Genomic DNA, 144,179 nt, shown 5'->3' with positions numbered 1-144,179 from the left:
TATATTACCTCATCAGCTGATCTCGAAGCTAATGTCTTCGCTCTCCTCTCCTTGTCACTCGTAGGAGTTTTCTTGAAGACATACTTAAAAGGATCCATGTTATGGTCATACCGTGAAGGGGTCTATTGTAGATTAAATGTAAAATTAAAACACTTAAAAGCTATAATATAGAGAACAATGACGTACCGATGCTTGAGATGCTTCTCCAATGGACCGAGGATGGCTCACCATCGATGGAGAAACTGTCGCTACTACCTATACAAAAAATGATCAAAGATTAATTACAATTAATATAATGATAAGTATTGTAGGTTAAAAACAATTAATGTAATATATCAAACAAAAGTGTACCAGATCCTGAGATGCTTTTCCGGTGCACGGAGGAGGGCTCGCCATTGACGAAGCTGCTATGGATATTTCATGTATGAAAAAATTATAAGATTATAATATATCACAAGTTCACATGTATGCATGCATATAATCATGAAATCAAGAAAATAAAGTAGAGATACATACCTCTGCCCTCTCTTGATCCACAGGTGAATCAGGTGCATTCAACAAATCTACATAGCTCAATGGTCATTGTACATGTAAAATAGACAAAAAACACTAATCAATCTACAAACCCCAACTAATACTTGATTTCAACATTTTAAAATAATTGTACAACTAAAAATGTGTTCAATTACCTTCTTCCCACATTTTGGCATCTTCGAGGAATTCTTTTTCTTAGGATGAGGCCTAGACGCAGAGGGGGAACCCTAAAAAAAAAATTAACATGAGATATTAGTACAAATAATATATTAAACATAATTTAAAAAATCTAAAATGAAATACATAAAAAGGGTTGTACAAAATATGATACCGTATAGCCTTGTAGGCCAAAATTGATCACTGAGAGTGTGATGTGATCGATCTGGGACATTTGGTCCCCTATCAACACCTACAAACAAAAAATTGGACCTTATTTAAAGATAGTTAGTATATCTTGTAATATTTTTGAATTCAAAGTGCACTATTCTATCTTAACATGTTACAAAATTTATACCTCAGGCATCGAAGTTGCAACTGTAGTAACTGTGAGAGGAGTATGGGATACCATTGCTACATCTTAAAATGCATATTATTTGTCTCAATTTCAATCAATGTATAAATGAAAATTCATTTATGTAATTATGAATTTAAGGTGACTGATAAATAAAATGCTATGAATTCAAATCAACACACCTGTGTCCCTCGCTGATAGGAAAACACCATGTCCATCAACTCATTTGTCAGCACCAAATCTTCAGTCATGCGAGCCTGACATCTACTCCCATAAATCATGCACAAATGAGATGTGGATCCATCTATACCGACCACATCATCTATCCCTAAGAATATCCCTGAGCAACTAACACACATATGCTGAATGAGCTCTTTGTCGCCACCTGGAGAAACTAATGGCTCATCATCCAATACAATAGGGTGTGCTAACGATGCCCCATGCTGAATGATGGCACTAGTAATTGTTGTGGCCGCTTGAAGAGTCTGTAGCTCCATCAACTCTTTCAGCTCTACTAGGACAGCCTGATGCACCTTGGGTTTGGGTTCTAGGGGGCAACGAATCTCTGGGGCTACTCGCCTACGGGCTCTAGGTCTATCTTGGGAAGAGCCGCCACCTCTACCATGAAACTCTCTCATTCAAAATAGTTTGGTTGCATATTGAACACAAACTCACAATATACTTTTCTCAAAAAATACAATGGCACCTCATAATTATTACAAGGTGGATCATCAAAGACCATCCACTACCTTTGCCAAAAAGGATTCTTCATCTCCACATTGGTACACCAATGTATGGGAAACCTCTTTGCATTAAGAGGTAACGACTGACCAATTTTAGGATCAACAAAAAGGGCACATATTTGTTGTTTATTAATATTTTTATTTTTCGCTACCTCGTATGATAACCCGTCAGCATAGTATTGATGACACCTATCCCTAAAGTTTCCCCATTTTGTAATTTGTGTGGAAACAACTATGGCACCACTAGCTAATGTTTCTAGGCTAGTGGCGAGGGATTTGCGATGCTCAAGTTTGGATGCTTTCAATTTATCAATCAGTCTATTTATTTTAGACGTATTTTGCCCTAACTGATTAATTAATTGCTCCTATGTTTTAGGTGTGTGGTCAAAAGGAGGAATTGGGGGTGTATCTTGTTGGTTTTCAGGAGGTGCATTTTGTTGTTCTTGTTGTGGATGATCAGAATCAAGTTTTTGAAACAAAAAATGAAAAAACCTAACCAAAATTAACGAAATTAAATTCAAAACATAAAACAAATTGAACAAATGGGAAAGAAAGACAAAAATTAAGAAAAATAACCTTGATCCATAGTGTCTGGAGGAGAAATGAGGCACCCCGTTCGTGGTTTTGCGGAGGAAATGAGGAAAAAAATGTGGTTGTCACAGGAACATAAGACCTAGTTTTTTTTTTAGGTACCGTGTACGCGGTCTTTTAGGGCTTATAAGTGTGTATGTGCTCACTTTCCTTAAAGTAGCATGTACGCACTCACTTTCCTAAAAGAAGTGCGCACACGCTACCTTTTTTAGGCTTGGGAACAACAGACCTAAGCGTGTATGTGGTGATTTCAAATTTTATAACCGCGTATGCGCTACTTGTTATTTCATGTTTTTTTTGGGTGGTGTCCACTTTTCTAACCACCATCTTTGTGCACATACCCATGAGAAGTAGTTTGTTAAGGTGAAACAAGAATATAGGATTGAGGGAGCATATTTAGTGGTAGTTTGGGAACTTTTGACCTAGTCCTAGCACAATCCAAACATCTAGCAACCAAAGTAGCAACTCATCAAGTGGAAGGAGTTTCACCAAGTCAAGGCAATTGAAGATATATTAATAAATACTCTAGTTGAGCACTCAAAGTAGGTTGAATTAGCTCCTAACCATTCAATTCATGTTTTTAGTGAGCCCTAGATTCTCTCCCCTGTGGAGAATTATTGTAAGCTATAAAGCACAATTTAGGCTTAATTTTCAAGTTAGTACCTTTGAACTAAGAAACTATGATAATAGTATATCAAAGATTGATGCGGCCTTCAAATCTTCCATGATACCTACACCAACAAGGAGAAGAAAAGAAACTAGAAACAATTCTACTAAAAGATCTAGTCATTCTCATGAACATGACAACTTGTTATCTGAAGAACAGGAACAAGATGAGATTGAAGCTCTATTATCAAGAAGGCTGCCAAGAGGAAAAGGAAAGTATAAAGGTAAACTTCCCTTGAAGTATTTCTCTTGCAATAGAATAGGTCACATTGCATCCAAATGTCCTAACAATGATAGGAAGGATAATTTTAGAAGCTACAAAGACAAGAGCAAGAAGGAGTGTCATCTTGCAGAAGAAGGAGTTATTGATGAAGAATCTGAAGGATCTGATGGAGATGGACTTACATTACTAGTGGTAAAGGAAGATAACACAAAGGAAAGTGATATGGAACTGATCTCTAGTTCAAACTAGTGTGGAGAATAGGTAATTGACAGTGGTTGCACTCACCACATGACTAGTAATAGAAACAAATTCCTTAGCATGGAGGACTGTAATGGAGGATCGGTGAGATTCGGCAATGATGCTTCTTGTGCAGTAAATGGTAAGGGATCTATAACCCTAAATGATAAAACAAATTGTGAAGATGTTTATTGGGTAGAAGGGCTAAAATATAGTCTGTTAAGTATTGCACAACTTAACAATAAGGGTTACTAGTTAGAATTTGATGAAGGAATATGCAAAATAAGTGATAAATCTGGAGGTCTAATTGCTACTGGTAAACAAACTAGAGGAAATTTTCTCTGCCTAGACTCCATCATAGGAAGTTACCTAATGGAAAATGTAGAAGATAGTTGGTTGTGGCACAAAAGATTGTGTCATGTAAATTTTGATAGTATAGCAAAGGTTAGTAAAATGAAGTCTGTCAAAGGTATGCCTGACATTATGAAACTTGAGAATGCTATGTGTAAAGAATGTCAACAAGTTGACCGGATCTAGCTTCAACAAAAAATATTATTCATCTGAGAATGTGCTAGACTTAGTGCATACATATTTGTGTGGTCCTATGAGAACTAAGAGTTTCTATGGGGATCGGTACTTCATGTTGTTTGTAGATGATTTCTCAAGAATGATGTGGGTTGTGTTCTTGAAAGAAAAATCTGAAGCCTTTCACATGTTTAAGGTCTTCAAGGCTCAAGTAGAGAGAGGAACTGGTAAGAGTCTGAAATGTTTTAGATCAGAAAGAGGAGAAGAGTTCACCTCTCAAGATTTCATAAATTACTATGAAGAACAAGGGATTATGAGACAAATGTATGTACCCAGAACACCTCAGTAGAATGGGGTTGCTGAAAGAAGAAACATAACTCTGATTGACTGTGCAAGGACTCTGATGATCCAAAAGGATATTCCACATGTCTTTTGGAGAGAAGCAGTAAGTATCGTTGTGTATACCTTGAACATGATACAGGTGAGGAAGGGAACAAATAAGACTCCCTATGAATTATGGTGTGGATACTCACCCAATGTGAGCTATTTCAAGGTATTTGGAAGAAGGTGCTATATAAAGAGGGATGAGTATTCTACAAAGTTTGATCCCAAGAGTGATGAAGGAACCTTCTTAGGTTACTCCACAAAGAGTAAAGCATATCGATGTTTGAACAAAAGGATCGGTAAGATTGTGGAGAGTGCCAATATTAGAGTAGATGAATTCTCTGAGAAAAATGAATAGGATAGCAAGAGTGAACCAGATAATTTTCAAGGATTCGAGTACATTGTACCAGTCGAACCTACTGATGAGAATCCTTTTGTAGTGGCAAATGAGGAAGCATGTGAAGTAGAACTTGCACAACAAATATAAGAAGCTCCAAGAAACGAACTGGTACTAGCAAGGTATGTCAGAAACAATCACTCTGCTGACAATATCATTAGTGACAAAGATGCAGGAGTATTGACTAGAAGAAGAGCAAGAGAGAATAACTATCTTCTCTCCAAAATTGAGCCCAAAACAGAAAAGGAGGCTCTAAAAGATGAAGACTGGATCAAACCCATGGAGGAAGAACTAGAGCAGATTGAGAAAAATGAATCTTGGACTCTTGTGCCCAGACCGGAGAACAAAAATGTGATAGGCACCAAATGGGTGTTGAGAAACAAAATGGATGAAACCAATCAAGTAGTAAGAAACAAAGTGAGTTTAGTCTGCAAAGGGTATGCTCGGGAAAAAGGTTTGGATTATGGAGAAAGATTTGCACCGGTGGCGAGGTTGGAAGGGATCAGAATATTACTTGCTTATGCTGCTTACAAGAAGTTCAAAGTTTACCAAATGGACGTCAAATTGGCATTCTTGACTGGTATTTTAGAGGACGAAGTGTACATTGAGCAACCAGAAGGATTTGTATCAGAAGATGGAAGAGACATGGTATGCAAGATGAAGAAGGCTCTGTATGGGATAACACAAGCACCAAGAGCTTGGTTTGAGAGGCTACACTCATATCTGATAAGTATAAGGTTCATGAGAACTAGTGACAACAACAACTTGTATTTAAAAACCTGAGAAAAAGAAAAACATCTGATTGCAAAGATTTTTGTAGATGACATCATCTTTTGGGGAGATGATAAGATGAGCAAAGGTTTTGTAGATGAAATGAAGTGAGAATTTGAAATGTTCATGATCGGTGAAATAAAATTCTTCATTGGTCTGCAAGTATCTCAGCTAAAGAATAGTATATTCATTAGCCAGACCAAGTACATAAGGGAAATATTGAAGACTTTTGGAATGGAAGATTCCAAACCTATTGGAACTCCAATGGTTACATGTTGCAAGCTCTCCAAAAATGATGAGGCTAATGAAGTAAATGAGACACTTTACCGATCCATGATCGGTAAGTTGCAATATCCAGTACACAGTAGACGGGATATCCAGTTGGCTTGGTTGCTAGATTTGTTGCAAATCCAAAAGAGACTCATATGGTGGCATCTAAGAGAATATTTAGATACCTTAAGGGGACTGATAAGTATGGTCTTTGGTATCCACATAAGAGAGATTTCAAATTAAGTGTCTTCACTGATGCAGATTGGGCAGGGAACATTGATGACAGAAAGAGCACTAGTGGAGGTGCATTCTTTCTTGGAGATAGGATTGTGTCATGGACAAGCTAGAAACAAAATTGCATCTCTAAATCCACAAGTGAGGCAGAATATGTGGTTGCTGCAATCAACTATACATAGGTAGTATGGATTAAGAAGATATTAGAAGGTATCCAAGAAAAGGTGACTGAACCTATGGTGATACACTATGACAATACAAGTGCCATCAACATATCAAAAAATCCGGTAATGCACTCTAAAAGAAAGCATATTGCAATAAAATATTATTATCTTAAGAAACAGGTGTAGGACAAAGAAGTTAGACTAAAATATGTGTCCACCAAGGAATAGGTTGCAGACATATTCACCAAGCCGCTACCTAAGGATACTTTTGAGTATCTCAGAGGTAAGCTAGGGGTAATCCCCTGGCATACTCTAAGGTGAGTAAAGATCAGAACAACATCAATCTGGTATGATTTTCCTAAAAAATCAATGTATTTAGGTTGATGTTTAAGGACTACTCCTATTAGGGGGAGCAGTCAGTGCAATTTGTGAAATAGAGTGTCTAGACTACACCTTTGGCATTGTTGTCAAAGGGGGCGAATTTTGAATACAAATCATGGTAACATGATGAAAGATGAAGATAGATGTGAAAATGAAGTCAGAAGCAATATAAATGGAAGCCATCTGAAAGGGGGACTAAGATCATTAATCAAAGATCGATTGGTTTAGTAGAAGAAAAAGTGAGTGATTGCTAAAGAGGAGTCAAATGTGTTGCCATGAATGCCAAAGGGGGAGATTGTTGGCATTGTGATTGTCATTGATGTCAATCGATATAGGATGGTTACCAGTGTAAGAGATGTTTGTGCAATATTGTTATTGTTGCATACCTAATGAGATTTCATTAATATTCACCGGTAAGTGGGGAAATGTCTTTCAACACAAAGACCTTTGGAGTCACCGGCACGCAAGTTAGTGTTGACTTGTGTAAGGACTGCAGACTGGTAAGTGATATGTTGGCACTGCATTGTTTCCAACTGATAGGTGAGTTAGTGTAGAAGTGTCAACTAGCAACTGGTATGATGTAGGATGTTTGGATAAGAAATAATAGGACTCCCACTAGATAAAGAATCATTCACCATATGAAGTAGTTGACATGATGATGCGGTCACAAGAGTTGACTCAGATTGAAGTTTAGTAGTCTTATGCATGACTAGAGCTCTCTAGATAGACAAGTGATCACTCTGCTTAGTGATTAGTCACCAGTGGTAGAAGATAAAGATATACACTGGTGAACTGATGATACAGGTTGAAGAACTGGTGATACAAGTTCAAGGATACTTTCCACTGAGAATCTCAGATTGGTGACCGGTATGATGGATGCGATGAGCAAAGGTGAGTTAGTCAGAGAGAGATATCGCTAATCAATTTGCCGATGAAGTTTATAGAAGTTAATAGCCAGTTAAGGCAAGATTTATGGTGATTTCCCAAATCACATTAAAAGGACAGAACATGACTCTAAAGTTGCAGAAATTGTAAATTGAGGTGGAAGATAAGAATGAGTTGTCAATGAGATTGATGGAGAGTGCACAAGGAGAGTGCGAGAAGATTTGGAAAGATTTGAATTTCAAATCTACCATGTGTGAGGTGTAAACTAATTGAGGAATCAATGAGTATGTGTTGGCAAAATATGGTATAAATGTTTTTGGCGAAAACGAAAAAGATTGATCAAAAAATTTCCAAAGTGTAAATCTTGTGAGAGGTGATCCAAAGTGCAGAGTGAAGAGTGAGGAAGTGCTAAGTGATTTAGCAGAGTAGAGTGTGCGTGAAGTAGACCAAAAGAGTGCAGAGTCAAGGGTATGAGTAGAGGACCGATAGAGTGTAGAGTCAAGGGTATCAGTAGAGAACCAGTGTAGTGCAGAGAAGACACAATCGGTGCAGATAGAGTATGGGATTCATTGTGATCTGTTCAAGTTGTTAGTAGTTATTCCATTAGATCAACTTCTTGTTGCTTTCTAACCATTGTAACTCAATATCCCTTAACCAGGTGGACTTTAACAGGTCCCTTTGTAAAATCCTTTAATCGGGTGAGATCTTAATTGATGATCCTAAGTCCTTTAACAAGGATATATCTAACAGGGGAAAGGCACTAAAATGCCTTAAAGAAAATCCCTTAACCGAGTGGCAACTAATAGTGTCTTTTCAATCTCCTAACAGAGATGGCTCCTCATCGGGCGTATTCCAGAAGAGTGCAGATTTTGTGAGTTTCTACTCACACCATGATTTTCTTCCATTTGGGTTTACACGAGACAAATCTCGGTATTCTTGTGTGAATGGTCACATGTGTGCATGTAGTTTATTAATGTTGCTTGTTCTGATTAGTATTAAGTTTGAATAGAAAAATTGATTAAGGTTAAATCTGATATAACTAGTAAAGTGCTAATTCACCCCTCCCCTCTGAGCACCGGTTGGGACTAACAAAGGAGAGGTGATCCAACAAGATGAGAGGAGGGAAAAATTGCTAAGTGAATAGCATAGTGGTGAAGAGAGTGTACAGAGCTTGGATAGTGTGAAGAGCAGAAAAAGAATGCAGAGCACTAGAAGAGTGCAGAGCAAGTGATGCAAAACAGGCATAATAAAAAGAATTTTTTTAGTGTAATGCCTCCGAGGCATAATAAAAAGGAAGTTTTTAGGAAAGGATAGTAATCAAATAATAATTTTTAATAGATAGTAATTCAAAAAATTATTAAAATGATGGATTACATAGTGGATTTATGAAAAAACAAGTGCCAGATAGTGGCTAGTACTTGCCCTTTTAATAATAGAATAATAGATATAATAAGATAAATATATAAGAAATTAAAAATAAAAATAGTGATTGAATTATAGGTGAAACTTAAAAATATATGCATTATAGGTTTAGGGTTTAGAGTTTAGGGTTTAGGGTTTAGGGTTTAAGGTTTAGGGTTTAGGGTAGAGTGCAGAGCAAGTGTAACCGGTGGTCAAAATGAAGAGTTTCATTTGGATCTGATTAAGCTAAGAGTAGCTATTACAACATATCATTCTCTCTGTTGTTTTCTAATAACTACAATAGTAAAATCCCTTAATTGGGTGGACTTTAGCAGGTTCTTTTGTAAAATCCCTTAACTGAGTGACATCTTAAATGATGATCCTAAGTCCTTTAACAAGGCTACCTCTAACAAGATGAAGGTTCTAACAGGCCTTAAAGAAAAACCCTTACTCAGGTGGCACTTAATAGTGTCTTTGTAATCTCCTAACAGGGATGGCTCCTCATCGGGCATACTCCAGAAGAGTGCAGATTTTGTGAGTTTCTACTCACACCGTGGTTTTCTCCCATTTAGGTTTCTATGTTTTAAATCTTGGTAGTCTTGTGTGTTACATTTTTGTGTGCATTTTTCTTATCAATGCTGCTTTTACTGATAAGTGTTAAGTTTGAATAAGAAGTTTTGATTAAGGTTAAATCTGTAATAATTGGTATAGTGTTGATTCACCCCTCCCCTCTCAGCATCGGTTGGGGGTAACAATATGAAAGAGAAGTTTCATTTCGGAGGTTGCCTATCTTGAATTTTGTTGTAGGGTGGTGGATTGCGGATCCAACCTGCAATTGTAAAGGACTAGTGTGAATCAATGGCGCGAAGAGGAACTAGGAATGGTGGAGCGCTGGGGAATGCAAACCCTGCTGTGTTGGAGATGTTGTGAGAAATAGAAGCCCCATTAGAATCCATGCAGACAAATCAAAGAAGAGGTCGACATATTGAAGATGTAAGCAAAGATGAAGGAGAAGAAGCCCTGCTAGAACAAGTAAACCTACTGACAGTTGATCTAGATGAACAAAGGTTTTTAAGGGTTTTGAGTAGGGCAAAAACTAAACCTTACTTTACCCCACCAAAATATGATGGGAAGTTAGATTGAGATGAATTAATGGATTGGATCTCAAAGATGGAGAAGTATTTTGATTTTGAAAATACTACAAAAGAGAGGAAGGTGAAATATGTTTGTACCCAGTTGAAAGGTCATGCATCTCTTTGGTGGGAGAATTTACAAGTTGATAGACAAAGAAGAGGTAAAGAAAAGATTAATATGTGGGATCAAATGATTGCTAAGTTGAAATCAAAGTTTACCCTACCAAATTATCAAGTGGATTTGTTCTGGAAGCTGCAGAACCTGAGACATAAGGAATCTAGTGTGAAGGAATACACCGAAGCATTTTACAAGTTGAACATCAGATCCGGACATGTTGATGATGAAGTCAAAAAAATTGCAATATATTTGAATGGTTTGCAGATGTCTATACAAGATGAACTTAGTATGATCAAATTGGTGAGTGTTGAAGAGGCTTACTAGTATGCACTAAAGGCTGAAGAGAAATTGAAAAAAAGACATGAGAAGAGATAGAGAGGTAGAGGTGGAAGGTTTACCGGAGGAAGATTTCAAGGAGGAAGAAGATATATGAGAGGAAGAGGAACCAATACAGACCAGAACAAGGACAAGGAAGTAAGCAAAGAAGGTAATTCATACTGGAAAGATGATAGAAATTTCTACCGGAGGAGAGAACCAGATGGCTACCAGAATGAGAACTTTGGAAGACAAGACAAGAGGACATTTAGATGAACTTTCTTTAAGTGTGGAGAAGAAGGACACCATGCATTTGAATGTAAGAAGATAAAGGCTATTGGAAGAGAAATAGTGGTGGAAGAAACCCCCATGGGATCAAACAATAAACCAGAAGATGGAGAATTGTTGATGATGAGGAGAGATTTGTGTCATACCGGAGGAGATGAAGAACCCTTGTAGAGTTAGAATTTGTTCAAGACTAGATGTAAGGTATCTGGTAAGTGTTGTAAAGTTGTTATTGATAGTGGTAGTTTAGATAATCTTGTTTCAGAAGATATGGTGAATAAGTTGAAATTGAAGAGATTGAAACACCCTAAGCCTTATCAGATAGCATGGATTCAGGATGAACATAAGTTGTTAGTAAGTGAATGGTGTTTGGTAAAACTGAAAAATTGGGAATTATCATGATGAAGTTTTGTGTGGTATTATGCCTATGGATATTTGTCATCTTTTATTAGGAAGACCTTGGCAGTTTGATAGACAAGCAATACATGATGGGAGGAAGAATACATACACTATTGTTGCTAATGGGATGAAGCAAACCTTGTTAACTTCGGAGGAAACTTTGAAGAATGAAGTTTGTACAAATGCAAGAATCTATTTAGTAGATGGAAAGAAATTCATGGATGGACTGAGACATGAGAATGTTCATTTTTCCTTAATTCCTAAGAAGACTGAAAGACTGAAACTGGAAGGAGAACACCCAACAGAGGTAAGCGATTTGCTAACTAAGTATGAGGACATCATTTCAGATAATCTACTTGATGGATTGTCACCTGTTAGAAGTATTAGTCATTGCATGAACTTGGTTTTTGGAGCTAGTTTGCCTAACAAAGTTGCACACTGGTTGACACCGACAAAGAATGAAGAACTGAATAGACAAGTGCACGAGTTGTTGAAGAAAGGTTTGATTAGGGAGAATCTGAGCCCTTGTGTAGTACTAGCAGTATTAACACCTAAGAAGAATGGAGAATGGAGGATGTGTACTGATTCAAAAGAAATAAACAAGATCATAGTGAAATACCGATTTCCTTTGCCTAGGATGGATGACATAATGGACTATGTGAGTGGAGCAAAATAATTTACAAAGATAGATTTGAAGATTGGATATCATCATATCAGGATTAGAGAAGGTGATGAGTGGAAGACAAAATTTAAGACAACTGAAGGACTATATGAATGGTTGGTGATGCCTTTTGGATTAACTAATGCATTGAGTACTTTCATGAGGCTAATGAATGATGTATTGAAGAAATTCTTGGGTAAGTTTGTTATTGTGTATTTGGATGACATTCTATTTTTCAGTAGAACAAGAGGGGCATTTGTTGCAGTTAAGACAAGTTTTACATAGGTTGAGAGAAGAAAAGTTGTTGATCAATATCAAGAAGTGTACTTTCATGAAGGATGAGTTAGTCTATTTAGGATTTGTAATATCTGAGGATGGTTTGAAGATGGACCCTGAGAAAGTGAAAGCCATTGTTGAGTGACCTACAATAGAAAGCATTGCAGAGGTAAGATCAGTTCATGGATTAGCTAGTTTTTACCAGAAGTTTATTAGAAATTTTAGTTTAGTTTGTAATCCTATGACTGAGACCATGAGAGGAGATCGAAAGGAATTCAAGTGGACCATTGGAGCAAACAAAAGTTTTGAATTGTTGAAGAGAAAGTGACTAAGAAACATATGTTAACTTTACTGGATTTCAATAAGGTATTTCAAGTGGATTGTGATGCAAGTAGAACAACAATAGGAGCAGTTTTGAGTCAAGAAGGGAGAGCAGTAGCATATTTCAGTGAGAAATTGAAAGATGCTCATAAGAGATATTCAGTATATGATCAAGAATTTTATGCCATAGTTCAAGCCTTAAAGAAATGGAGACACTACTTGTTACCTAAGGAGTTTGTGTTGTATACACATCATTAAGCTTTGCAGTATTTGAATAGTCAGAGTAAGTTGAATCAGAGACATATGAGATGGGTAAAATTCTTGTAGAGTTACACCTTTGTGTTGAAGAATAGAAGTGGTAAATATAACAAATTTGCTGATGCATTGAGTAAGAGAAGGAATATGTTGATAGAAATGAGAGTGACGGTATTAGGTTTTGAAGATTTGAAGACCTTGTATGATGAAGATCCGAATTTTGCAGAACCTTAGAAAGCATGTACAGAATCGGTTATAGTTGATAAGAGAAAATGGCTGGATTATTTCATTTAGGATGGGATGTTATTCAAGGGAGTTCAGTGTTGGCATTTTTGATGATTATGCTGTGATTGTCATTGATGGACACACACTTGCATTGAGATCATTCTTATATGTATGAGTTAAAGTTCAACCAAAATTTGTTCCAACCGATATGATGCATTATAGTATTTAGACTATCAGTGTTTTGCAGAATGTGTTTACCGGTCTGAATCGGTATCTTGACCCCAAGCGGTTTGTGGATCTCAAGTGGTATGAGGGATCAAAGTGGCAAAGCACATATTTCCCAGTCTTCATCTTTGTCAAACCAACAACTGGTATTTTGCATGAATAGGTAATACTTTGTGATGAGTTACCAACTGAAATTTTCATGATGAGTTACCATCCACCGATTGTTTGATGGTGCCAAAACTCTGGTGGTGCTTTTTGTGTCATGTTACCAAGTATGTCTAGATTCATTGAACCTAGAAAATTGGATTGTAAACCTATTTGACTGACATGAAATCAGATTCCTTTATAAGGACATCATGTCTAGGGTTTTAAGTGGTTGCTAGGGTTTAAGGTGGTTGCATCGGCACTAGTTACTCCATCTAGTCCCAAAGTGACCAAGCGGTCACCTGCTAAGAAGAAACTGAAAGCGTCACCTGCCAAAGTCTTCAAGAGGAAGAGGAAGACTAAGAACAATTCACCAGACTTAGAAGAAACTATTTGAGGAAAAGCCTAAGAAGACTAGGCAAACAAGGAAAAAGACAAAGAATGAACCGACATCATCTGCACCGGTAAATATTGATATTTCTTCCTACAAACCTTTGACACATTGTCAAAGAACAATTAAAAATATTAGGAGAAATTTGTTAAATGATTTGGTAGATTATTTTGATGATTTTAATGATGAAGAAAAGGAAGAAGTAGAGCAAGAAATTATTAAGTATTTTTCTGCTAATGACTGGTCACTTTCAAAAATTAGATCTGAGACACCGGATTCTTTGTATAAGTCCATAGACAATAAATGGCGCATTGCCATAGAGAAGGAACAGGAAATAAGGGAGAAAGTTTTCACCCAATACTTTCCCGACCTATCCAATTCTGAGCTGCTTGAAGTCATCAATCAAAATAACAGACTCTTCTTCACTAGAAGAAGAAGACTTTGGTTACTAGAAGGAAGAATTGATGATGTTGAAAAGGACACTCATCTGCATATGACAACTATTGTAGACACACACAAAATGCGTCAAGCCAACAAAAAGGCTGAGCAAGAACCAACAATAACAAAACTGGATGAGGTATTTGATGATGAAGGAAACCCGGTCATTGAACCTATAGACACTATTGATGTCGATGCTCTGGAGGAAGAGGATGTTACTCAGGGCACACCATCAGAAGCAACAGGATAGGAGAAGCAGGCCAAACAGGTAGAAAAGCAAGCAAAGGACAAATAGAAGGAAGCAAAGAAGCAGGTGGAGGAGAAGAAAAAGGAAGAAGATGAGGAGAAACGGAAAGAGGAGGAAAAGAGGAAAGAGGATGAGAAGAAAAGAAAAGAAGAGGAAGAAGAGAAAAAGAAACAAGAAGATGCAAAGAAGAAGAAAGAAGAAGAGGATAAGGAAGAGGAGAAGAGAAAGGAAGCAAAGAAGAAGAAGGAAGAGGAAGAAAAGGAAAAGGAGAAGTGAAAGGAAGCAGAGAAGAAGAAGGAAGAGGAGGATAAGGAAGAGGAAAAGAGAAGAGAAGTGGAGAAGAAGAAAGCAGAGGAGGATAAGGAAGAAGAAAAGAGAAGAGAAGCGGAGAAGAAAAAAGCAGAGGAGGACAAGGAAGTAGAAGCGGCAAAGAGTATGCAAATGGAGACTCCAAAGACTACCGGTAGTCAAGCCAAACTAGCTGACCTCACCAATCCTATTTACCTCCGATCCACAAGTGAAATGGAGCTGCTACAGAGCATCAAGGTTGCTCAAGAACGCCTTGAAGTGATAAGGAGGAAAAAGGAGCAAGATGTGATCTAAGGTGCGGTGGACACTCTTACCAGTTTGATACCTGGTACAAACCTCCCCAATACTGATTCATCACTGGCACAATTGAAGCTCCTATGCATGGTAGTGGATGATCAGGTGCAGAGCCTAGAAGAGGTAGCAGAGGCGAATGCCAAGAAAGAGCATCAAAAAGCTCTGAATATTGCTCTGGTGAAGAAGCTAAATGAGCTCCAGTCCAATCTACAAAAAGCTCAAAAAGATATAAGGGATGCTCTGGATGAGTGGAATCTACTACTTAGTAATATTTTCCAACCCCATCTCTTCTATGATGATGTGCTTGTATAGAAGCAAAAGCTACAATCAGATTTGCAGTTATACATGAGAACCTTCAAGCTGCCATATGACTCTCATAGCTTATGGGAAAATCGTTCAATGGTTTCATATCCAGTCTGCAAGAATAGAGCTTGAGATTAGTACCCGGTCACAAGATTTGGAGGAACTACAACTGGTTCTACTCCCACGCCTGCAAATACTTCAAAAGTGCTATCTCAATCTCGATGCCTTAACGGTGACTCAAGAGATGAGCACAATAGATGCCATGGAACAACAGGTCTCCCAGATGCAGACAGAGAAAGAAGTAGCCACCTCCCTAATTGAGTCATGGTCTTTATCTATGAAACAATTTTTGCAGGACTTTAAATCAGTTTTTGACTAGTTTTATTCTTTATTGTCATAAACTTTTATGATTTTAATACCAAATGAAAATAGGGGTTGTTCAGCTGTACTTCGTCATTGTTGGCAAAGGGGGAGAAGTATTCTGGTATTTAAAATTTTGATGTATGCTCTGAATATCTTCATGTCTAGCTCTATATGAAAATAGTTATACATTGTATTGTTAGCTAAAGGGATAGTGTATATGCTTAGGGGGAGCAATTTTGCTTATGGCATGATTTTGTTGTAAAACACTTAGAAGTCAATTTTTTTTTTCCTAAGTGTTGCCATCAATGCCAAAAGGGGAGATTGTTGGCATTTTTGATGATTATGTTGTGATTGTCATTAGTGGACACACACTTGCATTGAGATCATTCTTATATGTATGAGTTAAAGTTCAACCCGAATTTGTTCCAACCGGTATGATGCATTATAGTCTTTAGACTATCGATGTTTTGCAGAATGTGTTTACCAGTCTGAAGCAGTATCTTGACCCCAAGCGGTTCGTGGATCTCAAGCGGTACGAGGGATCAAAGTGGCAAAGCACATATTTCCCAATCTTCATCTTTGTCAAACTGGCAATTGGTATTTTGTATGAATCGGTAATACTTTGTGATGAGTTACCAACCGACATTTTCGTGATGAGTTACCATCCACAGATTGTTTGACGGTGCCAACACTCTGGCGGTGCTTTTTGTGTTGTGTTACCAAGTATGTCTAGATTCATTGAACCTAGAAAATTGGATTGTAAACCTATTTGACCGACATGAAATCAGATTCCTTTATAAGGACATCATGTCTAGGGTTTCTGTTGTAACTAAGTGTGAGTTACTGAAGACTGAAGTAATGCTGAAATGCATTAGCTATGAGCCATAGTGGATCTAACCAAGAAATCTGTGATATTTGATAGATCAATCACTTGTTGATTACTCACATCTTTGACAAGTCTGAAGCCCTTAATCGGGTAGGCCCATAAAGCCTTTTGTAAATCCTCTAACAAGGTGGTTCACATCTGTGGATCCAAAATCCTCTAGCAAGGTAGTCTTTGATCCGACTTATCTCCTAACAAAGATTGAGATTCCTAACAGGATCTGTTCTGGTAAAGAACATTATATGACCTTAACCACTCTGACCTTAATCGGTTTGGTTCCTATTCTACAGATAGTTACTTGTGAGTTGCATCTCATCGTGGTTTTTCCCATTTGGGTTTCCACGTCAAATATCTTGTGTTATGGTGTTGTTGCTCATGTGGGTGAATGTCTTATTTGCATTTTGGTTTGCATGTGTGTTAACCGGTTTGTCTGCTAAATTGTTCTATCGGTTTATCACTAGACTGTTTAAGTGTGTAAATACAGTATTTTTCGGTATACTAATTCACCCCCCCCCCTCTTAGTATTCATCAATTGGTATCAGAGCCAATCTTTCTATAAGTCTAACCACTTGGAAAGAGATATGGGGGAATACACCGTGAGGGAACTTACTCACTGGCTCACTCAGTCTGAGCAAGTCTATGATGAACTCATGGTAAAATATAAGGCCTCTCAGGCAAAAAGGAGAGAACATGTTGAAAAACTGATGGAGCTATCTGAAAATAGTTCTTCTGATGAAGCGGATATGGAAGCCCTAATTCAAGAAGTAGGAAAGCTGAATGAATCAAAATCCAACCTGAGAAAGGAGTTGGAAGGACTGACTATTCAAATGTGTCAAGAGCTTGAGAACCAGAGGAAAACTGAAGGTCTGGTGAAGGACAAAGATCTTGAGATCTCCAAGTTGAAGCAAGAAATCAGTGCACTTACTGCTCACCTTCGTGAGAGCAGAATGGAAAAAGAAGAAGTACAAGGTGAACTGAACATAGCCATATCTGAGAATGCAAACTTGATGGAGACAAATGCTGCTATTTCCAAAGAACTCTCTAACTCAAAGGAAATACTTGCTAAGTTCAACAAGAGTATTGTTAAGCTAGAGAAAAAGCTTGAATCGGCCAAACCGGTGAAAAATACCAATGGACTTGGTTTCTCTGGTCATGAAGAAGATGAGACCTCAGGTGCAAATGTTGAAGCATCAAAGAAGCAACTGACATTTAAAGGTAAAGGTAAGCAAAACTTCAAACTTGTTTGCATTAATTGTCTTAAAGAAGGACATACTGCTGTAAAGCGGAAAATCGGTCGAACCCTAGTTGCTCTCCCCTCTTCCAACTCCAAGGAGAGAAAAGGGAGGTTGCTAGGGTTGATGGTTTTCACTTGGGAGACTTTACATTCAAAAGAGGGGTTGAAACCCACAAGATCCAATCCCACACAATGCAAGATTGGATGCTAAATGAGTTTCAAGGGTTAAGACAGCAAGGCTACCCTCTTTTGTAAAGAATGTTGATAGAAGGATTAAGCTAGGAATGCATAGAAAGTGAGAAAGATTCGCTTATAAACTGAGATAGGGATATAGGATGAAGCCGTGGACCTGGAATTAGTAGTAAAATGTCGATACGACGCTGTCCTGCAAATTTGAGCGAAAGTTGCCAGGACGATGGCGCCCGAGCGCCACGGTCCTCCGAAAAATCCGCAAAACGAAGGGGGATCTGTTTGTCTCTGCACAAGGATTCCAGATCTTCAATTTCAGCCATGTACCTGCAACCTACACACAGAAAAGCGAAGACGATTGGGGGGTTAGGGATTAGGGGTTTTCCTATAGGTCAAACCCCGGTTTTGGAATTAACCAAGAAATGAGCAATGCTGTAAATGTAAATGTCTGTAATGTAAAACAAGTACTAATACCTTGTTGTAAGGATGTTTGTATCCTTATGTGCGAAGGTATAGATGTTGTATGTTGTATGTTGTAGTAGTATGTAGTAAGTGATCTCCTCTTCAATGGTTGAATCCTTGTCTTGAATGCAACACTTAGCCTTGAATGGAGACTTAGAATGATCAATTGCTTGAAAGAATGCTTGAATGCTTGAATGCTTGAATGTTGTTTCCACCTTTTTCCCATTCATCTTCTCTACCCAAAATGAGAGAGAAAATGTAGTTTATATACTTGCCAATTAGGGTTAAAAGACTGATTTTTCCGACCTTAGGCCGACCAGGAAAGATAATTTCCAATTTGCAAACAAAAAGACCCGAAGTCCCATAGGAGACCGGGCCCAAAATAGGGCCAGGGACCAGGGCGCTGGGTGCCATGGTCCTGGGGGACTAGGGCGCTGGGTGCCCTGGTCCTGAAGGACCAGGGCGTTGGGCGCTCTGGTCCTACCTCCCGGGACAGTAGGGTGCAAAGGAGGTTCAGGCCAGGGTGCTTGAAAATGCAGTTTTTGGTGTCGTGGACAAGTTTCGGGGTATCCATTCAGGTTCCGTGTTGCGTCGCCATCGTGAAGACCGAAATGTAGTCGAAATTGCAAGTGTCGCAATTTTAGGACGCTACATTTATCCCCCACTTTAGCGGGAGTATGTATGCACATACTTCCGGTAAAGTACAAGGAAACAATATTGAAAAACTTTCACCACGTCAAGGAGGCAAGACACACCAAGCCCCCAGTGGACTAAGGATCTTATGACTTCGATTGACAAAGTAAAAGGGAAGATCACGAGGGAGAACCATGACTGTCAGTAGTAAGGTTCCCTCACTATGAGTCATGCAAGAGAAATACCGAAAATTTTCAAGGCAAAGCTAAGTTCGCCAAGAAATTTTCAAGTATCTTGAAGGGATAGACAGGGTGTATGCCCCCCTACGTTAAAGCGATCGCACACGCCTCAACGGGGGTGATTGTTTTAACGTAGTGATACACATAAGAAATGAGAAAGGAAAGGAGCATGTTATCGCAAAGATTTAGCCCCCAAGTGTGAGATAAACCCAAGGATACAAAACACAAAGCACGAGGTGACTTCGCTTTCCTCGGGGTCAGTATGCTGTATGATAAGTCATGTATATATATCATATGTATGTATGCATAATTGTTCTTCATTCCCCAATCAAGGAAGGTCACCTAGAAGAAGGGAACACATGTGTCTTTTGAGTCAACATGAGAGAGACCAAAAGAGATCTCAATGCTTTGCATCGTCCTCAAGTAGACAACACTAAGGACAACAAATAGAAGAATGAGAATAACACATAGAAGAAGTAACAAAAGAGAGGAGGAGAGAATCTGCTATGCTAATGTAACTAGTCTAGCACGTCATCTACCCCCCGATCTTGCTGATCAATGTTTCGGGAAGGCAGGGAACACGCTAGAGGAGGAACATCCAACACACCAGATGGAGCTATCACAAGATCCAAACAAGGGCTATGTTCATGTTCCGAGCCACGTTGTTCTTGTCTAGGAGCTAGGATAAGTGCTTTAGAAAATTCATTAGATAAATGGTTATCAATATCAACAAGTTCATATTCACTATCAGAAGCAAGAGGAGTAACATTTTTATCATGAATAACATTTTCATCTATAGCATCATCAAGATTTATAAAAATAGGATCTCTAACCCATACAGGATCAAGACCATCATGCATCTTATGTTTAGGAGATTTTGGAGAAAATGGAATAATGCTTGTTGAAGGTGTTTTTGGAGATTGTAAAGTTTGAGAAGCAGCTGCTTGAGCTCTAAGACGACGCTTTCGTCGGCGTTCACGTGCAGAATGATTTTGTCTAGTCTTAGTAGGAAGTGGAGAAGATTGAGGAGGAGGAATGTTCTCATCCTTATCACTTGGGTGTTTAGGTTGTGGTCTCTTAGGTTGGATAATAGGAGAAGAAGAAGGTCTCTTCTCTCTATAAAAGGAAGGAGGAGGAACTACTCCATATAAAGGAGGAATTTTTGGTTTAGGAAGGAGACCAAGTCCATCATGACGAGGAGGTATAGGTCTACTTTTAGAAGGTTTATTAGGCATAGATATAGTCACATCCATAGGGATGGGTTGGGAATCTTCTTGAGGAAGGACATTAGTTTTATCTTTCAAAGGAAGAACTTCCTTCTCAAGAACGATAGGAATATCAAGTTTGGGTGTTCTAGGTTCACTTAGAGATAGGATCATATCTGTTTTCCACTTTTGATAAGATTTGAAAAGATGATCACTTCGCGGAGGAAGGGATTGGAATTGTTTAGGCCAAAAATAATCAATAGGAACGCTAGAGGTTCTTTCAGCTGGTTTAAAGAGACTATGATTGACAGTAACAACTTCACCATTATGGGGAAATTTCAAACACTTATGAATAGGAGAAGCAATAGCTTTCATGGAAGATAGCCAAGGATAGCCAAGCTTCACACGAAATTGTTCGGAAGATGGAATAATAGCAAAGTTCACATCAAGGGATTTGTTATGAACTTCAATAGGTAATGTAATAGAACCAATTGCAGGAGAAGAAAATGCATCAAATAATTTCACAACCACATCTGTTTTGTCATAAATCACTTGATTCAATTGCAAAGTAAAAAGAAATTCTTCAGTAATAACATTAACCATGCACGAACGATCAATAAGCACTCCACGGCAAGGTGTATTCTTGACTTTTGCAACTATGTATAAAGGACCATTAGGTGCCCTAATGGTTTCACTAGAATCAAATGTGATGGAAGGTTCTTTAGGGTTTTCTTGCTGCTCTACAAAGTTAATCACATTTGGAGTCATAGACACAAGACCATCAGATGAGAGAGAGGAATCATTAGTCTTGATCGCATTAGAGGTATGAGAAGGTAATGGATCAGTAAAAATCTGAAGATTTTGGTTAGGAGGAGCTACAGATGTATTGCCTTTATCATTCACTCCAGAAACAGAAATAGTATTATTATCAATCAAATCTTGAATTTTACCCTTTAAAGAAAAACATTTTTCAGTATCATGCCCAAGCTGACGATGAAAGTGACAAAAAGATTTGTTATCAAAATAAGGTGAAGTAATCTTTGCAGGATCAATTTGCCTTATAGGAGGAAGAGTAAGCACATTTTGTTCCAATAACTTATTCATAATACTATGCAATGATTCATTCAAAGGAGTATACTTTCTTTCTTTCTTGAAAAATTTAGAAATAGGAGGCACACCTGATGCTGCATTCACATTGTTGTTGATGATGTTTTCATTGAATTTGATGGAATCTCTGTTCGGTTTAAACTTTCCAAATGGTTGTTGACTGCTATCACCCTTATCACTCGGAGCCATAGGATGTGATTGTTCCATTTGACTCACAGTCAGTTGATAATTGTGAAGAGTTGCACACAACTGTTGGAAAGAAGTAAACTCAGAAAATAGAAGTTTGTCTCGAATATATTTTTGTAAATTAGAAATAAAGATTCTTTGAATATCATTGTCAAGCACTGCAAAAGAAATTTGAGCATACAAATGCTTATATCTACCAATGAAATCAGTCACTTTTTCTTTAACACCTTGTTTACAATGCATTAAATCAATCAAAGTAACTTTAGGACTTATATTGTTTTGAAATTGTTGAATGAAAGCATTTGCAAGTTGTTCGAAAGAAGTAATAGAATAAGAAGGCAACGAGCAATACCATTGTAGGGCTTTGTCTCTTAATGTTCTAGTAAACAGTTTTGCAAGTAACCTTTGGTCATAAGCAAAATCGGTACAAATTGTTTGAAAAGTCTTAACATGTGTTAGAGGATCACCCTTACCATTATAAAGCTCCAAATGCAGAATTTCAACATGTTTAGGGGGAACAGCTCGAACAATGTCAAGAGAAAGTGGGCTCGCAACATCAAATGTGGGCACACTAAACTTAGATTGATTCATAGAGGCAATTTGTTGCTGTAAAGAAGAGACAGTTTGTGCAAGATTGTTAATGGTCGCTTCAGTCGAAGAATTCATATTAGATGTGTTAGATTGAGATGGAGGTGTTATGTTATTGAAAGAAGGTAGAGAGTAAGGTGGTGGGACTCTATGATAATTAGTCATAGGAGAGGATTGGACAGGAGGAACACTATAGGGAGGAATGGAATGGTTGAATGGATTGCCCCCTTGCGTCATGTTCATTTGTGAAGATGTAATAGGAACACTCATTGAAGGAATGAATGAAGAAGTCAGATTAAATGAAGGAAGAGGGTTAATTAAAGAGGAGGGATTTCCCCCATGACTGATGATCACAGGAGGAATGTCTTGTATAGAAGTAGTCATTATGTTTGATGTAAAGGTAGGTATGCTAGCAATAGGAGTTGTCAAAGGAATAGAATGATTGACTTGTGTAGGAGGTTGTGTATAACCTAAAGTTTCAGCACAACTCTTCATAGGCATTACATTCGAATCCACAATGTGTGCAATACCACGCAAAATATCAATTCCATTCTTATCACTTTGAAGCATATGTTTTAGACCCTCAATTAAAGGAAGAGATTGACTATCGGGGTATTCTTGAGACATCCATTGTCGAAAATCGTCAAATTGGTTATCCAATTTCGAAAGTGGTTCTTCAGAAACCTCATGGAGAGCTTCTTCATCATTAGGAGGATTAGAGGAATTACCCATGTCCTCGTTAAAAAGGCTATTCAAATTAGGTTCCATCTCCTCGGTAGTTAAACCTTGGAAAGACTTAATTCTACGACTTCGTCTAACGGGAATAGTGTAAGTAGGGCTTATTGTTGTAAAACTCATGCACTAGAGAGAGAGAAAATTTTGAATTTAAAGGTAGCAATTTTCAGTAAAATCAGCCAATCTTCTAGATTTAAGCTGTTAAATGCAATCACGACAGTCTCCCGAAATTTCGGAAAAAATGTCCGGGACCTTGGCGCTCGGAGTGCACACGGTCCTTGCAACTTTTTTCGAAATTTGCAGGGATGAAAGTTATGATGATTTTAAAGCTAATCTGAAAAAATTGAGTGATTTTACGATCTGTAGATAGGCCAAATTAAAGTTGCAATCTCAAAATTGAACCCTACCAAGATTGTCGAAAAATGCAAAAAAAATTTTTAAAAAAAGGGAAACTGAAATTTTGAATTTTATGATCTTAGAGGGAATGTTAAGAGCAATGCAAGTTTTGAAATTTAAAATTTGACTCAATTTCACACAAAATTCAATTTCGAAAGCGAAAATTAAAGTTGTTGTAATTAAGCACTTAATTTCAAAAGTCACAAATTGCAAGAATTTGAATAAAGCACTGAAATTTCGAATGAATACAAGCACACTTTTCAGATTTAGGACAGTAAGAACACAATTTTGACACAAAATTTCAATTTCAATGATTTTTGAATGTTTAGAAGCCTTAAACCAAGCAATCACAAGATCAACTTTGACTGTAATTTTGAAAGTGTTAGATTTGGTAAAATCAGCCAAAATTCTGGATTTTAGCAGGAAAATACAGTAAGATCTAGCTCCCGAAATTTCGGAAAAAATGTCGGGGACGATGGCGCTCGGAGTGCACACGGTCCTCGCAACTTTTTTCCAAATTTTTAGGGATGAAAGATATTGTGATTTTATTGCGGAATCCAAAGTCACAGCTGATTTGGAGATGTTTTGATCAGTAAAATTGTCGGACAAAGGTTGAATCAAGAGGGTTTTGAAAATTAGGGTTTTGACACTTAACCACTTAATTTTTAAAATTAAAGCACAAATATGAATTGATAATTTGTAATAGAAGGGTAGATCTGAAACAAGCATTAACATTTAGACATTTCACAAGCTTAATTGTCAAAAATAAAATTTTAGGGTTTTCATGCAATCAACCTCTAAAATTTGCAAAAGATCAAACATGGAAATGTAATCAAGGAAGCCAATTTTTCAGATCTAACCATGAATAATCAGAAAGGATGTTCACGTCGGGTTCACCAAAATGTAAAGCGGAAAATCGGTTGAACCCTAGTTGCTCTCCCCTCTTCCAACTCCAAGGAGAGAGAAGGGAGGTTGCTAGGGTTGATGGTTTTCACTTGGGAGACTTTACATTCAAAAGAGGGGTTGAAACCCACAAGATCCAATCCCACGCAATGCAAGATTGGATGCTAAATGAGTTTCAAGGGTTAAGATAGCAAGGCTACCCTCTTTTGTAAAGAATGTTGATAGAAGGATTAAGCTAGGAATGCATAGAAAGTGAGAAAGATTCGCTTATAAACTGAGATAGGGATATAGGATGAAGCTGCGGACCTGGAATTAGCAGTAAAATGTCAATACAGCGCTGTCCTGCAAATTTGAGCGAAAGTTGCCGGGACGATGGTGCCCGAGCGCCACGGTCCTCCGAAAAATCCGCGAAACGAAGGGGGATCTGTTCGTCTCTGCACAAGGATTCCAGATCTTCAATTTCAGCTGCGTACCTGCAACCTACACACAGAAAAGCGAAGAAGATTGGGGGGTTAGGGATTAGGGGTTTGCCTTTAGGTCAAACCCCGGTTTTGGAATTAACCAAGAAATGAGCAATGCTGTAAATGTAAATGTCTGTAATGTAAAACAAGTACTAATACCTTGTTGTAAGGATGTTTCTATCCTTATGTGCGAAGGTATAGATGTTGTATGTTGTATGTTGTAGTAGTATGTAGTAAGTGATCTCCTCTTCAATGGTTGAATCCTTGTCTTGAATGCAACACTTAGCCTTGAATGGAGACTTAGAATGATCAATTGCTTGAAAGAATGCTTGAATGCTTGAATGTTGTTTCCACCTTTTTCCCATTCATCTTCTCTACCCAAAATGAGAGAGAAAATGTAGTTTATATACTTGCCAATTAGGGTTAAAAGACTGATTTTTCCAACCTTAGGTCGACCAGGAAAGATAATTTCCAATTTGCAAACAAAAAGACCCGAAGTCCCATAGGAGACCGGGCCCAAAATAGGGCCAAGGACTAGGGCGCTGGGCGCCCTGGTCCTGAAGGACCAGGGCATTGGGCGCTCTGGTCCCACCTCCCGGGACAGCAGGGTGCAAAGGAGGTTCAGGCCAGGGTGCTTGAAAATGTAGTTTTTGGTGTCGTGGACAAGTTTCGGGGTCTCCATTCAGGTTCCGTGTTGCGTCGCCATCGTGAAGACCGAAATGCAGTCGAAATTGCAAGTGTCGCAATTTTAGGACGCTACAACTACCAATGTATGTAGGAGCAAAGCCTATAATAATTTTCCTTACTTTATAAACAATGTACCTAGATCCAATAAGTTCAATTGTTATGCATGCAACAAGTTTGGGCATAGAGCATCTGAATGCAGGTCTGTCATGAACAACACTGGAAGATATCCTTAGAGGACTCAAGGAGCTGGTCCAGAATCTTTTGTGAACCAAAACCCCAACTGGTTTAATACCTATAATCATCAGTCGCATAGCGGTGGCTATCAAGCAGCAACCAGATGGAGAGAAAACTATTGGATTTGCCATGGTCATGGTCACACTATTGCAACATGCAAAAGGAAGAATGGAAACATGAATAATGGACCTTGGAGAGCACCTGGAATGGTTTGCTATCACTACAACAAACTGGGTCATTCAGCAAGATTCTGCAAAAGTAGAAAGAGTATATCGGATGATATACTAGTCACTCCAGAAGGAAAGATTGATGTTGAAACTGTCAAAGCGGATATGAACAAAACCTTGAAGAAGAAACCAGCAATGTTGCAAGAAGAACCAGTTTCTGCACCTAGTGTGGAAATCACAGAACTGGCAAACTAAGCATCAGAAAAGCTTAGGGGGAGTAAACGGTGAAATGCTTAGAACCCCCGGTTTACACTGGTAAAAGACCTTAACCGGTATGTGATACCTGTCATTTGGCAGAAGACTGGAAATGGTAAAAGGCAAATTAGGGTTTATGCCCTAATGGTGGAGCATTAATTACGGTAGGTGCGGAATATGCTTATAAGGATTTTTCAAATCATTTCTCACTATAATTTTTTCAAGTGAAGAAGTTTTTTTTAAGAGCAGAGCGAAGAAAAAGTGATTGGTGTTGCGATTCAAAGAAATTTAGTAACCCTGAAGGAGATTCAGAAGCAAATTGCAAACAGTCAAGAGAAGAACTCAAAGCGATGATTCTGCAACCGACGAAGTGTGAAGCAAAGCAGAATCTGCAAGCCCTAAATTCTCGATTTTCGAAAGGTATTTCTCGAGTTTTCTGTTTCTATCATGGCTTCCGCATCTCATGCTAGCTCTAGTGTACCTGTCGATTCTGTTGACTTCATTCAATGCAAGTCCAAATACAATGCCCTATCACAAGTTCCTACTGGAGTAATAGTGGAAGAAGGCATTTCTAATTATATAGATTGTAAAATTGAAGACCTAGGGTCTCTCGCAATCCACTCACAGCTAGGCCTATTCTATGGGAAGGATAAAAAGATCAAATCGAAGTATAGCATACTGGAGAAAAAGAAGCTTCATAATGTGATTTACTTCCTAGAGGATTTCACAGATGACCACATTCGAATCATTCTGAGCAGAGTTCATGGTGACAAGATGTATCTTGAGAGAACTCATGATATCACACCACAAGCTATTCATGCCGACACCAGTTTCTGCAACGTCGGTGAAGTGCCAGCTTTGAGGAAGGTCATCAAGACCGAAATGACCAAGCTCACTGGTTCAGTGAGTGACTCACGTGGAATGACTGTCAATTTCATCAAAGACGACCTGGTGAAATATGTGTGTATGGTGATAGGATACTGGATGTTTCATGCTAGCAGAATTAACTCTGTATCTGCTGCAACGGTAAATGCCGCCTACAAGATGATCAAAGAAGATGCATCATTTGATTTATGACCTGTATGCATAGACAACTCCTATTGAACCTCAAGTTGATCAAACAGGATAATGCACTGAAGTTTAAATTTGGACAACTACTGGTAGGGTTATTCTTCTACTTCTAAGGCTACTTCCTAGGAGTAGGTGACATTCAGTGGTCTGCCGATCAACCGGTGACAAAAAAAATCAAGGAAAGTCTACAAGCAATTGGAACCGGCTATCCGAAAGTGCTGAACAAATACTTTGATGAGTTCAGGCGTAAGATGAGCCAAAGGATAAGGATATCTGGTGATATAGTCAAGAAGTATCAAGAGGACATATGCTTCACCATAGAAATTGATGTGTGCATAATGGAGGCGATCGAGCCTAGACAAGAAGAATTGGAGCCTATGGGTTATGAGGTAATGTATGATATGCTGGATGGGTATGCTTCTACCCTACTTGCCTCACCTCTTGATCCGAAGGCAAAGAGAACTAGCACCTATCTGGAAAGGATGACACTAGTAAAAGAACCCTCAGCAAAGAAAGGGAAGGCAGTGCCTTCAGCATTGGCACCGATTACTCCATCTAGTCCCAAAGTGACCAAGCGGTCACCTGCTAAGAAGAAACTGGAAGTTTCACCTGCCAAAGTCTTTGAGAGGAAGAGGAAGACTAAGAACAATTCACCGTACTCAGAAGAAACTATTTGAGGAAAAGCCTAAGAAGACTAGACAAACAAGGAAAAAGACAAAGAATGAACTGGCATCATCTGCACCGGTAAATATTGATATTTCTTCCTACAAACCTTTGACACATTGTCAAAGAACAATTAAAAATATTAGGAGAAAGTTGTTAAATGATTTGGTAGATTATTTTGATGATTTTAATGATGAAGAAAAGGAAGAAGTAGAGCAAGAAATTATTAAGTATTTGTGTGCTAATGACCGGTCGCTTTCAGAAATTAGATCTGAGACACCAGATTCTTTGTATAAGTCCTTAGGCAATAAATGACGCATTGCCATAAAGAAGGAACAGGAAATAAAGGAGAAAGTTTTCGCCCAATACTTTCCCGACCTGTCCAATTCTGAGCTGCTTGAAGTCATCAATCAAAATAAAGGACTCTTCTTCACTAGAAGAAGAAGACTCTGGTTACTGGAAGGAAGAATTGATGATGTTGAAAAGGACACTCATCTGCATATGAAAACTATTGTACACACGCACAAAATGCGTCAAGCCAACAAAAAGGCTGAGCAAGAACCGACAATAACAAAATCGGATGAGGTGTTTGATGATGAAGGAAACCTTGTCACTGAACCTATAGACACTATTGATATCGATGCTCTAGAGGAAGAGGATGTTGCTCAGGGCACACCATCAGAAGCAACAGGATATGAGAATCAGGCCAAACAGGTAGAAAAGCAAGCATAGGACAAACAAAAGGAAGCAAAGAAGTAGGCAGAGGAGAAGAAAAAGGAAGAAGATGAGGAGAAATGGAAAGAGGAGGAAAAGAGAAAAGAGGATGAGAAGAAAAGAAAAGAAGAGGAAGAAGAGAAAAAGAAACAAGAAGATGCAAAGAAGAAGAAAGAAGAAGAGGATAAGGAAGAGGAGAAGAGAAAGGAAGCAAAGAAGAAGAAGGAAGAGGAAGAAAAGGAAAAGGAGAAGTGAAAGGAAGTAGAGAAGAAGAAGGAAGAGGAGGATAAGGAAGAGGAAAAGAGAAGAGAAGTGGAGAAGAAGAAAGCAGAGGAGGATAAGGAAGAAGAAAAGAGAAGAGAAGCGGAGAAGAAAAAAGCAGAGGAGGACAAGGAAGTAGAAGCGGCAAAGAGTATGCAAATGGAGACTCCAAAGACTACCGGTAGTCAAGCCAAACTGGCTGACCTCACTAGTCCTATTGACCTCCAATCCACAAGTGAAATGGAGCTGCTACAGAGCATCAAGGTTTCTCAAGAACACCTTGAAGTGATAAGGAGGAAAAAGGAGCAAGATGTGATCCAAGTTGCATTGGACACTCTTACCAGTTTGATACCTAGTACAAACCTCCCCAATACTGATTCATCACTGGCAAAATTGAAGCCCCTATGCATGGTAGTGGATGATCAGGTGCAGAGGCTAGAAGAGGTAGCAGAGGTGAATGCCAAGAAAGAGCATCAAAAAGCTCTGAATATTGCTCTGGTGAAGAAGCTAAATGAGCTCTGGTCTGATCTACAAAAAGATCAAAAAGATATAAGGGATGCTCTGGATGAGGGGAATCTACTACTTAGTAAGATTTGCCAACCCCATCTCTTCTATGATGATGTTCTTGTATAGAAGCAAAAGCTACAATCAGATTTGTAGTTATACATGAGCACCTTCAAGCTACCATATGACTCTTTCACAACTTATGGGCAAATTGTTCAATGGTTTCATATCCAGTCTGCAAGAATAGAGCTTGAGATTAGTACCTGATCACGAGATTTGCAGGAACTACAACTGGTTCTACTCCCATGCCTGCAAATACTTCAAAAGTGCTATCTCAATCTCGATGCCTTAACGGTGACTCAAGAGATGAGCACAATAGACGCCATGGAACAACAGGTCTCCCAGATGCAAACAGAGAAAGAAGTAGCCACCTCCTTACTTGAGTCATGGTCTGTATCTATGAAACAATTTTTGTAGGACTTTAAATCAGTTTTTGACTAGTTTTATTCTTTATTGTCATAAACTCTTATGATTTTAATACCAAATGAAAACAGGGGTTGTTCAGCTGTACTTTGTCATTGTTGGCAAAGGGGGAGAAGTATTCTGGTGTTTAAATTTTTTATGTATGCTCTGAATATCTTCATGTCTATCTCTATATGAAAATAGTTATACATTGTATTGTTAGCTAAAGGGATAGTGTATATGCTTAGGGGGAGCAATTTTGCTTATGGCATGATTTTGTTGTAAAACACTTAGAAGTCAAATTTTTTTTTCCTAAGTGTTGCCATCAATGCCAAAAGGGGAGATTGTTAGCATTTTTGATGATTATGTTGTGATTGTCATTAATGGACACACACTTGCATTGAGATCATTCTTATATGTATGAGTTAAATCTCAACCCGAATTTGTTCCAACCGGTATGATGCATTATAGTCTTTAGACTATCAATGTTTTGCAGAATGTGTTTACCAGTCTGAAGTGGTATCTTGACCCCAAGCAGTTCATGGATCTCAAGCGGTACGAGGGATCAAAGTGGCAAAGCACATATTTCCCAGTCTTAATCTTTGTCAAACCGACAATCGGTATTTTGTATGAACTGGTAATACTTTGTGATGAGTTACCAACCGACATTTTTGTGATGAGTTACCATCCACCGATTGTTTGACGGTGCCGACACTCTGGCGGTGCTTTTTGTGTTGTGTTACCAAGTATGTCTAGATTCATTGAACCTAGAAAATTGGATTGTAAACCTATTTGACTGACATGAAATTAGATTTCTTTATAAGGACATCATGTCTAGGGTTTTAAGTGGTTGCTAGGGTTTAAGGTGGTTGATGATTTTTTGTAAGTACGATCTTAACTGAGAAGATCAAGTTTTTGTGAGCTGTAACTAAGTGTGAGTTACTAAAGACTGAAGTAATGCTGAAATCCATTAGCTTTGAGCCATAGTGGATCTAACCAAGCAATCTATGCTATTTGATAGATCAATCACTTGTTGATTACTCACATCTTTGACAAGACTGAAGCGCTTAACCGGGTAGGTCCATAAAGCCTTTTGTAAATCCTCTAACAAGGTGGTTCACATATGTGGATCCAAAATCCTCTAGCAAGGTAGTCTTTGATCCGACTTATCTCCTAACAGGATATGTTCTAGTAAAGAACATTGTATGACCTTGACTGGTTTGACCTTAACCGGTCTGGTTCCTATTCTGCAGATAGTTACTTGTGAGTTGCATCTCACCATGGTTTTTCCCATTTGGGTTTCCATGTCAAATATCTTGTGTTATGGTGTTGTTGCTCATGTGGGTGAATGTCTTATTTGCATTTTGGTTTGGATGTGTGTTAACTGGTTTGTCTGCTAAACTGTTCTACCAGTTTATCACTAGATTGTTTAAGTGTTTAAATACAGTGTTTTTTGGTATACTAATTCACCCCCCCCCTTAGTATTCATCATTCAGTTGCGCATACCTAAGAGTTCCATGAGAGAGAACCTAATAAAAGAGAAACATAGTGGAGGTTTAGCTGGACATTTTGGTATTGACAAAATAGTTGCATTGGTGAGTGAGCAGTACTTTTGGCCGCAGATTCATAAGGATGTTAATAGATATGTGCAGAGTTGTAGAGTTGGTCAAGTTGCAAAAGGTAGTAGTTAGAACGTGGGATTGTATAAACCTTTGATAGTACCTGTAAGATCTTGGGAGGATATAAGCAAGGATTTTGTACTTGGATTGCCTAAGACACCGAGAGGGAATGATTCTATATTTGTGGTAGTGGATAGATTTTCAAAGATGTCTCATTTAATACCTTGTAAGAAGACATTAGATGCATTACATGTAGCAGACCTATTTCTCAAGGAAGTGGTGAGATTGCATGGATTACCTAAGAGCATAGTTTCAAACAAAGACACTAAGTTTGTTGGCTATTTTTGGAGAACACTTTGGAAGAAGATGAAAATAGATTTGAAGTTCAGTTCTAGTTTTCATCCATAGACCGATGGATAGACATATGTTTTTAACCAGAGTTTGGGAAACTTGTTGAGATGTTTAGTGGGAGAAAAAACTAGAAGTTGGGATTTGATCCTTGACAACCAGAGTTTTCCTATAACAATTCAGTGAATAGAAGTACCAGAAAAACACCTTTTGAGATTGTTACCGGAGTGCATCCTAGAAGAATAACAAAATTGAGAGACATTAGCAGTGAAGACTAGAAGAGTTCGGAAGCAGAAGATTTTGTAGATCACATGGCAGCATTGCATATTTAGGTTAAATAACATTTGGAAGACATGAACAACAAATATAAGGAGAAGCCAAATGAGAAGAGGAGACATAAGGAATTTGAATTTGGCGATAAAGTGATGATATATTTGAGAAAAGAGATATTCTTGGTTGGAAATTATAATAAGTTGCAGATGAAGAAGTTTGGACCTTGTAAGATTTTGAGAAAGTTCAGTTCTGGAAATGCATATGAAGTGGTGTTACCAGACAGTCTAAGTATTTCACCTATATTCAAAATTGTAGATCTTCATGAATACCATGAACTAGAATTCGATGAGGACAATGTTGCAGACCTTGAGAAACAATTGCCCTAGAAGGAACCTGATGAGATTGAAGAGATTTTGGATAGTAGGATGGGGTGTAGTACCCAAAACAGTATGTACAAAGAATACCTTGTGAAGTGGAAGAGAAGATGAGTTGAAGATTCATCTTGGATTTCTCAAGTAGAGGTAGACCGCCTTGGTTTCCCTCTAACCCCAACAAAGTGAGAGGCTCAATTTTCATTAACCTCAGATGTCTAATGTAGGAGCATCCCCAGTTCATAACAATCTTGAATCAACGAAAAACATTTTCCTTTCTGTTTTGTTTGCAGTTTCACTTTTATTTCTATGTGTGTCAGTTTTGGATTATCAGATCCCTGTGGAGTTGGATTCTAATTGAAGACTTGATCAATTTTCTTTCTTTCAAACCACATCTTATTTGAATCACTTTCTAGCAAGAAATTGCTACCGATTTTCATTACATTTTCTTGTTACCGATTGCCTGAGACCTATTCTGGTGATCTACCAGAACCCATTCTGAAGCTTATAGAGCCTTGAGCATTGATCTTGATGTTTATTGGCATGTGGCCGACCTTATAAGTTTCATCCTTTGGATTTTTTGGAGGGATCCCTTGGCAGAGGCCGAGCTGGTTCATTTTGCACATTAGGTCTTGTTCTTTGGGTTTTTGATCCCTTTTGGGTCGTCTGGATCCTTTGGATATATATATATATATATATATATATATATATATATATATATATATATATATATATATATATATCTGTGTGTGTGTGTAATCATGCTCTAGAGTAGAATCAATTAGAATCAATTAGAGTATCAGATAGATAGACTGTGCCTAGAAGATAGATCTTTCGATTCAAGGTCCCAGTTGTGACCTATTCTATCAGGCCTGTGTGTCGGTATGTTGTAACCCAGTTGTTACCGGTTGGATGTAATCGATGTTCATGCAATAAAAAAATTTGTTCTGTATTGCCTCCATCATATCTGTGCATTTCCATTGTGTTTACTCTTGCTAACCGGTCCAGGTTGATCTCTTTGAGGTCCCTCCTCACTGTTGACTGTTTCATAGAGGTGAGACCGTCTACACCAACAACCCCGTGAAACAATCAAGGCCTTGCTGCCACTACACCTTCACCCAAAGCTATCTTGAACATTTCCCAACACATTATACAAATGGATTTTTTCAACAAGAATAAAATTTCACCACTCAATTTGGGGCAACCCCTACATGAGTTATCGAAGAACCCCAAAACGTTTTGTACAAAATTTTTGTATGGAGAATCGTTAATAGTAGAAGAACACAAAAATATTTAAAGATATTTGTAATCATAAGGAATTCATGCACCATGATTTTTTCTGTAGATCGTTCCCTTACTCATTAGGAGAGTTTTCATACAATTGGTACCTTGACCTACCCTATATTTCATTTTCCACTTGGTTGGAACTAGAAAACAAGTTCTTAGGCTAGTTTAAGGTCTACATCAATCCAACTGTTTGTATCACCAATTTGTTACAAGCAAGGAGTCCAATGAGAGAGTAACAACCTTCCACCATTCATTCTATATGATTCACAAACAATTGGTTACACCATGTATCAGGCAAGAGGTCGTTACTATACAAGTATATTTTTGAGTTTTGAACCCACTTACAACCCTTTTCATTAAAAGGCTTCTAGAAGATCAAATATACACTTTGCAAAAGGTTTATGGTCATCTAGTGATTATCATACAAAAAAATGGATCCTTAAGGTGGAGGAACTTATGGGGCTATACCATCTTTAGGTCCTCCAAGGGTGAATAATTAGATATTAGTCATAAATAATTGAATGAAAAATCATGCTCCACTTTTGAACCCCATACCTACCGCTCAAATGGAACCACTTCCAATGATAACATTCCCAAGCCATGCTGCCCCCAAAGTAGCATTCTTCCAACAACAAGTCAATGATGACAAGGAAATAGGGTCACATTTGGCTTTTGAATTGGAATATGTTAAAAAGATACTCTATTAAGTGACTAATTAATTGACCAAATTGAGGTTAAGTCATGATTTTAATTAACAATAAAATGCATACAATGCAACACCTAACTACAACTATAACTCGCAATGCTACATCAAAGGTAAGCAAAGATTTGGGAATAAAAATTTTGGGCAACAAAGACCCTACAAACAATGGATTACTAGATTGAATAATAGAAGCCTTCCAAATTAGGCTGAAAATGTAAATGTGTGTGAATTTTATGACATAAATATTGGAGCTAATAGATGCAGGTTACATAGAATATTTGACCATTTGGAGGTTAATTGTGATAAAATGCAAAATCCTACATAGATCATGTGGGCCAACTAGGTATCTTCATCTCAACCTATGAACACTATGATGTTAGATCCTTACATATTCATGGGAGAAACTGGTGCAAATATGGGAAGTGAGGTTGATGGATTTGTGTTTACATTTTAGAAAGACAATGAACCTAAATATTTTAAGGTACAAGATTTATAAAATAAAAAATAAAAGCAACTACAATATGAGGAGCAAGGAAGAACAAATGACCAATGACATACCACCTGGAAATAGCCTGACCCCACTAGACCCACATGCAAGAAGCACTGCTACACTACCAAGAGAACCTTTCGATACTCCCTTTGAAAAATTACTCCCTCTGGAAAACATGGTTCAAGTGGTAATTGCTAAAGAATATAGTGCAATAGAAGAGTTGAACATTCACACAATAATCACATTATGGGTTCAACACATCACACCCACATAAAGAGAATATAGCTCTCACCCTCCAAAGGGTGTAGGGGCACCTCTCGAGGTATCATATTTAAAATTATACATCAAAACTCCCTTATATCTCTCAATCCCCATCTCAAGCATAAGCATATAGAAAATGGGATTCTACATAATAGTATGGTGGTGCTCATACCAAATAATGTAGCGTCATAAATTGTCCACCCTTGATGAGTGTGCCCAATTCCACACACTCCTAACACCTATTTTAGTATTTCCCTTTCCTATATGCATTATAGGACCTTTATTGTAATTAATTAATATTAAATTAAATATTATGTGTCTTCTTCCACTTTATTACATCATCACACTCTTATTTGGAACCTTAATTCTAGGTGTTCCCTTTATCATTTTATCCCAAAATTTTCTTAATATTTCCCTAATTTCAACTCTCAAAGCATCTTTCACATAATATTAGGTTGAGCTATTGAGCTTGATTTAGCATTGGAATCACGATAGCTCACATCCCTAGAAATTTGGAAAAAAGTAGTCAGGACCGAGGCGCCCACCAAACTGGTCCTGTGATTTTTCCCCAAATTTCAGGAGGACGATTGAGTGGTCTTATCCTATTCAAATTTATTTCTATGCGAAAACATATTGATTCTAGGTTAGCCTAAAGGCGATTCCAATTATGAAATCCCTATATAAGGCATCCTTCTCAACTCATTTTGAATCTAAGACTGCAAGCATTCGACTTAAAGCATTCAAGCATTGAAGTGTTCATCATCAAGCATTTCTAGAGATTCTCAAGGCTGCATTTCCTTCATTCAACCATTATGGAGAAAGTTACAACATTCATATGCAAGCATGTGTGTGTGATTAGGGTTTTGTCATGTTCATGCCACTTCATACAGATGTGATTACATTCAAGAAGCAAAGCATCATCATCAATCATTGCAGATCTGAGGTATATGTTTCCATTATTTATTTTAATATTTGCAACATTTCATTCAAGGTTAATTCCTAAACCAAGGTTTGACTTAGGAAGACTCCTATTCCCAACCTATTTACCTTCTCTAGTTTGCACAGGAATAGGTACGGAGCTGCGATATTCATAATTGGCTTTATTTATAGTGATGAATCGATCCCCCATTGGAGTGTGAAAAGTGTAGAGGACTAGAGAGACCACCATACCAGTATTGACAAATCAAGAGCTCCTTCTAGGAACATATCTAAATCCTCTTACAATTCTCAGATCTAGGTTCATGGCTTGATCCGACGACTGTAGCTTACTATTCATACATTTCTACATCAATTTCAACATATTTACCCTAATTTCAGCTTCTTTATCAAATCAATTCAACTCAAAGGAAAGAAGAGGCATAATAAACCCCCCTTGGAATTAGATGAGCATCCAGATGTATTAGGTTTAGATGTATCTAATTCCTATCTTTCTCTAATGTAATGGTCCTAAAGCAAAAATAGTGGTTTTACTACATCAAATGGTGGAAACCCTAATTTTCTCCATTACATTTTGGTGAACCCGACTTCCTACACCCTTATTTCTTATTTATGTTCTCAGATTTGAGTGTTTATGCATTTGAAATTAAAATTTACATTTACAAGTTTAATTTGTTATTGAATTTTAAAAAATTATAGGTTAAATTCACAAAACCCCTAATTTTTAATTCTAAAAATGCACTTGTGTGTTGTCTATTCAGGATTTCTTATTTCAGATTTAATTATTCATTTAATTTGAAATTCATATTTTCCCTCCTATATCTCATTTTCAATTTGAATTACATACATTTAGTGGTTGAATTTACAAAAACCTTAATTTGTAATTTGTAATTTATCTTGTGGGTTACATAATTTTTCAAATTAATTTTTTGATCTAATCTTTATGATATGCTATGCTATGATCTAGATGCATTTATTCACAAATAGAATTGCTTAATTTATTGGTTAATCAATTATTTTCACAAAAATTTTCTTTTCTTAATCATAATTTTCAAATTCAAATGTCAAATTTCTTTTTACAAGAGGTTCTCAAGTTCAAAGGATTTAAGATATATGAAAATCCCCTTTATGAGCCTTTCAATGATTCCTCTCCCAAAGTTTCTCTCCCTAAAGAGGACATATTGATGTAAGAATATTTTTAATACTTCTTTCAATGATCTCCATATTTGGGATGAACTATTGGAGGATGGTGTGGATTATTCTCTTAATATGTTCCTCCCTGATGAGGGTACCTTGATGAAAGAGGATGATATTATGGTAAAAGAATTCGATATGAGTGAGAGTTCCTTTGATAACACTTCACCTTCTATTCATTTCATTAACCTTCCCCCTAGAGATGAAGCAACAATAAGACATGATTGCCCCTTTCGTAAAGTTTGTCACGAAGATACTTTAGAACAAAAGGATAATGTTGTTTGCCACCATGTTTTCAATGCTCTCTCTCCTAATGATGAATAAAATAACTAAGATACAATCAATGTTATTCATGTTGTTAAGGATGGAGTAAATTATCAACCTAATTATCATGCAGTTCCTTACATATATAACAATAAAATGTTTGCTTTGGAAGTTGACAAGAATATACAAATTGAAGCACAGTATAATTTTTTAGTTCCTACAATCCCCTCTCAAATTTAGACAAATAAGCCATCTCTTACTAAAGAAGTTCTTAGAGAATACCTCTTGAAGGATGATTGGGGGTCATTAGATTTAACCTTTTTGTAGAAAATCTAAGATGACTGAATTTGATACTCAAAATTTTTATCCTAACACATGTCGAAATATTGATTGGGCCTCTTTAAACTTCAACCCAATTCCACCTAATAGTAAACCCTCTCCTAATCCTACACATGGATACAATGTACACGTTTTATGATGTGTGCAACAAAGTCATGAGAAAGAAAACTTTTCTAATGAAAATCTAGGTTTTCAACCTCTTCCTTTGTCAACATCCCCTCCTCCATTGTCTAGTGGATTTACATCTTCTCATTCCCATATGGCATTCCAACAAGCTAATGTCTTGTCCAATCTTCTTTATACAAACTTGAATTCACTTCTCTGCTATAAAATTCAGCTTGGTACCTTCAGAACAGGGTGCTCAGCACCCATATCGTAGGACAACACCCTGGTCCTCCTTAGGACCAAGGCACATAGTGCCCTGGTCCTCCTCAAGACCAAGGTGCCTAGTGCTCTGGTCCTCACGAGTAAGGCGCTAGATGCCCTGGTCCTCCCAGTTCAAATCCAAATATTCAAACTCTTTAGACTATTTCAAAATCTATATTTCTAGTTTGCAGCTATGAAGCCCATAAAAATAGCATAAAAGTAACAAGTGACGATGAATGATATATTTTTCATGATCATTTTAAATAACATTCAAGTTCCTATTATGTTGCTCCTTAGTATGTGACATTGTTAGCTTACCTATTGGGGGCTCATTATCATTCACAGTGGTACAATTTTAGGTGCAATCATACTTAGTGAGTAACATAATAGTTTATTTATTCGTCTCTATGCTTGGGGGGAAATAATACTATCCTATCTTATCTGTTTCTTCTCTCATGTGTCACTATTCCCTTTGGGGGTGGAATTTTTCATATTTTCATATCCTTTATTGCATAGAGTGGTATGACTTCTATGGTTAGTCTTTCTCTTTAGCAGAATGTGTGATCTTTCATTCTAATTTTATCTCATTCTCTTTAGAGATTACCTCTTCTTTAGAGTTGGATTCTACATATATACATATCTTTTCTTGCTTTGAATATTCCTTCATGTGAGTATATTATGAATTTCCTTATGTTAATCTCTCCTTAGAGGTTGTGTGATTCTTCTCATTGTCCCTACACTTGGGGGGCAATGATCTCTCTCTCTCTCATCCTTTCTAAGGATCCACTTTTCCTTTGTTGAGTGGTGTTTGTTTATGATTTGATGTCATTCCTTGTGTGAAGTTGTTATTTTCTCAATGATTCTCTCTTATGCAAGAGGTGTGTATCCTTGACTATGACCTCTTTTTCATTTGGCAATGTATATCTATTATAAACTTACCCCTCATATTGGGTCAACAATGTGTCATCCTTCATCAAGAATCCCTTTCACCTAGCAACATGAGGAAGGTATGCATTATTGTTCTCCTTCCTTTCTTTTGGTAGAAGATACTATGTTTGTTCAAGAACTCCTTTTGGAGTTAGATGTCTTTTGAGAAAATATCTCTTCTCCACGAAGGATCTTGTTTACACTTGTTGTAGGATAACTCTTTTTCAACTATCTTATCCTTGCTTGTAAGAGTATTTCCTCTTTAGCTTGGATTTATGAGCATTGTTGCCTAAAGGATTTCTCCTTGTTGTTGAAGGCAAGCATCCTTGTTCTTAGCTTCCTCAAGGTATCAACTTAGGGCTATGTTGACATCTTAAGGGCAGGGCACCCATATTGCCCTCTTTTGTACCATATTGTACCATATCTTTGCATGTCTTAAACGGGGTGTTCAAACTCATAACTAGAGAAAATAAAATCTTATACAAGATGTTTCATTCCTAAAACTAGATACAACATTTGATCTATGTCTTAGATAGGGTGCACATTCCCCAAACCAAAGAAAACAAACTCTTACACAGGATGTCCTCGAAACTAGGCATATATCTATCTTAAATGGGGTTACACATTGTCGAAACCAGAGAAAACAAACTCGTATATGAGATGTTATCGAAACTAGACATTCACCCCTTGGCATTTACATTTGCATTATATGTATTAAACAAGTTGATGCATCATCAAAATAAGAAGAAACCAACTCTTATACGAGGTGCTATATACTTGAAACTAGACATCACTTGCACACACATACCACACACACACGAGGATTAGTGGAGCTAGAAAAACACAACTAGACTGTTCCTACTCTCCTCCCCAACATGGATCACCTAGAAAAACACATCTAGAATGTGTATCCATGTCCTCTCTCATTCTTCTTCTCATGGATCACCTAGAAAAACACATCTAGAGTGTGAATCCATGCTTTATCCTCTTTCTTCTCATGAGCTCATAACTTTGATGTTTGTAGTCCATGGATGATGCATGCTTTTCTCTTTTATGTAATCAATTGTATTCTTGAGATGATATTTTTCAAGAATGATATTAGTGGTTGAGAAATTTTGATTATCGAGGTCTCTTTGACTAGTTGACTTGAGGTCTTGTTTTTAGTATTAACCCCTTGTGATTATGTGTCCTTGCATATGATTGTTTGAGGTAAGATCCTAAGATTGGGGGCTTGGTTCCTCAAAATTAGTGAATTATTATCTCCTTGTGATTGTGGTCATATTTTCTCCTCTCTCTCATCTTTCTACTTTACTAAGAGTATGACTACAACCTCATTCTCCACTAAAGTGGGGGATAAATGTAGCAATGCAAATTGTTCACCCTTTATTATTGTGCCCAATTTCACACTCTCCTATTACCTATTTTAGTATTTCCCTTTACTCTATGCATTATAGGACCTTTATTGTAATTAATTAATATTTAATTCAATATTATGGGTTTTATTCCACTTTATTACATCATCACACTCATATTTGGGCCCTTAATTCTAGGTGTGCCCTTTATCATTTTATCATGATTTTTCCTTAATCTTGGCCTAATCTCAACTCTCAAAGCATATTTCACATATCTACGCATATCGGGTTGAGCCATCGAGTTGTATTTAGCATTAGAATCAAGATAGCTCACATCCCTAGAAATTTGGAAAAAAGTGGTCTAGACCATGCCACCCATCACACCAGTCTCATGCTTTTTACCTTGAATTTAGGGAGGATGATTAGGTAGTCTTAACCTATTCAAATTTAACTCCATGCCAAAAATATATTGATTCTAGGTCAACCTAAAGGTGATTTCAATTATGAAATTCCTATATATGTTATCCTTCTCAATTTATTATGAATCTAAGACTTTAAGCATTTGACCTAAAGAATTCAAGAATTGAAGTGTTCATCACCAAGAATTTATAGATATATTCAAGGATACATTTCCTTGATTCAACCATTGTGGAGAAAGTTAGAACATTCATATGCAAGCATGTGTATGTGATTAGGGTTTTGTCATGTTCATGCCATTTCATATAACATATATGATTATATTCAAAAAGTAAAGCATCATCATCAATCATTGTAGATCTAAGGTATGTCTTTTCATTATTTATTTCAGTATTTGCAACATTTCATTCAAGGTTAATTCCTAAACTAGGAAATGACTTAGTTAAACCCATATTACTAGCCTATTTTCCTTCTCTAGGGTGCACAGGAATAGGTACGAAGCCGCGATCTTCAGAATGACCTTTATTTATAATAACAAATCAATCCCCCATTAGGGTGCAAAAATTATGGAGGACTAGAGTGACCACCACACTGGTCCCAACAAATTAGGAGCTACTTCAAGGAACAGATCCAAATCCTCTTACAATTCTCAGATCCAGGTTCGTGGCTGGATCCGACGACTGTAGCTTACTGTTCATGCACTTTTATAGCAATTTTAACACATTTACCCTAATTTAAGAATCTTTAACAAATCAATTCAACTCAAGAGAAAGAAGAGGCATATTTAAACCCCCCTTGGAATCAGATTAGAATCTAGATCTATTAGGTTTAGATCTATCTAATTCTTATCTTTCCCTCATGTAATGGTCCTAAAGCAAAATTAGCACGATTTTACTACATCCAATAGTGGAAACCCTAATTTTCTCTATTACACATAATAATACCATGGGTACTCATAACCCTTCAAGTAACATTCTCATAATAGAATGATGGTAATGGGTACTCATACCCCTTCAAGTAACATTCACATAATAGAATAGTGGTACTCATACTGCATAGAATTACCATGGGTACTCATACCCTCATTTTGAGAGTGCCACACCTTGCCCCTAGAAAACCTAAGGAGATCGTATTTTTTCCCCCATGGAAAGATAGGTTTTTTCCTCAATAGAAAACAGAAAAATTCAATCAAAGTGAAAAAATTTAAGAAGCAACTCATTATCAAGACATGTAAAAAACTCCCCAACTTCCCATAAACACTCATACAAACACACTAATAATCAAATACAAACAATAGATTGAAGATTGGATATAAGCAATAAATTGAAGGTCAAATACAAACAATAAATGGAAGAACTTAACTCATCTTAATTAATAGGTATTCTACAACTCACACCGGTCCATCTCCATCCTTACCTTCTCTCCCTTTCTTCCTTCTCTAACCTACCCTTCCTAAAATCTTGAAAAGAAAAATTACCAATAAAATTCTCACTACACTATCCATACCTTATTTTATAACTAGGGGGTTTGAGTGTTGTTACCTTGTCATTCGTCCCTCATAACAAGAGTGAGTCGCCTTGCAAAAATTTTAGTTGAGTCCTTTTCTCCCTCTTTTTCTGAAATCTTGTTAAAATTTCGTTGGTTCAATTCCTAATCCTCTTGTAAATCATTTCTAAATCCTTAGCATTATGCTTCAATGGTCTGTTTGAACCTCATGAACCCCTCGAACCATCCTGAAAAGAGTTCATAGTGTTCATTTAGGTACCGCAGGTTCTAAGTTGTGTCTAAGGCATTTTCAGGCTAACGTTCACATCAATTGTTTTGCAGCATCTCTCTTTCAATGTCGTGGATGATGTTTCATATACTCTTTCTCCAGACTGTGAATCATTTGAACCTAGTTCAAACAATCCAGTGATGTTCAAAATGTTCGATGAAGTTCAAAGGACCAGTGGCAATCAACAAAGTTAATCTTTTCTAAAGGAAGATCTCCTTGGTGTAGCATATGCTTTGAACTACCTGAACCCTCATGAAGTCAGTTCAAATGGTTCATGAATGTTCAAATCAGGTGGGTCCCATAGAAAAGACTAAATGACATGATGGTGCATTTATTGCTAAGTGTGATGAAGATCTGGCCATATCTCGGGTGACGTCAACCAACCAATTTTTGAAGGCAAGTAATCATTTTTGGGAATTGGCAGTTACACTGACGAGCACTATCGTGCATTCAATACACAAGCGTGATGTCAAATCCCAATGCTCGACTCATTTGAGTTGACGGGCAAAATTAATGCACTAAATGAGCTTTTGGCACTTCATTTGTTATAAGGTATGAAGTGATTTATTTTTGAAACCTATTCTTCATTGTTGCGAGGTGTCTGGTCGAAGGTTTGTTTGCTGGTAGTCGTTTGATTGGTTTCAACCGTGAAGGTGATTTTTGATTCCTATCTTCTTCAGTTATTTTTAGTTGTTTTTCTCTCTCGTAATAAAATTGCTTGGAGAGATAAGGGTTGTTGGTTATAAATTATGAAGTCCACTCTGCATCTTTTCAGAAATATTTTTAGTCTTGCTTGCATAGAACCCATTGTCACTGACACAGACCTAAAAGGGGAGAATTTGGAAGCCTTGAAGGAAAGGACATTTAAAGGTATTGATGGTTCTTTTGGTCTAGAAATTCTAAGTAGTGGCCTGATAGAGGCAACAACTTTCCCACCTGCTATTCCTTGCCCAAAATTAGTTAGGGAGTGCATTGTGCGATATGACCCTATTTCTAAAACTATCAAGAGGGACAATGGTGAAACCCTCCTCACGATTAATAGGGAAGTCATTTCTTCTGTTTTCAAATTGCCAGATTAGAAGTTCTCAAATCTTTCCCCTGCTCAATCAATCACCGAGTTCAATGCAGACAAGAGTGGACACAACAATATAGCGGAGCATTGGTTGATAGTTACTTAGAAAGGTGGCTCTAGGCTACCTAAATACCCCAACAAAAATCACATGCTTCCCCATATTCATGATGTTATGTTGTTGTTACACCGAGTTAGAGGTTCAGCTGAAGCCTATGGCCTTGATGACTGGATCTACTGTTATGTGCAACTAGTGTTGGAGGGAAATCAATTCCTTGACCTGGCAGAGCTTATTGCTGACTCTATGAGAGAACAACTGAGCATGGCAAAGAAGTTCAAGCAAAATTTCTTCATGTCTTCTTATTTGATATATTGTTTGGCATGTACCAAAGAGATAATGGGAATTCCTAGGCAACCTATTGAAGGGGATGTTTCTGTATATGACTTTTACCCCATGTTGTAAAGAGATAATGAATTACAAGATTTTAGGAGAGTGCATAACGCTTTCCTGGGGGACCTGTGCTATGAATTGAAGAACATGAAATAAAAAAGAATGTCTGAAGACGCCCAGGCCTTGGTGAAAACATATGGTAGCTTCTTTGTTCAATTTCCTCATTTCTATTATATAAGGGTAGGTGGTTTCGAAGAAGAACCTTTCAGACTTCCTCATTTTTGTTCAGATTGCTTTGTCCTTGCTGAGATTTGTAGACAGTTGTCTGCTGTAATTAAGAAAGCTCAACCCAAAGATAAATAGGAAGATCATTTCCCTATTCAATTGGGCGCTTTATCTTGTAGCTCAATGTCAAATGCGTTGAGCATAGGGGCTGACTTGAAGAATTTTAATTTCAAACTATATCAAGGAATAAATGGCTTTGATAATTAAGGTTTTTCATAGGGCCTTGGTTTGATGGTGCACCTTCCTATCCCACACTTGGAAGACTTTTGGGAAGATTGTTGTGATGAGCTTGAAGTGTTCAGGAGAGAAAATATGAGAATGGTTCTGGAACAGATAATTTCATTGCAGGTGAAACTTGATATAAGTGGGATCAAATAAGATAATCTAGAGCTATTTGAACTCGGGTATTTAGATCAAATCGAACCTAAAACATCCTCTATTAATTGGGATGTGGAAGAAGAAGATGATATACAACTCCGAACAAAAAGAGTCTTGGAGAGAACTGCAAATTGGGTTAATAAGAAAAGAGCAATGAAATCAGGCATCAAGATTGGTCCTGCAAGAGATAATGTGGTTTCTCTACATTCTCCAAAAAGATTTTCTAACCCCACTTCTATGCCTGTTCATGCAGGTAAAAATAAGAAGTCATCTCACACCAAGCACGAGCCTAATCCTGCTTTGAAATGTCCTGCTCCTCAATTTACAAGGTCACAGAGTGTTGCATAGAAGAAAATGGACCTGGTTAGAGACATAGAGGTGAAAGACAAGACCCTCAACCCTCAGATTTTTGAGGTCAAGGACCTTGATAGTGATATTGTCAACACCACGGATTCCCATGCAATCATTGTACCCATGACACCGCCACCTAAAGTAACTGGAAGAACAGCTAGTTCAAGCACAACTCCCAAATGGTTAAGTACTTCAGTAAGTAAGAAATGGAGCTCGGTCCTAGTGTCTATCCCAATTCAAGACATGGTGGTCAAATACATGGAAAAAGGTCCTAAATAGAAGAAGTTCAAAACAACCACCAAGTTGGACGCTGATGAAAAGACCGGGAGATGGGTTGCTGAAATTGCTTCCTATAAACCCAAGGATGAAAGTAAAGAAATAAATGCAGAAGATTTTGAAGTCACCAAAGTAGACCTGGGAAACATGAGTAGGGACTCTGATAACCACCTTTTCAATGTGACAGCTAAGAAAATTCTCACCAGGTCAGAGAAAGACGAACAAGAGAAAAAAGAACTGAAACAACACATCAAAGTTTTAGCCCAATTAATTGATAGCCTAGGCTGTTTTGGAGCATTCCTTATATCGCAAGCTTCATAAAACTTCGATCCCACTTCACCAGAGAACAAGAAACTAATGAATCAAGTTCAATGAGCCAAGAGCATCGCAGGGGCCGTAGAAAAATGGATTGAAGGGGTGATCAAGGATGATGAAAAATATATTATAGATTCCATGAAGCTATGCGATGAAATTCAAAACCTCATTGCGGAGATCCAAAATCAGGTTGTGCAATGGGAAAGGGAGGAGCATAAGTGGGAAAATTTATTACTCATGTTCGCCAAGATAGAAAAATATGGAGCCACTGAGTTTTTAACAGAAAACTCAATAAAATTGGTAACTGATGAGTGCCAGCTCTTTGTGTTGAAGAAAACCATAGCGTGGCGGGTAATTACATTCAAGGCTGTAATCTCTGATGCCAAAGCCTCCGTTTACAAGCTCCAGGAACTTCAATATAGCTTGGTCAATGATAATAAAGTGGTTAACCCATATCATGATTGGCAACTAGGAATTTATGGGCTGAATACACAGGATGCGGTAAAGGCATTTAAATTGCACATGGAGAAAATTAGCGCCAAAGGAAACTTTACTTCTAAAGATATAACACAGATTGCCCAAATTAAATCCATGACGTTCATTGGTAATGATCAGTTACCTAAACATGCCGAGAAAATGGTAAAACACAGGTGGGAAAAGGAAGCTACAAAGATGAAAACTAATGCCATGAAGAATCCGAGTCAGTCTATGATTCAGGAGCTTACAACCGCCCATGCTGCCCGGAAAAGTGGAAGAGGAGATGACGCTAGAGATGAAGCATAATTTGATGCTTATGTTTTGTTTTTATTTTTAAATGCTTTTCAAAAACCTTGCAATTACTTTAGGACATCTGTCCCCTAAATACTCTGCTAGTTTTATAACTGTTTCAGAGGAGGTCGGGTTTTCAGGGAGACCTCCTTTGTTCTTCAAAAAGAATACTATAAGTTAGATGAAAAAGATCTAGAAGGGGTTGTTGGAACAGTAGATTGAGAGATTAGAAAATTTTGTTTGTCTAAAGGAAGTGATCAGTTTTTCCAGAATCTAAAATTGGAAGGAACTTATGTGTGTATCTTTATGTCTTTGTTGCATGGAATATACATATAAAGATCATATGCATTTTGAGGTTTTAAATCTTCGAGTTTGAATCCATGGAGTAATGTTTCTTTGCAAATATTAATCCAGTCAAATTGTCTGTGATTATCTTTCTGATGGTGAATGCTATTATTAATCTGGAGCTTCTTTCTGTGTTGTTTAGAAAGATATTTGGTTGAAAAGAGACTTTGTTTCTCTTGTTTATTTTTATGAAGTGTTGAGATCAATGTTATTGAACTTTGCTTTGATTACTTTTGATTTTCGTGGCGAAGCATCTTGAAGAAAGTTTTTTCTGAAATATTTGCATATTACCGACCTCTCATCTAAGAATGAAGTAGGCAGCCTTAAGTGCTTTCAGGTCAAAAGCATATCAGTTTTATTTAGTTAGATTATTATCTGAATAACTAATGGAGGGAGCTGTACCTATCTAAAATTCAGAGGGAAGTGATGTATGTCACACTTACCCAACTGTTTAGTTGAACTTTTGTTTTTCAAAGAGGGTAACAGAGCTTTGAATTAATTCAATTAAAAGAAAGACAAATCTGTTCACTAACAAGTGTGAAAAAGGATGAGATGAGGCCAAGTTGTCACGCCTCATTCCATCCATCCACTCCATAAAATGATGCCACTTCTCTACATCCTAAACCATCCACCTACAGACAATGAATATGTAGAAGTAATAAATAATGTAATAAATGTGAATAATGTAATAAATAAGAGGTAAACAATGAATATGTAGAAGTAAGTGCAAGTGGAAATAATAGAAACAAATAAATGTGATCAAGGCATGAACCAAATTGAACACAATAGTGTACTACTTGTCTATGTATGATTACATTAAAGAAATTCTATCAAATAAGCCTAAAACTAAATGGATAGCACCATGGGTTGCTAATTTCACCATTACATATTTATTTCATTACAATATTCACCAAACTTCCCTTTCTTGATTATAATTAAAATTAAAAACTAGAAAGCTTTTCTACCCAACTAAGACATACTAATCCTTACAAAGCTCTTGTTTCGATCGATACCTATGAGATCAAAATGTTTGGTTACATCAACTAAAAAGAAAAGTTAAAGCGTAATGAAAGCTTTTCTACCCAACTAAGATATACTAATCCTTACAAAGCTCTTGTTTCAATCAATACCAATGAGATCAAAATGTTTGATTACATTAACTAAAACGAAAAGTTAAAGCACCATAATTATCAAATATTATAATATAAAAAAAGTTAGGCAATATATGCTTCTCCATCACTTTTACTTAAAAAGGTCAATTATTTATATAACTTTAATTTTTAATCCCTTGTAAAAACAATTAAAAAATACTTTTCTTTCAATAATTTTTAAAAGTAGTTAAAAGCATGGATAACTTTGGTTTTAAAAAGATACCTCAAAACTCAATTACAAGTTATTTATTCTCTCAACGATGAAAAAAGTTTAAAGCATGCCGGTTAAATAAAGTGATAGCTTCTGTTTCACGCGTGCTCTGTTTTTCGTTTCTTCTATTTTAAGCATTAGCAACGCTCAAATTCCCCTGCGTTTCCGTCTGCAATATTTTCCCTCCCATGCCACAATACTGCAGAGGAAACAAAGATGGCTTATGTTCCACCGCACAGAAGAGTACAGGCGTCGTCTAGTTCTGAAACAATTCCACGCTCTACGGAGAGACTATACGATCACCCACGGGAGGACGATGATGAAGGATCTACTGTTTTCATTTGGTTTGCTGTTGATGCAAATGCCAATCTGCCGCCTAATTTGAAGTTTGAATTCAAACCCTTTGGAGAGACATCGTTTTTACATCTGCGAGACACGAAGGTTTACACCATTTCCGTACAGTCCCATCCTGTAGACGGTAATAACCTTCAAACCTTTAAATTATTGCATTTTACTTGTATTCAGAGTATTACCTTTAGAATTGGGGATTCTCTTTGTTTCTTTTCAACTATTTTTCAGCTTTAAAGTTCATGCTGAAACAGAGTCCTCTTTGTTGAGTCTAACAGTATCCGAATCTCCACATTTATAAGGTATTTTCGCAGTGTGTCAAACCCTAGGGATTATATAATTTTTGAGTCAATTTAATTAGTTTATATTTAGTAAGTAGTGGATGAACTTATTTTTGTTGTAAATATGGATGGTCTATTTAAGATTCTTTTATTAGTTGATGTTTATATAGGTGAAGCAATGAGATTTCTATGAAAATCATTCATCTTAATACTATTCTAAATTAAGCATGCTTAGTGATAGAGGCTCACCCAAGATCAAGTTTACTCAGCTCGCTACTCAACTTTCAAAACTTTCAACAACTCTTTAGCTTATTCATTGAGGAGTAGGAGGTATTTCTAATATATCACATTTTGATATTTTATCAAAATTCAACTATGTAATTGTTGAGTTGAATGAATAGACTCATACTTTATGAGTAATGGTTCACATAACTGTATCTCTCATTGACATGAACAGCTCACTTAACTTAGTAGTCATGTATCTAGTTGATGTTCTTGAGAGGATACCATTCCAAATTATTCAAACAGAAAGAAATGTGGTGGTAGATTTTTTCACCAACATGAGCATTGATTAGCTCCATGGGCTAAAGGTGGTTGAGGATCTATCAAGGTGATCGAAATTGCCAAGCTTAATTGGAAGTGACTTACACGATGCTTGTCATTAATTATATGCATAGAAATGATGAATTGCACGTCATTATAATGTTTTGGCATACCCATTCATTCATTACCACTCAAGTGTTCACTACACTACTTTTATTTCGAGTTGACCTTTCATTTCTTAGTTCTTTGACGCATACTACATATGTGTGCAACATGACATAGAGCCTTACTTACAGCTCCTTGTGTTTGCTAGAAAAATAGCCTTTTGCAAAGATATTACTATTTTGAGGCTTAGAAAGATTTTTTTTAAGAAGACAAGATTATAAATTTTGGGGTGTGATTTTGTGGATTGCCTCAGCCAACATTGAGATTTCATCCATGTTTGTTGAAAATGTGCTTCTACTATGGGTGATAAGGAGCTCTACAAGTCTCGGGCAGCTAATACAAGGTTGACATGGATGAGGAGGTTGATAGACGCTGTGTTTGGTATCTCTTCCTATCTTGGGGTTTGAATTCTATGATCTTGATTCTATCAAAGTGGTCTAAATCATTGAAAGGAGTTTGGAGGTGCTTGTTTGTGAGGTCAGTACCATTTTTAATTTTTTCCATAATATCGTGAGTCCTTCCTTCATATCAGGTGTGAATGTGGTAGAGCTCTTGAGGTCTAAGAAGTCCTCTTTGAAGTAGGAGACATTCAGTGTAGCGAAGAATGAGAAGACTATAAAGTTAATTTCTAAATGCATTGCACCTCTTGGAAATAAGAGAGATTCAATGTAGCAAAGGATGAGAAAGTTATAAAGTTCGTTGTTAAATGAATTGCTTTGGTTAAAATGTAAGATAGGTATTAAGGTTCTAACTTTGGTGATCTTATCTAGTGCCCTTAGTTTTGGTGTTGGTTTGTTTTCTGTTGTTTCTATGTTCACTTTATACCATTTTTCAGGGTTCTAGGTTGTTGGGCACTCTCTTTGTCTTTCTTCTTTGTATAATTCTATTTTGATATATGTTTTGGCAAAAGTTAGCTCCTTTGTTCTAAAAGGATCACCATTATGTGGTTAATCTGAGAGGACCCTACCCTCGCTTGATCAATCAAAAAATACTATTAGGTATAAAATCTACGTTTGTTGGAATCGATAGGAGCATTAAAAGTAGAGAGAAAGGAATAAAAAACAACCCTTAAACATTCTAACACTCTATTTGGAAAATTTGCTCGTTAACATAGTATCATCAAAACATTGAGCACGAGCAAATTCTTTGACCATGTTAACAATTATGATTCCAAATATGAGTACAAGCGTCGTCTAGTTCTGAAACCTCTCCACGCTCTGTGAAGAGACTATACTATTACCCAGAGACGGACGTTGATGAAGGATCTAACTTTCTCATTTGTTTGTTGTTGATACAAATGCAATCCGCCGGCTAATTTGAAGCTTGAATTCAAGCCCTTTGTAGGCACATCAATTCCACATCTGCCAGACAAGAAGGTTTACACCATTTCTGTAGACTCCCATCCTGTTGACGGTAATAACCTTGAGACCTTTAAATATTTGCATTTTACTTGTATTCAGAGTATTACGTTTAGAATTGGGGATTCTCTTTGTTTCTTCTCAACGATTTTTCAACTTTAAAGTTCATGCTGAAACAGAGTCCTCCTTTGTTGAGTCTAACAATATCCGAATCTCCACTTTACAAAGTATTTTTACTGTGTTAAATTAGATACTTTATAGTGATTATATAATTTTTGAGTCAATTTAATTGATCTATATTTTATGAGTAGTGGTTTTTACAAATCTATCTCTCATGATTATAGATAGTATATTTAAGACTCATGTATTTAGTTGATGTTCACATCGGTAAAGTAATGAGATTTCTATGAAAATCATAAGTGAGTTGCTCTAGGTGGTTGGCTTGATTGCATGTGCAATCTCTTCCATGTAATATTTGTATACCTTGTTCAAGTATATAGATATTGTGGGTATCAACCCCACCGTGGTTTTTCCCTTTGCAGGGTTTTCCACTTATAAATATTGGTGTTATAGCGTTGTTTCTTTATGTGTTATTTGGTTTATGCACTTTAATTTTATTTACTGTTAACCGGTTCATAAGCAATAAGTTAGAATTAAACTTACCAGTATAACATTGATTCACCCCTCCCTCTCAGTGTTCTTGGATTTCAACAATTGGTATCAGAGCTTAGTTCCTCGGAAGAAGTTTAACCACTTGAGGAAGATCCAAAATTTGGAATCACTGGAAACCGGTCTTCAGCAACAACTTCAACTTGCTCTTGAGGATGTTGATAATGAACTAATGCGAGATTGAGAACACATCATCTCATTACAAGGAAAGCTTTCAGCTGTTCAAGCTAAGAGGAAGGAACTCTGTGATCAATTGCAAAATCAAAATAGTGATGAGGAAGATGCTATGAAGGATCGATGTTAGAAACTCACTTAGGAGAACACTATCTTGAAGAATGAGATGCAAGCCCCAACCATGAGAATATGCAAAGAGATTGAAGACAGGAATAAGAATGAAGAAAACCTAGCTCAAGCATTGAAGGATAGATTTGATGAATGCAACAGACTGATACATGAGAATGACATGCTGAAACTTGAGTTGATCCAATCCTGAAACAATGAACAAGAACTTGAGAGACAAGTCATAATTATGAGAGATGATTTAGTCACTGCAAATGAGTACAAGGACAAATTCAAGAACTCTTCCAAACTTGATGAACTACTGAAGAGTCAGAGAGATGCTAATGATAAGAGAGATCTTGGTTATGAAGAAGGAGAAAGCTCCGATACTGCACAACAAGATCAATCATCCGGTCAGAAGCAGAATCATGCCAACAATCGAAACTAGAAATCATCGGTAAGACAACCTAATGCTTACAAATTCAATGGTACATGCTTTGTTTGCAATAAATATGGTCATATAGTGAGTCAGTGCAGTAATAGGAATAATCAGAACAATGCATCATTCACTAGTCTTGGAAATGTAAGATGTCATGCATGTAGTAGATTTGGACATATGGCTAACCAATGCAGATCAAAGGGAAATCAAGGAAATCAAGGGTTTAACAAAACAATTCAGAAGAACAATATTGTCTGCTATACATGCAACAAAATTGGGTATATTGCTAAATATTACTGTAGGAACCCATCGACAACTAATGAAAATGCAAATGAGAAGGGAAATGTAAAGGTAGAAGATATCAAAATATAGCATGAGAAAAGATGGGTTAGGAGATCAGACACACAATCGACAAAACAACCGGTAGAGCCATTAGGTCCTACACTGGAAGCAGGAACAATCGGTAACTAAGGCACTCTGCCTTATGGGTAGGCAAATCATTCAAGATCATGCAAACACCCCAGATTAGATCTGTAGTCAGAGAACTCTGATTGCAGATGGATATTCAGGTGATTTTAAGCGTTTATTATAACTTATATACAAATAATGTGATTTGGTTAGTTTTCCTGCCAACATTTATGACAATGGAAAATTAGGGTTAATGGCGATAAAAAGAGAAAATATTAAGTCATTTCTTCAACAACGATCGAGTATTATGAAGAGTGATTTCTAGAGCATTTTAAGAGTTCTAAGGTGAATTTGTGCAAGCATCTACACTCGAAAGCTATTTCATCATCAAGCAAGAACTTGAGGTATTTTTCGTTTGCAGAAACCCTAGCTATAGTATCCACATTTAATACTCCTTTGATAATCATGGCTTCTTCATCGAATATCGATACTCCTTTGGTGGTGGAAATAAAAAACCACCCTGCCTTGAATTCAAGAAACACCATTTCAAGTCTCTTTTGGATGATCTGTTGGGAGCGTTCTCGAGTGTCTGCCATGGTGTCCTTCATACCGAAGACATTAGGGAATATATTCATTGTGACATCGAGGAGCTCGAAGGTTACGAATTGTCCTGCATTTTCACAAAAAATCTGATTATCGACAACTAGTTGAAGGCGAAATTTGCCCATTTGCAGAAGAAGAGTTTTACCCAATTTATGGATTTTCTGTCTTTTGATGAAGCGAAATGGGTTCGATATATACTTAGCCGCATTCATGGTGAATTCATTTGGTTGGACCGGCCCTACAAGATCACCGATGAACTCATCAAGAACATCACTTGCCTACATAAGGTTGGAGGTCTACCCGGTCCTAGGTTTGAACTCTCCAACACCGAACTCTGCAAAATCACCGATGCCACCTTCGATGGTCATTCGATGAGGGTTGATGACATAAAGGATATTGATGTCAAATTTGCAGCAATGGTCATCGGATACAAAGTTTACCAGTCAAAGCAATCAAACTTTGTCTTCGGTAATAACATTCTTATTGCACATAAATGGTGAAGGAGGACGCACACTATGACCTGTACAGTGTGGTGCTGAAGGAGCTAATGACAAACCTTAAGAAAATAAAACAGGACAAGAAAGATGCTTTCCTGTATGATTCTTTTGTTATTTGTTTGGCATTCTACTTTTTGAATACTGTTCTCGGTTATGACAAAATTCAGTGGGCTTTTGATAGACCGGTAACCACTCAGACAGCCCAAATTTTGGATAGCCAAGGAGATAAAGAACAAAAGGCAAACTTATGGGCATTTTAAAAACCTTTCAGGAAGAAATGAAAAGTAGGGATATAATTCTCGAATCAATTGTAGAGAAATATAAAGATACTATTTGTTTTATGGTAAATAAAGATGAGTGTATGATGGAGGCAATCCAACCTAGAATAGTCTGGATTATGCCGATGGGATATTAGGTGGACGAGGCCACATTGGATGCATATGCACAACATCTACTACAAGTTCATGTTGATGAAAAAGAAGAAAAAATTGGCACAACCCAGGAGAAAGGATTAAAAGTTCACTAGGAACAAGTTCTCCGGTAATAAGGAGGAAAATGACCAAGGTTGCAACATAAACTTTAATAAGTGAAATGATAGGGCAAAAATTGAGAAAAAGGTTAAAATCCTTGAAGCCTGAAGAAAAGAAGAAATGAAGTAGAAGAGAAAGGAAAAAAGAGAAGCAAAGAAGGCAACTTAGACCACTCTAAATGTGGTCCCGGTGACAACAGAGACATCCAAATAACCGGAAGCACCATCCGGTGAGCTTGCCAGTCCTAAGCCGAAGGAATCGGTAAAGAGAAAATAGAAGGCAGCTAGGCAGTATATGACTATTTCTTTAGAGGAGACCGGATCAAAAGAAGAAATGAAGGAAGCTCCAAGGAAAAAAGGTGTTTTTGCAAGGGTTGTAAGGGAGAAGAAGGAAGAGCAACAAAAAGAACCGACTAAGGAGCCTCCCCGAAAGAAACCCAAAATAACCATTGTACATAAACACAAGCCTAAGTCTGATGAGCAACAGAAAGAACTGGCTAAGGAGCCTCCCCAGAAGAAACCCAAAATAACCATTGTACATAAATGCAAGCCTAAGTCTGATGAGTAGCCTAAACCGGAAGCAAAGAGGAGAACCAGTAAGAAGAAACTAGATGCTTAAGACATTATTGATCGAATTATTAATGACGATAATTTGGATAATATTTCTACATTCTTTGATGATTTTGATGATAAGGATAAGAAGTAGATAGAGGAAGCTATTTTTTAATACCTTGATTGTTTTAGTGAAGCATTGATTGAGTTAGAGGAAATTTTGCCTAAGGAATTGTATGATAGATTAGAGGCTAGAAAATTATATGCTCAAAATCTGGACCAACAAATAAAAGAGACAAAATTAGTCAATCTCTGTCCATCAATAACCCCACTAGAGATAGCGGATTTAATTAATAAAACAGGTTCATCAGAATTCAATCCAAAACACCAGATAAATAACTCAATGTTAGAAAGATTTGAGGAAATCCAGAAAGAGACAATTGATGTTTGGGTCAGGATTCTTTTGAATCTTGGATATGAATTGAGTCCCAGTTTTGTACATTCTTAGAATATTCAATTACCAGGGAATAAGGAACTAGCAAAAACAGATGAGCAAAATGTAAATACTGATCAACCAATTAGCACTCTACCGACTACTATTGTATCGACTAGTGAGTCCATTGAAATTGAGGTTGCTCTGGCAGATAATGTGCATGACACAGAGGTTAATATTGATAAAGAGAAGGATTTTGATAATAAAGTTGCCGAGGAAGCACGATAACAGAATAAGGCACCAAGTGGCGAAGCCACTGGTGCACAAGAAATAAAGGATACAACAAATAAATCTCTGGCAGACAAAGGGAAAGACACTGTGACAAACTTTTCTTTCGGCAAGTGACACATCATCCATAGCCAAAGGAGATATGCCACAATTTTCTATCAGTTTTGACAAGCCTTATCATAAGATGTCTTCGACAGAGAAAATTTTGGCAGCTGCAACACTCTAGGCACAAGTTGTTCAGGAATTGGCCCAGAAGGAATTAAAAGACAAGGAATTAATTAAGCACACTTTTGAAGTTTTGAACTGGTTAGTATTTGATTTCCAGGCACAGGAGAGCGCAAGCTCATCCGGTAAATTACAGGAGATCATTGATTTCATTCCTAAGCATTATGATTCTTTGGTAAAACTTTCAATAACTGATGCAAAGAATAAATTTGTTGAGGCCCAGAAACAAACATTTTTGCAAATGATTGCATTTGAGAAGGGTAAACTCCAAATCTGCTTACAATCCATTGATGTAGCATTGGCGAAAGGAGAAAAAGTTTACAAGACTTGTCTAGATTTTTCAAAGCTCACAACCTTCATAGACAAGCAAATTTCAAACTGTAAAAATAATTTGATTCAAATTTCCAATTCTTATAACCCGACAGCAAACCTAACCAATTCTTTGGAAGGTCCAATTTTGGTGGTCATGGATCAAATTTTAAAATTAGAGAAAGAAAGGGACATCATAATAAAGAGAGCAATTAAGCTCCGGAATTTTGTAGGTCCCCAACTTGACAACTTATTATTTCATAAGACAGAGTGTATAACAAACATGCAGAAGGAGGATCCCATCGAATTTGAGGCAATTGAATACTACGCAGTCACTTGAATGGATTCACCTCCATTCTTGACTCTCTTAAGCAAGGTTGGGACACATACTTTTCAATTTTGAAAACTATGTATGCTGATATTTTGAAACTTGTATAGAACCAGTATTTGTACATATCTATATAGAATTCTTTGTGGGCACCTCGCTTTGTCATTGATGTCAAAGGGGGAGGAATACAGTGAAAAATGTATATATAGCTCGGGGGGGAGTATATCAGATGTTTATAGCAGCAAGAGTTTACATGTCAAGGGAAGCAGACTCAGAGAATGGTATCATTTTTCACACGAGTGTTGCCATCAATACCAAATGGGGGGATTGTTGGTGATTGACACTCATCCTGTAAGGTAAATTGCATTTAGGGTTGTCATTGATGGCAACTCATCTCTAGGTGTCAATATTTTCCATCGAGATTCATTGTTTCATCATTTTGTTTCGATTGGTTCAACCGCTATACACTACACACAATCGGTTATACACTTTGCTGAATAACCACCTAGTTTTGGTACTAGTAATGTGCTTTTGGAACCGGGTTAAGTATAGGACCCAACTAAGATATCTTGTGACCTCGATAATTTCTTTCAAGGAATTTTTGTTAGCATGTGTAGGCCAACATGGTTATCAGGATTATGAATGATATACCTTGTGATCTGACAACCGACAAGTTTACAATCTTCATTGATGCCGACATATTCAACAAGTTAAAAGGGTATTTAAGGAGATCTTTTAGCGATGGATTTAATGCGAATGTCAATGCAAATTTGGTTGCGAATGTATCATAAATTGATTATATACATTTTGGTCAATGAGAGTAAGCATTAGTGCGTAGTCTCAACTGATAGTAGAACAAGGCAAAACAAAATATCCGTAAAACTAGTTCACAGAGAGGGTTAACAGAGCATAAACCGAAACTTATCCAGCATGGTTAGATGCAATCAATAAGTTTATTTTTATTTGTAATAACTATGTAATGCTGTGTAAGTTAGTGAGACTTCAATTTGAGCAGTGAGCTCTAGGCTGTTGGCCGGATTGCATGTGTGAGCTCTAGGCTATTGGCCGGATTGCATGTGCAATCCCCTCCATGTAATAGTTGTATACCTTGATCAAATATATATATATATATATATATATATATATATATATATATATATATATATATATATATATATATATATATATATATATATTGTGGGTATCAACCCCACCATGGTTTTTCCCTGTGCAAGGTTTTCCGTGTATAAATATTGGTGTTATGGTGTTGCTTCTTTATGTGTTATTTTGTTTATGCACTTTAATTTTATTTACTGTTAATCGGTTCATAAGCAATACATTCAGAATTAGACTTAGCAGTAGTACACTGATTCACCCCCTTCTCAGTGTTCTTGGATTCCAACACTTACACCATGTAATAGAGCCCTTATGATGTGCGTGAATTTGTAGCCATGTGACTAATGGAGAAGCATCAATGACATCTAAAGTGGAGGGCCTCATAGTGAAGAGGTTGAATCCAAGGCCTATCCCCAACCATCAAAACTAAATTCCTATGAAGAGGCTCAAAGATATCAATATCCACTAGAATGTGAGAAAAAGTAGAGTATCTTATGTAGGAACTAGAATCATCAACTCTTAAGAATTGATCGATAGAGTCGGCTACGGCCTCATAACATGAAACCTCCCAAAACTATAGAGGGAGGTTGAAAAGTCTATAACCCACATTGGATCCACATTTACTGGCTCAATAAGAGGGTTAAACAATGTTTCAGACCATGGCTTGATATGGAGATGGTGCTCCCCTCAAGTCCACATCTTTCCCAACAAAAAAATTCTATTCTCAAAAGAGGCAAAGGAGGTAATGAAAGACCTTTAGCACATGATTAAAACTCACTCTTACCCACCACGAGGTTTCCATGAATCCAACACCCATTTGTGAAGATAAAATGCAAAAGGCCAAATATTGAAGAATTTGCACTCTACATCCTTATGTTTGTAGAAGTCCTCATTTTCCCCAACATCTTGGCCACAAACCATTACCAAGGATGATTTGGCACAAAGAAGAAGACAATATTTCTTCCATAAAGGGTGAGAATCACTAGGAATAGAAGCCTAAGTAAAGCTATGTCTACCAATAGCAAAAGTAGACACCAAAGGGGAGGCACTAGTAGCAAAATCTTGACACCACTAGCAATGCGAGGAGCAACTGACATATCAACAATGATAGTAGATAAACCCATCACATGCACTAGCAAAAGTGGAAATGGAAACAATAGGTGAATGCATGCAAGACAATGCACTAGTGATAAGAAGCAAACTTGTGATGGAAAAAATAATAGTAGCAGATGAAACAAATCCAAATGACTCACCAACAATAGATATGGAGGAACCATGAATCCTAACTACCGGAAGCACACCCACGACATACAAAACAACAATAGAGTGTTGCAAATGTGAAGTTGATTGATGTTTCAGTATGGTTGTTATTGATGTCAACACATTGATTTTGTTTTAGTGTTTGTTTTTGCTTTGGATTCTCCAATTTGTTGTAGATATATTCATGATGTGTTGGGATGTTGTTGGAGATTGTCTTGAGATTCCACTTTCATGTTTTGGTGGTCTGAAAGTTGTGCTCCAAAAGTCCATGCAGTGGTGATAATGGTTGTCTGGCAGAGTTTCTAGAGCTTTGCATTGCTTCACATCTTTAGTTCTCATGTTGCGTTTCTAGATTTATGCTTCTAATGCATGTATCTTTGTTACTATGATTTGGCACATGTTGATATGCTCCGGAATTGTGTGTTTGGCTATGTTCTTTCCTGGCTCGGTTAACCCCGGGCGTTCTATCTTTTGGTCCGACGATTGCAACGTTTGGATGATAGGTTGTTGCTTTGCGGTGTGGTCCAGTTTTCATTCCTTTCCACTGAGGGAATGCTTAGTGAAGACCTATTTTGAATTGTGTTTTATTATCTCCTTGGCCAACTCGGAAAATCTATTTTGGAGATCGACATATATAAAGAATGATTGTAATGTATCATAACAACGATTTGTAGAAGGAAGTTGATTGTAAAAGGAAGATCTATCTTTGTTGATGCGAAGTGGTTGATCAGTGTGGATGAAAGAGTCAACCTATCTAAGATGCAAACTGCTAAGGGCACATATGAGAATTTGAGAATGGAAGAAGGCAATGGAGTTGCAAGCTATTTTCAGAAGGTTGACAATGTTGCAAATGAGATTAAGATCTTGGTGGTGCCTTGGATGAGAAAGATGTGATACAAAAGATCATTTGGACTTTACTAGAGAGTTACAATGACAAGATTTCAGCTATTGAGGAAATCTATGATCCATAAAAAAATTCTAGAGAACAGTTATTTGGTACCTTGACTGCATTTAAGATGAGGAAGTTTGGTAGAGACAAAGCAAAATTAGAAACAACCTTTAAAGCATCAAAGTTGATGAAGATTCAGATGAAGATGAGAGCTTGAATGAAATAGAAGCAAACTTTGTGTGAAAGCTGAATAGAGGAATCGACAAATATAAAGGTATGTTACCTCTTAAATGTTTCAAATGTGGAACGATTAGTCATTATGCATCTAGATGTTCAGAAAGAGAATCAAAACACAAATTTAAGGAAAACAAAGAAAAATTCAATAGAAAGCCTACTATGTTAGAGATGATGTTGGTATTTCCGATGATGAGTTAGATAATGAGGATGGTGATTGTTTATTTATGGTAGAGAAAGATGGACCTAATAATTCTAAGATTGTTGAAACTTTTGCTTCAACATTGCATGTTAGGAAAGATAGAAATGAACATGGTTGATTGATAGTGGATGTTCATATCATATGACTAGTGACAAACGTAAGTTTGTAAAGCTTGAAAAATATGATGGTGGTTCTATTAGATGTGGAGATGATCATATTGCTCAGATTGTTTGAATTGGTTTTATTACTTTTGATGGAAAGCATAACACTAACAATGTTTACTATGTGAAATGATTACATCATAATCTCTTGAGTGTTGGATAGATGTGCGAAAATGGCTACAATGTTATCTTTTAGGATGGTGGCTATGAGATCCGAAAGATATTTGAAATTGTTGTTGTTGTGGGAAAAAAGACAGGTGGAAACATGTATCAATTGGAAGCTGCTACAAGACATTGTTTATTATCACAGATGACTGAGAGTTGGTTATGGCACCAGAGGATGTGTCATATCAATTTTGACAATTTGGTATAGATTAGATATGATAAAAACTTAGAGAGATTTACCAAGATTGACTAAACCAAATAATAGTATTTGCAAAGAGTGTCAACTGGGAAAGCAGACAAAAGGAACATTTAGAGGAAAGGAACAATTGTCTATTGGATTGCTGGATATAATACACATAGAGCTATGTGATCCAACTTTAACAAAGAGTTTGCAAGGTGAGATGTATTTGATGCTCTTAATTGATGATCATTCTAGAATGATGAGTTGCATTTCTAAGAGAGAAGTCAGAATCATTAGAGAAATTCAAGATATTTAAAGCTAGGGTTGAGAATGAAGCAGATAGAATAATTAAATGCTTGAGATCTGATAGAGGAGAAATTATTTCTGATGAGTTTGATACTTTTTGTGAGAAATATGGAAAGTTACAATACATTTACTAGGTCCTAGAACACCTCAACAAGATGGCGTAGTTGAAATGATGAACATGACTATTCAAGAGGCAACAAGAATCATGATTAAAGAAGCAAATGTACCAAAAGTTTACTGAAGAGAAGCAATACACACTGTTGTGTATACCTTTAATAGAGTTCTATTTAGAAAGAAGTTTGGGAAGACATCATGAGTTATGGTATGGAAGGATCCCATCTGTGAAGTATTTCAAAGTGTTTGGAAGTACATGCTATATCTAGAGAGATGAAGAAAATCTTGGAAATTTTGATAGCAGAGCAGATGAAGGTATATTTCCTGGTTTTTCTACATAGAGCAAGGGTTACATATGCAGATTGAATAAAATCGATAAAAGTGCAAATGTGAAGGTTGATGAGAACATTTCAAAAGAAACAAGTTAATCAAGGTATGAATTTGATGAAGAAGAGAAGAATAGAGATGAAGTCAAGCAGAAAGAAACTCAGGTTTCTCCAATAACTATATTCAAAACCCCAAGGTATGTGTAGAAAAATCATTTTGAGAATCAAATTATAGGAGACAAAAATAAACGAGTTATTTCAAGAAGAAAACTACTGAGGAGCAAGTTCTTCTGGGTTTACTTTCTAAGTTCAAACCTAAGACAATTGAAGAAGCCTGCAAAGATTAGAATTGGATGAAAGCAATGAAGGGAGAGCTGGATCAAATTGAGAAAAATCAGACTCGAGAATTGGTATCTAGACTGATAGACAAGAATTTTATTGGAACAAAGGGGGTGTTCTAGAATAAGTTGGATGAAGATGGCCAGGTTGTAATAAAAAAAGCAAGATTGGTATGTAAAGATTACACACAGGCTGAAGGCATTGATTTTGAAGTAACTTATGCTCTTGTTGTGAGAATGGAGGCTATTAGCATGTTTTTGGATTTTGTAGCATATAAGGATTTCAAAGCCTATCAAATCGATGTGAAGTGAACATTTCTGAATGGAGAGTTGAAAGAAGAAGTCTACATCGAGCAACTGGAAGGATTCAAGTTATTAGATGATCCGAATGTTGTTTGTAGATTGAAGAAGACTCTGTATGGATTGAAGTAAGCCCCTATAGCTTGGTATGGAAGATTAAATAAGTATCTACTGAATAAAGGTTTTCCAAAAGGGTCAGCTGATAACAAGTTTTACTTCAAAATTGAATCAAGTAAGATCTTAATTGTTGTTGTATATGTGGATGATATAATTTTTGGAGGCAATGATGATGTGCAAGAAATTTGCTAGTGAAATGTAGAAAGAATTTGAAATGTCGATGATTGGTGAGTTAAATTTCTTTCTTGGATTGCAAGTGAACCAAAACAGTAAAGGCATTTTCATTTCTCAGTCAAAGTATGCTAGAGAGTTATTGAAGAAGTTTGGATTGAAGAATTCCAAACCGGTATGTACTTCTATGACTACCAGATGGAAGCTGTCTAACAATGATAAATCTTCTTAGACTTATGCAAGAAAGTACAAATCAATGATTGGAGGATTATTATATCTGATTGGTACAAGACAGGATATCATGTATGATGTCTATCTTGCAGCCAAATTTCAGCAAGAACTGAAAGAGACACGTGTTGCAGCAAAGAGGATATTGAGATATTTGAAAGGAACATAAGATTTTGGACCATGGTATTCTCGAGGATCAAAATTTACTCTGAAAGCTTATACTAATACAGATTAGGTATGAAGTGTTGATGACAAGAAGAGTACAAGTGGTGGTGCATTTTTCCTTGGCTCTTGACTAGTTGCATGGTTAAGTAAGAAGCATGATTTTGTATTTTTATCAATCGTAGAAGTTGAGTACATTGTAGTTGCTTCATGCTGTACTCAAGTGCTTTGGATGAAACAAACATTGAAGGATATTGGCGTGTTATTTAATGAACATGTCTCAATCATGTGTGATATACAAGTGCAATCAATATTTCTAAGAACTCGGTTTTGCATTCCACAACAAAGCATATTTCTATTCAGTATCACTTCTTAAGAGAGAAAGTTTTGGACAGTAAAGTAAAACTTGAATATGTACTTACAAAAGAGCAAGTTGTAGATGCCTTTACAAAGGCATTGCACAAAGATGCTTTTGAGTATTTTCGGTAGATGTTGGGGGTCATATCCCTTCCTAGTTTGAAGAAAGTGCATTTAGTAGTGCATTAGTCCACGATATTTTATGGACATTTCAGTTTGGGATAATGTTTGGGGCTTCCTTTTGAGGGGGAGAAGTGTGAATTTTGAGTTGAGTTGTTGATCACCTTTGTCTTTGATGCCAAAGGGGGAGAAGTTTGAGTTTTAGGAGTTTGGAAAGATATAGTTTCTTTTTCTAAGGGGGAGAGTGTTGGGAAGTCTTGTTGTGTGAGTTGTTGGAGAAATTGTTTGTTGTTGATGAATGTTGCCATCAGTGGCAAAGGGGGAGATTGTTGCAAATGTGAAGTTGATTGATGTTTCAATATGGTTGTCATTGATGTCAACCTACTAATTCTGGTTTAGTGTTTGGTTTTGCTCTCGATTCTCTGATTATTTGTATATATATTTATGATGTGTTGGTATGTTGTTGGGGATTGTCTTGAGATTCCACTTTCATGTTTGATGGTCCAAAAGATGTGCTCTGAAAGTCTATGTAGTGATGATAATGATTGTGTTGGTGTAAATAATTATTCATCACGGATATGTCAACATACTAATTTTGTTTTAGTGTTTGGTTTTGCTCTCGGTTCTATGATTATTTGTTATATATATTCATGATGTGTTGGGGATTGTCTTGAGATTCCACTTTCATGTTTGGTGGTCCAAAAGATGTGCTCCGAAAGTCTATGTAGTGATGATAATGATTGTGTTGGTGTAAATAATTATTCATCATGGATATTATTACACCTTACTTAAGTTTACTTAGGAAATGCATTTCATAGTAGTTTGGATATGAGACACTTGGGTGTTTGTGCCACATTGGGATAGTGTGTGTAGGAGAATTTCCAGATTTTGTGGACTTATCTTGTTGTTACATTCCACATTCAATGGGTGATCCACCTCATGTGGAATATTATATTGTTTCTCCTACCTACCCACACCTATTTCCTACCTACCCTTGTTTCTTATTGAGCCACGTGTCATGTTTGTGTGCTCACATATCCATATAGCCTTGCCTATATAAGCAGGCTCATATTCATTGTATGTAACGATTGATGATCCAGTTGATCAATATTTTCATATTGATAGAATACAGTTTATTCCTATCATCTATTTTGTCTCTCTTGTACTTTTCATTGAGCTTTTGATCTTGGCAAAATCTCATAGATTGTCTAGCATAGTTTGCAGAGCTCCATATTGCTCCACATCTTTAGATCTCATGTTGCGTTTATGGATTTATGCTTTTCATGCATGTATCTTTGTTATTCTAATTCGGCACGTGTTGATGTGCTCCGAAATTGTGTTTTTGGTCATGTTCTTTCCTAGTTCGGTCAATCCCGGATGCTCCATCTTTTGGTTCGGTGATTGGGGCGTTTGGATAACATGTTGTTGCTTTGTGGTATGGTCCACTTTTCATTCCTTTCCACCACGGGAATGCTTAGTGACGACCTATTTATAATTGTGATTTATTATCTCCTTGGTTGACTTGGAAAATCTATTTTGGAAATCGGCTATATAAAGAATGATTGTAATGTAATATCATAAGAAGGATCTGTAGAAGGAAGTTGATTGTAAAAGGAAGATCTATCTTTGTTGATGCGAAGTGGTTGACAATTTGATTGTATGCTAATGTTGTTTGGTTTCGGTGGTAGTGAGCCTAATGTTTATTTTAGCATTGCAACTGTGTGGCAGTTGTGCCTTAGTGGTTGATTCTTTCTTTCTTTTTCTTGGCAGTGAGCCCTCCTTTTTCTGGTGGTTTTAGCCAGGCAAGGAACCCACCTATAGTGAGCAATTCTGGTAGTGAGCCATCTTGTAAAAATTACCTTAATTGGTGTGACTCTAACAGGTGTTTTCATATTGAGAACTAACATTCTCCATGGCTTTTCCCTCCTTGGGTTTTCCATGTTATATATGGTGTTTCATGTGCGTGTTCTTTAATGTTGTTATTTGTTCATGGTTGTGTAATTTGAGTTTTAAGTTACCGGATCTGTTTTTGTGGGGAAAGCAATATATTTTAATATACAACTGATTCACCCCCCCTCCGAGTTGTTCAGAATATTCAACATAGAGTATGCGACAAAGACAGATAGTGTACTACCAAAAAATGTAGAGGAACCATGGATCCTTGCAACAACTAATAGATGAGTGGGAGAGCCCATTTCAAAAGTTATTTTGTTGTTGTAGCCTCAGTATTTTTCTTGCTTTTCATGTTGTTGTTGAACTCTAACAACTTAATCTCTACAAAAAAATATTTTAAGGCTACTTTAATGACATTAAATTCTAAAATATTTATAGCTTAATGGTTTCTTTCCTTTTTGGTATTTACATTTAAAACCCGATGAAACAAATCTTTTAGGGCTACTTATGGCAATCAATTATAAAAGTTTTGCAACCTTTATTTTTTTTTTGTCAATTTCCAAATTTATTATAAAAATTATCAACTATATGAAAGGGAAACAAATCTTTAAGGGCTATTTCAATGGTAATTGAATACAAAACTGTTACTTTTAGGATTTTTTCCCTTTCACAATGTTATAAAATTTAATAGCTTCAAGCCTAAATCCTTAGCAATTAAGGGTTGGTTGAATGATCATTGCATCTAATTGTTAAAGTATTGATATTTTTTTATGTTCATTTTGTTTTGAAAAATTTATTAGTTGTCTCATTATGAAAGAAGTATTTTAGGGCTACCTTAATGACAATTATCATTAAAATTGTTTTCTTTTTTTTTTTTTTTTCTATTTTAGATCATTTGTGTGTAACTAGGAACATCACCTACCCTAGACTAGTTCTACAATGAAAAATCTTTAGTCTATGTCCTTCAATTTATTTGTTGTATTTTTGTGGTGTGGTTCCCTGAGCTGAGGTCACTCTTTATACATCTTTTACTACTACACTGCATCCCTTTAGACACCTATGTTCTTTTTCTTAATTTTTAGTAGCTATATCAATACGAAGAAAGTATTTTTGGGCTACTTCAATGATAATCGATTTTAAAATTATTATAGCCATTATGCATCTCACGTGAATTTAATTCTATTTTTTTAATTAACTTAAATAGCCATGACCGACAAAATTACTTAAGGTTTTTTTCTTGACTTTTAGTTTGTTGAAAATATATCTATTTATTAGTTTCTACTAAGGTAGGATACTATTGCATTCATTCAGTTCTATTTTTGTATTAATTGAACCAATCATTATTTAGAATTAAAATTTTAGAACAAAAATTCAATAGTCAATACTTAATTTTTTTTTAAATGACTATAAAAATATCATTTTTCTATCTTCTTATCTTGAAAACAATAAGCAAAAAATTCAATTGTTTTTAAGAAATTATATTTTAACAGATTAAATGACATGTTAGCAATAATAAATGTTAGATGGCCGAACTAATCGATTTATTTGGAATTTGGCAGCGCAAGAATTAAAACAAGAATAATAAATTTAAGACTGTATTTATTACCGTTGACTGTGTAAAAAACAGCTAAAAATCTCTAACTCCGAGGACAACACTAGGTAATATTTCCAATCTAAAAAGTTAGCACAATACATTACCTATATATGTTTATAAAAGAAATTAAAAATTGTAGCATTTATGAAAATATAGATTTTGAATAAATGATTTAGTTTATTGTTTATTATAATAAAACATTATATTAAATGCATTTTTTTTGGTTTTGTTTACTCTTTTGTTTAAAATAAGTTCATGTAATATTTATATATTATATCATTAAATAAAAACATAAACTAATTTATTAATTTTATATAATACTATATAATAAAATTATATAATACAAATGTCATTTTTAAATATTTTGAAGTGTAATATAATAATATTGATTTTTTAATTAAAATTTGAAAAAAAAATATTTTAAACTTTTCAAGCTTAGATTTTTATAAATAACATATATAAATAATAAATAAATTGTATAAAGATTTTATTATATATTTATATATATTTTTATATTCTTTTTTATTTTTTAAGATTTTATAGATTAAAAAATTAAAATACATAATTAAATTTTAGGCTTCGTTATTAATCTATTGGCATTTTTAATAAATTTCATTTTTTAATTAAAAATTAAAAAAAAAAAATGATTTTGAACTTCTTAAAATATAGATTTTTAAATTTCTTTTAATTATATATTGTTTTCATTTTCAAGATTTTAATAATTATTAGATTATAATATATAATGAAAGTTTAGGCTCTTTTACGTAATTATGTATTAACATTTTTGTTATTGTCATTTTTAATTAAAAATCAAAACTTTTAAAATTTTCATTTATTTATTTCAATAATTATTGCTACAACCCCCATTCCCCTACTCACAGTCCTTGTTTCTACACATTTGTATTTTCCCCTTTATCTTCCTCCCTAACTATATTTCTTTATCTCTATTTCTATATTTTTATCTATCCCTCTATCTCTACCTCTCCATCTAAATCTATCACTCTTGCTCTTCCCTCCATTTTCATCTCTACTTTTATCTATTCTAAACTAAGTACACTATTGGTAGGAACTTGACACATTGCGTCTCTTGTTATAACATTAAGTTCCAATATTAGTAATAAAAGTAAGTTCTATATTTAAGAGCTATTATGCAAGTTTTCAATAGGTCTATTTCACTAACAAATTTCATTTTACTTTAATATTTTTATTCTTTGGAATTAGATTGTAATTACTTTAAACATTTATAATCATGACATTTGATATATGTTCCAAAGCATTCTATTAACATTATTGAATATGTATATATATTTTCTTTAAATGCTAGTGCCTAAAAGGATGTTTCATACTTAAACATTGAAATAAATAATTTAGGTTCCAAAATTCAAGATATTGCTTCATTTGTTTTATAAATTTTACATGTTCTTTTTTCTTCTCAAGCAATATGGATGGCAATTTTAATTTTGCTCTAATAATTTTAATTTTTTTTGAGTTAGATGCAACAAATGATATGAGATCCTTGATGAATAATGAGAGCCCTCCATGGAGGTATACATCAAATAAAATAAAGGATGATTTAAGAAAATGTTTCCACAAGCTTGAGAAGTATGTCAAGATGTCAAAGCCTAACTATGCCAAGCCTTCTTTTACAGCTCGATTTGGAAAAATCATATTTCACGGGTACACCCCTTTTCCTCTTCAATAGATTTTTTGTTAATGTTTAGCATTCTTTACATAAATATCCTTAAATTTTAAAATTGTGATTTCGTTTGTTTTGTATATATATTTTGGGCAAGATTTTAGTTTATAAAGGAAGGGCAAGATCCTTTCTTATTTTAGCTTATAAAGGATTTCCATCTTTTACTTTGTATATGGTATTTTCATTTCTAATTAGACATAACAACTTAAAAAGAAAAGGAAAAATAATATTGAAAAACCTATCTATAAATGCAAAATGCTTTTCATGCCCACTATTAAGCAAAACAGGTTAATCTAGGACACCAAAATACATCTAGTTACAAAAATAATGATTTAGGATAGACAAATTATTAAGAACAAAACACATGAAAAAATAAACCAAATGAACCACCTAAATGTAGCTCATGAATCAAGATTATAAATAATCAATGGAAGCCTATATTGTAGATTATGAGTGAATATCCATGCAACCAAATATGATAACCAAATGTTGTATCAAAGAATGTGGCATCATGATGTCGAAAAAATAGATGGTAACCTCATCTTCTATTATTTTGGATGGGAAAATGCATAATTTAATAACATGCTTAAAAGGCGAATACCCAAGATTGAAAATTCTTGGTTGTATATTCCTAGGAGTAAACATGTTAGTGATAGATGTTGTTTGCACTGAAAATTGAGGAATATATTGTGATAGACCAAATAAGCAACCATGAGCTCTAATCTATTATGAATTCTCAAATGCAAACCAAATGTTCAACTCATGCAAGTGCCTTCATTGATCTTCTCCTTATGTAGTGAATGGTGACTCTTAAAATTGTAGCACAATTATGACATCATTATCGCACAAGAATGCATACCTATGGAATTTTGATGAATGGTCGAGATTGAAAGTTTAGCAGAAAGATCAATGTTTGAGGATTGTTGAGACAAGTTGATTGGGATATGAGTACTCACATGACTAGAATTGATTGATTAGTCAATTGGGTTGATTAATTTGTTAGAAGAGGTGATTATGCTATCAACTAAATTGATTGGGAGTGAGGTGGATTGATTGACTCAATCAAAAAATGTGATGGGTGCTGAAATGGGAGTGAGTGGTAGGTAGCCAAAGGGAGCAATTAGCCATTTCAAATATGTGTTGTAGGAGAATAAATAAAATAACTATTTAATTTATTTTAGAGGCAAATGATTTTAAAAAATGAACAATCAAATAAATTAAATAATTTATTTAATTGTAGACGACATGATTAATAAATTAAATAATTTACAATAAATATTTAATTATTTTAGAGCGAATGATTTTAAAAAATGAACAATGAGATAAATTAAATAATTTATTTAATTGTAGATGACATGATTAATAAATTAAATAATTTACAATAATTATTTAATTATGCAAAGGGGGATGGAAATTCCTAGGAGACGACATGGAAATTAATGTCTAAAATACGTTTGCATTTGCAGTCACAAAACTTTAACGTATACACTATGTACACATTAGTTTCTTATAAAAAACAACTGTACACATCTATTGCAAAACTATTGATTATATATCTGCACCAAAAAACTTTAATAAGTTGGCTCAACCGGAGAGGGAATGAGATCGATATACCCACACACAACTGCAAAATAGCTTCATACGATGTTGGGTACAATCTTGAATCAAAACACCTTGTAGAATACGCCTCCTTCATATCTAGATAGGAAAGGAATTAGAGAGGGGATGAGACCGATACCCACACACAACTGCAAAATAGCTTCATATGATGTCAGCTACAATCTTGAATCAAAACACATTGTAGAATACGCCTCCATATCTGGATAGAATCGGATCCAAAAACTAAGATGGCTTGCTAGATCTAAAAATTGTGCGAGATAAATACCAAAACAAGTGTACAAAGTCTGCACATTTAACAGAGCGAAAAATCCGGACCAAAAACATAAGTCGGAGCAAACAACTAGACCAAACCATAACTATGTATGTTGGATTGGACTACATCAATGCCATCAATGACAACAGGCCAACAAGGGATTCAAATATTTGAAAGGGACTTCAGATTATGGATTATGACATAAGAAGGATGATGATTTCATTTTGAAAGCATATACAAATGTTGATTGTGTCGGATGTGTTAATAACAAGAGAAGTATAAGTAGTGGTGTATTTTTATTGGGGAACAAATTGGTCTCTTGGTTGAGCTAGAAATGAGATCTAGTATCATTATTTACTACAAAAAGCAAATAACATTGCAACAACATTTAGCCATACTTAGGTTATGTAGGATGAAGCAAAATCTTAGTGACATTAAGGTGAAGTATGATGAGGATATTCTATTATGTGTGATAATACAAGTGCTATTAATATCTCAAAGAATTTGGTAATGCATTTAGGACTAAATACATTGCAATCCAGTATCATTTCTTAAGAGAGAAGATTGTAGAGAAGGAAGTTAGATTGAAGTATGTATCTTCTAAAGAATAGATTGCATATATCTTTACTAAGGCATTGGCAAAGGATACCTTTGAGTATCTTCAATAGAAGTTGGAGGTTATTGCCCTCCTTCAAACTAGATGCATTCAAATGCTACATTTGTTTAGGGGTAGTTGTAAAGTCCATCTTTTTCTCATGGATTGATGTGGTGGCTACTCTTAGGGGCAGCAATGAGTGTTGTGGTTATCAGAGCTTATTAAAAAGGGGGAGAGAGTTTAGTAGTGTGACCTTTATCCTTGATGTCAAAGAGTGAGAGAGATACAAATTGGAAGAGAGATTAGATGTGCTTTTTTTGTTGTTGGTGATACATGTGTTACAATTAATGGCCGAGGGGGAGAATGTTGGGAACTTGAGTTGTTGTGGTGTCATTGATGTCACTATGTGTTGTATGCATGTTGTAGTAGGTCAAGAAGTGAATGTTGTGATATTGAGCAAGTTTTAGATATTTCCAAAAGGATGGTATAGTGGAAGTTTCAATATGCAGGAAACAATATTTATACATGGAAAGAGTTTTTAATGTCTTCATAGAAGAATGTTTTATATTCCTCTTGTATTTGAAGATTAGGGAGTGCAGTTTGGATATAGTGTTTATGATTTGTGTATGTTGCACTATCATTTTTGGAAGTCCTTTGTTGGTTAAATGGTAGACTTAGTTGTTGATGTTTCTAAAAACAAAGTGTCTATTAGAGTTGGTTCGAAGTATGCTTGGCCCAGTTAACTAATATGGGGTTTGCCATGTTGTGCCTTGGAGGGCATGTTAATTTGGTTTGTTTAGTATTCCAGGTTAGTTTTCTAGTTATGGTTTGATTTGCAAGTTAAGTTATGATGTTTTGAGTTCTATGCTATTAGTTGGCTTGGTTTTTGATTGATTGAGGTGGTGTATACTATTTGGATTATGCCCTTTTGGTCTGGATATGATTTGGTGGTTGAGTTTGAATGTTGATATGGGTCTCACCATGGCGTGCATAGATCCACATTGTGTTTCATGTATTGGAGAATATTTGTGGGTCGATTCGTTAGCATGCTACATTGTCCATCTACACGTTTCATTTGATGCCGACTTTGGAGGATGTGTGAGGGTGACATGCGATTCATTGGAATCATTTGGGAGGTATGTGTTGTGATGTGTTTGTGTTCCCTCTATCTCTTGGAGTGGATCACAATGGATGGTATAGGTAAAGGTGGCCAAATTTATGTAATATTGTTTATTTTGTTTGTGGTTGAACCTCAAGCGGGGTTTAAATGAATGATCTTGTATATAGATGAGTGTATATGTATGAATTGAGAATGGGATGTATATGCATTGATGTGAAGAGGATATGAATGATGCACATGAAGATGTGGTATAGAAGTAGCGTGGAAGATAGTTTGTGAAGAGTTTGAGATAGTGTATGAGGTTAGATGTGTTTGCCATGATATTAGGATTGACATAGTGGTTCAAAGACAATTTTTTGACCGGAAAATCTTTTTAATTTCAATTCATTGATCCTCTGCATCTTTTGGAAGGTGTATTCCTTTTGGCATTTTGCATTCATTTGTATTTGTTCTTGGCACATTGAGTCTCAATATTGCAAGTCCTTTGTATCTTGCCCTAAGGTTGTGCGCCTTAGTCTTGGAAGTCCTTTTAGGGGTACCTTTTGAGGTCCTTGGCCTTGGGCCTAAATATTGTAATCAATTATTCATATTATGAATGTGTTTCTTACCATAATTTTGTTGGCCATTTGGAGGAATTGATTATGTGTTGTATTGATGTTTTGTCATTGATGTCAACACTAGCCGTTTTGGTTGTTTACCAGTATCCTTTTGGTTCCAGTAGGTTGTTTGGTATCTGGTTGGATTGGATCATCATGATCCAATATGCTCCGGTATGTTTGGGTTGTGGAATTGGCTTATTCATGCTCATGTTTAGTCAGTTGGTTTTGATTTGGTGATCAGATGTTATCCTGTATGTTGGCAAGCTTGGTTTGTTGTTCCGACGAGGGTTTCACCGGCAGAGCTTTGTTGAAGATCTTTGATGTTATGCATAAGTGGAGTTGGTGCGGTTTCTAGTGGAGATTTAGGATGTTGATGGTGATCATGTTCGAGACTTAGTTGGTTGGGATCATTGCTTTAGTGTGTGCGGACCTATATTGGGCCCCACTAGCGTCTAGGTTATGGACCAACTTAATGTAACATGTGGATTGGACCTCTCGATGTGTTTTCAGGATGTCTTATGGGTTGGATATTATTTGTTTGGTCTCTAGTTGACATGTTTTGTAATTATGTAATTATTTTATTGTCCGGTGGCAGACCTGATTGTTTATGGTCAAGGCTTTGTATATATATGATGTAAGAACTCATTGTAGATCATATTGTATGGGATATAGATATGTAATGAGCGAATAATGTAATAATCATTCAAGTAGAGGATTTGGTCGATCATTGGTGATCAAGTTGGGTTATGTAAGAGGATTTAGTCCTCCGGTATTGAGCTTAATCGGAACTGTACTCAGGCATAGGAGATGCTATCTTTGTAGTTCATTCATTTCTCCGGTTTGTAGTTTGGATTTCTATGTAGTCAGTGAGACTCCTTTTGTGATGAGCAGTGTGCTCTAGGCTGTTAGCCTTACTGCAAGTGCATGCCCCTCAATTGTAATTCACATACTTATTGCAGAAGTATTATCTGACTGTGGGTAGGCTTCCCACCTTGGTTTTTCGCTTTACTTGGATTTTTACATATAAATCTTGATGTCATGTGGATGGTATTTATTCTCTGATTATTGTTTATGCTTAATTGGTTTATCTGCTATTTCGGTATTTGGTTTATGCATTCTGGTAATGATCTTTTGGGTTCTGGAATTAAAGTTTAATTGCTTAAGGGTCCGATAATCTGGTGACAATTGATTCAACCCCCCCTGTTAGTTGCCATCGAGTTATTTGAACTATCTAACAATTGGTATCACAGCTCTGGTCCTCTTTGCAGAAGCTTAACGACGAGTGAGGAAGATGCTATGACGACTAAAAATTCAAATGCATCTAGTTCATATGCTGCTATCTTTCAGAGAGATATTCATAGGCTTGATGGAACAAATTATAGAGTATGGAAGATTCAGACAGAGACTCATCTGAGATGTCTTGGTAAAGAAATTTGGGAAATCACAGAGAATGGTGTAACTCCACATAATCCGGCATCTAGAAATCCTCCTCTGGAAGCCTTGGATAAGGAGCTTGAGAATGATTGTAGAGAAAGAGAAGCCCTCTTGTGTGCACTTTCTGATCAACAAATAATGAGATTAACTGACAAATCATCTGCAAAGGCTATATGAGATAAGTTGGAGACTCTTAATGAAGGTGACTGGTGCAGGAGCACCAAGTTGAGTCAAAACTTCATTTTTGGGTATTTTATGCTTTTATGTTTGTAAAGTCTTGTGTTAGGTTGTTTTGAGTCATTTGGAGTGGTTTTGATCTGATTTTGGGCTTAAGAGATCAAATCTTGCATTTCAGGCCTTGAGTTGACAATTTTTGGCAAAAATGTGGAAAATTGCCAAAAAGGTCTCCTAATGTCTTCAAGAGCATTGAAACATGTTTGTTTAGTGTTTTTAAGCTTATCTAAGGTGTTTAGACAGGTTGATGAGGTTAGATGGTCAAAAATGCCTTTTTGAGCAAGAAAAAGTTGTCATTTTGGCTTAAGAAAGTTGTCAAAATTGTCACTTTCTTGCAAAATGAGTTTTTGAAGCATCATGTCCATACAAGGGATTGGGAACCAACTGGAGAAACTATATAAGGCCTCCATTTGCCTTGGTAGGGGTTGGTTTTTGTATTTACAAGTGAAAACTCAATAGAAAACAAGTTTTTTTGGCTTTTATGACTGTTTTTCTCTCCTTTTGAAGGGCAGTCCTTACTGTAGCTATACAATTCGTACTGTACCTTCTTGGAAGTTGAGATGTTGATGTATTAATGCTTCTCATGTGACCGTTTCATTGGTTTCTCATTTGCAAAGTGTTCATTCAAAAATATTTGTAAACTGTGTATCTGTTGCCCTGCCAAGGGTTTGAGTTGTAAAATGTGTCAACTTGGTTGATCCAGGTCTGGGATCCCTCCAATGGATTCTTCCAAGTTGATCCATGTATATGTAATGTATATTCCTTCCTTTTTGTGCCAGAAGAATGGTTTGAAGATGCCATTGAGTGAATACTAGGCAAGTGTTTGTCATTTGGCTAGTAGTTTGAATAACACTCAAAGTTTGCACTCAAAAACAGTTTGGGTGAGAAAATGGATGTGACAAGGTCTGGACATGTGTCCAAGGATTTGAAGCATCATCTTGATGTACTAGAATAGCTTACATCTTGTAATCATTCTCTTATTGTAGACAAAACAATGAGTTCACTGTTTTTTGTGAAATTTGTTGTCATTTTGCAAAATGGAATGCTACAAAGCATAATCCATGCCTTGGAATAGTAAGGGAAATGTAATAGGATTTATTTTAATGCTTCTCAGACCTCTTTGAGGTATTCTCTCTATGCAAATACTCCCTTGTGCAGGTTTTAAAGTGAAGACAACAGTTGACTATCAAAAGACAGTGAAAGGACAGTGATAGTGACAGTTTGTTGTTTTGCCACTTGCTTGCCAAGTGTTTGACATATTTCTTGCAGGGAGAAGGTAGGGGAAGATTCTTAAATATGTGGCAGAGGTTCCAAACTTTGGTGGAGGCTTGAAGAGGGGAGTTGGAGTGTCCTTCACACATTACTTGCCCCAAACCCTATAAAACCCTCAATTTATGCCATGAAAGATGGACAAACTTAAAACCACTCTAACAGTGAGCTAAACCTCAAAAATCCTTGAGCATTCAACCCTAAAACGTCATCCCAAACTTTCTTTGTGGTTAAAATGACCATCGTTGACCAGTGGGAGCAAAAAGGGGCCAATTAGGCCTCCACGGGCTAGTAGCCCTACTGCATAACACACAAAATTGGTAGTTTTTGCAAAATTGCATAAACCCAGTTGGAAAATGAGTCTTGGGTTTAGAAAACAGTATGGGAACATTCCAAGAAGTCTTCCAAGTGCTCCTTAGGTCTCCTAAACCATGTGTAGCCTCCTTTGGGGGTGGGTGAGTCTTGCTAGTGAACTTGAGTAGGTAGAGGGTTAGACCTCAAACCAGATGTTGAGCACCAAAGATGAGCAGTATCTTGCTGCCCTTGCATTTCCTTGTGAAAGACTCCTAGCTCATTCTAAAAACCTAAGGAAGGAAGCCCCAAGAACCAAGCACAATCAATTGAAGATGGGAGGAACAAGCAATTTGAGTAGTTTTGGAGCATGAAAGTAAGCCATGACCATAAAGGGAGTTTGCTAGGCAAGTAGACCATGGAATCCTTGGCATTACAATAACAAGATAGGTTGAGCAACATACACATCAGATCCTACAATGTTTTGGCTAATACATTGACCCTTTTGAGCAAGTTAGCCTTGTGAGCACTTCCCTACCAAGCTCCCTATCAGTGACGCTATTGTGAAGATTGCTAAACTTGATGGTTACCGGGTGAGGTACGAAAACTTGAAGATGGAAGAAGATGAAAGGATTACTGCATTCATGAAAAGGGTAAATGAGAGTGTTATGGGTATTCAATGTTGTGGTGGAACTCTGAGTGAAGATGAAATTGTTTCTCAATTTTTGAGAGCTTTACCACTGACTTACAAGATGAAGGCTACTGCAATTAATGAGTTGAGAACAATGGCTAATACTTTTGTCAATAGAGATACCTTGGCTGGGAAATTATCTGCTTTTGAGCTTGAAGAATTTGGACCTTCCAGAGCTATAAAGTCTCAACCTGCTTTTCATGCGTCTACATCATCAACTAACAAGCAAGATTGGAAAGCTTTATATGCAAAGGAATTAGATGATATGAAGAGAGAAGATGAAGAATTTGAGCAACTGGAAGCTCTATTTGCTAGAAGAGTACCTAAAGGACTGGTACGAAGTAAGTTTGAAGGAAAAGAACCTTTTAAATGTTTTGCGTGTAATAAGATAGGTCATTTTGCATCTAGATGTCCTCAAAGGAACTCAAGATTTGAAGATAGAGCTAGAAGATCTTTTAAGCCTAACCCTGGATATCCAAACAAGTATAAATATAGGAAAAACAATATAAATCATGCTACATAGCGGATGAGGAAGGTGTGACTGATTCTGATGATGAACCGACACAAGAATTTGCTAGTGGTTCCGACAATGGAAAGGAATGGGTGCTCCTGACTATCAAGGAAGATGTTCGGGCACTGGAAGAGAATGTACTTGAAGAGAAGGCACTTGCTGCTAAAATTGAAGATAAAGATGAATGGGTAATTGACAGTGGATGTTCACATCATATGACTAGAGATAAAAGGAAGTTTCTATCTTTGCAAGAATTTGATGGCGGTTTAGTTAGATTTTGAGGTGGCAAAGCATGTATGATCAAAGGAAAATGAACTATATCATTGGATGGTAAGCACACTACTGATAATGTTTATTATGTTGAAGGTTTAAGGAATAATCTTTTGAGTGTAGGACAATTGGTGGATAAGGGATTTCAATTACATTTCAAGGATGGAAAATGCAAAATCATTAATAGATCTGGTTTGGAGATTGCAACTAGTACACAAACAAAAGGTAATATATTTCATTTGAATTCCTATGAGAAGACATGTTTGATTGCACAAATTGATGAGAGTTGGCTATGATATAAAAGACTATGTCATGTGAATTTTGATTGCATTGTAAAGATCAGTTCAACTAAGGCAGTTGGAGATATACCTAAGATTGTGAAGCCCTATAATCCGGTATGTAAAGAATGTCAAATGGGAAAACGGGTCAGAACTTCTTTTAAGAGTATACAAGATAAATCTAATGATGTTCTTGATCTTATTTATACTGATTTGTGTGGCCCTGCTAGAGCTAAAAGTTTTCAAGGTGATAGATATTTCATGCTAATCATTGATGATTATTCTAGAATGATGTGGGTTACTTTTCCAAGGGAGAAATCTGAGGCTTTTGAAAAGTTTAAAATCTTTAAGGCTAAAGTTGAGATAGAGACATGATTGAAGATTAAATATCTAAGGTCAGATCATGGTGGAGAATTCACATCCGATGAGTTTAGTAACTTTTGTGAGAAGCATGATATAAGGAGACAATTTTCTGCTCCCCAGACACCTCAGCAGAATGGAGTTGTGGAAAGGAAGAACATAACTATCTTGGATGCTGCTACAACAATGATGATGGAAGCTAGTCTACTTCATATCTACTGGAGAGAAGCAGTGAGCACAACGGTTTATACATTCAACATAGTACATATCAAAGGAGAAACCGGTAAGACATTATGAATTATGGTTTGGCAATACACCTACAGTTAAGTATTTCAGAATCTTTGGTAGTAAATGTTATATCAAGAGAGATGATATCATTGACAAATTTGATCCTAGATGTGATGAAAGAATTTTCCTTGGTTATTATAATGAAAGCAAATCATATAGATGTTATAACAAGAGATTGCAGAGAATTGTAGAAAGCGCTAATGTCAAGGTGGATGAGTTGAATAGAAGTCAAACGAGAGTTTATGAGCAAGAATTGACAGTAGAAATGATCATAACTAAATCGGTAACACCTTTACCAGAATAGAATGTTAAGCTTGTTACTCCGACAGTATCAGAAAATCCAACAGTAACTGAAGAACCGGGCAAAGGGACAAAGAGTCAGAAGACTTCTAGGTATGTGAGATTGAATCATTCAAAATATCAGATCATTGGGGATAAGAACAATGGAGTGATGAAAAGAAGGAGATTGGTATCTAATGAGGTATGTTTAATTTCTCAAGTTGAACCGGTATCAGTAATTGAAGCATGTAAAGATGAATGTTGGATGAAAGCCATGGAAGAAGAATTAGATCATATTGAGAAGAATAACACGTGGAATTTAGTTCCTCGACCTAAAAATAAGAATGCTATTGGAACTAAATGGGTTTTTAGGAGTAAATTGAATGAAGATGGACAAGTTGTAAGGAATAAAGCTAGATTGGTTTGTAAAGGATATTCTCAGAAGGAAGGAGTTGATTATGGTGAAACTTTTGCACCTGTAGCTAGGATTGAAGCTGTAAGATTATTTCTTGCCTATGCTACACATAAAAACTATAAGGTTTATTAGATGGATCTTAAGTGTGCATTTTTGAATGGGGATCTTGATGAGGAAGTTTATATTGAGCAACCTGATGATTTTTCACTTTTAGATGATAAAAACATGGTTTGCAGGTTAAGGAAAGCTTTATATGGATTGAAACAGGCACCTAGAGCTTGGTATGCAAGGTTTGATAAATATCTTTTGAAGTTTGGATTCACTAATGATAATGTTGACAGTAATCTATATTATAAAGTCACTGATGATATATTGATTATTGAAGTTTTTGTTGATCACTTCATTTTTGGAGGTGAAGATAAGTCGTGCATGGAATTTTTTAAAAATATGGAGAAATAATTTGAAATGTCTATGATTGGGGAAATGAAATTTTTCTTAGGTTTGCAGATTACACAGACTAATAAAGGTATTTTCATCTATCAAACTAAGTATTCTAGGGAATTGTTGAAGAAATTTGGTATGGTAGATTCTAAACTGGTAATTAGTCCTATGGTTACAAGTGATAAATTGACAAGGAAAGATGTTTCTGCACTGGTAAATCCTACAAGATACAAATCTATGATTGGAGGTCTGCTATATTTGACTCAAACTAGGCCTGACATAATGAATGTTGTTTGTATTGCATCTAGATTTTCAGAGTTATCCTAGAGAAAATTATGAGAGTGTGGTGAATTTTTTTTAGATACTTGCAAGGTACATCTGAATATGGTTTATGGTACCCTAAGGATGATGACTTTACTTTATGTGCATATACAAATGCATATTGGGTTGGTGATGTTGATGATCGGAAAAGTACTTTCGGTGGAGCTTTCTTTCTTGGAAAGAAGTTGGTTTCATGGATCAACAAGAAACAATCATGTACTTCTTTGTCTACTACTGAAGCTAAGTATGTTGCTGCTGCTACTAACTGTACACATGTTCTATGGATGAAGCAACTGTTGAAGGATATTAAAGTGCATTACATTGGACCTTTAGTTATTCATTGTGATAACTCTCCTGCTATTGACATATCAAAGAATCTGGTATTTCACTCTAAGACAAAGCACACATCTATCAAGTATAACTTTTTGAAGGAGAAGGTAGAAGAAAATGAAGTTAGACTGGTTTATGTGAACACTAAAGAAAAAATTGCAGATATTTTCACTAAAAATTTGCCTAATGAATCATTTGAGTACTTGAGAGATAGATTTGGGGTTTCTGCCCCTCCGATAGAGAAATGATTGATGTTATTTGGCATCATTCCGGTATGGATTATCATAGATATTATTCATTCCGACATTGATGTGGGGATGCTACTAATAAGAGGAGTAGTTAGCTTTGTGTTTTAGTGGTTTATGTTTTTGCTTTGATATTTATGTCATATTTATGGCATTGATGTCAAAGGGGGAGAGATATATGTGAAAAACAAAGCTTTACAGAAATATCATTCACAGGGGGAGTTTGGTCTTTGTTTCAGAACTTCATTGCTATATCTTTGTGTGGGAGATTGTTGGTTGTCTTCCATTGGGGGAGACTTGTTTGGCATTTCTTGGCACTTGGATGTTTTTCACATCTAGTGTTGCCATCAATGCCAAAGGGGGAGATTGTTGGCCATTAGGAGGAATTGATTATGTGTTGCATTGATAATTTGTCATTGATGTCAACACTAGTGGTTTTGGTTGTTTACCGGTATCCTTCTGGTCCCAGTAGGTTGTTTGGTTTGTGGTTGGATTGGATCATCATGATCCGGTATGCTTCGATATGTTTGGGTTGTGGAATTGGCTTATTCATACTCATGTTCAGTCAGTTGGTTTTGATTTGGTGATCAGATGCTATATTGTATGTTGGCAAGCTTGGTTTGTTGTTCAAGCGAGGGTTTCACTGACAAAGCTTTGTTGAAGATCTTTGATGTTATGCATAAGTGGTGTTGGTGCGGTTTCTAGTGGAGATTCTGGATGCTGATGGTGATCATGTTCGAGACTTAGTTGATTGGGATCATTGCTTTAGCGTGTGTGGACGTATATTGGGTCCCGATATTGTCTAGGTTATGGACCAACTTAATGTAATGTGTGGATTAGATCTCTCGATGTGTTTTAAGGATGTCTTATAGGAGATATTATTTGTTTGGTCTCTGGCCGACATGTTTTGTAATTATGTAATTGTTTTATTGTTTGGTGGCCGACATGATTGTTTATGGTCGAGGGTTTGTAATATGATGTAAGATCTCATTGTAGATCATATGGTATGGGATATGGATATGTAATTAGTGAATAATGTAATAATCATTCAGGCAGAGGATTTGGTCGATCATTGGTGATCGAGTTGGGTTTATGTAAGAGGATTTTGTCCTCCGATATTGAGCTTAACTGGAATTGTACTCAGGCATATGAGATGATGTCTTTGTAGTTTATTCATTTCTCCAGATTGTAGTCTAGATTTCTATGTAGTTAGTGAGACTCCTTTTGTGATGAGCAGTGCACTGTAGGCTGTTGGCCTTCCTACTAGTGCAGGCCCCTCAATTGTAATTCACATACTTAGTATTAGCTGACTATGGGTAGGCTTCCCACCGTGGTTTTTGCCTTTATCAGGTTTTCCACATATAAATCTTGGTGTCATGTGGATGGTATTTATTCCCTGATTATTGTCTATGCTTAATTGGTTTATCTTCTATTTCGGTATTTGGTTTATGCATTCCGGTAATGATCTTTTGGGTTTGGGTATTAAAGTTTTAATTGCTTAAGGTTCCGATAATCTGGTGACAACTGATCCACCCCTGCCCCCCCCCCCCCTCTCAGTTATCTTCCAGTTATTTGAATTGTCTAACAAATTTTTCCTTGTTCATGGTTTTCCACATAAATCTTGTGATTTGTGCTTTCATTTTTCATAACTGCACTAATGATTTAATTATGGTTTTAAGTTAAATAGATAAGAAGTAAAGTATTTTGAGGTCCGGATTGATTCAACCCCCCTCTCAGTTTTTGGTGTGTTCAACATAATTTAGTCTCAATTTTTTTCTAAATAGAAAATTAAATTATACATATTATCATCGTTATTAACACTTGGTTTCCCTATTTCTCTAATGTTGGCACTCATTCACTATCATTGAACACCTAACAATAAATAGCATGGAGTTGTACACCCCTACTTAGTTGGTCTTTCCATGTTAGTAATCTCATGTAAACTCAAATGAATTTTAATGACATCATATTATAAAATAATTCAAGTAGATCTAACTTAGATTAAATAAGTAGATAGTACTTAGATATTTAATATAAACTAAAAAATCTAAAAAAAAATGATTATTATAATGCTATTTAACAATATTAGTTCTAACTTAAAGTAAATAGGGTGTCAAGCTTTAAATGTTTAATATAAGTCCAAAAGAGAAAAAACCTTTGTTAAACCAAAATACATAATTCATGTTTCTTACATGCATTTTTGGGATCTCGAATATATTTAAGAATCGAGAATAAAATCCATACTTTATCACTAAGATCTTCATCAAATATTGTATTACCATTTTTTGTGAAGAAATTTTATATAAACATCATGATAAACTTATTAGCCCATCATAATAACTTCAATCCAATCACGTCATACAATTATAAGACACTTAAAAAATTTCTAGTTACTAGACTTAATGAAATTAGGATGATGAGATATTGCATTTAACTTTTCAGATATTCATCCTTGAAGTTTTTTAAAACATGTGTGGGTGTAATTATTGCATTTTTTGAGTGCCATCCCCCATGATCAAATCATGTTTGTACTCATCCGACAATAGGTCCACTTGTTCAATGTTAAAGTTGAAGCATCTGTTGTTCTAAAACTAGGTTGAGCTTTAAGGTTGTTTCTGTGGTCATCTCTAGGTTTTTCTACTGCTTTTCTTTGGTCATTTTTTTGTGGCATTTGGTCTATTTATTCTTGTAACTATAATTATTCTTTACAATTACTCATTTGTATGATCTTACTCTACTTTTTCTAAGTTCATTCATCTTCCACCCGAAGCTCTAATAGTTCCACTATTGTTTTTGCATATTTGTTTAACCATCATGATTTATTTTTTCCATTAATCTAATTGTTAAACTATAACACTTTAATTATTTGCATCAACAAAATAATTGCATGATCAATTATGAAATTCAATTTCTTAATTCAGATATGCAAATTTTATGGCTTAGCAACCCATTTCATGTTCATTTTTGGAACCATTCTTCGTTACCACATATGACTCCCCAATGGGTTTACCAAAAAGTAAACCATTTTTTTTGTATTTGAATATCTAAATTAATCACATACAAACTGGATAGGATTATCACTACTTTATGAAGATATAATGAGTTTTGAACATAGGTTTCTCCATTCCCATGCAATTTAAAAAAAAGAGAATGTGATCTTGCAACAACAATAATTTCCTTTGATAAGACGAGACTTGAATTTTTGGTGCAGTCACCGGTAAGGAGGGACCTCAAAGAGATCACTCCTGACCGATCAACAAGAGTAAACACAACAAAATCACAAAGATATGATGGTACCACTTGATGTAGTCATCGGTAAGGAGGGACCTCAAAGAGATCAGTGCGGATCGGTCAGCAAGAGTAAACACAATGGAAACATAAAGATATGATGGAGGCAATGCAGAACAGATTGAATTATATCATGAAAACTGCTTACAAATCAACCGATAACAACCAGGTTATAGAAACCAGCTCACAAGCCTGCAAAACATGCTCAAAGTACAAAACATGTAACAATCGGGACCTCAAAACTATAGATCCGACTTATATGTTCTTTCTCTAACCTAAGATACATTCAAATTCTCAATTACAAGTATTTGTACGATCCTTGGGGATCCGCTCGGCCCAAAAATGGATCAAAACCCAAAGACCAAGACCTAACGTGTAAAACCAACAAGGTCGGCCTTCGCCAAAGAAATCCTTCCGGAAAATCCAAACGATGAAGCACGAGAACAATGGGTAAGGTCGGCCACATGCCAAGGAATATTAGAATCAACGCTTAGGACTTCGCAAGCTACGGAAGGGATCTGATAGATCAAATAGGTTCAAGAAATTGGTAACAGAACAAGCAATCGGTAACATAAAACTGTCACAAAAACTGGTGGCGATAACTTGCTGGAAAATAATGCAAATGCTCCATGGTTTGGGAATAAGGAAGATGATCTAGTCTTCAAACAAAATCCAAATCCTCAGGTTCCGGTGAGCAAAATCCGAGAACAACAGAAAGAAATGTTGAAACTGCAAAACAGAAAAGAAAAAAACAAAAATAAATATTTTCGTTGATGCAAGATTGCGAAGAATCGGGGATGCTCCTACATCAATTTCTTCCTACTTTAATCGTAGTTGGAGTATTAGATTTCATATTGGCCCAAGTATGTGTACGATCATAGTGTATTTTATATTTGGAGGAATTTTTTTGTAAAAGATGCATTTTCGATGAAAAATAACACCTAATGTTTATTTATTGTTTCTATTTTTCTTTACATGCAATTTTTAAAGAAATGCGGTCTTATAACTTTGAGTACCTTGTGGCACATGGCATGCTTAATTATATTTTAGTTGATCCTCTATTTCGCACATAACATGAAAATCAAAATCAAAAAATTAGTTATGATGTTGATATTGAAGATAATAGATAAGGCAAATATTGATTGATTTTATGGGCTTAAGGAATAAACACAACTTTCTTCATGAGAGGTTGGAAGATTTACATCATCTCAAGTTAGATTCTCACTCAAAGATGATAGTTTGTATGAGAAGTACAAATTTCAATTTGAGTTTTTTTGGCAAAACTTTTGTATAGTGTAAGTAATCTTTGAAATAGGGTTAGATTAGTGTATTTATAATGGTTTAGTTCCTTTTGTACACTAGAGGAGGGATTTAGTTCTTATAAAATTGGAGGGATATTGACACTTTTGAAGGAAAGTGTACTCTTAGAGGAGAGTTGGTCTCTCATATAGAGGTAGTAGAGGAGGAATGTTGACACACAGAGACGATGTTATTCTCTCATTGTGCATGCAGGACGGTCTCTCATTTGTATTAAGGATTTGTAGGTTTAACAGTCAAGACATGTACTAACGAGTTCAATTTAGTGTGTCATAGGTGAGTGAAGAGATAAGTGTTTCATGAAGCCTCCAAATGTGCTTCTATGAACTCAGATAATTGTAGCTATGAACTTAAAGATTTCCTATGAGATTCCTTATGTTCTGATTCAAAAACTGGGATGGCAAAGGAAGGAAACCCCTTTAGTTTATTAGCTGTGTTAAGGTATGCAAATATATTAATGTTCCTCTTTCTTTTGATAAGAGTAGGTGGAAAGATCCATGGAAGTCATTTGGTAATAGGCCCAGTGAGGGTTTGTCGAAAAAGATGATGGATATCTTAATCAATAATCAGAACCCTGTTTTAAGTCTAGAAGGAGATAGCAATAATTTAGAGCTTCTAGAGATTAAGGGTATGGGTTTTGTGATTAATGTAAAGCATTGGATTATGGAGGGTAAAGGTCATAAGCTTTGGGGGAGTAAAGATGTCCCCTTTGTGTCTTGTATTCAAGGTAGAGTGACAAACTTCATAAATAATTTGAGATCTCTTTGGATAGAGAATGCAAAAAGAAGGATTCTAAAGCTAGACATGAAGCCCTTTAGTCTAATGAATGTTGAGGAAGTCTTAGATAGCCCTATCAAAAATTTGATAGAGCAGAATTCCCATATACACAAGGTAGTTGTTCCCCTTTCTAAAGATTCTGAAATGGGTTTGGTAGGAGATGAGTCCTCTACTCCAACAAGAGGTAAAAGAGGGAGACCATTGGGTATTTAAAAATGCAAAAGGTGAAGTAATGTATTGTATCAAATTCATAATCAACATTAGTTTAGAGTCTTAAAATAGACATAAGAAGATTTCCAAGGCTACTAGGAAAGAAACATCTGAAAGGATCTCAATTTGTGCCAGTTAGGAAGCTTGAAATGTTGTCCTCTCCTACCATTGTTGTTAGGAAGGAGATCATACATTCTTCAAGAAAGGATTTTAAGCAAATGGAAACTGTAATGCCCCGCCAGGAAACCCTGAAGGGATAAGCCAATATTACAAGAATAGAGTGCAATTTTTTTTTTTTAAAGTTACAACACATAAGATGCAACAAGATATCAACGATTCAGATTACATAGCGGAAGACTTCAACTAACACCTAAAGAGTTTCCCAACGAGATTACTTAAATTTCACAATTCACTTAACTCACACGATTAATCCAATAAGCTAATTATCTTAATCACGAGATAATTCATAATCAGGATAATTTCTTTCAAAAGATGGAAATATAAATCACAAGCAGAGATTCATCCATTAAGATCCATTCATAATCTTCATTCAAGCCTTTCATTTAAAATTACAAACCATACATCTGACATTCTAATACACTAGGATTATCATAACATAAGAGATCTTTCCAAGCATATTTAAATTCCTTATTAACAACTGAGTACAATTCATTACTCTAAGTTACATACATTCATATTCCAACTCATAGCATTTCAAAAGACGATTTCATACTAGCATCTACGATAATCTCATCTAAACCACTTACGCATTCGATCAACATGGCATTCTAGAAAGAACTGAATATAAGCATTTATAGTTAATTCCCATTTATCCACTTAACCATTTTAACATAAGCTAAACATACATGATAAAGCTGAATAAAGGAAACATAAGAGGATACATCACATAACACCATAATGATCTCGGAGTTCACCCCTAAAGGGCTACATCTCCGGGTCTGCTCAACTGCAAGACCCCCTCTGATAAATAATAAAGTTAAGAATACAAGAGGTTACACTATACAATCTAGCCATCAAGGCGATCCAAAAACAATATACAACGACTGCACCGGTCAATAAATACATGAACGATCCCTGAAAGAACAGGATCCAGCTGAACATAATCAAAGCTAAAACATAAGTCCAGAAGAGCATCCACAAAACTGAGCCATCACCACCCAAGGTCTAACATGAAACCGATACTCACAAGGGCAGAGACAAAAGGACGACTCACAAAGGTACTCTAACAGGACAAAACGACAACACACTAGCGAACGTAGGGACAAGTGTCATCATACAACCTGGTATGGTTACCATGGCAAGTCTTCATAGGTCCTGGCCCCTTACACTGGGTCACCCTGGCAACCTAATCCGAGCTTCCGGCCCATCCAAGCCTCATGTGGACCCACACATCCTCTCGTGAAGACAAGGAAGATGGTTTGCCATTTCAGGCCTTCTCACAGCATGTCGAGTCTATGATAGCACTCGTCCCATGTGTGAGGCGCATTTATCTTATTTAGAGATTACATTCTAATCTACTTAGGTTATCACTTATTAGGCTCACTTTCGACGGGTTACCCAGCAGCCACTTTGGGCGCGGCCCCCAATCGAAAGCCACTTTCCCATACGACACTAGACTATACTCAATGAACTCAAACCAAGGAATACACATGGTCAGACGAACGGAGTTCAAGAAGGAGATACAATCATCAGGTCAAACACGACTCAAGGGTAATCACTTACTGATGGTACTCTAACTAGAGACCTGACAACTAAGGTTAACCACGAATCATTATTCGACTCACTCAAAGAGGATAAGATCAAAACGACACTACCACAATACAACAGTCAACTCGGAATCGAGGACTGAAAGAGGTACCCCAAGTCAATCCATACGACAGGGTCCTACTAAACAAAGCAAAACATGCCATTTCATAATTAAAGGCGAATACATAAATTAAACTCGCAATGCAATAATCAGAAAAGACAATATTTCCTCAAATTGATTCAATCATTACAAGTCGATCAAGTTTTCTACAAGATCTAAATCAGCTTACAGTTATCTACCTCAACTAGGGATAAGTTGTTCTTGGTTTTCTAACTCCTAAGGTTCAAGCATCGAACAGGCAAAATAAGCCATAATGAGTTTTAACCAATTCATATTAATAAAATTCAGACAACCATTAATCGACTAAAATAAGATGTTTAATCTCCAATCCAAAACGTAATAAACATACTGGTTCAAAACCATCCTCTACAGATTCATAATTTTCAATCCCAGATGTACCATACGGGTCACAGAAATATAAATATAAAGGAAATTCAGTTGTAGATACTCATTTCCAAACGCACATGATATAAACTTATTAATCCAAGATTGGACCAAAGTATAGCCAATTAATATTCGATGATGAAATTATCAATATTAGAACTTAATTAGACAAGGTGCACAAATCATGAAATGAAATTGAATGATTAATTCACCTATAAATTCTATTATATAATTAATCAATATCAAGTTATCCTTTATCATGATATGCCCTTTAATCACAATTAAGCAACTAATTAAACTTAACATTAAACACAACTATCATTAAAATGATATAAAAATCCTATGCATTTTTTTAAAAAATACTAAAAAAATACATTAAAAAAAAAACGATGTTAATAACTACGTTTTAAACCAAAAAAACGCGTTTGAAAACGCGGCTAGGGCGGGCCGTGCCCTAACCCTAGCCGCAGGGCAAAGTGTGGGCGGCGCCACTGCGGTGCCCGCAGGTCCGCGGCACCCTGCGGCCACCACGGCCCTGCGGCCACCGCAGTGTGCCGCGGCCCGGGACTAAAGCACCAGCGAGGGGTTTAAAAAAACCAGGGGAACGAGCGAGGGATGGGGGAGGAGGAGCGGGTGGAGCTCCGCTCCCCGCCCTCCAACCCCAACCCACGGGTTTGACAAAAAAACACACGCCCAGCCGATTCGAACCAAAAACGCACAGGGTATAAAATATAATATTTTTCAAGACTTCACGCACAGGGTATAAAATATAATATTTTTCAAGACTTCACGCACAGGGGATAAAATGGGTATTTTACACAACGCTATATAATTAAAACACAGCGCTAAAAACATATAAAACATAGTTCGAAATCTCCCCCATTCTTTTTTTTGAAACAACAACAAAATTTGCTTATAAATTTCGGTTTAATATAAAATCCGATTTCAACGAAATTAGATTGGCATCAAGATTCTTGATGGAATTCATCCATTCCAAAACAAAAGGGGGTTTCAAACACCCAAAAGGAAATAAGGAACAACACCACCATCAAAAACATTTCTAGCCAAAGGAATCTGAAACCAAATAACATGAAGACATCCAACTCCCATTTCCATTTTAACCAATAACTAAAATTGGGAATTGAATCCTACCTGATCTCGCGTTCCTGGCAAGATCTGCTGAGGAGTCCCCATCTCCAGCTGTCCAAAACCATCTTTCTCCATCCAAAATCCCCAAATTCCTTCCAAAATTTCTCTCCAACCAAAATTTTTCCAAATTGTCCATCCTCTCCAATTTTCCCCAAATTTGGGTTATATGGAAGAGTTGACCCAAAAATTCCATTTTTGGAATAAAAACTCTTATTTACAAATAATTCTCAAAATTTAATTCTTTTCTAGCTAGCAACAAATTAACTTGCTTTATCAATTCAAAATTCGATTTCTCATCTAATCAAATTTAACCTTTCGAAATTCAGAATCCAACAGAATGCAATTACGTCTATTGCGATTAAATACCAAACTTTCTTTTTCAACAACATATATAAAATGCATGAAATATTCAAAATCAGACAGTTAATCGAACTTACTCCCAATTAAAAACGAGCAATCCAAACTCAACGAAGATCGCATAACGAAAACCAGATTACTTTATCCCATTAATCCTTAATGCACAAACGCATAAATAATCTAAATAATTATTAAGGACTAATTCATCAATTTAACCAACACACCAAGCACGCAAATCGAGAAGGTCAACCAAACAGACGACTCGCAAACCCAAATCGACAAGGGATTACCGACGACGACTGGCGATGCTCATTGGAGCACGACTAAGGTCAACTAGGGTCTTACGACCACCTAATCCGACTCTAGGGATTAAAAAGGTACACTCAAACCTGCACATTCAGGTGAAGACGAACCTCGTACTCATGCGACGTTGTACCTGAAATCTCCTGCAACCAAAGAACATACATGCATACATATATAATAACTTAATGAGAGCATTAGTCCGATACTAATATCACGGAATAGAAACACTGAATAATTTGCATACAACTAGTGTGAAACCACATCAACAGCGATGCGTTAAAATCAACATCTGACTATCACATAATATTACGATAAGCTGATCAAGATTAAACCAAGGTTAGAGATTGATTAGGGCAGGGATACTACAGAAACAAAGGATTATAAGGATTACAAAGTTCTCCCTATTCTTCAGAATTTTCCTTCTTCAATTCATAAGGGGATAGAGGTTTTAGAGGAAGAAACTCCAACTTCTTTGGAGTTGGCAGTAGTTTATGACTTTCTAGGCATCTTAGATCCTCAACCTATAGAAAGTATAGACTCTCAAAATGAAAAACAAATCCTTTTACAAAAAATTCTAAATCTTGAAGATCATGAGGAGGAGGATATTGGGATAACAAGCGCAGAAACATAGTTATTGGAGAAAATTGTCTGCTTTATAGAAAAGGAAAACTTGAGCCTACAAGAAAATGACCCTAATAAGGCTAAACCAGATTGTAGACAAATTCTAGGAAGTAGGAGAGGTAGGAAATCCTTGTCGGATCTCAAGAAACTAGATGGTGAAGCAAAGGACCAAATGAAATTTTCTACCGTGTGGAGCTCAGGGATGGGGAACATTCTTCTCATGGATTAATGAAGATGCTATCATGGAATGTTAGGGGTTTGAAGGCCCCTAACAAATAGTGTTTGGTCAAATGCTATATAAGGTCTTCTAAAGTAGAAATACTTATGCTTCAAGAGCCTAAACTGAGTGGAGAACAAATGATATCCTTCAAAAAAAGTTAGGCCTATGGGAGGTTGAATCAATAGAAATGGTGGGTTCTTTAGGGGGTTTGGCAATCTTTTGGAATCCTAGAAGAGTATCTTTTGTGAAAATAGAAAGTAGTAGACATTGGCTTGGAGGCTCTTGAAGAAACAATAGTAGAGATTTCAATATTACTATCCTCAACGTCTATGGGCCAACTTATAATAACCAGAAAGTGGAATTGTGGAGGGATTTGGAAAATTTCCTTCAAAATGTCGCAACTGACAACATTGTTTTAGGAGGAGATTTCAATGTTATTCTTCACCTATTAGAGAAGAGTGGAGGCATTCAATAGGAGTATGTTGCAAATAGATTTCAGGAATTGGGTAGCTAAGAACAACTTAATTGAAATAGAAATTGAGAATGGTATCTTCACTTGGAATAATAGGAGGTTAGGCTTCAATTATATAGTAGAAAAATTAGATAGGTTATTCTTCTAAGGAGATCTCTCCATGTTCCCTTTTGAGTTTAAAGCCCATATTAAGCCTTCCTTGGGATCAGATCATTTTCCAATTCATCTTGATATCTTGGGGGACAAGAAACCATTGAATTGTCCATTTAAGTTAAGGAAAATGTGGATAAAGGATTAGAGATTTTTAAAGATTGAAAGTTTGGTGCAAAGAGCACCTAGGCTACCATCAAGCCTCTTTGAGGCAAATTTTGAATCTTTTGTGTTTTGAAGTGTGAAAGTTACAATAAGGTCTTGAAAGGCCATATAAGATGTAATATGACCATATATGTTGTAATAAGGTCATTGAGACCAATGGTTTGTATGTTTGTTTGTTTGATGATGTCTAAGGGTCTTTGTGGGTCTATTTGGACCTATTTGTGTCATTGTTGAGTCATAGAAGTCATAGGTTGGTTCTAGAATTAAAGCTAGCCAAAGTTGTCAATATTGTCAAAAATTGCTTAATGCAACTTTTTGTGTTTAAAGGGTGATTAGGTGTTGGTTAGTAAGGAAAGATCAAATGTTGGTTATAACTGTTGGGAAGGCATGAAGACCATTAAATAAGCCTTTCGACGACCCGAGTAAAGGGTGATGTGTATGGGGAAGAAGGCAATCAATAAAAATTTTCATTGTTTATTGCACTTTTCCTGAGAACTCTCACGTAACAATCTGTTAAAACTCATTATTCAGCATTGAAATGCATTGATCCACCCCTGAAGTTGATTGTGCATTGAAGGAGGGTGAATCTAGTTTAATTTTATTTTTTGGCATTTAATTTCATTAAGAATTTAAAAAGATATCTTACTTTTTATAAAAACTGTCTAAAACCCTACCTAGGGTTGACAGTGAACAATTAAAATGTAAAACTCTTTTTTTTTCACTATCAGAGCCCCAAAATGGGTGGAATCATGTATTTTAGTGTGCTCTATCATTTTATATTGGTTGCAGGTCTTCATGATGCATTTTGCACGTGCTATTGATGTCAAGGTGCTGATTTGACAATGCACGGTCTAAAAAAACGGAGTTTTCATGAAGATTTGAATGATATAAAGGCAACAAAGGTGTTTGGAGGGTTTGCAAGTGAGGAGAGGGATGTGTGAAGGACCCTTGGCATGATCCAAGTGTGTTATGAACAAGAAAGGCAATTAATCCATGGGAGTTTATGGCTGTCCTAAACCTTTGAGTTGGTTGTCACAGTTTGACAGTGTGTTGAAAATCACTGTATTTACATATTTGGAAGTGGATTTGGTGTTGGTTAGAGTGTCAAGGGTGTGGTAGGGTGGATCCCCTTCCTCATAATTTGTATTTGAAGGGTGGTAAGAAAGGAACAGTCCATTCAAACATGATTGTCCCTGTCTACAACATGATTGTCCCAAGGTGTGTTTAACTGCCCTAATAAGTAGTGTGTTGATTGTGAATGAAGGGTAACCATGTTGGGTTGGTATAGAATCAATGTTAGGAGTTTTGTGAAGTCCTTGAAGGGATCTCTAAGAATATATGTATGGTGAGAGTAGCCATTGAACGTTGGAATGGAGTTTGGAGTCCTAATTGGGTATGGTGTTGGGTGACTGACTAGTAGGGAAACTTATGGTGGTTGAATATTGGACAGGTTGGATTTGGGTTCAAACATGTTGGTGAGGGTTAATTGAACATGTTCCAATGAATGGATGAGGACTAAGAAGCATGAGTAAGGTTTTGATATATTGTACCTTGTGAGTACTAATTACCTTGTGAGGAGTCTTGTGAGGTTTTTAGAGGGTTATCACCTTGTTGTATAGGTGAGTTGGGAGACGGATTTCCCCTATTGGTTGAGTTCCTTGGATGCTCTGCATCAAAGTTGGTGGAAGGGATATCAATTTGAGGGTTCTAATCTATTTTATTTTGTGTCCAAATTGAAATCCATAAAACAAAACTTATTAAAATGGAATAGAGAGCAATTCTTTTACATTTTTTCAGTCAAATCAAATGTTGAGGAGGCATTGGATACCTTGAATGAAGAAGTCATTAGGCAGGGTATGGATAATAATAGATTTACTAAAGAGAAGGAGCTTCTTAAAGAGTATGAAGAGGTTTTGCTTAAGGAAGAGAATTTTTGGAGACAAAAGTCTAGAGAAGTGTGGCTATCTAAAGGAGATAAAAATTTGAAATATTTTCATAATAGCACTAAGTAGAGAAGAGCTATTAATAAGATTCTTGAAATTAAATATGATTTGGTAAATATAATAGAAGAACTGAAGGAAATAATAAGAGAGATGGTGTCTTTTTTCTCTGAAATCTTTAACAATTGGGAAGGGTCTGATCTTGAATCCCAAAATGTATTATTGAATAACATCCCAAGGCTGATTTTGGGGGAGCATAATAAGATGATAATAGAAAAAAATTCAACTTTGGAAGTTGAAACAACTCTTAATTAGTTGCATCCAGATAAATCTCCAGGTTCAGGTGGATTTCCAACAATCTTCTTCCAAAAATGTTGAAATATTTTAGGAGACGATATGATCGAGGCTTTAGAAGTTGTGAGGAAGTCTGGAAGGTTTTTAAGGGAAAACACTAATACCTTCATTGCATTAATTCCCAAGAAAGAGAAGGCATTGAGGTTGGATGAATTTAGACCCATATCATTATGTCCAAAGTTCTAGCGCGTAGGTTGAAGGAAGTTATCCCATTTATTATATTAGAATAGCAGATCGGGTTTGTTCCAGGAAGATCTATTTATCATGAAGTCATTATGGCTCAAGAATCAATTCACTCAATTCAAATCCACAAAAAACCAAGCATGTTGATAAAATTAGACACTAGGAAAGCTTATGATAAAGTGGATTGGAGGTTTTTATGCAAATGTTTAGAAGCTTTTAGGTTCTCTAAGGAATGGATAAACCTAATCTATTACAACATCTCTAGTCCTAGATTCACAATATTAGCAACAAGTTTTTTTGAAACATCCAGAGGTAGGGATTTGAATAGATCTCAACATGATGACCTTCTCAGAGGAATTAATATTACTAACGTTGTAGAAGTAGTCTCCCATCAACAATTTGCAGACAATACTATGCTCTTTGGACAAGCCGATAGAAGGGAGGCAATTAGATTCAGAAAGATTCTCAACATCTATTCTAAAGCATTAGGTCAATAGGTAAATCAACTCAAATTAGAAGTTTTCTTCTTTAATGTTAAGCCTAGAACAAAGCAAGAGATATTAATTCCCTTGGGCTTAAGGTAGGGAAACTTCCTTGCTCATACTTAGGTCTACCCTTAGAGAAGGGATTGAGGACTACCAAAGTTTGAGATACAATTGGTAAAAAATTGGACAAAAAAATGGAATCTTGGAAATCTAAATGGTTATCATGGGAAGGTAGAATTACTATGCTAAAGGTAGTCTTGTCATCTCTTCCAATTTATTTAATATCTTGTTTATCCCTCTCAATTGGATCCAACACAAAGTTATTAAAGAAAATGAGATCCTTTTATTGGCAGGTTATGACTGAGAAGAAGAAAATAACATTGGTTGCTTGGGATAAGATATGTAGATCTAAAAAACCTTGGGGTGTTGGCTTGAAAAACCAATTGTGGCAAAATAAGGCCCTAGGAGCTAAGCTTGTCTATAAATTATACAAGCATTCAAATCTAAAAAGGTTTGAATTCTTAAAGGAAAATATTTAGAAGACATAAGCTTGAAAGATATAATTAGGTCTCAAAATCTCCCAAAATAGTCAAGGGTGTGGAACTTCTTATTAAAATGTAGAGATATAATCTCATATCAGATTTCTTGGGATATGGGAAATGGTCTAAGGGCTCTTTTCTGGTCAGACTCTTGGGGAGGTTATCCTGCTTTGGAGAAAATGATGAATGCCAACAATATTAAGGAAACATGTGAAAGAATTTGGGGAACTCACATTAGAGATTACATTGAATTTCCTAAGGGGGTCCTTCTTTGGGATGGAAATGGAAAAAGTTTGAGGATTTCCGTGTTAGGAGAGAAGACTTATTGCAATTAAAGGAGATTTTACAAAAAAGATCTATAAGCTAAATCAGATTCATTGATCTGGACAGGAGCTAATTCAGGGAACTACAATTCTAAAGTCAATTATAGATCAACAATAGAGAAAATAAATCTTAAAAAAATTGAGATTCTGACTCAACTTTGTTTGGATAAAAGGTGTCTTCCTAAAGATGGCTTTTTTGTTTGGGCAGCCCTTTAGGGTAGAGTTTTAAGAGCTAAGTGGTTTTGGAAGTTAGGCTTCCTGGGCCCTTCTATTTGTGTTTTATGTGAGAACAGTGAAGAGTCTATTGATCATAATCTATTGAGATGCCCCTTTGCTAATATATGCTGACAGTGAATATGTGCAAGATTGAGTTGGATATTAGCTCTTCCAAATGATATAATGAGAATGTTTAAAAACAGGCCTAGATTATTCCCATCAAGTTTATTTGGCATAATATGGATAACCTTTCCTTCTATTATAATATGGGAATTATGGAAGGAAAGAAACAAAAGGACCTTTCAAGGGAAAATAATATCTTGGGAGGCCTTATCAAATAAGATTGAAGTAACTATTGTGGAGGTAGTGAATAATAGACTATCAACATTTGGTTCAAAAGAGTCTCAGTTCTCTAGCTGGGATGATAACATGAAGGGCAAATGGTTTGGGTTGACGATCCCTCCATATGTGGGCAAGGGGGGTGAATCTTCTAAGAAAGATAGAGGTCAAAGTGTTTGGATTCCTCCCAAATTAGGGTGGCATAAGCTAAATTTTGATGGAGCCTCTCAAGGAAACCCTGGAGCTTCAGGAGAAGATTGCATTATCCATTGTTGGGAAGGTGTAGTGGTAGCTAAGTAGGCTAAATCTTTAGAAGTGGATACACACAATATAATAGAACTCAAAGCAGCAATTGAAGCGTTATTATTTAAAGAATTAGGAATTAGAAGGGGACTTGACAATAATTATAAATTCCCTTAGATTGGGAGTAACCCCAAACTAGAGGTTGAATTCTATCTTAGGCAGAGCTTTAGAGATGCTAACCTATTTTGAAGCAATAACAATCAACCATTTTTAAAAAGAAGTTAATTGTTTAGCTGATCAATTGGTGAATTTTGTGGGCAAATGGAAAAAATGATAAACAAATTAGTGAGCCTATTATGGATCATAATTAGTGGGAACCCATTGCAAATTAATTTTCTAGCTGTTTCATGTATCAAACTGGGATAGATATCAAGAATTCTGTAGAAGAGTGGATTATATGGAATCCAATCTTATTAAGCTCTATTTAGGTTATAATCCAGATGTTTTTAAGTAACATTTGATTAATATTGCATAATAGGCCAATTTTACGACTTTAATGAAATTTGGAGGCACATCTCTCTAAGATTGTGGCGGTGTTAAGGATAGTATAAGTGGGCATTTTAAATGGCTTGATCCATTGATTTTGAATTTGATCTTCCCAGGCCTCAAAATCAAAAAGATATGCAAGAGTATTTTATACGCCTTTTGAGTTTAAAAGTCAAAGGATTAATGCAGTAACAAGAAAATAGATCAAAGGCTTGTGAACTCGTTCAACTCAATGAGATCTTGAGGGAGATTGTCCTAAGTGGTGGATAGGACAATTTTGGTGGGTTTCCCAAATAACAGGTTTGAATTTTTGAAATTCGAATTTCCTAGGCTTCTATATTTTTAATAAGATTTGATTAAATTTTACGAGGATGGTTATATCACATTTAATGACCAGTGAAGATATGAAAAGAAAAGAGCAAAGGCCACATGTCTGTATTCATCTCTCCATCTTTGGTAGTTAGAGTTGTAGTCCCTAGGAGGTGGGACTTTCAATTTTTTTTGAATATGTCACTCATTAAGAGAGTTAAGAAAGTAGGGAATATCAAGGATGACGACATACACATTAAATTCTTTTTAGGATTGAAGTTCATGTTACTATTTAGTGGAGGTGGTGTTTAGTTGTTTTCTTTTCCTTCAAAGTTATGGGTAAAATTAACAAAGGGGAAGCTTCTCGAGTCTAAACTATACGTCTGCTAAAATCAAGTTAGTCGATTCTTTTTGAGATGTCTATCATAATTAATTGACATGAGTGGGATAGATATAGAAAGGAGTAAATTCTTTGAGTGGCTTCTACCTTAAGCTTTATTCCATCTCGCTTTTCTTTTTTTAGCTACCTTGTTTCTATTTTATATAAGTCCTCAAGAATATCTAAAGGTAGTAATATCAGAATATAGATTAAGGCTTGAATTGCAAAAAGCGATGGATTCTCCATGCGGTTGATAACCTCCAATAGAAAAACTACATTTGTTGGTTCAATTAAGCAGAGATGGTTGCAGGAAGTTCTAAATTTGCCTCCCTTTTGTTGTTAGGGCTGTGAAAAGGATCTTAGACAAGTAGTTTCTTTGGGTTGACCATAAATATAGGGTAAACACGAAGATTCATGTTGTTTTGTGGCTACGCTTCTTCATATGAGCCAATCAAAAGATAAAACAACAAGAAAATCATGGCTCTGAGGATGAAGACTAGGATCGTAGTGGTTGTCTTAGTGTCTTGTGTTTTTGCAAGTTTCATGTATTCAATAAAGACCCCACCATGTAAACCCATGTCACTAATTAGGCAATTTGATAAGCCAATTGGGACAATGTGGTCAATAGGGGTAGTAGAATGTTTGGTTTTGTGTTTGATAGGTTTTTAGGATGTTTTAGGGGTGTTTGGTTGATCCAAGTGTGTGGATCCCAACCTTAGAGAGTTTGACAACTTTTTATGCAAAAATGCAACTTTTGAAAATGCAATTTTTGAGTGCAAAAGTGCAACTTTTCAAAATGCGGTTGGTGTAAGCCTTTAAACGTATCCAACCTCCTCTAAATTTGGTTGGAAACCATTGGAGAGGTCTATAAACCTTGTGGACATGATTCCCAAGGTTGATGATGTTGTGATTTGAAGTTTGAAGCAATAAGACACAAACAAAACAGAGTTTTCCCAGAAATTCTGACTTTGTAGTGATTGTATGTCCTTGTACGGAGAGAATTGAATCACACCATTCATGGAGTAGATGGAGGAATGAATTAGCTTTGATTTGGTGGTGGTCTGAGGTTTTGATTGTTTTTGAGTAGTGAGAACCCTCCATTTTTCTGACTGTAACCTAGAAAGTAAGGGTTTGGCTACGGTTTTAGCCAAAAATGGCCATATCTTGCATTCTAGTCAACTAGAAGTTTCTTCCTTTGGTGGAGTGCAAGATTGGCCTATGTATTTTAGGATTTTCATGGGTTTTTGTAGGAGAGACTTGGTTGTGAGGAGAAAGAAGCAAAACTAGGTAGGCATCTCTATGTGACTACCTTAAGCAAATTTAGGACAATCATCATAAAACCTTATAGCGGTGGATTCCAGGCATGTAACTCTGGAATTAGAGGTTACTCGCCATCCCCCACATGCTCATGAAGTTGATTTTTCAGTTTGGATTCAAGAACTGGTAGTTGCTTTGTAAAATAGACCTACTTGCCCTAATTAGGTCTCTTGGCCTCTAAGGGGTTCAGACCCTGGAAGTGCAGACCTGGTCAAACCATTTTGGAAATGAGTGTAACTCCCAAAAGGGTATCTATAATGGTAAGTTGTTTGTCAGAGTGTGTGGAATATTTTGGAGTTAAGGCCAATTCTATCGCTAAATAGGGCTACTAGCCTAGGGGGTAGGTTTCCAAAGGAGGTATAAGGATTTGGAATCTAAAACCAAAACCAATGCTTGGACCAGTCTTTAATGACCATGAATGAAGAGTTCCAAAGACCCTAGGAGCAAGTTGTCATGGGATGGTGTATTGTAGGTGTTGAGGCATTTTCTCATCTTCAATAGGCATAAGCCTAGTGGATTTGTGAGTAGTTTCACCAAAAGGTGTGGAGTCCTTCCTTGTAGGACCCTTGTGGTCATTTGAGGGATCAGAAATATAACCTTATTGGACTTGTCCTTAGGCGTGTGGGTAGACCTTTGCATCAAGTGGTATCAGAGCTTAGGAGTGTCATTTTGGATAGAAGGAGAAGACAAGATGTCAGAAGAAGAGGGATCCCAAGATGTCCCATCAAGGATGACCAATGCTGAGTTGAATGTCCTGGTGAAGAAGCATATGACAAAGAGAAGAGTAGTCAGGGTTGAGAGTCAGGCTTTGAGAGATGTAATGGACCAGTTGAAGGACAGAGTGGAGAGGGGAGAGAGAGACTCTGGAGATGCTGAAGAAGGGGATGAAGAGGAGATCCCTAGGCACAAAGAACTAGAGGTTCCTGCAGACCAGAGACCCTTGATGAATGTCCTCAAGTCCATGGAAAGAAGAACAACGGATGTGAAATTGGATCTGCTAGTGTTTGCAGGCAAGATGGAGCTTGATACGGTGATGGAGTGGATAGACTCCTTGGACAATTTCTTTGGAAGTGAAGACATCCCAGAACACCAAAGGGTGAAGATGGCCCAATCCAAAATGAAAGGGGTTGCACTGACTTGGTGGACTTTCATCCAAGATGAGAGGGTAAAAGAGGGAAAAAGAAAAGTGGCTACATGGAAGTAGATGATGGCTTTGGTGAAGGAAGCCTATGTCCTAATGGACTATAATGTCCAATTGCATAGAAGAAGACAAAACTTGAAGTAGAAGGAGATGGACATGAGTTCCTACACAGAGGAGTTCATGAAGTTGTGTATGAGGACCAAGGTGAAAGAGAGTGAAGATGAGAAGGTGGCAAGATATCACAATGGGTTGAGATTTTCCATCCAAGAAGATTTGAATCTCCACACCCCAGAGATAGTCCAAAAGTGCTTTCAATTGGCAGTCAAGGTGGAGGAGAAGTTAAAGAGAAGGCAAGAACAAAATGGCAGAGGTAAAGGGAGACAACAAAGAGGGGGTAGAGGCCCTTTCAGAGGTAGAGGAAATGGTTTTCGATACCGAGGTGAGTCTAGCCAAGAAGGCAATAGAGGAGAGAGCAGTTACAACCAAGGAGGAGGCTACACTCTAAGAGGGAACTTTAGGGGCATAAGACCACCCTCTAGAGGAAGATCCCAAGGTAGAGTACCTCCTAGATGCTACAACTGCAACCAAGAAGGGCACATGGGCAATAGGTTTTCGGAGAAGGCTACTAGCTCCATGGGAGAAATGAGAAGCAATTTGGTGCAGGAATTTGATTGCCAAAGTGTGACAAGTGCAAACACCTATGAAAGTGTTAATGCTCCTGATAGCTATGGCTACCTTGAAAGAGGAGAGGCTCTGATGATGAGGAGAATAGTAACCACCATGAAGGTACTTGACAAGGAGCCTACACAAAGAAAATCTCATTTCAAAACCACTTGCAAGGCAGGAGGAAAGGTATGCAAGGTCTTGATAGATTCCGGGTCAACTAAAAATTTTGTATCACTTGAAATGGTAGAGAAGCTTAAACTTAGAAGGTTGCCTCATCCTTACCCCTACAAGGTCTCATGGCCCACCCAAGGTCAGCAAGCAGTTGTAGAAGAGCAGGCTTGGTTAGAGTTTTAGATTGGATCATACAAGGATAGATTGCTATTTGATATAGCCAAGATGGATGCATGTCATCTCTTATTTGGGAGACCATTGTAGTTTGACTTGAAGGCTCATCATGGTGGGCTGAGAAACACCTATTCAGTCACCAAGGATGGTAAGGTGATAGAACTCTTACCTCTGATAGAGGAAGAGATGGAACCGAAGGGGAAAGATGCCAAAGTGCTGATGGAAGAAGGAAAGCAGTTCATGAAGGAGATTGTAGAGAAAGGTGCAGTTTGCTATGCCCTCATGCCTAGTCCCAAGGTGACAAAGAAAGAGCAGTTTGCAGAAGAGAAAGGAGGACAAAAGCACATAGACCCTGCAGTCAGACAATTGCTTGATAAGTACAAAGACATCATCTCAGATGGAATACCAAGATCCTTGCTTTGTAGGCATTGAGGCATTTACTCATCTTGAGTAGGCATAAGCCTAGTGGATTTGTGAGTAGTTTCACCCAAAGGTGTGTAGTCCTTCCTTGTAGGACCCTTGTGGTCATTTGAGGGATAAAAAATCTAACCTTATTGGACTTGTCCTTAGGTGTGTGGGTAGGATTGTGCATCAATCTTAGACAAGTAGTTTCTTTGGGTTGGCCATAAATATAGGGTAAACACGAAGATTCATGTTGTTTTTGTGGCTACACTTCTTCATACGAGCCAATCAAAAGATAAAACAAAAAATCTTTGCAGGAAGGTTTTTAAGGATGATTTGTTGGGAGATTTGAGTAGGGTTCTAAAAAATAATATAGATGTTAATTTCACCATTGCTCTTCCTAAAGACTACATGGTTGTTGGCATTGTGTTGTCATTCATGTCAACCGGCATAACATGTTACTGGTATGGGAGATAGTTGTTATGTTGTCATTGATGTCAATTGGCTTTATGGTCATGGGATATCAACCAACATTGTGTTCATCAGAGTCACCAGTATACAAGTTTGGGTTGCAGTTAAGGGACCAATGAGTATACATGTTAATGTTAACTGGTGAGTGATGTGTTAGCATTGTGCTATTGCCAACTGGTAAGCATGTGACCAACAAGCAAGTAAGGTTGAGCAAATGCATATGTGCAGACATTTGGTATGCAGTCTAGTGACACACAACAAGATTCCCACCGATCAAAGATGCTGACTACAGATAGAGAAAAGAATGATAGGAAGTGTGTTGCCTTAGTGAGCAAGGATGACATATGGGAAAGCTACCAAGTCATATGTCAAGTTGAAGATGTATCGGCTCACACAGGGAAGTCATGTTGGTGCAATGAATTGGCAACCGGTTCCCATTGGTTATTGGTCAGGAGATGACAAGAATCCATTCTCACTGGTGATTGGCAGGTTAAGTGCAGCCGTCTATCTACTCCCATCGGTAAGTATTAATAGTTGCTTATCTCACAACATGCTTATCTCACAACATGCTTAGAATACATTATAACTCTCGAGGATAAGACTACCAAAGGCAAGTGGTAATAGAATACATTATAATGCATAGAATACATTATAACTGTTTTGGCGGAAATGCAAAAGTATAAATGTGCAGATCAAAGACCAGATTTGCTGTTGCTGTTGCATGAGAGAGTGATGCCAGTGAAGCCAGTGCAAAGAAGAGCCAATCAGTCAAAGAGTTCATTGAAGATCACAGTGACTGAGTGTTGAAAGGAAAACCGGTAAGATGGTTTAATAGAGGGTTAAACTGGTGAGGCCAGAGTAACCGGTTGTAGTGTCATAAAATTGCGACCCTAGCAATTTTTGACTGCATTAGGGTCCTCACGCATGTGAAATCAAATCTTCTAGCCTGATTGGAGACCAAAGATTGCTCGGCCAACGGAAACAACTTCTTCCTTGGCCTCTGCACCACCCTGACTGCATTCAGCCTTGGAGAAAGGGGTAGGATAGGGGAGTGGTGCCATTCTCCCACCTTGGGCAGGGGTGTGGTACCCTTGTCCTCCCAGGATAGGGGTGTGGTGCCCTTGTCCCTGCCTTATTTTAGGACAAGACCTTTCCTAGAGCATGCCTTGTGGGTTGTGCCTCGGGCAGGAAACCTCCCTGATGATGGCTCATGATGAAACTCAAATCCACCAACATGTATTTAAAGGGGCATTCACTCTCTCATTTGGATAAGTTGGATAGGTCGAAGTTGGAGAGCTTCACGTTGCATAAGCGATCAAGCATTCATGCATTCTTTTCTAGCATTGAGCATTCTCAAGTCTCCCTTCAAGGCTAGGCGTTGCATTCAAGTCAAGGATTCAACCATTGAAGAGGAGATTGATTTCAACATACAATTCCTCACAAGCATTTCTATCAACATTGCTACTACAACCTCCCTTGAGGTGATTTACAATTTAGTCTTTCATTTACATCTACATGCAATTACTTTATTTCATTACTTGGTTAATTCCAAAACCGGGGTTTGACCTAAAGGCAAACCCCCAATCCCAACCCATTTTCCTCTCTTTTCTTTGTGTAGGTTGCAGGTGTGTAGCTATACATTTGGATTCGGGCTTCATTTTGCAGAGGCGGAAAAACCCTTTTCGTTTCGCGGGATTTTTCGGAGGATTGTGTACATTCTTGCTACGGTTTGGACAACTTTTCGTCAAATTCGCATGGCAACTTCGTTTCAACATTTTATTGTCAGATCCAAGTGCATAACTTCATCTCATATTCCAATCTCAAGTTATAATTGATTCTTTGTCACTTTTGCACTACATAAGTCAATCAATTCCTTTCCATTTCAAACATTGAAGAGGGAATCATCCTAAAATTCTCAATTCATTCAGAATTCAATCTATCATCTTTGTGTGGAAATTGAATCTAGTGAATTATCTCATCCCCTACTTCCTAATGTAATGGTGAATAGTGCTTGAAGGATAATCACTCACAAAACTCTCATCTCTCTTTGAGGGAAAGTGTAGTTTTCCTCTTGATCTATCACTCATCATTTTCCCACCATTACACCGGTAAGCTGCTAAAGATTGTAGCATTCAAGTGAACCAGTAGAGTTCGAATCGACAAGAAGGTAGAAGAGTGTAACGGAGTGCAGAGTGAGGATCAAAAGAAATCAAAGAAGACAAAGGCTGACCCGAAGGAAGATTAGAGTCAGTAAGCAGACAACCGATAGTAGAAGAACCGGTGAAGCAGACAAGGATTAACCTGGTGGTGATAAGTTAGCATTAACAAGCAAAGAAGAGCAGAAAAGAAGAGTGAGAAGTAAGTAGACAAGGCAAATAACACAGTAGATGTGGACCGGTAAAGAGACATTTTGTGTGGTTACATAATTCATCTGTAACCGGGCTGTAACTTTTGTATTGATTTGATATCATGCATTGTAATCACTAAGTTGGTGCTTGGTGTAGGGGTTGGTGCTCGTTTGGGTTGATTGCCATAAACAATTAGGGGCTGGTGCTCTAAATTAGCAGGGGTTGGTGCTCCTTGGGTTGGTGCCCTAAATGTTTTAATCAATGTTTATTGTGAGGTTGGATTGGAGCAGTAGACTCCAGTAGCATTTCTCACTGAGGTTTTTCTCATATTGGGTTTTCCTTGTATATACTGGTGTTATGTGATGTGCCTTGTGTGTGTTTGCATTTTGGTTTTCTCCTTATATCACCAGTAGGTCCTCTTGGTCTTTGATGTGTTAACCGGTACTCACACTTAGGATTAAAAGGATAAGGAAGTTTGGAAACTATTGATTTTCTCCCCTCTCAGTGGCATCTTGTGTTCAACAATAGTGATGATCAGTATTGGCAAAGATTCTGCCACGCTTTCCTATTCTCTTTTTTGAAGGTATGAAACAATTTAAAGCTAGGAAGTTTGGGATCAAGGAGAATGCAAATTTTCTATAGAAATTATTTCATCTCACCAAGATTGAGGAAGAGGGCTGGATTAAGGACTATCAGGAAGATGATGGATTCACATTATTTGCTTCAGAAGAGAGGATTAATGTATGGGTGGTAGAGATTCAAGAATTAGCTGAAAATCTAGGACCAGAGCTGCTGGAAGTAGAGATTTGTTTCCCTAGAGTTCTTCCTTTAGTTCGTCAAGTTGAAAGAAGTATCTTCTGGCCATAGGGGGGTCAATCCAAGTGTTGATTTGGCGGGGTTTTGTTCTGGCTTGGGACCTAGTGCTGTTGCAACCCTTACACCTCCCATGATCTCATGGATTAAGACAGGTGCTCCGTTTTTTGATAGATTTGAAAATAATCTTAGCATAGATGATGGAATTTTATGGGAAGATTTTGAAGTTTTTTCAGAAGTAGTTTGTAGTATTTTATACTTTGGTAATTATTTGGTTTTATTGGCCTCGTTCGGGCATCAAACTCTTATTGGTAGGAAGACACGTCTCATTGTAGGTTTTATTTGGTATTTAAGACTCTATCTATGTTTGTATCCTTTATTAAAATATATATCGGCTTTGGTCCTTTATTGACCCAAAAAAGATTAAGGGAAAAGAGTATTTCATTATATTTTCCATCAATATTTATATTGCAGTAAAATTAGAATAATTTGTGTAACATATATAATATAAAAAATATATATTTTAAACTTTATAATATACCATATAAAATATTTTATTAAAACCATTTACTAAATATTCGTTCTTTTATTCTTGTGAGATAAAGGAATGAGAAATAAATTGTGTATTTATATGTATTTGGTAAGTATGTATTGATCTTTAAAAAAATTGAAATTGATGAATACTTCATTATTTTTCCTATATGTAACTAATAAGCTTTGTTACATACACATAAATTGGTAACAATTCTCTTTGTTCTCATCATGACACTTAAGATCATCCATTCTTACTCCTAAACGTTGTGATCCTACTACAATCTAGGAATAATATTAGAGCTTTGTCCTTTATGCCTACAAACATTCAATTGACAATATCAATCCAATAATTACCCTAGGCAATCAATAATATTCACTATAAGTTAACTAGTCTTTATGTATAAAAAGGATCATGATCATAACCAGTCTTGGATGTATAAATTGCATTCATGGACAAATTTGTAATGTTCTCTTTCACATCTTAAGCGTTTTGGGAAGTGTCATTAGCTTTTCTTGTTGACTAATTCATAGTATTAAATACAAGTTTTTTTTTAATAATCTTTTAATCATTTAAATTAAGTTACCTTAAGTGTTGTGAATGACTTCATTTAATTAATTATATAAAGTGAGTAAGTTCAAAGAAGAATAAAAATAAAGTCAATTTATAAGGCCAAAAAGGTGATTATTTAAATAAAGATGACAATTAATTTATAACTTCTCCAAAGTTCTCAAAGAAATTATAAAACAAGGACACAAAGCATCAAGTTCCTACCATTAGTATGATTTGTTTAGAGTAAATAAAAATAGAGATAAAGATAGACAGAGAGGAAGAGGGAGAGAAATACATAGAGAGATAGAGAAAGGTAGAGGGAGATATAAAAATAGAGTGATAGAGATAAAGAGATAGATAGATAGAGAGGAAGAGGTAGAGGGTGAGATAAAGGTAGAGAGATAGAGAGAAAGACTTAAAGAGATTGATGAGTATATAGGGAGCAAAAGAGATAGATAGATGTAGAGGGAGAGGGAGAGGGGGAAATAGAGGTATATGTGGCAATATGATAAAAGGATAGTGTTGGCATAAGACACTATTCTGGTGATGCTCTGGTACATGAAGATTACTGAGGGGTTTTCATTGATGGCAACTCAGCCTAGTAATCCTATCTGATATATGGAGATTGGGTTTACCAGAAGTCATTTTGTTCATAAGGCATAAGTATGGAAGGTGGAACAGAGTAACCGGTAGAGCATGAGTTCATGGTGTATATCCTGATTTCGGTGAAGTATTTATGGTTGTGATGATCAAAGAAGGTGGTTCAAGGATTGAGATAGATTACTTCGTGATCCCATCCTCCGATGTTGATTCTAGTGCAAGTTTCTTGGTTCGATATCTGGTGATTCTGGAAGAATATGGTTATCTTCATGTTTGATAGTGTAATGTGTGGTTCAGATTCCTTGAGGTGATTCTGGTAGATGTTAATGAGTTCAAGGTGATTGGGCCAACTTATTGGAAGTTTGTGATCATATGTTTTAGGTCCCGAATAAGGATTCGTAGGAGGATCGAGCCAACATGAGCCAACATGTTTCACATTTTGGTGTTTTGAGTAGCCAACTAGTTAGTGATCTATTTTGGTGGTTCGGATATATAAGATGGACTTGGGTGATCATTTTGGGTGATGATGTGTGAGCAAAATTGTTTTTGGTGCGATTGAGTGCAGTTTCACGTGCACATCTTTAGTTTTGTTGATCCAGTACATGGTAGCAGAGCAGAACAAAGCATTTTCTTAGAGCAGTGACAACAAATCATTCTTGAGCATAACCAGAACTAATTCCTAGCATTTGTAGATGCTATACTCCACTTCAGACATTGTATTTGCTTCTATATCTCATTTTTAGGACAGTGGGTCCTCTAGGGTTGCAACCCTATTTTGTATTTGAGCAGTGAGATCTAGGCAGTGTGCGTGAATGCAAGTGCATACCACTTTTGTAATATTGTTATGGTTGTATGATTATTTGCTTTGTGTTTCTACATTATAGTTTTTGTTCTTTACATCTGGTGGTTAAAGAATCAGTTTAATAAATTTGTAAATTGCAGAAGACTGATTCACCCCCCCACCCTCTTAGTGTTCATTGATTCCAACAATTGGTATCATAGCCTAGTTCCTCCAAAGAAGCCTAACAACTTGAGGAAGATATGGAAGATTGAATCAGTGGACTCCGGTTTGTAGAAATAGCTTACTGTGGCACTTGAAGATCTTGATGCTACGATGATGGAAAAGAGTAGTCTGAAAAGAAATTTGAATGCAGCTGAAGAGTTCATTGAGACATTGAAAGATCAATTGAACACTTCTAGAGAAAAGAGAAAGGAGCCGATGGACAAATTGCAAGAAAAAGAAGAATAAAGTGTTGACAGTCAATCCCTACAAGACAAGAAAGATGAATGTGAGAAGTTGGCCAGGGAGAATGTAGTTTTTAAGAATGAGATGCAATTTATTGTAATGAAGTTGACTAAGGATATTGAGTACCAGAAGAAGAACAAGAAAACCCTGACTCAGTCATTGAAGGATAGATGTGATGAATGTTGTAGATTGACATATGAGAATGATCAACTGAAGCTTGAATTGCTGCAAACAAAAAATGATGGACAAGAACTTGAAAGGATGGACAAGAACTTGAAAGGCAGATCATAATTCTGAGAGATGAGTTGACTATTGCTAATGAGTACAAATAAAAATTCAAAGCTAGTTCAGCTCGGTTGGATGAGATGCTGGAAAGTCAGAGACATGGGAAAGATACGCATGGACTTGGATTTCAGAAAGGTGAATCCTCCGGTTTTGGTCAAAGCAATTATAAGAAGGACAAGAAACCTCTAAGAAGACAACCTAATTGCTATAAATTCAATGGAAAATGTTTTGTTTGTGGTAAATTTGGTCATATGGAAAGTCAATGTAAAAGTACGATGAATAATGGGATGATGAATAATATGAACAATGGTCCTACCTTTATCAATCAATGTTTCATATGCAACAAATTTGGTCATAAGTCAAACATGTACAGAACAATGATAAATGACTCAAAAAACATGAGATGCTATGCTTGTGGGATGTTTGGATATATTTCTAGCAAATGCAGGATGAGACTGAATCAGATGAACTTTAGGCCTATGTAGAGGAATGTTGTTTTCCATGCATGCAACAAACCTGGTCATACAACAAGATATTACAGAAGCAAGAATGCATCGATGAACAAGAACAAATCAAATGAAAAAGGAAAAACTAAAGTGGAAGATATCAAAGATCAACATAAGAAGATGTGGGTGAAGAAGGAAGATTCAAATATGCAGAATGGCTCCACACCTGAATCCGGTGTTGGAACCTCATTCGGTAACTAGGGCATTTTTGCTTTAGGGGGTAGATTATCACACAGATCTTTTAAACCCCCTTACGGAGATTTGTAACCAGTTCTGAAAGGTTGCACAAGATCTAGATCAAGTATCCGAATAATATCCAGAAGACTTCATGAAGATTTTAGATTCCAGAAGGTGATTTCATGGAAGCCAGAAGACTTTAGGGTTGTACATTTATTACAATTAGAAATTAGGTTAAAAAGGGCATTTCAGTCATTTATTTTTCACATTGCAAACATGAGTAAGAGCATAAGAGCAAGGTGAACAAGTTTGAGTTGTGATAATCGAGCTAGAAGCGACCATTCAGAGATTTCTAGCATCTGATTGAGATTGAAAGAGGTATTTATTTGTTTGTGAACAATCTTTTCATACCCTAAATTTGACATGGCATCTGCATCTGAGGTTGTGACTCCACCGAGAGAGAAAGACCTATATTCAAGAGGCGTCCATTTAAATCCGTTGAAGATGATCCGGAAGGCACATTTTCTTCTGTCCTGTACAATGTGCTTCATAACGAGGATATTAGGGCTTATATCTACTACAACATCAAAGAATTGGGTAATGCTGATATGCTATCACTCTATAACAAGCATCTATCAGATAGGTTAGGAAATATAAAGCTAGAATTCAAGTGACTTCAGGATAAGGGATTTGTGCAATTTATTCGTTTTCTAGTACTCGATGAAGCATAATGGGTCTGATATATTTTGAGCAGAGTTCATGATCAATTCATGTGGCTGGACGACCATATAAGATTACCAAGAAAGCCATTGAAGCAATAACCTATTTAAACGCAACCGGTGAAGTACCCAGATTAAGGAAAATACAAAATACAACACTAACAAAGATTATCGAATCTCAGTTTGACAGTCAGTCGATGACTATCAATGATATTATTGAGCACAATTTTAGATTTGCCTCGATGGTGATTGGATATAAGGTATATCAATCGAGCAGGATTAATTCTGTATCCGACACAGTCATATTTGTAGCCTATGAAATGCTGAAGGAAGAAAAAAGGTATGATCTTTGTGTAGTACTTCTCAAGAAGTTAAAGAGCAACTTGAAGAAAATTAAGGAAGATAAGAAACATGTCTTCACATTTGGATCCCTAATTGTCTATTTAGCACTCTATTTCATGAATGAGATCCCTAGAATTGGAAAAGTTCAATGTGTTGATGACAAACCGATGGCTATGCAAATCAAGGAAGGATTGATGGGTCTGGGTGACAATGTAATGCAAATATCAGCTTTATGGGGCTATTTCAAAACTTTTTAATCCACTATGAAAACTAGAGAAATAATTCCTAAAGAGATAGTCGAGAAATATGAGAAAACTATCTGTTTTATGGTTGACAAGGATCAGTGTCATATGGAAGCAGTTGAGCCTAGAACTGTTTGGATCATGCCCATGGGGTATGAGGTGGATGCAGTTACGCTTGAGGCATATGCTCAACACCTATTGAGTCAATTGGTGGACAAGAATGAGGAGAGATTTGGTACTTTCAAGGAGAAGGATCTAGACCTGCACAAGAAATTTACTGGGCCCAGAAGGAAAAGAAAAGTAAGAAAGGAAGTTGATGAACGTGCTGAACAAATCGATATAACCCGGGAAGCAATTTAGAGAGCCAGAGAGAAGAATATACTGAAGGAGGAAGATATGGTGAAGCCACAAGATAATCTGGTTCCCACTCCTTCCAAGCAAGCTAAGGCCAAGCAAAGTAAGTATGCATCTACCTCTGGTGAGCAGAAGCTGATACCTCCACCTAAGCATCAATCAACATCTATCGGTAGAGTAGAAAAGAGGAAGAAAGAGAAATCTGGAAAGAAGTATGTAGCAGCAGAGAAGGAAACTGAATTGGATGAAGAGGTCAGAGAGGTGAAGAAAAATACTACATTTTCTAGAGTGGTCAGAAAACTTGTATTCGGTGATGCTCCATCTGCCAAGAAAGATAAAACACAAGGTGAATAATATGGTAAAATGAGAGCACGCAAGAAGCAAAAATCTGAGATAGATGAAGCTCTTAAGTTGAGTAAGATTGAAGGTTCCTACACTATTGTACCTCCATTATAGAAGATTATAGATACAATAGTTAATGAAGGTAATTTGACAAACCTTTTTGTATATTATGAGCATTCTATTGACAAAGTCCAGAGAGTTTTTAGCATTATATGAATTCTTTTAGTAAAGCATTGATTGAACTATCATCCTTGATCCCAAAAGAGCTATATGATATCTTTGATGCTCGGAGACACACAACTAGTCTAGAAGATGAGAGGTTAAAATAACTTACATTAGTACAGTTGTGTCTTGATATAACAAGAGAATGGGACCTGCTAAAGAAAACTTCTAGAGCAAGCACATGGAAAACAAAATAATGTTTGAAAGAGTAGATGAAGTAGTAAAAGATATAGAGGGTATTCTAAGGATAATTTTGAAAGAAAACAACTATCAGGTTAACCCAAAGAAAGATGACTCGCAATCGGAATGACAATCAAGAAAAGAGACTTCTCTTTTGGTAATTCATGTTCAACTAGAAGTTTCTTAGGATCAGCCATTTGTATAGATTGATCCAGTTGGACAGGAAGCCATAGATGATGCCACTTATAATGAAGCAGTTGACAACTCCGGTGAAGCTATGCAAGATTCTCCGGAGATAGAAATCATTGCTAAGATGATAGTCGAGGAGATATGAGATGCAGGAAATGGTGAAGGCGATGGTGAGGAAGGAGAAAAGGATTTAAATTCAGAAGAAGCTGTGAAGGAGAAGGGTGAATAATAGACTGATGAGGCTTCAATGACCATGACAAAAGCCACTGTTCTTGACAAAGGAAAGAAGATTGCAGATGAGGATGATTTATATTATGGTCTGGTTGATTTGAGTACCCTGTCCCCTCTTCAAGCATTGAAGTTAGCCACCCTCGCGTAAATCAAGGCAAGTGAGGACTTACTTAAGTCCGCATCAGAAGAGAAAGACGTTATATCTTTGGCGACTATAATTTGGAGAAAAGTTTGCCTAACCTTAAGCAGGTTTCCAGTGACACACCCTCCGGTAAGATTAAGGATATTTAAAAAAAAGTTGAATCAAATTTTGTATCATTAGAGAAAGCAATTGATATAAAGGTTTTGAACAAGTTTGATGAAATGAGGCTCCAAACTTATTTGAAGACAATTGAGGCTGATAGGGAAGTTTTGAAAACTGCGGTGAAAAGTGTTGAGGATACTTTAGATGAAGGTGGTAAAATCTTCAAGTCATGTCTCTTTTTGCCTAAGTTTTCTGCAGATACTGACAAGAAAATAAGAGATCTTGAAGGACAATTAGTTAGTATAGCACAATCATTTGTCTCGCATTCAGTCTTTTTGAGTACCCTTGAAGCCCAAATAATGGATCTCACTGATAAAATAAGGGGCTTGAATAAGGAAAAGGAACGGATGATAAGCCGAGTGGGAGAATTGAGAAGTTTAATCACTCCCCAAATGGATACTTTACTTGGTGCTCAACAGGATGTAGTGACTGCTTTGGGTAAAGATGTTCCGACAGATCTTAAGGGTGTAGAAGTTCATGCTTACATGTTTAGCGCCCTAATAAATGTTTCAGATTGTTTCTTGAGAGGATGGAATGAGTATCTAAAATCCTTGAAGGCAACTTATGCAGATATTTTCAAATTTTTGTAGATCATTATATACATTCTTTTGTATATAATTTTTGGTGGATTCTTACCTTTGCCATTGATGTCAAAGGGGGAGGAGAGTAGTAAAAAATGATGCACATTCTTAGGGGGTGTTAGTTGAGTATACACATTTTTGGATTGGTTGCAGTTTTGGATTCTTGGAATAGTTGTCATTTTTCATAGTGTTGTCATCAATGCCAAAGGGGGAGATTGTTGGCATAAGACACTATTCTGATGATGCTCTGGTGAAGATTGATGCATGGAGATTACTTAGGGGTTGTCATTGATGTCAACTCAGCCTAGTAATCCTATCCAGTATATGGACATTGGGTTTACTGGAAGTCATTTTTTTCATAAGGCATAAGTCTTGAAGCTGGAATATATTAATCGATAGAGAATGAGTTCATGGTGCTTATCGTAATTTTGGTGAAGTATTTTTGGTTGCAGTGATCAAAGCAGGTGGTTCGAGGATCGAGACATATTACTTCGTGATCCTATCCTTTGGTGTTGATTCTAGTGCAAGTTTCTTGGTCCGATATTCGGTGATTCAAGAAGAACAGGGTTATCTTCATGTTTGATGGTGTAGCGTGTGGTCCAGATTCCTTTAGGTGATTCTCGTGGACGTTGATGAGTTTGAGGTGATTGGGCCGACTTATTGGAAGTTTGTGATCATATGTTTTAGGTCCAGAATAAGGATTTGTAAGAGGATTGAGCTGACATTTGCCTACATGTTTCACATTTTATTATTTTGAGTGATATATTTTGGGTGATGACGTGTGTGCGAAATTGTTTTTGTTGTGATTGAGCGCAGTTTCACGTTCACATCTTGAGTTTTGTTGATCCGATGCATGGTTGCAGAGCAGAACAAAGCATTTTCTGAGAGCGATGATATTGAATCTCTCTTGAGGCAAACCAGAACCAATTTGTGGCATTTGTAGATGCTATACTCCAGTTCAGACATTGTATTTTCTTCTAGATCTCATTTGTAGGACATTGATTCCTCCAGGGTTGCAGCCCTATTATGTATTTGAGCAATGAGCTCTAGGTAGTGTGCCTGAATGCAAGTGCATTCCACTTTTGTAATATTGTTTTACTACTGACCATAGTTTAATAATATTGTGGGTTCAAATCCCATCGTAGATTTGCCCTTTTGGGTTTCCATGTAAAAGTCTTAGTGTTATGGTTGTGTGGTTATTTGCTTTTTGTTTCCGCATTATAGTTTTTGTTCTTTGCATTCGGTGGTTAAAGAATTAGTTAAATAAATTTGTAAATTGTAGAACACTGATTCAGCCCCCGTCTCAATGTTTGTTGATTCCAACAGATAGATAGAAAGGGATAAAAGGAGATAGAGAGAGGGGGAGAGCTAGAGAGAGATAGGTAGAGAGGGAGAAGAAGGGGGAGGAGAGAAGTTAGTGTTATCAAATTTTAATTTGATATATTGAAATTAAATTGAAATTCCTTTTAATATTTGAAAATGAATACTATTATTTTTTAATTAAAATACTCTTGTAGTTGAAAATATTTAATTTTAATTGTTGAAAATGAGTGTTACTACACTATAAATAAATATTGTTGTTAATGAACGTTAGTTTAAGATTAGCAATTACTATAAGTTTATTACAATTAATTTTGAATGTCTTAAATTTTAATCCATAATTCAACTAAAATTAAAAGTTATATAATTCACCGTTCAACAAAAAATTAAAATTAATTATGAAATTTATATAGTAATACACAATTCAATATATATATATATATATATATATATATATATATATATATATATATATATATATATATATATATATATATATATATATATATATATATATATATATATATATATATATATATATATATATATAAGTCAATGAATTACAAATTGGGGTTTTATTTTTCAATAGATTTTTATTTTTTAATTTGGTTTTATTTGTATCTTTCAATATAATAGTTAAAATTTTAATCTTTTTTGTTTTATTTTTAGTATTTTATTAGAAGAACAATTTTGATTTTTAAAATTAAAAAGTAACTAGATTAGAATTGTTAAACCTAAAATTTTAATTTAAAACAAAATAAAAATTAAATCTAAATGCATTAAAGAGGTAGAAAGTCAATTTATAATTTATTATAAAAATATATGAAAACATGAAAAAGATATTATGCTAGTAATTTTGATATAGTGTTGTGGGATAATTAAGATATGTCTTCCAACTCTAATATAAATTTAAAAATAAATTTATAATTAATATACAATAATATTAAAATTAAATTAATTAAAAAATTATTTACAATTTAAAAAAAACCTAATGTTAATAACTAATTAAATTTTATTAATTACCATCTGAAAAATACAATATTAATATGACAAAATTATACGTAATCTCTAATCTTTTTTTTTTATCTTTAACAATTGTAATCAAGATATATAAATTAAATTAATTTATCAATTTATCTTTCAATTGTTAAAAAAATCTTATAAATTAGAAAAAAGATTTCAAAATGAATTTAAATCTTGCGTAAATTTTTTTTCTCACATCAAAAATACTAAAATTTGAAAAATTGAATATAATTTAATTTATTTTTCATCAAATGTAATCTAAAAAAATGACAAATTTCTAGATTTGGAAAACTATATTCCCTTTCATATTGTGGATCATTAAAATAAAAATAAAAATACAAAATAAAAATAATAAAAAAATACAAAATTGTATTAAATATTGGTATGAATTTAATAGAAATGCGTACAAACGTCATGTAATCATAGTGTTGAGCAGAGTGAATATAGCCGTAGGATGGTATTCCAAGTTAACTAGCATATATACCTTAAATTTTAATTTAATCTATATAAGATATGCCGAGAGATATCCTTCTCGAGGAGCCTATTTTTAATCTATTTAACATGCTAAAGTCAAATAGGCGCCTCGAGAAGGATATCTCTCGACGTATCTTATATAGATTAAATTAAAATTTAAGGTATATATGCTAGTGGCAGTCGTCTAGCACCACATGGAAAACATAAAATAAATGCAATATATAATTATATAGTATCATTTTCTTGAATTGAATTATATTATAGTATTATAATATTATAATATTATTATATTATTATGTGGAGATATATGAAATTTTACATATCCATTTAGACTATATTTAATAAATATACGTTTTGCAAGATTAAAGCATATACTAAAATGTAAGATATATATTAGAGTTTATTTAATGATCTAGTATAAAACATTATTTAATGGTTAGTATTATGGTTACAGATAGGGTTAGGGTTTGGTTTAGGTTTAGAATTATGGTTAGGGTTGGGATTTAGGATTACTATGAGGATTATTGTTAGGGTTAGGGTTAAGGTTACTATTATGGGCAAGGTTAAGGTTTACATCATTGTTAGGGTTAGGGTTATGATTAGGGTTAGGCTACAAGGTTAATGTTATGATAATGGCTAGGGTTTATATCATGGTTAGGGTTAGGGTTTATTGTTAGTGTTACAATTATGTTTAGAGTTTATATCAAATTTAGGGTTAGGGTTAGGGTTAGGGTTTAGTATTAGGGTTAAGTTCATGGTTAGGGATAGGGTTTATTGTTAGTGTTACAATTATGTTTAGAGTTTATATCAAATCAGGGTTAGGGTTAGGGGTAATTATAATTGGGGGTAGGGGTAGGGTTAGGATTATGATTTGACTTATGATTATTTAATGTAGAGTTAGGGTTAGGGTTAGGGATAGGGTTTACTATTAGGGTTAAGGTTAGTAGCTAAGGTTAAGGTTTACATCATTGTTAGGGTTAGGGTTAGGCGTATGATAATGGTTAGGGTTTAACTTGTTAGGGTTAAGTTTATGGTTAAGGTTACAGTTTATTATTAGAGTTTAGGGTGAAAAATATTAAAAATAGGTGCCTCAAGAAGGATATCTCTCAATGTATATTATATATAATATTTATATATATAAGCTAGTAGTAGTCACAACACAACATGGAAGATATTAAATACGTTAATATATAACTATACTATTGTATTATTAGGCTTAGACTTGGCTTAGGGTTTAGAGTTAGGATTATGGTTAGGGTTATGGTCTACATCATTGTTAGGGTTAGGTTATAGATGATTTTTGGGTAATGGTTAGTGTTAAGGTATGTCTAAGGATTATTGTTAGGGTTAGGATTTAGGGTTATGGTTATAGTCAGGTTAAGGTTAGAATTATGATTAGGGTTATAGTTTACATCATGGTTGGTTGGTGTTAGGGTTATGATTATGGTTAGGATTAGGGTTTAGCATTATTGTTAGGATTATGTCTACGGTTATCATTTATATCATGGTTAAAGATAGGGTTAGGGTTAGGGTCAGGGTTTACATTTTGGTTAGGGATAGGGTTAGGGTTAGGGTTAGGATATACATCATGGCTAGGGTTGGGGTTAGAGAATTCAAGCTAGGGTTAGGATTATGGTTACGCATAGGATTTAGGGTTATGGCTAGGGTTAGGGTTTACATCATGGTTAGGGATAAGGTTAGGGTTTAAATCATGGTTAGTGCTAGGGTTAGGGATAAGGATAGGGATAGGGTTAAAGGTTAGAGTTAGAATTTACATCATGGTTGGGGTTAGGGTTAGGGTTAAGATTATAGTTACGCTTACGATTTAGGGTTATTGTCAGAATTATGGCTAGGGTTAGGATTGATATCATGGTTAGGTTAGGGTTAAGGTTAACATTATGGTTAGGTTTATATAATAATTAGGGCTAGAGTTAGGATTTACATCATGGTTGGGGTTCGAGTTTAAATTATGGTTAGGGTTAGGGCTTAACATTATGGTTAGGGTTACTATTTACATTATGGTAGGGTTAGAGTAAGAGTTATGGTTATGGTTTATGTTAATATAAGGATTGGGGTTAGGATTTGAATTGTGGTTAGGGTTTACATCATGGTTAGGATTAGGGTTAGGTTTAAGGTTTGAGTTACATTTAGGTTGAGAGTTAGCGTTCTGGTTACGGTTAGGATTTAGGGTAAGGGTTAGGGTTAGGGTTTACTTTCATGGTTTCTGTTAGGGTTAGGATTTTGGTTAGGGTTTACATCATGGTTAGGGTTAGGGTTAGTATAAGGGTCGAGGTTATGATTATGGTTAGGGTTGGTCTTAGGATTATGGTTAGGGTTAGGTTTACATCATGCATAAGGTTAGGGTTTAGGTTTATAAATAGGGTTAGGGTTATGGAACTTAGGTTGTAGGTTAGGCCTAATTATTATTTCTAGGACCTTAGTGTTAGAGGTAATGGTTTGGTTAGGGTTAGGCATATGGTTAGGGTTAGGTTTACTTCATGATTAGTGTTAAGGTTAGGGTTTAGCATTATGGTTAGGATTATGGTTATAATTAGGTTGTACATCATGTATAGTGTTAGGGTCATGACTAAGGTTTATTGTTAGGGTTAGGGTTTAACGTTATGGTTAGGTTAGGATTAAGGTTAGGGTTTAGGTTTTAGGGGATAGGGTTTAAGGTTAGAGTTTGGATTTACATCATGGTTGGGTTTAGGGTTAAGATTATAGTCAGGCTTACGATTTAGGGTTATGGTTAGGATTATGTCTAGCGTTAGTGTTGATATCATGGTTAGGTTAGGGTTATGATTAACATCATGCTTAGGTTTACATTAGTTAGCGTTAATAAAAAGTACATCCATGGTACACAACATGCATTTTTTAATATTAACATTTTATGTGGAGTACCTCTTGTTTTTAATTTCATTATTGACATTTAATTTAAGAAATTGAATGTAGGAAAAAATTATATTTTTTGGTGAGAAAGCTAATTTTTTAAACCACTCAAACCAATAAAAATTCAAATAAATGTGATTTTATTATTATTTAAAATTAAAATTAAATTTTTTACTATGGTTTTGTTGTCTAAGTATTTTAATTCTTTATTGATATGCATGAATGCAATAGTATCGAACTAATAAGATTGAAGGGCTCATTTGCACATCATGGACATTTTATTTCTCTCATTTTCAAGTTTGGACTACAAGTTTAACTACAAACCCTAGGATGAAAACTCTAGAGGTATTTAATTTTAGAGATGAAAGATTTCTCCCTAATGAAATCTAGGGTGGATTCATACAAGATTCACATTCGCGTGTAAATAGAGGATTTAACATTGTTTGTAGTTAATAACTATGACTTGAAATGAGTGGAAGCGAGAGCGAGAGGGGGAGCAGGCATGGTTCAAAGGTTAGGGTTTTTGTAGGGGAAGAAGATGCAGAGGAGGTAGATGAGGAGGAAGATGGTGGATTGGAGATTGAGGTGGGAGTGGTTTGTACCCCCTCAATTCTATGGTTTGTGGGAGGGGTCTACTCTTTACAACTAGCCCATACGCTCTGTTTGGGTGTTGTCTCTTTGGCTGTCTTAGGGTGTTTCAGTTTGACTCGTGGCTGTTCAAGAGCGCTGAGATGGAGCAATGATGGTACTGTGAGTTTCCTCGAATTTCTCTCTATTATGTTTGTCCTATTGGGTGTGGTCCGAGATGGGTTTTTGGTCCAATGTTACTCTCCTGACTGTGGTTCTGCACTGATCTTGTGCATGTGCATTGGGGGAGTTTGGGATTCGAGTGGAGATAAAGATGCATGTCTTTGAAGTTCCAGAGGGTGTTTCTGTCTTTTGGCTTTCCCTTAAGCTTGTGAGATTTTCTCTCCCCTTAGAATGCGTTTTGGTTGGGGATCCTTTGCTCAAGGAAAGGGCTTTGGTGTTGTAGGACATTCTTACTCAAGATCTTTTCTTTCAGAGGCCTCTATTTTTTGTGGTGGGGGCTTGCTTGGCCCTTTTTGTTTGTGCTTTTGGGTATCCACTTGAGGGTTGTTGTTCCTGCTTCTTTTTTGAAGGGGTGTGGACTGGGTGCTTCGTTATTCTTATTTTTCTCAAGAGGATCAATGTCGTGGCTATGGCTTCCATCTTTCTTTTATTCTTAGCCTGTTCTATAGAGGTGAATAGCTCTTCTATTGAGGGGAAGAGTGGTTGGTTGGATGAATTTTTTTGCGGGTGTCTATTACCCTGCTTGTTGGGGCTGGTCGTCTTAATGCTATCATATCCAGGTTGTTGGATCCCTGTCACTTGTCTCCTATGGAGGTGGAGACTTTGGTGGAGCCTGCTTGTTTGGAGCTTGAATGGTTTTTGCCTCTTCTCTTGTTTAAGGTTTTAGGAGCCTTTCTAAAACCTATTAGTCTTGCTTATCAGTGTGGTCTTATTCCTTTGTCGATAGATTTTGTGTGGTTGAACAGTGCTTTGATTTTTCAGATGGTGGTCTATGCCATTTTAGTTCTTATTTAGGTGGATCCTTGTCCTATGGAGGTGAAGAGGAGCAATGTTGGAAGGGTGTTGACTTTCAGATGGATTATCTTTGTTGGTTTTAACCTGATGGTTTTGGGAGCCATTTCAAAACCTAGCTTCAAGGTTTGCGGAGCCTTTGAAAACCCTTTAGTTCCAGATTATTTTGTAATGCTTCTCTTCTTTGATTTGGTTGTTATGGGATTGGGATCCTTGTTTGCTAAGGTTCAGGTTATAGGTGCCTGGAAAAACCCTTGGTATTTGTTAAAGGCTAAGGGAGCCTTGATAAAACCCTCAGACTTTCTTTTTTAGTCATTTTTTGGTATTGTTTGTGAAGGGCTTTGGCCTACTTTTCTTTTCAGCCGACTCTTGAATGTTTTATCCATGGTGATTACGCTGAGATTGGGCTATTGGTTTTCTATGTTGTATCATTTGACAGCGTTGTTTTGTGGGTTCTGGATCCTTGTAAAATCCGAGTGTTTCAGGTCCCTTCAAAACTTGTTTTTAGGGGTTTTGGGTCCTCTCAAAACCTGTTTTTCCCGTAATAAAAAAACTATGAATTTCTAGGTTTAAATTTATTGAAATTTATAGATAAATAATAAGTTTGTATGATTTGAATGTACAATGGTGAAGAGAGAAAAAATGTGTTTTGTGTGTTGTTAAAGAATAGACGAGTAATCATATATTTTGTTAATATCAATTGCGATCTATTCACACCAAATTCTCCTAAGCTATGGTACCATGTCCAAACCTTAAAGAGTTGGACATCATTAAATCATATATTTAAAACCTATATATGAAACACATCTCTCAATGCACTTTTTTTCTCTTAGATAAATTTTCAAATATATAACTGGATAGCCACTTCTTTCTGACTATGCAGCCACACATATTTAGAGACATATATAAGAAGCACATCTATCGTGTCGATACTAGTGAAATGAAATTTTAAATTCACCAATACCGGGCACAACACTTGAGGGAGTCAACAAAGTCATCAAAGAAAAGAATTGAAGCTTTTCTCTTGGTTGTCACATTTCTTCTAAGGGAGATTTACACGTTTTAGAAAACTTTGGTGAGTGGTGTGGCCACTATTGGGGAGTCATAAAAGTGAGGCACAACTGTTTGGGCCTAGCGCGCAACCTTATGAAGGCTTAATACTTCATATCACTGCCTCCTGTAAGGTAGTCGCAGCTCTTTTGAGAGAGTCGTACGAAGGTTAGATGCAGACATACAACCTTGAGGAGAAGTCAATGAAGTTTTCGGTTGGTGTGTTGACTAATCTTTGGTCTAGGTCAGCATTCTTTGGTATTTAAATATTACTTTCATTGATGCCAATCTGCTGTATAAGAATTCTTGAAAGTAAACTTCTGTAGCAACATTTTATTGAGATAAATAAATATTTTTGTTATGTACATTGCAATGAGTTTTGGTCTAACAATATTTGGGGAGCTAGTAATTCCATGCTATGATGATTATTTGTGATATTCTTCCAAAACAAATTGAAGAATACCTTTACATTTGAATTACTTAAAGTGTGAAAAGATACGTATAACGTATATTTTGTTCATATGGTTAAGAGGAGGTAATAGATGATGGATCTGAGTTCTCTTTGCAGGAATTTAAAATCATCGATCGATTTGCACAAAAGATCATGTCATTTAAAATTAAAAAGACCAGGTATTTAGAACATTTTCAAGGTTTGAGGGTGGTTAAGAGAATGATGGTGACATTGCACATCTAATCAAGAGTCAGTTTGTTTCTTTGTAAAGAGCTTTAAAAGTCCCTTCTAAGTTGGGTAAATTTGAATAGATAAATTTTATATATATATATATATATATATATAAGATTGAGTTGATTATATGCTAGAACATGGAGGAAAAGTGTGGAACACCAAGCTTGAAGAAAGTTAAAATGGTGATGATTTTTGTATGGGAAAACTACATTTATTGCCAATTTCATTTAGTTCAATTGAATATTACTTTGCATTTGTCTTTATAAGGCTTAGCAAACTTAATGGGCCAGATTTCACCATTCACAGGTGCAAGTGTGGGAAAATTTATGGTGATCAAAGAATATCCTTAGAAATGGACCATGTCTGGTACAAACTCCAATATACCAGCATTCCAACTTCTAGTTCTTGGCACTTTCAAGGAGAGAATAAGAAAGGAGGATTGAAAGTTGTTGATGCATCAATATTGTTGGCATAGATGTTTCAATATATGAGGATACTTTGTATTGTGAATAAAGAGCTTTTTCTGTTGTACCCAAGGCAGGATTGAGAGGGGGCGTGAATCAATCCAAACAAAATAATTAATGTAGCATATAAACAATTAACCAACAACACATATTAACACATGAAGACCGAGATTTATACGTGGAAAACCCAAACAGGGAAAAAACCATGGTGAACACTTGCCCACAAAAATATATCCACTATAAATAGAAATGATTACAAAGATAGAGCTAACTGCTCCAGACTTGCGCACCAAGGCTAATTGCTCTTGGGGCAAGATACAAAGAGGACTTGCAAAACCTGATGCTAATTGCACTCAGGGCAAGATACAAAAAAATGATCTGAAAAGAAGGATGTCCAACACACCTCTGATCTCAACTACCATCTTTCTATCTCAACTGTCTGCAATAGTCTTCAACACAACTTGCATATCATTCGAACACAAGTTTTCTGCTCTAATCAAAATTCCTTTGATCTTCGCTCTTCACCATATTATCTACACTCCACATTCCACACACTAACTCAAATCATAGATATGCCTCACATACAAGATAGATTATCAAAGCTTGGACAAAGTCGGCCTAAATACAAAAATATACTTCCCAAACCAAAAACACACACGCTAATTCACTCCAGGAGAAAGAGAGGACTAAAACACAACTTCCAATAATCAATCCACTGATCCACAATCACTGGAGCCTAACCAACAACATATCCACACGCTACGCAACCATATAAGCAATTAGCAATCAAAACATAAGATTCAATGCAAATAACTTAAATCCAGATCTTTGCACGCTATAGTGAGACCAATAACATATCAAACACGCTTCCACAAATCTTATCTGGACCTAAGGATAGGTCTAACATAGAATCTCACAACCAACAATGATTAATGCCATAACAACCGGAGAACACAAAGATATTTTCAGACATCAAAACCATCATATCCATGATATTGAAATTATACCCAATGAATATATCAATAACAATCAAAAGAGTCCAGAACAACCAACAAAATAATTGCAACAACAACACAACAAGATAACTCCGCACTATAGACATTTTGGACCAAACTAGAACAACAAGTTTGATATCAATGACAACTATAACATCATATCAACTCATACTTCCAACATTTTCATCCTTATGAAGAGATTCAAGATGATCTATTCATAGAATTGATGGTGAGATGATTACAAGGACAAATGAAGTAGGCAAAGATGAAGAAGCACCTAACAAAGCCCTAACTAGAAAATTACAATTTGAATTTTTTTTGTAAAAGTGACTTGTGTCACCCATTGTAACTAGAAGTTAGAATTTGAACTTGATTTTTGTAAAGGTTAGGTAGATTTTAACTTACTTCTGAAGGGTAGTTATTACGGCTGATTACTTAGGTGGTTATTCTAAGTAGTTATGCTAAGTGGTTATCCTAAGTTCCTAAGTGGTTACCCTAGGTAGTTATACTAAGTGGTTACAAGTTAGTTATTAGGGAAAGACTATAAATACAAGGCTATTTTGTAATCCAGGCGAGACTCTTGCTAAGGGGAAACTCTAGAGAATTTTGTAGAGAAACATTTTAAGAACTTTAATTTTCACACTTGTACTTAAGGGTTTCTAACTTGTATATTTTCAAAAAGATAATAAAGAATGCATTTGATTTGTATGTCTTGAATGTGTTTCTCAATTATTATTATCGATTTCTCGTGTGCTAATTTGATAATACCTTTTTGTACTTGTGGAATCTATTGGTCTTCAATTTAGATGATGTATGTAAAGGATGAAACATAGTCATACCCCAGGGTATTTTGGTTTGAAAGTGCTAAGTCAACTTGTTTCTTCGTATGTTCAAATATGTTTCCCTTCTTTTATTTCCATTGTATATCAAAACTTATCTTGTGCTTAAACCCCCCTTGTAATCATTATCTATTGTGAAATTCCAGTTAGTAGTTGTATGTCTAGTGTTGTAGTTTTTGTTATCCATTATCCTTAGTTTTGTCTTTTCTCCTTTTTGTACTTTCAAATTAAACATACACAAAAAGTACAAATACCCTCATCATATGAGGGAGCTACCCCTCTCAAACATAGAGGAAGATTGTAGTTTCACAACAATCTCTCAAATTGTTGGAATGGTTGTCATTGCTCTTAGGGCAAATATAGTCAATTTTGAAGATGAAATGGCAGTGACAAATTTGTTTACCAATAGGATAGTAAAATGAAGATTAGAATTGAAAAGAAATCAATCATTTATATAAGGTAGAATAGCTATAAAACTTTTCTCAAAAAAATAAATTTTGGATACTTTAAATGAGGCTTAGAATTGTAAAAAAAAGCTTTTATAAAGCTTAAATAGCACATTCATTTTTCCTTATTAAGTTTTCCTAAATTTTAAAAAACCATTCTCTTTAAAAAATATGGTGATCACCATTGCACTGACAAGTATTGATTACATATAATTTTTTCACAATTTTTGTAACTATCTATGAAACTACTATGAAAGATGAACAGAGGCGAAGTGTATAAAAAGTGGTAAAATGGGCTAATTGCAAGCAAGATGAGCACTAAGAAGTTACAATATACTTACTTGGTAATATTTTACAAATACAAATAGTAGTTTAGCATATAGAAAAGTCATTTTTCTATAATAACTAACTATGTTCATAAAAACTAAGCATATTTGTAGATTTTAATCTATTTTCAAAGCTTGCGATATGAAGTGGGACACAATTTTGATGGTAAATTGGCATAGTTTGCTCAAATATTGAGAAAATGTGATAATGATATCAATATTGAATTATATTAATATGCTTCAAGGTTGAATCATACATGTCCTAGAAACATAATATGTTTTCTACTTATATTTATTCTTTGTAATAGCATATTTTTTATAGAAATAACTTAACAATATCTTTTGGATTGTTGATATTTTATATCAAAAGCAATAGATATGAATATAAGGAGCTAATGGATTATCATATTTATTTTTAAAAGGTTTTTAAGTAGAAGTTACATGTTTCTAGAGATTTTAGTGCTTTAACTTTGGCCATGCATGAGAAGTATTATATTCCACAATATTTTGTTGAAGAATCTTAATTATATTGAATATGTGAATGTGAGTGTGGTACAAATTAGATGTTAATTATCTCAATATTCTTTGTGATGTAGCTATGGGTTAGAATCGCATAAAAGTGTCACCTTAGATATCTTGGAGAAAACGTTTCATATTGAAAGGCATTTTCAAACTCCATCAAAGATATTTTATACAAACATTCCAAAAGATATTTTTGAAGCCGTAAAACAAAAGGCAATTATGAGTTTGGCATCGCCAACATTAAAAGAGAAAGTTGTGTATCTAATTCTGGTAATTATTTATTCATTTTTCCATCAATGGAAATCTTTTATTGAATAATAAGTTCTTTAAAACAATAATTATTCAATTATAATGCATTATAAATTTTGATGTAATATTATTTTTTACTTTTGTAGTGATATAAGAAGGTGACTTAGATGTTACAAATGTAGGTTAGGAATGTTTCGGATCGTAGTATTGGTATGGAGGTGACATGTCACAAGAAAGACATAGATGGTAAACAAATTGAAGTCAAGAAGGTAAATATATGTAATTTTATTTTTTATCCTTTGGTATTCTTGTAATATTCTAGCATAAATGCTAGAATGCTTGTTACATACATTTGCTATTAAAATGTGAATATGCTTATATATTAGGACATGATTTTAGAGGAAATCACATTGCAAACTTGCACTTGTTGATGGATGAATTTAAGAAACTTAGTTTTCATGTCTTCGTCAACTTTCCTTATGTCTAACATCTCAATAGAGTGTTAATTATCTCTGGGGGGAATAAAAAAATGACAATTAATAGTAACATGTAATGAATGAAATAATAAACATTCACAAGGTTGAGGAATTTGACTAAAGTGAAAATTTCACATTTTTGATATACTGAGAATGAGCTATGTGGATTTTCCATCCTCATTGTGGGCCATCAATTCCTCAAAACCACTTATGGGGATGCTATATATGAAACTAATTTTGTCATATTATATCATGTAATTTTAATGCAATTGGATTGATACCCTTTGATGTTAATTTATCTAATTTAATTTTTTTCCTCTTTCCAATAGGTACAAATAAAATATTAGTTCAAGGCCTTTCACAGGATCCCAACATGCATTGTATCGGTCCTCAAGTTTTGGGTATAACTCAATCTTTCTTAATAAATAAAAAAATTGTACATATTAGTCCTAATTTATACTGATATATCAAACTTAATCTATTTGAACCCTTGAATATGATATAATGTTATGATGGGGACTTCAAGATGATCACCAAAATAGATAAAGAACATCCAAGAACTTACAATCAAAGCCTAGGGCAATAATGATAGGAAGTTCAAGAAATAATGAGTTTCTAAAGGTTTCCTGTGATTACTGTGACGTGAACAAAACAGAGAGTAACTGAATTCGATAACAAAAATATATTGAAAACAAGAACTATGACTAACTGAAGTGATGAAATAACAATATGTTTGCATAAAGACCAAAAGACAACATTATCAATCAACGATATAGATATTGAACAATAAAACCACTACACATCATATGATGATGATTGCATTCAATGATAGAATTATGCATTCAAACATTTGGCCATAACACCTGTTCAGCCAACTTCCTCTCTGCATTGTGCTATGCCTTTGCAACTCACCAACAATCTTGCACTTCTTTTTTGTCTCTACACACCTCCCTTCTACACTTCACTATCACTGTTCTAACTACTATCTTTCACTTGCTTATTTACTTCTTACATTTCCTATCATTATTCTGCCTTTTATGTGCTCAAATATTCTCTTTTATTTTCCCTAATACATTCTTTTATGATTATCCTTCCACTTGCTTATCGTTGGGTCATCTCTAGCCCATATTCACCCATCAATTTCTTTTCTCCCATACGACCTATCGCCTTTCTATGTTGCAACCATTCTATAAAGGGTTTGTTCTGTCCCCAAAACTGATTGACTTCTCTACATTTGAATCAAGACTTTCCTTCTCGTCCAAATCAAACTCAACTATTCAACCTCTCTTGCCTCTTCTGACCAATAATCCTTCTGGCTCTATTTACCCACTTTATCTCTTACTTTGGTTTCTCCCTAACTGCTCGATCACTCTTGATCGTTTCATTACCATTCTTAACTATTTTTTTTCAATTGCTCATCAAGCGTCCATCTCCATTTTGTTGAAGGCAACTAATTCATTTGTCCAACTTCCTACTCATGTGGTGAAAAGTTCTATAACCATCCAAACCGAATCTCCTACATTAGACTTAGAACACTTAAACACTTACACAATAAGTTAACATGATGCTCATGCATTAGACTCCTAGGGTACAAAAGAAAGTATGTGCTCTTGCACATGGGAGTGACAAAATAAACTATCCTCCTTCATACTATTTCTTTCGCTTCTTCCAACATCACTCTCGAACCAATATCATGCTCTTCCAATAGGGTTGCTTACTACACTTTTCCTTACTATTTATCATCCTCCTCCAATATCGTCTCCTTACCCATTCATCAACAAATGTTTATATGGAACCTACGACCTCCATGTTTTCAAACTCACACAACTCATACATCTGCATTTCACTAACATCACTATGGACTATTGTTGCACGTCCCATTTCAGTTTCACACTCCACCTCCACATCGAACATCTTTTCTAGCCATTTTACCTCCATGGCCAACTCTTCATGTATCGTTGTAATAACTATAACTGCAATATCCAAATCTAAGTCCTTCATAACTCCAATGGTCGTCATTCCTTCAAGTTTGTCTTTCCACTCTTGCTCTATTGCTACAAATTGGATCAATGAATCGTTCTTCTTATCATTATTGCTTGTACCTCTATCCAATTTCTTCACTACAATGTCTTCACCTTGTATCTCTTTGCCTCCATCATCTTTAATCACTGCTACTCCAACATATACTTCTGGATTAGCTTTCTTAACCTTGATTGTCTTGATTTTGCAGAGTAGGCTTTTGAACTAGCTCTCTTAACATGATCATGGAGGCTCTGGAGCATATTATAAGAGACGAAAAGGGGACAAAATTTCAGAGCATCAAATCTGGGACCAGATAAATCCGGCTACTGTTGGGAGAGTTGATCAAAACAGAGTACTTCAATAGGTAGGCCCTATGGCATCAAAATGGCTATGAAGAGCACATAAAACTAGAAGACATGAAAGAGGGAATCTTTGGGCACCTTCATGATCAAAGTAATGGATGTTATTTGAGACTATTGCTCTGTTCAAAAGGATAAAAATGATGCAAATGAAATAGATTGCTGGAGTACTAAAAGATAAGGTATATCTTAAATTGATACTTAATGATTATGACAGAGACAGTTTTCTTGATTTAGAAGATACCATATCTTAATATTAGGCCTATAAAGGGAGATAGAAGTTTGGATGACTATATGGTTTGATTCATCACCAAAATGGTTCATCACTTTGGAGTTAGTTGTATGTGCAGTGATGAAATGCTTAAGGTGCAATGTCGTCATCTGTTTTATATACATGAGAGGGGTTGGGAAGTGGTGTGGAAGACTGCTAAGTCTGTGCTTGGGAGTGATCGTCACTGGTGTGATGGTTTTGTCTATGAGGCTATTTTCTGCTTGATAGTGGATATTTTGGACTCAAAGGACATGTGTATTGAGATACTAGAAGGATTTGTGCATTCGGTCGATGTGCTAGTGGTGGCCAATGCCATTTTGGATCTTGGCACGAACTCTTTGGTTATTGTCTTGAAGGTCTATTTTAACATTTCCTATTATGTGATAGAGGAGGATACAGAGGATGAATTGGAATCAGATGAGGAGGAAATAGAACACAAATAGGATGAAAAGAGGAAAAAGAAAGCATTCATCGAAGAAGCCTGGTAGATCTATAGGATTGCAGTCATAAACAAAGATCTAGATCCCTTTCGAAGACTATTGAGCTTGGAATACATATGGCTTTCTACTCCAACTGCTGCTAATGTTATGGACATTGGAGAGAATATATGTCATTATGTTCTGTATGTCATGAATCAGTGAGATGTTTTTTGTTGTAATGGGAGCTATCCCCTTTGATAGCACTTATCTATTAAAAAAACAGGTATGGTTATAAATCATGTGAATGCAAAAGTATGAAAAATAACTCTTTTAATAGAAGGAATGTTAGATGCTATGGTTGTAGTAGGTTTGGTCACATTGCTAGTCAGTATAGATCAAGAGGAAATCAAGGGAATTACAGGCCGAGATAGAGAAATGTTGTGTTTTATAATTGTAATAAATCGGGTCACATTGCAAAATTTTGTAGAACCAAGAATGTGGACAGGAAGGGTCCGACAGACAAGAACAAAAGTGTGTAGAAAGATGATAAGGGAAAAGGAAAATTAACTGTGGATGAGATCAACAATCAGATGAAGAAGACATGGATGAAAAAGAGTGATGACAATGTAGGAAATAGATCTGCACCTAAATCCAGTGCTGGAAATTCCTCCGAAAATAAGCTAAGGCCTCTAGCCTAGGGGTAGTTTTCAAGAAAATCTTTTCCTCTTCTACCAACAATTGGTGCCAAAATGTGGCAGATTGTTAGTAGTTGCATTGATGTATTATAGATCATCTGGAAGGATTTCCGGAAGTATTTGAGCAGATATTGAAGGTTCATACTCAACATTTGTTGAGTAAGCCTGCTGATGCTTCAGAAGAAAGGTTTGGCATATTTGTTGAGAAGAACTTATGATTGCATAGGCAATTCAAGAAGTTGGAAATGGTAAGGAAAGTAAGAAAGGAGGTGGAGCAATATGTGCAGAGAGCATTGGTTTTATTGCTGAAGGAGTCAGAGAGGCAAGGAAGAGGAATATGCCAACTGCAGAGGATCCAGTCAAGGTTAAGAAAGCTAATCTAGAAACCTCCTCCATAAAATCAAGACAATCCAAAAGAATTGCACCCTCCTTCGGTTCTGCAAAGCCATCCAGCTCTGTGAAATTTGAAGCCAAATCATTTGGAAAAGGAGAAAAAAGGAAGAAAGATAAGGATGATGAAGAGATTGAATCCAATGAAGTTGTGAAGAAGATAAAGTCCAAGGGCATTAAAGGATCAAAAGTCTCCAAGGACAAGCCCTCTGATAGAGAGAAAGCACACAAGAAGATGAAGCTAGATCCATCTGGTATGTCTATTGAAGATGTTGAAAAATCTCTCACTGTTTAAGGTATTCTCAAGCCACTCTCTGAATGTTTAGATGGATTTGATGAAGTCGGTCAAAGAATTCTAGAAGAAGCCACTATTAAGTACTTGAATATATTCAATAGGGCTCTTGTTGAGATTATGTCTGAGATTCCTAAAACCCTGTATGATGTATTAGAAATGAGAAGATTGACTGCTAAGGAAGAAGATAATAAACTTAGAGAACGTGCCTTGTTAAATCGTTGTCCTGTGATTTCGGTAGAAGAGGTGAATAGAATTCTCAAAGAAACCAAGAGTGAGTTTAGAAGCAAGACTAGGATAAATAAGTTAATAATTGGGGAGACTAAGGAAGTTATTAGAGAATTGGAGAAGATTTTGAAATCAATCTTGTTAGGGAACAATTTTAATGTTGTCTCAGAAGAGGCTCCTTTTGGTGGTAAGTCATCTGTTCTGAAAGCTCATGGAATGCAATCTAAAGATGAACGGTTTGAGGTGAGTCTTCCTTTTGTTCTGTAAGAGGGAGAGGTGAACAAAAGTGGTGAGGAATCAGTCAAAGGAGATATAGTTGAGGATACTCAGAATCCTCTGAATCTTGTTAAGACATCTATGAAGAATGAAGTCCCATCTAGTGAAGAAACAATGAAGGTGGCGAAAGTTAAGAATTAACTAGTCACGGAAGCAAGAGACACTATAGAGGTAGTGAAGGTATTTTTGGAGAAAGCCAAGAAAGAACTAGATGATCTTGAGTTAATCCAAGGGCCTATTGATCTGGCCACTCTTTCTCCCATCCAGAAATTACGGCTAGCATCATTTTCTAAGGCTAAAGCAAGGGAGGAGATGCTACAGTCTCATATTGAGGACAGTGAGCTACTTACTCTTACATCTAGTGTCTTGGAGAAGATCATGCCTTCTAATGTGAATGACACATCAGATACACCCTCCGGTCAGTTGAAAAGCCTAATAAATTCAGTAAGTATTTAGTTTGAATCACTTGAGAAGTCAGTTGAGGTTAAGGTCCGAAATGAATTTGATGCCAAGAGATTTAGTTCATTGAAGAATATGATTGCAAATGATAGAATCTTGTTAGACACCTGCATGAAGATTATTCAAAATGCTTTATCAGAAGGAGGCAGTGTCTACAAGTCATGTCTATTATTTTCTGAGTTTACTGAGGATATTGAGAAGAAAATAAAAGAGAATGAGAAGCTATTGGCAGGTATATCTCAATCCTTTGATCCATTGACTGTTTTGGTAGCCAGTCAAGAAGGTCTTTCCTTGTTTGATAAGATTAAGAATCGGATGCATGAAAAGGATAGGATTGTTGGTAGAGTCGGTGAACTTTGAAGCCTAATTGGTCCCAAATTGGAAACTTTATTTAGTGCTTTGAAGGAAGCCCAAGATGCCATGGTACCCAATGAACCCTCAGACCTTCAAATAGTAGAAATGCAGGCATTTCTTTTCAGTGGGCAGATTTCAATTTTGAAGAGTCTCAAGGAAGGTTGGGATAGTGATCTGGTCTTATTAAATAATGTTTATGCAGATGTATTTAAATATATGTAAGTTAGGAGAGTCTGTTTATATATATGTAGTCTGTTCGTAGGAATTTTGTATGAATTTTGACATGCGGATCCCTGCCTTTGCCATTGATGTCAAAGGGGGAGTCTAGGGTAGTGAAAATGCTATATTCATCTCAGGGGGAGTTTTGGGAGTTATGGAATTAGGAAGCTTTGTTTTGTAGTGTGTGTTCATATTTGGTCCGACACTTAGTCATTTTTCACCAAGTGTTGTCATCAATGCCAAAAGGGGAGATTGTTGGAAAGAGACACTGCATAGGTTATTCAGTGTTGTCATTGATGGTAACCCAAGTCTGTGCACCCATCCGCATTGTTGTATGTGATCCTGTCGGGAGTCAGATTCAATATTGGTTCAAGTTTGACAAGCTAGAACAAAGCATTTGATAGTGTTGTGCATTTTGGTTGATACATCCTTTCTGGTTATCATCTTGTGTTGCGGATTTGGTTGTAGGTTGATAGACATATGGACAATCTTATTCCAAAGTTTTAGCCTCCAGTGATGATTATTGTTCGAGTTAGAAGCTGTGGTGTATCGGTTTTCAGTTTATCAGTGTAGGGCAGTCGACTTGTGTGGATAATCCTTATGCGGATTATGTATATCGATTTTGGTGATTATTTTTGTGGTCTAGGTATTTAGTTCAATGGCTATGGCAATGTGTGGACAATTATTTTGATCCGTATTGGTATTTTGATTTCGGATTTAGCTGACAGTATGTACATGATTCCTAATATGCTTAGTGTATGTGGTTGATATAATATAATGTTGTAGATATATATAAGCGATGTATTTGATCGTTTTAGTGTGTGTGGTGAATGTGAAATGTGTTGGTGATCGATTGTGTGCAGTTGCACGTGCACATATTAGAGATTTATGCTTCAGACCAGAGCAGAATAGTGGAATAGAGCAGTATAAGGCAAAATATGAAAAGTTTGTGTAATGTGCTTAACCAAAACTATAATCAGGCATTTGTAGATGCTATTATTTAGTTCATGTACTTCAGTAATCTTATGTAACTCATTTGTAGGCACTGAGCCTCTCCTTTTGAGCAGTGAACTCTAGGCAATGTGCTTGAATGCATGTGCATTTCACTGTAAACTCTATATTTGAGTATACTCATTTTGTGAGTCTCATCCCCACCGTGGTCTTTCCCTTGAACAAGTTTTCCACATATAAAATTTTTGTTTTATGGTGTTGTGGTTGATTGTTCTATGTTCTTGCATCTTTCTTTGGGTTCAATGTATTAAGTGATTGAATGAACATATTAATAAAGTTAAAGTTTGCATAAAACTGATTCACCCCCCCCCTCTTAGTGTTCCTTGATTCCAATAGCTTTGTCTTCTTTTGATACCCCTATATTTGCGTCCAACTTTGCATTTGCATCTTCTATATCCCTTCTTAATCCCTCATCATTCCATGTGTCTATTGTATAGTATTGAGTCTTATTGTTCTCATCTAACCCTCCGTTCATATCCCTTTTCAACTAATAATTGTGTCATCTATTCTTTCTAATCTGTTTATGTTTATTTTCCTTCTTCATGTATCTGCTCCTTCTCACCTCTCATACATTTACAAGTCTCCATAGCTTCATTTCCCATTCACATATGTCGTCTTCATTACTTGGTGCCACATCCTTCTTATCTTCTTCCTTCAAACTCTTCCATCCAACAACTTTATCCAAAGATTCAAAAACATCCACACTATGTAAAAACAAAAATATGACCTCTTTATCTTGTACATTTTTTACAACCTCTATCTTAGCTGCAACCTTTTCCATCAAGTTTGCACCGTCATTTGCATTGTCTCCTCTATGATCTTTGCCAACCACAAGACCTCCACAAGTTCGTGTAATTCCCCCAAACTCTACAACTGCTGCAATCTCATGCTTTACTTCTTCATTTTCAGCCACTAATACCCTTGTCTTCTCATCTCCATTTGTTCCTTTCATGCCCTTTGTAAGATATGTTCCTATTGCAAATCCTTTCCCCTCTTTACGCACAAACTCAATCTTCTCTTCACATCTTCTATACACTTGAAGTGTTTTTCCACCATCATATCCCGCAACACCTCTTTCAACTATCACACGATTGGCCACCCACACTCTGCTTCCCTTAGTTCTGGACTAATGTCTTTTTATCTTTGCACTTGTTCTCCATAACCCATGGTCTAATTTCCGCCTTATAGAATCTTCTTTATGTTTTCTTTCATCCTAACTTACCTTATGTTCTTGTTGCCCCTTATACTCTGTCATTCCCTTCATCTTATGGTCCTGTTTGTTGGTAAAAACTCCAACATAATCACATTTTTCCCTGCACCTTAATTGCTGCCTCTCACCAACTGGTTTCCTTTGCCAATGTGGTATCCTATAACCATGATCCCAACCAAGATTTGGGAACTCCTTTCTTCTTTTCTCCTCATTAGCTAGCATATCTACACACTTTGTTCCACCTTTATTATCAAAATCAACACTCTCATTACTACTTACCTCTACAATAGACTATTATCATGATTCTCCTTCATTCTTGTCTTCACTCATCAATTTCTCCACTCTAAGGATTTCTTCATCTGCAACATCTTCTGAAGCATCATAAAGCTCTAGGGCCTCTTCGAATCCTTCGCTATAATACTCACAACTATCAACGTCATCATCTTTAGATACTTTATGACATACCCCTAATGGATATGGTTTCCCCATGGCTTCTTGGCTGGCTGCTACAACTTGTCTTTTCTCATTCTCATACCTAACAATTTGTACGGTTGGTTTACTTTCTCTGTCTCTCATCGTATTTAAGGTCTTATGCTTGACCTTCCTTTTTAGGTTTCTCATACCTACAAACACATACTCAAACATAACATTAGCAAATAAAACAAAAGACCAACATGTCTCCTTGAGTGCCTCCTTCATGGACACCATCCTTTCTTGGTTGCTTCCTCTTTTGAGTGCTTCTTCCTACACTATTCTATATTCTTTCTTACTTTCTTTCATGTTCTCCACAATGAGAACTTCTTTTACCTCTTCCTTGATATGATTCTTACACAACAACTTTCGGTTGTCCAGACCTTTTCCATCTTTTCTCTTCATGGCAGCCATCTTTTGCCTTCTTCTTTTCTTAACAATCTCCTTTATAGGCCACTTTACCTTCTTTCTCATTGGCCAAACCCAAACATATTCTTGGATTCTCTCCTCAAGCCATTCCATCACCATAGCGTTACACTTCTCGATATCTCTTCTCAACTCTGCCATTTCTTTTTCAAACCCTGCATCTTTATTTTTCACATATTCTTTTTTCTTGTCTCTGTTCCAGAATGTTGTTGCATCCTTCAATTTCCTATCTTGTCTTTGTGATAACTTATCCAAGGCTTCTCTCCTTTTACTCTGCCTAGTCTTTCGATACCCAATTTGCAACACACATAACTCTCCAAGAATACATGAACATCATTCACATACTTCTCGAAAGTTCGATAAATCATCCTCACTTTCCCTGTCCAAATCTTTTGGGCTCTGATACAAAAATGATGGGGATGCCAAGTTGATCACCAAAACACATAAAGAACATCCAAGAACTTACAATGAAACTCCAACGCAATAATGATAGGAATGCAGTGCCTGCCAACAAACCCCATGGAAACTTACTACAACTACATCCAAAAAGAGTGGAATAATTTTTATTTTTTTTGTTTACTAACAAGGCTACATCTAATTCAATCTAGACATTAAGTTTATGATTTAGTTCAATAGTTAAAGTCTAACGTTAAGATATTAACCGTTGCTTCATACATTACATTACTATCACAACTGAAGACATGTTTAAAAGGTTCAATTGCTTACAAGAATCCAATGTTTCCCTAGGGCATTGACATCACTACTAAGTTCTATGCCATTTATGGTCAATCCATTTAAATTACCGTTATAGTAATAGTACACTTTTTTTTATAATCTTAATGATCAATGCTAATCATAAAACACAACTACGAATGCATGTATGCATATTAGCCTATAACATACACTTCACATGATATGCTACTATTGGTGTTCTCAAATGACTTTAATGCATCTACCAAAAGCATGCTCATTAACCTACTTATGCAAACTACATGTTCATGATGCTATTTATGCAACACTAGTCTTATTGCACCCATATCACAATTATATGTATTCTCATTTAGCTCTTAGAGATGTCTAGGTATTAGGTCTTCAATATAATTCTCAACTTTAATATTAATCTAGGTTTCCAACATCTAACTATATCATCAATAGTTTTGAGTTTCCCATGCTTTATCATTGATAGTTTAAGTTTTTCGTTAATCCCGTTGTTCATATCATTGATCTCATAAATGTATGCTAACATCTACTTGGTTTACATCCATACTTGTAATACCCTAAATATGGTCATCTAAACCATGGGCCCCTAATCTTGAAAACATCACCAAGGTTCTAACCAAAGGCAATTAAATCAATCTTGAACACATTATTAATTCTTTAATCATCAAATATCACATGGCAAATCAATTACTCAATATTAATTAAATATTTATTTAATTAATTGAATCATTTCCAAGAATATCATTTTGAAAAAGGGTCTGTAGCTGCAAGCACAACACTTCAATTAAGTCATTACATGTATGGTTAGTAAATCAATAATCAATAAGTAATAAACCATAACAAAGCGACTAATTGCCTTCTAAAAGATGCGAGTATAAGATTGCTCTCATATTTTTATAAGCAATACCAGTGACTAGACTACACCAAGATGAAGGATTTCATCTATATGATATTTAACTATATGGATGCAAGATGGATGAATAATTCAAGCAATAATGAATTCAAGCAATAATGAATTCAAATAATCTAAAAAAGCACAATGTATTCAATGACTCCAGAGCGAAATTAGCGTGATAATAATCTCCAAGCGTGTTCTCAAAAATCTCTGGGGTAAATTGGAATGAGAGCTGAAGGTTGAATTTATAGAGAATCACAAGAGAGATGATGAAAAAGCTCAATTTAGGATTAATTGAAATAATTGAGAAATCATGTTCAGTTAACCTTGAGATAGATTCCAATTATAGCTTAATTGAAATGCATTCAAATAAGAAGTTCAAGTTGCATTAGAAAATAATAATAAATTAATTCCATGCATTTGTGATAAAAATAGATAATTCTTTGATTTATTCAAGAAAAGAGTCTTTTCAATGCAACTGAACTTTTTTTTTCTGAAAAGCTTTGAGTTCCAATTTTAGAGAATAATCAATAATTCAATTAATTGCTTTTCTGATTTCAAGTTCTAAATTTAGAAAAAGAAATAATATCTCAATTTTGATTTCTCTTTCAATTCAATTCTTTTTGTTTAATTTTTAATTCAACTCTTGCTTTGTAATTAATTCCTCTTTTGTAATAAATTAATTCCTTTTGCATGATTAAATGACAAATTTATTAATTAATTAAATATGCAAGGATATTTAATAAATTAAAACAGGATAATTGATCAAAATGATATTCTTGGAAATGATTCAATTAATTAAATAAATATTGAGTAATTGATTTGCCATGTGATATTTGATGATTTGAGAATTAATAATGTGCTCAAAGTTGATTTAATTGGCTTTGGTTGGGACCTTGGTGATGATGTGGAGATTAGGGGCCCATGGTTTAGATGACCATTTTTAGGGTATTACAATACTCACATGAAGACATTGAAGGTACAAGCATTAATTCATTTCCATTGCTAAAGAAATAACATGAAGAAACTAACAACATCCATTTTCTATCACATCTACATATCTACTATCTAACATTTAATTACCACATGAATAATCATATTGCTGATTTAACATTTTGACAAGATACATCTCATTTACAATTAACTAATACATGTCATATACTAAGCATGATAATTTCATTCATGTCCTATGAGTCCAATTTAAAGAAATACATGAATAACAAATGATAAGACATTACTAGTAAGGGTATATCATTTTCTTCTTTCTTTCTACTTACATCTTGATTAACTTATACTAATACTTCCATTTGAATGTGCAATCTAAAGTAAATCATGGATACATTATTGGTTGTTTTACATAGTATTACAATCGTGAGTATCTGCACTTCTTATTAATACATGGTTTAAGTTTCTCTATCATAAGGTAATCAATACATGAATCTTCTCCAAGGGTTCACAATCAACATGAAGAAACTCCAAGTCTACGTATGAAGGAAACACCAAAGAAGAGGGGAAAAACCCGAATGGCAAAAGCTCCAACCACCCGACCAATGTGGAACCTACAAGGAACCACCCCCCGGGCTAGGAGATGTCACTAGGTCCCAACTCGTACACTAAACCAAGGTTGACTCTTTACCAAATGGACTAACACCAAACAACCTCCATACACATAACCATGCACCAATCAAACAAGAGAGAACAAGAGATTCCAGAGGCTGGTAACACAACATAAGAGAAATGCGAAAGTAATCAAAGGATCACATGTATGAGGGAGTGTCATCACACGCCAACCAAGAACAAGGCTCTAGCCTATGGCATGCGGAGCCATGTCAACCTTGAGAGGTAAACCAAGGGAGATTAGCTTACCATCTGCACAGTCTTCCCATGTTCAGCCTAAAGCATCCTCCCTAGGAGTGAGTCATGAGGCACTGATAAGTTATTATCTTTTTAAATCATCCAACTACCCATACCCATTAATTAATTAATTATCACTTGATTAAAATATGGTAAACTCCCTTATGCCCAAAATGTAATGCCTCGCCAGAAACCCTAGAGGAAAACAATGCAACTAGGCAACTAAAAGGGTGTAATAATTTAAAAAAAATAAAAATTAAGTGCATTAATTATAACAATAGCACGTTTAACAACACAACGGAAGTCTAACATATGATTTTCTAAGGGTTACCAATGAAGATTAATCCGTAAGTTATTTTAACACCATGGTTAATCCAATTGTTCATCCAATTAGGAAAATTAAATGCTTAAGACAAGGTCTACACATACATCTAAATACCATAATGAAAGAATCAAAGTACTCCAATGCAGTCATATTCCCATAGATCATATATACAAAAGATTAAAACAATTGAATTAACATACATCCCAATGATCCAATATTACAATATCCATAAATACATGGCTTTCAATAATACTACAGATTACAAAGTTACAATATCAAGGTTACATAAAAGTCTGATACAATGACCACAAGGTCTCAACTGAACAAAGACCATGAACATGAGCTAGTACATGAACCACGAACCAAGGTACACCAACGAACCCTTTCCTCGCCTGAAGATACAATCCAGAACATCTGATGGGAAGTGACACTACCACCCGACCATGTGATCCCAAAATGGAACCACCCCACCGTGCTAGGAGATAGTAGAAAACCCTCAAGCAAACAAAGTAAGACAAGTACGAAAGAACTACAAGACTCCACAAACATCCATGTAACTTAACTCACAAAATACTAGTGACTCTAAGGAGAGAGTGTCATCGTATAGATTAAGATGGATACCATTGTACAGCCTCCATAGGTCCCGACCCCCATCCTGGGTTATCTTGGTAACCTCTCCCGAGCCTCCGGCTCCACTAAGTCTCATGCGGACCCTACCAATCCTTTCATGAAGACAAGGTGGTAAGTTTGCCATTCCAGGCCTTCTCGCAACATTATGAGCCCTGTACTAGCACTCACCTATGCATGAGGCACATTATCTTAATTAATATTTACCCATCCCAATTCAATTATTATGTTATGACTTTTTAACTGACTTTCGGCAGGTTATCCTGTCATCCACTTCGGGCATGACCCCGACTCGAAAGCCACTCTCTCTCATAGGACACTAACAGAAAAGGTCTCTCTACGAGAACTCTATGGTGAAACAGACAACCATAACTAATCCTGACAAACCACAGGTGAAGGATACACAATCACTAACCCAGGATTGACCATTTGGAATAAAACACACAATGGCTCACATCAATAGGGTTATACAACAACACCTGACCAAGGAGATATAACAACATATGACATAATGAAAACTCAACCAGAATAGCAACGAAATTAAGCTTGACTGCAAATACCATTTACACAAGATCCTAATACAGACAATCTTTTCTTTAAACAACCAAAAGCATAAATAACTCGCAATTAAAGATTTTCCAGACAATAAGAAAATACAACTATTTTAATACAAAGAAATCAATATGTCATTTGTCTAATAAAGTTAAATAAAATCACATAAAAATTGACCCCCTAATTATATGTTCATGATTAGTTTACAAATAAACCCGATTAGATTATATCAATAATCTAAATTAAATTCCAAATTAAAAATTATATATAATAATATAATATAATTACATAAATATATATTCTACGAATATAATATTATATAATTATATCACATTAAAATATATAATAAAAAGATGATTCAATTTGAAATATCTTTCATTTCCAAAATAACATAATTAAAACCACAAAAAAAAACTATATACATATAGATATATATTATTATTATTATTATTATTATTATTATTATTATTATTATTATTATTATTTTTTTTTTTTTTTAATTTTTAATTTTCTAATTTTTTTTTATTTTTAATTTTAATTTTAATTTAATTTTTTTTTAATTTAATTTAATTAATTAATTAATTATTTATTTTATATACAATAACCCAAAAATCAGTAAATTCTATTTTCAACCAAAATTTATTTCCAACCAAATTTATTTACAGGGAAATTAAATTAATACATAATTTCTCCAAAATAATATAATAAAATAATTTCCCTTAACTTTTAATAGCACAATAAATTTAATTAATGATTAAATTTATTTCTATAATAATTAAATAATTCCACAAAGATATACAAATATTAAAAAGGACTGCCATAGCCAAATATTGAAACAAAAATCAAACAATAGGGAATATTTTCTCTGGTAAATCCCATTCCTCCCAAATCTTGCAATTTTCATGCATAATAAAAATCTTGGTAAAATTTGTCATAATAACTTTTCCCAATTTTTTCAAAATTTAATCTACAAACACCAAGGAAATAACTTCTTTCCATAACTAGAAATTAAATTCAGGAACGGACTTTAACCAAGAACAAGAAATAATCAGATAGGATATGATAAACATCTTAACACACACATCATTCAGAAGATAGAAGAAAGAGAAATACTTTCTTTAAAACAATAATCAAAAGAAGCCACCCAACCTGGTAAAGCTTTCCTGGAAGAAATTTGTAGAAGAGCCCTAATCCTTCGACAAGCTTCCAAATAAAATTTCTCTTCACCTAAATTCTCTGACATCTTTCTTGTCTATCCCCTAAAATAAAGACCTATTCCCCTTTTTAAACTAAAATTCTAGGTTGAATATATTTCTCCCCAAAAACCTAAATTTTGTAATAAAAGCAATTTTACTTTCTTTTCTAATTTTCTAACAAAAGATAAGTTAACATGCAATAATTAGAAATCACTATTCTTTCTTTTCTTTTCTCATGCAAATTAATTAATTTTCTAAATAAAGAAATTAAAGCAATTCTTTAATTCTAATTAATTCTTTATTCATTTATTCATTCATTTATTCTTTTATTTATTTAAAATTCTAGGAAACAATAAATGCAATTTAATCTAATTTATTTTTCACTAAAATTTAAATAAAATATATTTCTAATATCATGCAGCTTGCAACTTAATTTAATAATTTCTTTTTAATTAATTAAATTTATAATTTCAATGCATAAAATACATAATTCCAAAAATACGAATTATGAGATAACTCCATTAATTTAATTAATTAATTAAAACTACTAAACACACAAACTGAGCAAACCAAAGCAAAGACTCGTAAAAAGATCAAATGACAAAATACGAAGGCCGAGCAAATTGATAGGACGACCAACTGAGGACACTCAAAAGAGTGTAACTGAGTAAAAATAGGGTCAACTACTATCTCGTCCACTTCCATCCGAAAATATAAGGCACGCTCAGACCTGTGAACCCAGGTGGAGACTATACCCTGTACCTACCCGGTACTTGTACCTTCAATATCCTGCATCACCAAACCACACATGCATATATACAATATAGAAGACACGACATACACACCGATGAAGGAGAATCGCGAAGTTCCCTGTCTCACTGAAATGAGTGAAGGAAAATTGTCCCCTTGCATCCAATACACTCGCAGACACATAACATATAATTACACATTGCATAGATAAAGTAAAGTGTCAATATATAACAATAATCCATAAAATGCCATAAATCAAAGTACTAAAATACTGCAAATAAATTATGCATCTCATATCCAGATAAGGCATGAAATAATGTCATATAAATATGAAAACCACATCATGGTAATGTATCCACTGAAAGTAAACAATAATAAAATATGAGTCTAATAGTTCAAATGAGTAGGGATACTACATTCTCCCCCCCAAAACTAGGCTTACTCCTGGAAGCCTAAAACAAATAAGAATACAACTCTCTCATCTTCGTTGCATCCTCCCAAGTTGCCGAGGTCTCATGATTTGGGTCCCACAGGACCCTTACCTGGTCGATGGTGCGACCCCTAAGGATCAAGTCCCGATGCTGAAGAATGCACACGGGCTCCATGGAAAGCTACCCGTCCTCGACCTGCAAAGAGTTCTAATCAAGAACATGTGTCACATCAGGATGATAAGGTCGAAGAACTGAAACATGAAAGACATCGTGGATGCGAGATGACTAGGTGAAAAGGCAAGATGGTAGGCAATAGGTCCTATCCTCTCAAGGATCTCAAAAGGGCCAATAAACCGAGGTGTCAACTTAGAACCCTTTCCATAACGGATCGAACTTTTTCGCGGACGCCTCTCAAAAACACACGGTCGGCAACAGAAAACTGACGATCTACCTTATGAGCATCTGCATACTTCTTTTGCCTATCTTGTGCAGCTACCAAATGCTCATGAATCCTATCTACCTGCTGCTCCATCTCCCGAAGAATATCCGGTCCTATAAGCACCCTGTCCTCTAGCCGATCCCAACTCAAAGGAGTGCGGCAAGGATGACCATACAATGCCTGAAAGGGGGACATACCTATGGAGCTATGATATCCATTGTTATAAGCAAACTCCACTAGATAGATATAATCCTCCCAACACGACTGCTGGTCTATAACATACATGCGAAGCATGTCCTCCAAAATCTAATTCACTCACTCTGTCTGACCATCTATCTCTGGATGATAAGTTGAACTAAAGTTCAACTAAGTACCCAAAGCATGCTGAAGTGAGATCCACAATGCTGAGGTAAAGATAGGATCTCTATCAGAGATGATCCGCCTCGGAATCCCATGCAATCTCACTACATCTTCCAAGAAGACTCGTGTCACCACTACTGCCGTATAGGAAGCTCAGATAGGAACAAAATGAGCAACCTTAGTCAATATGTCAACTATGACCATGATGGCATCATTACGACACGAAGAGACAGGCAAACCAACAATGAAATCCATGGAAATGATATCCCATTTCCAATCCAGTACCAAATTAGGCTATAAAAGCCCTGCTAGGTGCTGATGCTCTGCCTTTACTCACTGACACTCTAAACATTTCGACACAAAATCAGCGATGTCGCATTTCATTCCAGCCCAATGATGAATCTGTCTAAGATCTGCGTGCATCTTCTTGACACCTGGATGTGCCGAATAAGGTGCACGATGGGCCTCAGTCATGATCAAGACGCGGAGACCCTCCAAAGGACGTACATAGATCTGTCCATGGTGACGAAGAAGTCCATCTGCCTCAAGGTTATATCCAGAAAATCTACCCTCTAAAGGCCTTCTGGACTCTATCATAGCTCTAACATCCTGAAACCAAGTATCTTGAGGAAGAACTCCAAGAATTCTCTCTCTCAAGTCTACTCCAAGGGACAATGCTGAAACTTCATGACGCCTACGACTCAAAGCATCTGCCACTACGTTCTCTTTCCCTTGAATATAACGAACCTCAAAATCATACTCACAGAGGAATTCCATCCATCTCCGCTGTCGAGCATTCAAGTTCGATTGCGTGAATATATACTGCAGACTGCGGTGATCACTATGCAGCTCAAACGGACGCCCTAACAGGAAATGCCGCCATCTAACCAAAGCATGCACTACAACTGCTAACTCTAAATCGTGAACTGGATAGTTCAACTCGTGGTTCTTGAGTTT

At 35.9% G+C, this 144,179-nt stretch overlaps 1 protein-coding gene across 1 annotated transcript; it reads left to right on the top strand.

Moving 5' to 3' along the window:
* The first annotated feature begins 48,436 nt into the window (after nt 1-48,436).
* LOC131859183 (uncharacterized) lies at nt 48,437-130,422 on the top strand. The gene is made up of 5 exons (XM_059212747.1): nt 48,437-48,797; nt 68,301-68,484; nt 125,321-125,516; nt 125,678-125,764; nt 129,964-130,422. Exons 1-5 carry the CDS (start codon nt 48,536-48,538, stop codon nt 130,420-130,422), a joined length of 1,188 nt encoding a protein of 395 aa, XP_059068730.1. The 5' UTR covers nt 48,437-48,535.
* The last annotated feature ends 13,757 nt before the right edge of the window (nt 130,423-144,179 follow it).

Source organism: Cryptomeria japonica, chromosome 10 (genome assembly GCF_030272615.1).
Source record: "Cryptomeria japonica chromosome 10, Sugi_1.0, whole genome shotgun sequence".
NCBI lineage: Eukaryota > Viridiplantae > Streptophyta > Pinopsida > Cupressales > Cupressaceae > Cryptomeria > Cryptomeria japonica.
Note: the sequence above shows the minus strand (reverse complement) of the source record. Positions and strands in the feature narration are given on the sequence as shown.

What these genes read in the sequence shown, in the direction of transcription:
- LOC131859183 (XM_059212747.1), top strand. Translation starts at nt 48,536, where the DNA reads ATGGCTTATGTTCCACCGCACAGAAGAGTACAGGCGTCGTCTAGTTCT. An exon ending in AAGTTGTGTATCTAATTCTG is followed by an intron (nt 125,517 to 125,677) that starts GTAATTATTTAT and finishes TTACAAATGTAG; the next exon opens with GTTAGGAATGTTTCGGATCG. An exon ending in AACAAATTGAAGTCAAGAAG is followed by an intron (nt 125,765 to 129,963) that starts GTAAATATATGT and finishes ATGATTGCATAG; the next exon opens with GCAATTCAAGAAGTTGGAAA.